We start from the raw sequence: 116610 nt of genomic DNA, 5'->3' as shown, positions 1-116610 counted from the left end.
ATAGGGAATTTGGTGGTGATCTGATTTTTGTTATTCTAACAACTGAGGTAAGGACTGGTTTTTGCTTTTTGATTTCAGTGTTTCAAGTCTGCAGAAATGAAGATAATCACAGATTTTCTTCATAGTGGTTCTGGAAGTTTGGAGAGTGAAAATAGTGATGGTATGGAAATGTGATCAGATTACTTGTGTGTAGTAGCAATGTTACATATTATCACTGGATTAGATTATGAAGTCTATATTGAAATCATTTGTTGATTTAACCTAAGAAGTATTAGGGTTAGAAATCAGTGCCAGATAATTTCACATTTCCATATAATTTGTTTTCATCCAAACAAAATACTAAGCGCCTGTGTGGGAGTCAGGCAGAAGAACATACTCAGACTGGGTGTCATAGAAACGAATTAATGGTTACCATGAATCTATTTTGAAATCACATTGACAGAACCTCCATTAATTTCTATTTTGAGCAGGTTTATGGGGTTTGGAGAAGGATGACATAGCAGAAGAACATACAAAGCTGACTTTGATCAAAGTAGAACTGAGACTGTATTCTTATATAAATGTATTTACAGTTCTTTTGAATGATATATAGCATTCTTATGATATATAGCATTCTTACTATTGCTTCCCTCCCACCCCCACATTTCTGACATTTAATAAGCAGAATGGAAAGATCTTTTCTGCCAAAAATAAAATACAAGATTACATTTCCGTCCAATATTTATTTATTGATTAAATTTATTGGCTGCCCACTTTACCACAATATGACAGAATATTGGACTTTTAATATGCAAGAAACCAATCCTAATGTAGTTATTCCCTCAGTGAAGAGAAATACAGGTAGGCCTCGACTTAACAACCACAACTGAGCCCAAAATGTATGAGAAATTTGTTGTGAGTTGTTCCCCGTTTTACAACTTTTTTTGCCACATTTCTTAAGTGAATCACTACAGTTTTTAAATTAGTAACATGGTTGTTAAGTGAATCTGGCTACCCCATTGACTTTGCTTGTCAGAAGGTGACCTCGGGACACTGCAACCATCGTATGTATGAACCAGTTGCCAAGCATTCAAATATAAATCACATGACCATGGGGATCCTGCCAGAATCATAAGTGAAAAATGGTAATAAAGTCATTTTTTTCAGTGCTATTGTAACTTCGAACAGTCACTAAATGAACTGTTGTAAATTGAGGAAAATCTTTAGCCAGGACATTAACACAGGCTTGGACAAAATAAATGAATATGGTTTACTTCAGAGAACAATACAGAAGGTCCCGCTATTTTAACCAAATAAATTCCATACTTATACTGGAATGGAAATATGTAATCAGAATAGTATCCTAACTGGTGGGTGCTCATCTGAGGCCAGGAGATGTTCCAGAAGTATAACCAGAAATTTTAAAAATAGTCCAAAGGAAAGCCACAATATAGAAGAGGCGCACACAAGGATTATCCTAGTAACAGGAGTTATAGATTTCCTGCAAATCAGACAAAGAACTCACAATAACATCCACATATCCTGCCATGAATTCTGAAGGTGAGATATTCCAGGACCCATCACCCAAAGCAGGTCGTCTTCCTTGGTTCATCATACATGTAAACATACAAAGCAACATAAAAGCTTCCCTATTAGCTACAGTGGAACATCCTGCAGGGATACTGTTGTATTAATTACCAGAAATCCTGCAGACACCCTTCAACTCCCCTTATTACCCATATAAGATGAATCTGCCTAGAAGGACTCTTAGAACTCATGCTGATATTCTCCTAACTGGAACAGCACAAACATGTCCCATCTTTATTAAGCATGTTTTCACGATTTTGCCTTCTCCAATGGATCACTGAAGCCATTTAAATCTAATTTTCTTCAACACATTTTTTTTTTTTTTGCTATTAGTTTGCTCTTGCATGCTGCACTGACAATTGCCATACAGATCCAAATATGATCTCCTTCCCTGAAATCACTGGGCACTAAGCTCCATGGATATTTTGGCCTGGGATGTAAAAAAGAGACTGGACACCAGGCTTCTGCAGAGAATCCTGCTCTAGAACTGCTGTATGATACCTGACCGGTACTTTCCAAAACAATTGTTAGGTCTTAGATATGCAAACCTAACACCTTTTCAAAGTCCAATTGACCCCTTCTTTAAACAAAGATTTAGCTTTGTTTATTTAGCATATGGCACTGTTACATTAACCAAGAGAGTACAGTACTATTACAAAGTAGTTGTTTGGCTGCTGACGATTGCCATTCCGTTCTGTTCATACTTGCACAATATCCAGATTGCACCCCAGGGGGCAGACCTCATTCTGCAGAGTTATCCTGGGCCTTTTCTCACCACCAATGTTATCTTGCAATCAGATGTCAAATCTGGGCAAGTCCAGCACTGGCAGGGGCCCGACTATCCACACAAAACGCCACCACATTTCCCACCAAAGTGATACCTATTTATCTACCCACATGTAGCATGCTGTCAAAGTGCTAAGTGGACAAAAGCTCAGGCAAGTGACAGGAGCTCACTCCGCCATGCATCACTGGGATTCTGCCATGGAGCAAAAAATATCTCTGAACCACTGTGCTTCTACAGATTTAGCTATTTTATATTCAGCTATAAACTAGGAAAGAGATAGATGTTCCATCAGTAATATGTTGCTAAGCTTTATTAGTTTTATACTCAGCTGACAAGTTTTGTGTGGCTGCATTTATCTGCTGTTTATACCACTTTTGTTATTTCTGAAAACTGACATACTGGATAAACCTGTCAACACATCCAGGATCAGTACTTTATAACTACTGTCTTCATAATGTTTTTATTTACCTATGCCATCCTTGTTGGGGAGAGGGGAATTTTCAATACTTTGTTCTAGTTTTGGTGGCAATAGTGCCTTGGTGAAAACTATGGGAAAATCACATTTGCATGATTTTGGAACTCTGGCATGTATGTTTTCCACTGTGGTCCACAGCTGCTTTGGGAACAGCCAAGTATAAGGACAGAGTTAGATACCTTGGTCCCTTCCTAAACTGCTGTGCAAAGGTAGTCGGGCAAACTGTCATTAGCAGGTAAAGATGGAGTTGCATAGAGCAAGGAGCATTAGGAGCGATCATTCCTGATTCATCTTGCACGCCTCAGCCACATCTGTGGCCTATCAGCTAGAGTTCCTTGGGTTTTGTTTCAGAAAAGTGCTGGACTCATATTCAGAAATAGCCTGATTGAAAGTGACATGCTCGAAACATCTTCATACCTGTTAGTCTGGGAACATGATGAATTAAATCTGTTATTTTAAGCATGGGAAGAACAAAGCAAAAGCCAAATCGATCACTTTCCTTAACTTTTGTCACCTTAATGATGTTCTCCTTTTTATGGCAGAATCAGAATTAGCAATGAGAGCATCCTAATTTATTCCGGCATACTTTTTTAAACTTTAGACTTTAACTTTCCCTTCAAGATAGGAGATTAGCACTTTAACGTAGCCACTTGTCTTTGCTCTTATTGTTTGTATTATCAAAATTGTTGATTGTTCTGCTACTAAGACTGGTGGATTAGAAAGTTATGGCATCATTTTGCATGGTGTGATTTAACATCAACAACATGGAAAATTATTCCTGTTATAAGTTTATTAAATTCCTTTGCGTTTGGGAAACATGTAGAAACTGCCACCAGTAGAATCCCTGAATCTTTTTCAGAGATATATACAATTTTTACATCATTTTCAGGGTGTTGTACTAACCAGTCTGGATTGGTATAAATTGTCATTCCGTTGTTGTAATGGCAACATAGTTTCCCCTCTTCACATCAGAGTATAGAATTCCTTCATAGAATGGGATGAAAACAGACACCACTTGTTTTATTTACCACTGATCAGCAGAGGGCAGAAACTGTATAGGAATTTTCCTGATTGTAGCAATTGTATCATTTGTCACTTATTGTATCTTAGCTATTGATAATGATAGCATTCAGAGTCTGAATTGTAACTTCTGCTGTAATATTTCATCTGGCTAAAATAATTCCTTCCTTGCTAAGTTTTTCACTCAAAAGGCTGATGGCAATGTTAAGTTTTAATAAATAATGAAAGAACTTTAAGATCCATTAAGGCAATCATTGATCTCTTTCTCCTAGAATTCTGAGAATGATGAGGTGCTTTCAAACGGGGTTCCTGGCACTATCTGTCATTGCTTTTCCACAATTAGCAGAAAGCTAAATTGCAACTGACTCCATAGATCAGAGGTCCTGTGACATCTTGAAATCCACATCTTCTTCTGTTCTCTATATAAAGTGGGAATAGAGTTGCAAGCAGGCGAGCTTTCAGCAATAATTATCACACAAAGTTCTCCTGAGGTCTTTAATGTCAGTAATTTCTTAACATCATTATAACACTGCTCTCTCACACACCTTTAATTGTTGCTATTATTGTTGTTGTTACAATTATTATTCTTATTGCCTACAGAATGGAGCTATAAAATTGGAAATATGCCTGTTTTAAGTATATAAACTGAACTATAAGTCCTGTGTATTTCATCTCTGAGCAAGATCTAATCAAACTGATCTTTCTATTTTCATATCTTGATGTAACTATTTTACCACCCAGTCAAACGATTTGACAGCTCATTTCCTTTCTCTTCAACACCACTTTTATTATCCTCTCTACAGAGAGAGTAATTGTTTGCAGAACAGAACTTTCTCTGTTCATCGCACTGGCGTCTTGTCAGCTTTGTGAGAGAGTTCAGATAGGAATCATTACCCAGATGAACTACTTCTACTTTATTGTAAGTTTACATTAACAGAATCTTGCAAGTCTGAAAATGCATTTCTCTCCCGTCACCTTTACAGTCCAAACAAACTATAGAAGGTCTCTTGAGACCTGTGCCATACATTTCTTCTGTTCTGGGGGCTAAGCTGACTCTTATGTGACCATTTCCCTGGCTTGACTCTTTCCCTGTCTCCTAAGGTCATGCCCACATGCCCACAAGTCTTTAAAAAACAGACAAATTAGATTTCCAAACTCTCCAGGAGTTTGCTTTGCTTTGAAGTAATCTTCTATCACTTAAAAGAGGAGAATAAAAATAGGGATTCCCATGGTAGCATGGTGAGCTAAATGACCTTGAAGGAGCAGGTATGGCATAATGGCAGAGATCAGCAACTGAACACTTTGGATAAATTCAAGGATAGTTAGAACAATGGACTTGAAAATTAAATTTAAGATTGTCTGCTATCATAGACAAACTGGATTCAAAAAAGATTATAGAACTGGAACAAGTTTTACTTGTCAAAGTTGAGGCTAATTTGAAGGTGAATTTAAAAATGACAAGTTGTAAGAATGATATAGAAAAAGATGATACACTGTATATACAAATGAAACCAAGTGATGATTTAATAATTAAAAGTGATATAAAAAGAAACTAGAAGAGTGACTTAGATAATTTTCTTATTTGGGATTTACAAAAGAGATTTCTTAAAGTTTCCAAGAATTTTCTGAGAAGACAAAGACAAATAAAATCAAATTCTGGTACATCATTTAAAGGGATTAAAGATCAAAGACAGTTAAAATAAAAAGAAAGGAATGTAAACTTGCTTTATTTGATCAAGGTTAAAAAAATATATGCTGTTGTTTCTGGTAACCCTTACAGGAGTTTTGCTGACCAGGAACGAATGACGAGGCTTTAAAGGTTTGGAAAAAGATACTTTTTTATTGTATTTTTAGGGAAAGTGATGAGACTTTATGAATTTGTTGATAGTTAAGAAATGATATATGAAAAGATGAAAAAAAATTGTTGCATTCTCAGAGAAAGTGATTAGTTATGGAAATTGTTTGTATTTGATATGATGAAGGGGAAAGTCATTTTATATCCAGCATTTCTTTTATTTTTCTTTACAATATTCTTTTCTATTTTTCTTTCTATTTTCTTTTCTGCAATTTCTATCACTCTTTGTTCATTTTTTTTATTTTTTTACTTTGTTATGTCTTTTAACTTTATTTGAAAATGTTATTAAAATTATTATTTAAAAAGAAGAGAATAATAAAAATGGTGTAGGAGGAGGGTCAAGTAAGCGTGCTTTGTCTTCTCCTAACCCCTTGGTGGCGAACCTATGGCACACTGGGTTTTATAAAACCTTTTCGCTTTAGGCTGCCGCCATGTGCAGAAAAAAAAGGTTCAATCAATCAATTTCTCGCACGAAAAAAAAAGATCTCGCAAAGTTACAATTGATTGATTGAATTTTTTAGTCCCACCAGTCTGCCATTACCACCGCAGCTACGCCCACCCAATGGGCCACACCCACCTATGGGCCATGCCCACATGGCACCCGACGATACATAAGTGCAGTTTGGGCACTCGGTCTCTAAAAGGTTCGTCATCACTGTCCTAACCAGTGAGGAATACAGAAGTGAACAATTAAATAGGATTAATTAACCTTACTTACACTGTATCCTAGTTACTTCAATAGATGGAAAATTCTCTTTCAAGACAAATGATCTTTTCAGGACTGACCCCCCACTCCACCACCATCAGCATAACCACCACCCCCCAAAAAATGAAACAGGAACAGTTTCTTTGTGTTCTGACTCATCCTCTGCTGGAGAAATGGATAATTTGATCTGCCTAGGACACAGGTCGGCAACCTGCGGCTCCGGAGCCGCATGCGGCTCTTTGAGCCTTCCCCTGTGGCTCCCAGCCTCCTCTGCCTTTTCAGACAGAGACAGAGACAGAGAGAGGCAATTGCACTTCCCTGCTTCTCTCTCTCTCTCTCTCTCTCTCTCTCTCTCTCTCTCTCTGTGTGTGTGTATGTGTGTGTGTGTGTGTGTGTAAAAGAGAGTGCACTCACAGTGTTCTCCGAGGAGCTGAAAAGCTTTCTGGGCGGAGCTCCTCCATTTGCTGCGTCTCTGAATGAAGCAGGAAGCAGGAAGGGCAGGAGAGAGCTAGCTAGCCCAGCTAGGCTGACTCAGGAATTCTGGGAGTTGAAGTCCATGAGTCATAAAAGAGACGAGGTTGCCTACCCCTGAGATTGTTGGACAACAGCTTGAAGCTTGCCAGGTGAGCAGCAGATAGGAAGGGGGGGAGAAAGAGAGAGAGAGAAAGAGAGAGAGAGGGAGAGAGAGAGAGTGGGGGAAGAGGAGTGGCAGACCAAGGGCAGATAGAGAGGGAGGGAGAGAGAGACCCTTTTGACATCTAAAATGAAAATAACACTGCATATATCCTTTTTTTACCTGTGTGTGTATGTAATTTTATTCTCTTAAAGCATTCTCTTGGTGATCATTGTTTTAATAGTATGGATATTCCCAAGAGTCATATTTTTACTTTTATTTTTAATGTGTATATGTGTGTGTGTGTGTCTCTCTCTCTCTCTGTGTGTGTGTGTATATATATATATATATACACATATACACATACACACACACACACATAACATACACACACCTATAATTAAAGTATTTTAAATAAAAAAAGATATATGCAGTGTTATCTTCATTTTAGATATCAAAAGGGTTTTGCGGCTCCCAGTGTTTTGTTTTTGGTGGGAAACGGGTCCAAGTGGCTCTTTGAGTGTTTTGGGTTGCCTACCCCTGGCCTAGGAACTATATAATTAAAAAAAAAACACAACAAACTACGGCCTAGCACTTTGGATGCTGGCTGGATCGCTGCTAGTGGGGAGAAGGGGTCTTTTTCTTCCAGCCACTTCAGAAAATAGCTCCTACTGCCTTACTGTTAGGCAGCTCTTGTCCATTTCACCCCTACTCATTTCGTTTAGCTACTACATTATATCACCCAAAGAACTGTGAGGACTGAAAGACAGCATGGGTCCCCATTCAGATTAGGCCAGATCACCTTGGGTCTCTTTTATACTGGAAACAAGTGATAGGAGAAGGAACAATTAATCTTCTGGAAGTCTCTTGATAAAACTAGAAGAAAAATTGAGAGCCAATTTGGGATAGTAGTTAAGACATCAGGCTAGAAACCTGGAGATAGTTCTAGTCCTGCCTTAGATGCAAAGTGTCTCTCAGCCTAGTCAATGAGAAAATACTTCTGAAGTCTTGCCAAGAAAATTGCAAGAACTAATCTAGGAAGATGCCAGAAGTCAATTCTGAAATGAAGGCACTGAAAAGGAGAAGAAAAGAACCAGATCTTCTATAATATTGTTAACATTATTAGCCACTTTGCTACTGAGGCTGTAACAGAAATAGCATACAGATAAAACAATACGATATAAGATACTCCTGCACTGACCTCTTTGTTGTACAATATTCAGCTTAAACAAAGTGTAATCTGTTACTCAAATTTCATTGCTGTTTCCCCACATTCAGACTTGATTCTCTTTGTGCAAATTTTTTAAGCAAGAGGTAAATTTATATTTTGTTCTTATATACAGTGGTGGGATTCAGCCAGTTCGCACCACTTCAGCAGAACCAGTAACTAATTTTTAGTTGCCCAGGCCCAGAATGGACTTCCAGAAGCGACATGCAGACAGCGAACCGGTTGTTCGCATATTTGAATCCCACCACTGCTTATATACATATATTAACCCATTTTTTTTAATTGAAAATTTTTTAAAATTTTACAAAAACAAAACAACCCTTCCCCAAACCTCCCCAACCCTCCCATTCCCTCCCCCGACCTTCCCAGAGCTGAATACAGGCTTAATTGAAATTTCTTCAAAAAATCTTAAAAAAGATATAAACCATGAATAAATCTAAATACATTAATTGAACAAATTATAAAATAATTAACAATAATATATATATAGAAAAACATAAATACCAAAAGAAAAATGCTTTAAAGAAAAAAGAATAAAAAAAAGAAAAAAGAAAAAAATAAAAGAAAATATAATAAAAATAAAAAAGAGCCCATATTTATATACATAATATGACTGGTTAAATTCTCATTGTGATAAAAAGTCTGGAAATTACGTGAATTAGAATTGAAAATGTAGATGAGCAAGCTTACATTGTTTAAGAACTTTGGTGAAGCCTTGAACAAAAGCACTGGGTTGTTTTTTTTCCAGAATAGGACAGATACTTTTAATTTCCCGAAAGCTAATATATAATAATATAAGCTAATAATCGTCAGTCGTAAAAAAACTCACCAGATATAAATATTAACAGATAAAATCATTAACACAAGATGGCAAAGGAGGGAGCCAAACAGATGGGGGGGAGAGGTGGAGTCGAGTTTTAATTAATCAACCACCTCCAGTATGAAGCTCCCCCATTGGGTCCCCAAGCCATCTGGCAGAGCCAGGTCTTAAGGCTCTTAGAAAATGTCAAGAGGATGGGAGCCAAGAATGTTCTGCTGCTTGTAAGTTTGTAAGAACATTGTCCCAAGTATCAGCAAACACATTCCTGGCTATATTACCCTCTCTATGTTTTTCTTTCTTTCTTTCTTTCTTTCTTTCTTTCTTTCTTTCTTTCTTTCTTTCTTTCTTTCTTTCTTTCCTTCCTTCCTTCTTTCCTTCCTTTCTTTTCTTTTATGAGGCAATATTAGAGAGGAAGACAGCTGGAGATTGGAGCTTCACTTTTCAGCTAGCTCACCTGATAAAGCTTTAAATTGCATAAGTGATGTTTGGGTAGGCAAGGACAGATGCTAAGAAAAGCAACTGAGAATGCCATGATAGTTTTGATTTGAGACTACAGTGGTAAAGTCTTCCCTCTTATAATTTTAACAACCATTTCTAAACTTTTGCATTTAAGGGCAGCCATTCTACAGAATCTGAAGCTGTTTCAGCAATTCGTAGGAGCTGAATTTCTACTGAATACAAGAATGGATAAGGCAAAGGATATGCCCAATGTCTAGATGCATGGAACAAGTAGCCAACAGGTTTCATACATAAGTGCTGCCACATTATTTTCTTTTTGTTTCTGTGCACTATTAGTCTTCATTCTACATAATAGAAGTTTCAATCACGAACATGTGCTATATCAGTCACTAAGCTGGTGCAGATTGTGAGGAAGCAACAGTGTAAACTCACAAATATTCTGAGGTTATACCACCATTGCTGTTTGAGAAGGTACTGTAATTTCAAATGCGCTTCCAATCATCCTAATGGAAGAAAGAATTGGGAACCTGAATAAATCTAGCAGGAGATACAGATAAGTTTCTAATTCTAATTATTTAGTATTTTGTTTTATTTTCTTATAGCTTCTGATTCTCTTTGGTTCTTGCGAGCCTTGCTGAAATGCTATTCTTGCTTGAGAAAATCTGCCCATTTCAGTTCTTGTCATCAGCTGACAACTTACCAAGACAAAGACTTTTTTGGTTGTCCACAGCTACTTAAACATCAATTTTTTCCAAATTTGAAAGCATTGGTACATTATATATAATAGTTCCACTTCCCCCCCCCCAAAGAATTATAGTGGATAAGCCATTCTCTGATATTTTTTACAAATGGCAGTTTGAATGGTATCACCATTGACTAGCTAGAATCCTGTGAGCAGTGGGCAGCCTTGTGATACCTAACAATTATTTTCTGTTGTTGTCCGGAAGGGATGATGGGCTAGGGAGAGATCAATGGAAGAACACTAAGTTCATTGCATTAAAAGCTTACAGCCTATCTGCCTTGCATATATAGGCTTGACTCACACTGTATACTAAACCAAACAAAACAAAACATGTAATCATTTAGCATGATGTGAGGAGGCAGACCTAACTTTTTTTTTTTTTTTTTATTAAAAGTTTTATAAATTTTACAAAAAAGAAAAAAGAATACAAAACAAGAGACAACATATACAAAAAAATAAAACTAAACAATACATATATATATAAAAAAAAAAACCCCACCCCTCCCAAAACCCCCCCCCTCCCTTCCCCCCCCCCTGAGCTTCCCAGAGCAGAATATAGGCTTAAAAAGTAAAAATAAAAATTAAATTAAGAACTTTATATTTATATATATAAAAAGATTATATATAATATATATGAAAATAAAACTTATGAAAAAACTATATAATATTTTTGTATACCCAATCTAAATTGTATAAATTTTATCCATTTATCCCAAACAGCAAAAAACTTCTCTTGCGTTTGTTGCTTTAAGAAAGCCGAGATCTGTGCCATTTCCGCCAGATAAGCTACTTTAAGAAACCATTCCTGCAATGTAGGCAAGGATTCCTTCTTCCAATATTGTCCTACTAACAGCCTAGCGGCTGTGATCAAATTTAACATCAATACAACCTCCTTTGTATCACAATTTGTAACAATACCTAACAAAAATAATTGCGGAGTAAATTTTACCCTCCTTCTAAAAATTCTCTGGATATTCCACCATACTTTGATCCAAAATGCTTTTATCTCTCTGCATGACCACCAAATATGATAATAGGAAGCCTCCTTATAAACACATCTCCAACATTTGGGTTGCACGTCAGGGTACATATAAGACATTTTTTGTGGATCAAGGTGCCATCTATAAAACATTTTATAAAAATTCTCCCTTAAATTCTGTGCTTGTGTAAATTTGACATTTCTCACCCAAATTTTTTCCCAGGTGTCCAATGGAACTGGCTCACCAAAATTCTGCGCCCATCTTATCATACAATCTTTAATTAGTTCCGTTTCTGAATCCAATTCAACTAAAACAGCATAAATTCTCTTAATGTGGGTTTGTCTTGAATCCTTCACTTGCTTAATAAGATTTTCATCTTCTCTAAGAAAACCCACCTTACAATCCATCTTCCATCTGTCTAGTAATTGCCTATATTGGAACCAAGAATAAATAAAGTTTTCTTGTGCTAACTCTTCCCGTGATTTTAATTGCCAGTTTTGTCCATCCCATTTAAGTAACTGTCTGTAAGACACCATATCCATTTTAACCCCTCTTTTTATTGCTTCTATCGCATGCCAAGGTATAGCCCATAATGGTACTTTGACATCACTTTTATAATATTTTCTCCAAATCCTAAGTAAAGAAATTCTTAAGATATGAGATTTAAAAGCCCAATCCATTTTTTTATTGAATATTAAATAGGCATGCCACCCATAAAGTAAGTCCCATCCCTCTAGATAAAGTATCTCAGAGTTTGTCAAATTTACCCAATCACTGATTAGTGTTAAAACCACCGCATCATAATATAATTTCAAATTTGGTACCTTAAGTCCACCCCTCTCACGGAAGTCTTGCATAATTTTAAACTTAACCCTTGGCTTTTTACCTGCCCAGATAAATTTATAGACCTAACTTTTCTAGTTCCTCATAACATAGTTAATTATTATTGGCTATAAGAGTTTGCTTTAAATCAACCAGTTAGTTGTCAAAATATCACAGGAGGTTTTGTATTCTAACTGTTATGATTTAACATGAGTCATTTTTTGAAATGTATTTGTTGTATGCATATATCTCCCTCAGAAGAGAAATATCATCATCTGTGATATTTCAGCTTTTGCCAAGGAAATTCAGCCAAGATCTTTTTAGTATGAATTTTAAAAACTTATGGAGCTGAAGAATCAAGACCATCCCAAGTTTCAAATGGCATATGTAATGAAGAAAGCACAAATATCCAATGTCCCATGAAGTGTTAAGTTGACAGAGTTAGGAACACAACACCTGCCAAGTATTCATTAGAGACGATCAAAGAGAAACAGGATAGGAAGCATGGTTGAGGAGAACCAGGAGGACAGGAAGAAAGTGAAGGAAGCCAACATGAGGGGTTCAAAAACCAAGATTACTTGAATTCATCCAATCAATATTCATTACACCAGAGAGCTAAGCAAGGAAAATATCCTCAGGGGAAGGGATTCTGGAGCGAGATTAGAAATGGAGGAGGCCCTCAACCAGGACCCACGGAAAAAAGTAGGAGAAAAGCTGTGGTTGCAGGAATACCAGCAGTCCCAAGAGTCAGTTAGGGCTTCCAGAGCATCCCCCAAGCCTTTGAGAGTGACAGAGATAAAAGAAATAAAATTACAGTGCCCAGACCACAGGAGAAGTCTACTTTAGGTTAAAGGTCTACCAAGGAGTTATTACTGCTTCTAAGTAAGATAGCAGTCTCAAAGGGGATAAATATTTCATCAGTTGAAAATGATTCACTACTAGAATAAATAGCTCTATGCTGCTGTGATCAGCTGTCAGAACTTTCTTTGATACCTAGATTTGAGCCCAAGATACTATGGCATCTTAGCATCTTATATTATCTTCCTATAGGGCATCTGAAAGATGTGAGGACAGATTAATTATAATTCAGATTAATAACCTGGATTATTAATGAATATATGTATGCTGTATAATGTAAAACTGGGGATAATCTCACTAAGGACATTTAATGTATTTATATAATTATATAATGCAACAAAAATTGCATGTAATAACCAGTGGAGGAGAAAGATTGAATTGCAAATTACCTATTATATGTCAATGATATCATTACACAAATGATGCAGATCACCATGAAAGACAAACAATTAAAAGAATTTAACTGACTCATCCAAAATCAGATGCAGAGAAATGTCCATTATTCCAAGGAGATGTCCAGACACAAATTTCAACTTTTACATTTGAAGTCTGCTAAACTGGAGTCCATTATATGATGGTTTCACTGTGTTATACAGGCTAGGCCAGTACATGTTGATCATGTGTTAACCTCAAAGGCACTTTATTTCTCAGATGTGATACAATTCATATTATTTGAGGAGCAATCGTGACATTCTATCTTTGAGGCTTTGGCATATCCAGGACCCTGAAGGCTTTTGTGCATCTTTTGTAAAACAACTTTGATGGCATCCATGTCTGCAGTAAACTGAACTTACGTGAAAATGAAGCTATTATTGTAAATGTGTGGCAAGATCAGGAGATAAATGCCACTTTGATGAACAAGATCCTGACATTTAATGCAATGTAGGTTTATCTTGTGATGTCCATTTTTTCACTCACATCCTCCCAGTTCTCCTAAAGACCTCCTTTTGAAGACTGTTGCAACTGCTTCATCACATCAATTGTTTCATCACTTTCAAAGTTTTGTACATCCTGGACATAAAATCAGTTTGGGCAGCAAATGTTTCTTGCATGTGGATACTCCAAAGCAATTTCAATTGATTTTTTAATGTATAGTTATACTGAACTCTTTTTAATTTTATTATTGATATCCTGCCTTTCTTGATAAAAGCCATTCCAAATATTTTGCAAGCAATATGAACAGGTGGGAATAAAAATACTGTACAATAGGATCTAGAATCCTTCCCACAGGGCAATTGTAAGTACAGCTTGAATCAGGTTGCAGAGGGAGAAAAGAGTCAAACTGAGCAAGCTTCTGTGCTTCTTTTCATCTGCCTTCCTTTCTCTCCTTCAGTGTTTATCTTTTCTTGAAACTTAATACAGTCTTATAAAAAAGAAAAGAAACTTTGTGGTCTTGCTCCTCAGAGAAGCTACAGGAGCAGTTCAATTCAACAGGCTCCTGGGACGGCTATCATCAACATCCCCTTTTTTCGGTCTCTTCTCCAAATTATTGGTTTCTATGGTTTGAACCTCTTAGCTTTAGGCTCACTAACACATCTTACAAACAAATACAATGATTTTGTTGTTGTTGTTCTTAATTGCGAAGTCGTGTCCGACCCATCGCGACCCCATGGACAACGTTCCTCCAGGTCTTCCTGTCCTCTACCATCTTCTGGAGTCCATTTAAATTCACACCTACTGCTTCAGTGATTCCATCCAGCCATCTCATTCTCTGTCGTCCCATTCTTCTATTGCCCTCAATCTTTCCCAACATTAGGCCCTTCTCCAATGAGTCCTTCCTTCTCATTAGGGGGCCAAAGTATTTGAGTTTCAACTTCAAATACAATGATTAATTATAATCAAATAGCTAGTGCTATACTATCGCACATTCCACACAAAAAAACCTCCAACTTGTTTATTTCAGTGAAAGCAGTCTCTCTCTGAAAGTCTATGGAGATTCTCAGTCATCCAAGTTATGGTTGTCCTGAAGGTGCTTTTTCAAAAGGCAACTGGACTTCGTTTATTTTTCCATGAAGACATTTCACTTCTCATCCAAGAATTCCAGTTGCCTTTTGAAAAAACACCTTTGGGACAGCACAAAATTATATATAGAGAGATCTAATATGTGCATATACCCATACAAAGTTTTGATAAAGAATGTTCACAATAATAGGCCATATATAATACTGTATACATCTAAAAGGAACTTGCTCATGAATTGCAAATAATATCCAGTTTACCAATTACTCAGTGGGTTGAAGATCTGATGAAAACAATCTTTTAAAATTGTTTTATTTGTGTGTGGGGGAGGGGGGTATCACTTGTTTCTCTTTTCAATCATAAAGTCATCCTAAAACATTTTTTTTTTTTTTGACATTGCATTCCTCTCCTTTAGAAGCAAGGGCAGTACTATGTAACTGTACTGAATTTTTCCCCCTGGATTTTTTTTAATATATATGTTTCTGTGTTATTTGTTTGTTTCTTGCAGTGAGATGAGGCAAATTGTTTCAAAGTTCTTTTGCTACGGAAACATTTTTAACGATGCACATCTCGCCACTCATGCTTAGGTATGAAGTCCTTACATCGGGTACATCTAAGATGAATGCACCCTGTTTTTTCAAACTAAAGGAGCTAAATTTAGTACCTGGCAGAGATAGCACAATGCAGGAAATGAAGCAGAGCAAGTATAAAGGAGTATAAAGGTTATACTCCTAAATATACTGGAAATCTGCACCTCTTTTCTTTAAAGCATGTTTGTTTATTTATTTATTCATTCATTTCCATATAAGAAGCACCATTGAAAGATCTCTGAATCTTTCTTATCTCTAGTCTTTTGTTTCTACTTTGGCCAATTAGGGAATGGGCTTGCCCCAATCTTGATGCTCTCCAGATATATTAAATTACAGGTCCGAACATATCTGATCAACATGCCCAATAATCCAGGGGAAAATGATTCGAATCCAACAAAGCATCCTGTTATAGAGGGGAAAATTGTAAAAAGCAGAAAAGAGTTTACAGGAAGCAACTGCAGAATATGATTTTAAGTAAGTCATAAATATCAGGTATTCTCTTGTTCATAAAAAAAAACCTCAGGAAATCTTGAACTGATCAGAAGGTTTTCCAACAAAGTTAATAGAAATGCAAAGCAAAATCAGACAAACGTAGGGAGGTGAACAAAGATTTGGGGATGCCAACATTTATAAAGGAAAGCGCAAAACCTAAGCAACATTCCAGTCAATAAAGGAGAAGGTAAAATGCAGTCAATAATTAAAAAAATAGAATATTGATAAGATTTGCATAGATTTAAAGCACAATCCAGTTAAAAATCCAAAAGGGTTAGAGTATCTCAGGATTATACTGATGCTTGTTCTGAGACTTCATTGAAAAAAAAAATATGATATGAGGAAATAAGAAAATGAGAAGCATAATTCTTGTATTTGGAAAAAAGGGCATTATACGAAATTTTAGGCTGATCTCTTTAACTTCATGCTAATGAAGTTAATTAAATGAAATGCTGATTTGTATTTCATGCATTTAGGAGTAGTTTGTCATTAATCATTATTAATAGAAAAAAATAGATTTGCTTATATACTGAAGTGTTATTTTTTTCAGGTTGCACTAAAAGTGTGAACTTTCTACCAGCTTGGAGAATCTGGTCAGTTCGGAAATTAGTTTTGATGCTTAGAAAAACAGGCTGAAATCATTAAAATGATTTATGCAGCCATATACAGTATGTATGTGCATATATGTAATGGAGGATAAATGGTGATTTCACAATGTTATTAGAACTAATGTGTTTTTTCAACACAATAGGAGTAATATGGGATGAGTGACAAGAACATTTGATAACTTACAAGTCATATCCTGGGGAGCAGAAAAGGAAGCTGCTTTTTTAGTGGTTTTGATATTCTAAATTTAACTTCAGGTTAGAACATAAGATTGAATATACCATAATCCAGTAATTCTTAATGTATTTCTCCCATTCTGTTGCTGAAATTCTTCTTATCTTTCAAATTCTTCATATCTTCCATTGTTCTTCCATCTTCTGTGTTAAGTTATTTCACTTTCTACTTTCTATATTTGATTTCTTTAAAGCACAGTTGTGGATTTTTCCTTTATGGAGCTTTGTGAGAAGCAGGCTTTGGAACTAAAAGGAAGAGCCTCACTCTCATGAAAAAAGAGCAGAAAAAAGGTTTTGGGATACAGTATGTAGCATTTTGATTATGCTTTTTACAAAACATGTTCTCCATGGAGATCATTAAACTAAGCGTCCTAAATTTAATAGAACTTATATCTCCCAGATAGTCTACGAATGAGATTGATTTTGTTAAGATGACCTATATGACATTTCAGATGCTCATGTTTCTATAGGACCATCTTTCTACCTGTGCAGCCACTTTCTAACATGAAGTTCTGTTGCCCTGGAACTGGGTCTCTATGGTTACGTTTGCTTTTCAGACACTCAATGGAAAATGCTGGTGTGGAAAGACTCATGCTGAAATACTGATTCCATCTAAGTGACTGCAACACAGAGTGAATTTTAATGCTATTTAACTTTACCTGTTGGCTAAAAATATACATCAGTTCTCTTACTAAGCTTTAATAAGGATCTTAAAATAATTCCTCTTGTCACATATAGCTTCACATTTCTATGAATTGACTAAACTACAGTTAAGCCCAACTAAGTATTTTAAGAAATATCCAAGTAAAACAATCATTCATCTGATTAGTAACTTGCAAAGATTCCCAAAGAAATGAAAAGAAAAAAAAACAGAAACAGGAAGCACTTTGTAGTAATTCAGAAAGAGAGAAAATTAGTGAGTCACAGTACAATAATATTGCAATACATAGAACAGAAGCAACTGGGACCTACAAACAAATAATTGTTGCAAGTTGTGGTTCTGGCTGCCAGCTTAGGCTGGCTTCAAGAAAGGATTGGACTAATTTGTGGAAGTCATGGGGATCAATAGCTATTAGCCTTGATTGCTCTGAGGCTGCTCTGAACTGGGAAACTAGTGGGCTTCTTTGTGCAGTTGGTTGCTCATTGTAGGAGAAGATTAGTAGATGGGAAGAAATCCACTCCAGAAAGGCATCACTTACATGCTTATGTTCTTAAAGAATCACAAAATACTTTTACTCACAGTGTATTCTGCTCCAATATAATCTCTCCCCATTAACATGGTTTTCATTCCCACCCACCATCCCATTACTGTATTCTGTGGCCATTCAGCATTTCTATTTTTCATTTTTCCTTGACAACTTGGGGAAGGGGGAGGAGGAAGGTATAAAAAGGTTTTGTACTTCTTTGAACTCTAAGGTTCCCTCAAGTAAGCCTCTCACTTGCAAAGAAGGTGTTAGTTTAGCTGCATAAGTGTCAGCACACATACTCAAACATTGGAAATGGAAGGAATTAATGAAAGGGGGGGATGAATGAATGAAAGTTGGAAATTATTTTCAAACATTTCTGTAGATGCCCTATTTTTTTCAAGCCCATTGATTTTCTTAACTTGTAGGCCAGAGATGTTCATGGCATAACTGGCAACTGAACAAAATGCATTCATGTGCTGGTTACCTTTCATTGCTGTAACAGATTTTCTAGGACTTTCATTGCCATAACAGATTCTATTGGAAGCAATGTGGCTTAAGCCAGCCAATTTAAGGGCAGCCAATCATCATTTTGACCAATCTCAAATAGTTGTGAGTAGCAATCATTTCAATGATTAGCTGGTTTCCATCTTCATGTGGTTACCATCTGGTTTCCATCTTCATATGCCAAGGTTCTGGTTTCCATCTTCATGTACCCAGGAGCACAAGGAAGATATGCAGAATGATATATGGTTATCTTAAAGGAGGTTAGCAGTGACTGTTGGAAAACTAAGGCTGTTAAACCTGATGACTTGCAGAAATTTATCTAATTTTACCTTCATGGATTACATTCAAATTCTTTCTATTGATCAGGTATAAATTCAAATGTTCATCATTCCTCAAGGATTTTTATTAGAATTTTTGGTAAGGAGTTGGGACTTATGGTGGACTGATATTTTCCAAAAGAACAGAAAGACATCACAGCTGAGAACAGTAGCTGGAAGGAGGATTTTGGCAGCAAAAATGTCTCTGGATCAAAGGGAGATTGTGAGATAATCCATGTGCACTCTGGATATCAATTTCCCTGAAAATTCCCTGAAAATTTTTGTAGTTAGGTTGAGAATTGAGTTGTCAGGAGCCCAGGATTCCATCTACACTCAGAACTATGGCATAGCCTACATCAGTGGTTCTCAACCTTTTTAATGCCGTGACCCCCAACCAGTCATAAGTCCAGGATTACTTAACTGGTGCAGCACCGTTTGCAGAATGGGACTTTTGGCGGACTCAGCAGGGCAGAGACAGCCTGGACAATTCCTATTGGCTTTTGAAAGCCAATAGAATTAGACTCTATTCAAGAGAGTCTATTCTATTGGCTTTCAAAAGCCAATAGAATAAAAGGGAGTAGCACAGCTAAGGAAAAGGGGGAAAAAATGGCGGACTGTGTTGTTTGGCGACTCCCGTGAAATGGTCGTTCGACCCCAAATGGGGTCCTGACCCACAGGTTGAGAACCACTGGCCTACATGGACATTAAGTTCTGCCTTCCTTATTTCTTAATCACTTTGGGAAGTTATTTATTTATTTAAATTTCTATACCACCATCTCCCTTACAAGGTGACTCTGGGTGGCTTACAATATGTGGAAACAAGTGAAAAATAGTTAAAAGATTAAAGGTTTAAAATGAACCGACATTAAAATATTATTAAAAACTGTGCTAAAATTAATTGATCTATAAACATAAAAAGATTTCTTTTGTGGCAAAGATAAGATTTCTTGGGGTGAATCAAACTTTCTTTTGGAATTATAAAAAAAAGAAAGATGTTAAGGATGGAAAGATCTAAGAATTTTCAGCAAAAGGTTTAACAAAGAGAAAATTTAAGAAAGCTTTAAAGTGGATAAAGGCTCAGTCATGGTGAAAAATATGATGTGCATTATGCCTTGAAGTTATAGTCATTAGACTGAAACTCTTAAAGCCACAGAAGATTAAAAAAGGAGGCTTGCTTTTTCCTTTGGCTTGTTTGAGATACTTTCACTTTTGGATTACAATATACAATGGCATCTCAGAAAAATAGCAAGAGAAGGCAGAACAGAGTTGCTAGAGCAATTGGCAGAAAAAGTTACATTAGTTTTGCTTCAGAAATTATTTGAACAAATGGGCAATAAATGGGAAGCTTTTGAAAAAGAAGAATGGATGAAACCTTTGTAAAGTTGAGAGAGGAGATGAAAGAAGATATTTGAAGGTGGAATGTTCTATAAAGCAAGTATCGGCAGAGGTAAAAGAAATGATGAAGTGGAAACGTTATACAGTAAGTTATGGACAGAGAAATGGAAACATAATTAGATAATCTGGTTTTACTGAAACTGAAAGAGAAAGAATTTTGTTTGAGATTCAGAGTTGTTTCACAGGTTTTAAATGAAGATATTAGAGAACAGTTTATTAAAATATTGATCAATTTTCTGGATTGGGAAAAAGAAGATATGGAGATTAAAAAATATATACAGATAAAGCCTATAGAATAAATTCTAGATTTGCCAGAAAAAGAAATGTCCCAAGAGATAATTTGGTTCATTTGGTTAGAAAGAAGACAAAGTCCTGCCCATCATTTTAATAAAATATTGAAAATGGACAATACAAATGAAATTATTTTGAAAGAGATTCCTATTAGAATTCTATGCAAGAAAACAAATATTCTTTCTTAGCTACTAAATAAAAATTAAAAAGAATCCATTCTGATTAGAAATGGGAATTGGAAGGTGTGGGGTTTTTTTGTTTTTGTTTTTTACTTTTACACGGCATGGATTCAGACTGAATTCTGTTCAGAAGGTGAGGGAATTTCTAGAAAGATTTAAAGGAAAATTGGAGGAGGTGCAAATGGAATTCTCAGAGACTCACAACAGATGCAACAGGAAAAAAAATGATACTGAATTAAATGTTACAGGTATTGACTTATCTAAATTTTCGTCCTGAGTATGAATTACAAATGTTTCACATGGAATATAAATAGAGCAAATGCTCCTAAAAGGAGAAAAAAAAATTTATATGAAAAAATTAGAACAAGATATTATTTGCCTATAAGAGACTCATATAAAAAAAGATATCAAATATTTGACTTACAAAGCTTTAGGTGAAGAATTTATTTCAATAGATACTAAAAAGAGAAATGGAATTGTTTTGTATATTAATCCTCAACTTTGACTGACGAACATCTATACCTACATTTGTTGAGGTAGAAATTAATCCTCATGGAGTTAACACTAAGGTCTTGGGAATCTACGTCCCAAATGAAAAAGTGATGTTTTACAAATAACTAACAGAGAGATCAATAGACTTTTCTTATGAAAGTTGGATATATCTAAATTTATATGGCAGAGGGGGGGAAACCCATAAGTTAAATATAAGGTATTACAAAAAGTAAAGGAAAGAGGAGTATTGGGTCTACCTGATTTGAAACTGTTTTACTGTCTGTTGCTTAGCTTGGATGAAAGAGTGGATGTTGCTGAGAAACAGAAGGCTATTGGAATCAGAAGGACAAGATTTCAGATTTGAGTGGCAGGAATATTTATAGAACAGTGAAAGTGAGGTTAGACTTTAAAAATCATTATGTGATATGCTATTTTGAAAATATGGAATTAATACAAATCTATGTTGTGTCCAAAAACCTTTGTGGCTCTGGTTCTATATGTTCTAGTCTTAAGGAATTAATTTTAATAAAATGATGTACTGTTCATGACACCAGATAAACTACATCGATTGTATAAAGGTAATTTGAATTTATTCTGGAAATGTAAACAATATTTTATCATGTTTGGTGGATTTGTAAAAAAAAAAAAACAGAAAATTTTGGACACAAATACAGGCCCAAATTGAGAAGATTTTAAAAACTAATGTACAATTGCAACCAAAAACTTTGATTTTTGGGACTAATGAATAAACAGCTGGAAAAAAGTCATGGAACTTTGATTTTATATATGATAACTGCAGTGAGATTATTTTATGCTCAAAAGTGGAAAGGCGCTCAGCATTATGCACAATGGAGGAATGGTTGGTAAAAATTATGGAACTTACAAAAATGGCTAAATTAACTTTCTTGATTAGAGAAAAGCAATATGTACATTTATGGTTGATTTGAAACCCCTTATAGATTTTTTTGCATGAAACATAAATAATGAACTTTTAATTTGTGGCTTTGATTATTAGAAAATAATAGAAAGAATGTCTATGGAGATTCTCAATCATCCAGATCATGGTTGTCCCAAAGGTGCTCTTTTATGAGGCAACTGGACTTTTTTTGTTTTTCTTTGAAGATGTTTGGCTTCTCATCCAAGAAGCATTTTCAGCTCTGACTGGATTGTGGGGAATGGAAGGATTCCATTCAAATGAAATCCTTCCATTCCCCACCCTATATTTTTCAGATCACTTGTATTTTTCATAATTTTCCTAGATCTTCGTACTATGTTTATTTATTTGCTTGTTTATATCCCACCATTTCACCCAAAGTGGACAATCTATATTGGATAATACAACAACAATACTGGGGAAAAAAATAATGGAATATTGTATGCCCAAACATGGAAATAACGGCATTATCTGTAGTGGAAGAATGGTTGGCGAAGGTGATGGAACTTACAGATATGGCTATACTGACTTTTTGATAAAAAAAATACAATATCTATATTTATTGCTAACTAGAAACCCTTACACACTTTTTGTACAAAACAAAAAAAATAAATTTATGGTTTTGATTAGGCAGGATAGACAATAGAAAGAAGATAATTATGTCGTAACTATAGAGTAAGAGATGAATTGATAATTGTATTTACAACTGCTGTAAAGAAGATTGGAGCTACTTATTTGAATTTTTGTCTTTTCTATTTTTTCTTTCCTTTCTTGCACTTTTCTTTCTTTTCTTTCCTTTTTCTCACTTTGCATTAATTTGTATTGGTTTTTATCTTCCCTTTTAAAAAAACATTAATAAAAATTATTAAATAAGTTTTAATTTTTAATATTTAATAAAATTATGTTTTAAAAAGACACAATAACAATAGAAAGAGCAAAATCATAGCAATTCAAACCATAATTACGTGCATAAACACAGAGATGTCCTTAAAACCATTCAAAAGGCCCAGCTGAAGTTCTGTATGCATGTTCTGAATTAATTTGAGAAACCTTGACTCTGAAACATTCAGGTTTTATCCCTTTTGCTTGTGGAGATGATGAGGCAAGAGAATAGAGATCAGAGCCCACTGCATGAACTTCCCTTAGAAAAATCCTTTACGTGCCAGATGCTGTGTTTTGCTTTCATGCTTATAGTGCACTTTAAAGTGTAAAGTTCTTGGGTTTCTGTCCTGATGCACACAAAGGAAGCCTTGCTGCTGTTTTTTTTCCCCCTCATTCTTTTGCACTTGAAAGACACTTGTACGCTAAAGAACATCCTTCTTTGTGCTGGCAGAAACAATTGCCTTTCCTTTGCAGAGGCTTTATGCCTTAACAGATGCCTGGCATATAAATGTTCAACAAATATGTTTTTCTCATTCCGTCATCTCCATGTTAGGGAAAGCTCACTGAAATTCTGTCAGGGAAATGTTGACTCTACATAATGGTTGGCATTTTTATTTCTGTTCCTCATTACTAATTTGTTTCCACTCAGTTGTGCTCTTGTGTATTCACTGTTCTGTTTTGGAAGTATATGCTTGAGCAACTGGGAATGTGTTTTGGGATTATACAGTCTCTCCTCTTGCATTGTCTTCAACAAATTAAGCATATTAACTATCATTTCTCTTTCCATTCAGAACTACAAAACTAAGGAGCAATAACTATTATAATTAGGATTTAAAATCACAAATCAGAGAAACCTGATGGCACAATTAAACCCAATAGTCTGGTGATATAACTGCTATATATTTATTTTGGATTCTTGTAGCAGCAGGGGAGGCTGTGCCCATAGAACTTTCAGTCTGCATACTCTAGCTCTGTCTCCTGCTTTCATATATTATTTGGAAGTTCTCATCACCTCATCTGGCATCTTCCTACTCCCCACCCTGGCATGTAAGAGAGAGGACTCCCAGATTCTATGGACTTTACTGGCAAAAACAGAGGGAAAAAAGGATTACATCTGAGATGAATGAATGCTGATCAAATTCATATGCATATGGCTTTCACTGGATGGGCAAGTAACTTGTTTGCTTATTACAGCAGTTCTCTTTCAAAGTTCTGGGTGGTTTAAGGAACTGAGAACTAGTAGTCATTTTAAGTATCATACCTTATAATTAAGGGCCACCAGTTCTTGATTGCAAAATATTTTAGCCTTCCATAGAATTCCCAATGTAATGTACTTTCTGTGTTAGGATCATGATAATTACTAGCTAGCATACATTAGCCTAAAAATCTAGGACACATTTGTTGGACAGCAGCCAGATTTGGGGAAGATTATATATGAGTTCATGCAATATATTAAGCAATATCAGTCTTTATAGGGGTTGTTCAACAAATGATAATTAATGAAGTCATGACTTAACATAATGTATGGACTTGGCCATTGTTAATATTTATGTAAAATGCAATTGAAGAATAAAAATGTGAGCGACAGACAGCAGGACCCTGGAACTCCATTTGGTTACCCAGCTGTAGTAGAACTCCTGTGCAGCTGCATTCAGGGCTGAAGAGCTATTTAGACCTACCTGCAATTATATCTTTGTCCCAGCCATCAAGGAATCTGGTCCCAGATGCAAAATGAATCTAATCTCTTCAAAATACAGACAACTTGAGCTGTTCTTATTGATCTGTAGCAAACTTAGAAATAGGCCCTGCAATATAATATTAGTGCCCAAGCAATGTAGTCAAAGCCATTACAGATTCAGCAGTGACACCATTTTCAGGACATCTTGATTACAAATGGCTGTTCCTCATCTCAGTGGAACTAGATAGTTTCTTTTTGTACTTCCCAGAGAAGTTTTATCTGTAATTGATTCTTGGCCAGCTTCCACAGTGCAATTGTTTAGGATTTGATGCTGGGTTTTTTTCCTCCCCAGATTGACGGCTGGGGTTTCAGATGAGAGAGCTTGGTGCCAAGAGTTGGGTTTTTAGGGCAATGGGATATAGAAAGAATTCATTTCAGCATACTTGCTGTTGCTAAAATATGAAGCTTAAATCAGAACTGAGAGACAAGTCAATTCTGCCCCTATCTTTTCCACTGAGAAGAATGTTACAGCAGGAGAATTGGAATAGAAGGTTTAGATTGCTCTCTTAGCCAAGAATTGGTGCTCTAGCTAGGATGAACCATTTCATATTGGACCCTTGTGAAGCTAACAGTTGTTTTTTTTTATCCCACCTGTAGGTCTATTGTCCTCCTGACTTTTTCCAGCGTTCTCGTCAGGCTACCAAGCATAACTGAAGCAGACGGAGGAACAACAGTGCCACTCAAAACATTTTCAATGGTAGCAGCCCAGACAGGAGGTGGCTATAGGGAAAATAATGCCTGCTATGGGAATGTATGTCTCTCAAGTCATAATATAAAAAGCAGTTAAGTAGGGAGTTGAAAAAGCAATGCTCCCCAGTGATTCAATCCCATTTCTTGGATGACTCTGCATTTAACATACATGCAAACAAGCAATCATCTTACTTAGCAATTTGGGTTAATGTTATTATGTAAAAGGACCTCCTGCTTGGCAGCCAGTGTGATATAATAGCTTTGGACGGTATATAAACTGCTCTAATAATATACCGATGCTGCAACATGCAGCTGGCAGTGCAGCTTGGTTTTGTTGCCTTTGATGAAGAACTGAAACCTAATATTTCACTAAATTAGCTTTTCTCAGTTTTGGTACTTTCCAGCAGTGTTGGACTATAGTTCCCGTCAATTGCCATGATGGCTTGGAATGACGAGCTCCCCAAGCTGGGAGGGAATCGGTTAGAGCAGTGTTTCTCAACCTTGACAATTTTAAGGCATGCTGGCTGTGGAATTCTGGGAGTTGAAGTCCACATGCCTTAAAATTGTCAAGGTTGAGAAACACTGGGTTAGAGAATGCTAGTTTAAAATGTTTTTGAAACATTTCATTTCACTTTTGTTTTGGCAAAGAGCAACAGAATCTTCTCCCTGATCCACAAAGGCGTATTTTTTTAATTTCGATTTTCATATTTGTTTTGTGTATATTCTGTAAGGATTTACAGACATTTATTTATATTCTACCTTGAATTATATTTTTATAAATAACTCAAGGTGACAAACATATCTAATATTCCTTTCTCCTCCTATTTTTCCCATAACAGCCACTCTGTGAGAGAAAGTGACTGACCCAAAGTCACCCAGCCAACTTTCATGCAGGACTAGAAATCACAGTCTCCTGGTTTCTAGCTTGGTATTTTTAATCATTGGACCAAATTTGTCTCTCATAACCTTCTATATCATTATTCTAGTCAATGGATATCACAGTGAACCCATCTAATGAAAACAATTTTTATATTTCTACATATAAAGTCAGTATTTATTCCTTAGAGGGGAATCCCTTCCTCTACCAGACTTTAGAGATGTGTGTGATCTTGCCTTTGCAGCCAAATAGGGTATCCACAGCATTGGGAGAACTGCAAGTTTTTCAGAATAATAACACATCTTTAAGAATAAAATTGAGAGGAAATTTTCCAAAAAAAAGCAAGTGAAGAATGAGCATGCTCCATGGCATCTGAATGCTGGGTCTGCAAGCAAGCAGAAAACCATGTCAGCAGAGAACAGAATCAAATATCTTAGAATACTAGATTCTGACTGGATGAAACAGGGTACCTATAGAGCAACATTTGCTGAAGATTTCAAAACAGGGTCAAAAAGTCAATGCAACATGTTTGATTAGAGCCAGAAATTCAGAAAAATCCCCACAAACATTGGGAACAAGCTGTTTCTCAGTCTAACCTACCTTTTTAGGTTACAGCTGTTTTGAGAATAATGAAGCAGGGAAGCTGTGACCGCCTTGAGATAAGACAAAATATAACTGAAAATTAATAAATACTGGGTGATCTTTGGTTAAGCAATGTGCTTAATCTTTTTTTCCCAATGGCCTTGTGAATAACAATAGAAGGCATTAAAAAGTTCTTTAAGTTCCTTGTAAAAAAATATAAATTTATTATTATTACTATTGCCAACATATGTGAACTGAAGATTATATATGTTTAGATGGACTAAATTAGATGTAATTTGGAAGATGCGTGCACTGTGTATCTACAGTAGTCTTTTTATATTAATTGTAGAAACAGCAGCCAAGTGTTAATTTTTCTGTAACAAGCTGTTTTTCTGGTTAAAATAATTCCTCACTGCTTCTTGTTCTAGTAGGGAAAATCTGCAGATAACCTTATATTACGTGTCCTCCTGCCTCCCCCTAAAGAAATTGTAGTTTCTGAAGGAAAATTGCCAGAGTGGGAAGGATTGGGATACGAGCTACAAAACCTGTGCAACTATGTTAACAATTTTTTTTAAAAAAAGTGGAGGTATCTTGCTCAGAGATTTATCAGAGACATTATACCTAAGAGATAGACACTGTCATTTCTGAGAGAGGAGAGTAATTCATAGGGCTCACTTCATCCAAAACATGAGGTTGCATGTTCTATCAGAAGGAAGAATGCACACGTGGCATTTAGAAAGCTTTTATTTAGGTAAGTGTGTGATATATAAACCATGCACAAAGCAGGATTCTCTATTATCCCCTGGCACAGCCACTTAATACAATTGGCCACACTGGGAGAAAATCAAAGTGAAATATTTTGCATTATGGAATGGGAAAGAGAGCTGTTTCCTGGGTGTCCCACTGGAACTGTTCATACTGAGGATCACATTTTTGAGAATCTTGGCTGAAGATCTAACTTCTGTTGGCAAAAAGAGCTAACATATAGTGGTTTACAAACACTTTCAATTAATGGGGCTATCGAGCAGTTATTGAGAAGATCAGTGTCCTGTTTATGCATCAAAAGGTTTCTGAGACTTGATTCCTCAGGCACTGTGCTGGAGAGTGTGAAAGGCTAAACATGAATGCAAGGGTCTTGTATAGATAATCAAGATTCATATCACTGTCATGACAATCCAATGAAACCTTATACTAGTTGTGGTGGTTCATCAAACAAGTTATTTTTAAAAAGGCAAGAGCAAAATACCCAAAGTTGTAATTCAGTTCCCAGGTCTTTTTATTAAGACTTTTGTTATAGTTTGACAAGAAGAGCCATGTGTACAACACAGAAGATAATAGTACTAAATACTGTCTGGGATGCAGTAACAGCACTAACAGCACTACAGTCTAATGGTTCTTCTTTTTCATTAAATACATCCACAAGCTAAATTCACCCTGCAACATCTTGCGGCTTCAAATTCCCAATAGTTCCATGAATATCATATATAGAAAGGGAATTTCCTACTGAAGAAGCCAGGAATACACACAGTAGAATCTAAAACAAAATACTATCTGCAGACAATGCTAGGTTGGCACTTACATGTTGAAGCATCTGCAGGAGCCTGCCAGAAGGTATCTAAGATTAGCAATGTCCATCTGTAATAAAGTCCAGGAACCATTCAAATTTCTACAGTGAAATAGCAGCAATGTTGGCCAACAAGTTGATCCACACAGTAAAAGGCTGATCATGAAACAGTTCAAATGCTTGTACTGGTTGTCAGCCCATCTTGACATTGATAGCATGGAGTAACCCTGGATGTCTCAGATACATTTTTATATATTGAATACACAGCAAGCAGGATTACAGCAAATAGATGGGTCCTTCCAGCTTACATTCTCCTTGTATACACTTTTACCAGGAAAATTGCTTGAGCCAATCCCAGCTTCTAGTGAAATTCATTGAGGGTTCAACAGTCCTGAAAAAACAAGGATTTTCAGATTCTTTCACAGTAAAAGATTACAAACAGGCAATAAAATAAAATCCAACCAATCCCCCTTTTGTCTCTGTCTCATGGCCAAAGTTAGGGTTAGTTCTTCCAGTTCTTTAGATTAAATAGATCTGGTTCTGGTGACACTATTAAATACTTTTTGCTTCCCATTGACTACTGGGACTTGAATGGATTTAAAATAAACTTATTTATAGCTACTTGAAATGAGAAAAATGGGAGTTTTCTTCTAGAAGTTCCAAAGCTGCTTCAAAGGGAAGAGCAGTGATGATTCATTCGGCTTTCTAAAGGCTTCAGAAAAACCCAGATGTGGCTTGGCTGACCCAGAAGGAGAAGACTGAGAGTATCATATCTGACCAACTACACACAGAGTATTTTTGTTATTAGCTCTAGGTACCTAATATCTAGAAACTTCTATCATACCACATTTCCATCTCCCACCAGTAGAAGGATCATCAGATCATTACAAGGTAGCATTGGCTCACAAAAAGAAAGGTGACCCCCCCCCCCGAAACACACACATTTTTGACTGTACGAATATTGTTCTGGAATATGGCACCTAATGTTTATAGAAATACCAAATACACAAACCTGCATCTGGAATGGTACATCTTCAGCTGTAATCTTTTATTTATTTTTATTTTATTTATATCCCTGCCTTTATTATTTTTACAAAATATCTCAAAGCAGCAAACATATCTAATACTGCTTCCTCCTCCTCTTCCTTTCTATAATCCCCACAAAAACAACCCTGTGAGGTGAGTTGGGCTGAAACAGAGTGAGTGGCCCAGCTGGCTTTCATGACTAAGGCAGCATTCGAACTCATATTCTTTCAATTTCTTGCCTGGTGCCTTAACCACTAGACCAAATTGGGTTGCATGGGCATCTCCAGGAAAAGGTAATTTCTAAATGGAATGCCATGAAAAGTGAAGAAATGTCACCATACTGCCACTGAAGACAGACGAAATTTCCCCTCCCTTATTGCTCCTCCTCATTACCCCGTGGAAAGAGCATTGCTTTCATAAAGGATTCAGAATTCTATTCTACTACAATTTCCTTTGGAAACACAACTTGACAACTGTGTGTAAGATAACCTTGAATAACCTGACTCCTTCCTGATATTCATATTTAGACAGAACAGTTAAATGGTCATGCTGATCACAGGTTATGAGAACTCCATGCAGACTAAATCATTTAGGAAACCCCAAGTGCAAAAAGATTGCTCACAGGCAATTTCTCATGTGGAACAGCAATAGCACTTAGACTTATATACTGCTTCATAATGCTTTATAACCCTCCCTAAGCGGTTTATAGAGTCAGCATATTGCCCCCCCCCCAACAATATGGCTCCTCATTTTACCGACCTCAGAAGGATGGAAGGCTGAGTCAACCTTGAACCGGTCAGGATCAAACTGCTGGCAGTGGGCAGAGTTAGCCTGCAGTACTGCATTCTAACCACTGCGCCACCACGGCTAAACAGAATTAGTCCCTGAAGATATCCTTTCCCTTTGGAGAAACTGTAACCCAAGCTACTCATGTATTTCTCAACTTATGATCACAATTGGGGCAAGAATTTCCATTACTAACCGAGGTCATTAAGTCAGTCACACCTGATTTTATGACCTTTTTTGCCATGGTTGTTAAGCAAATCACTGCACTTCTTAAGTGAATCATGCAGTTATTAAGCGTGTCTGGATTTCACCATTGATTTTACTTGTGAGAAGCTGTCTGAAAAGCTTGCAAATGATGTACCACCATGGGATACTACAACTGCAATAAATACATGCCAATTGTTAACTGCCTGAATTCTGAACAAGAGACCTATGAGGATGTGCGATTGTCTTAAGTGAGAAGACTTGTCATAAGTCATATTTTTCAGTGCTGTTGTAACTTCAATGAATCGTGGTTGTAATATGAGGACTACCTGTATAGGATATAGATTCATATTCAGTTTGGACAAGGAGAATTTATTATGCAGATTATTCTCATATTACCAGCTTAAAAAAATGGGTGTAGATAGATGGAGTAGTATGCCTAAGTTTGAGAACATCCAGCTGATAATTAAATGAGTGGATTTTTAATTCATAGCTTTAATTGGCAGGCCAGCCTTTTCTTTGAAGTTAAAAGGAACCCATTAACTGATAACTTGGTTCTCCCTTCCACTGCTGATCTTATAGCATTATCTTTTATGAGAAGGTAATGCTCTGAACATAAGTTTTTCCTGATGGAACAATATGCCTCAAGGGGCTGAACAAATCCTGTTCTCTCCAGAACTGGAGTTCCTTGCTGAGGAAAAGTTTATTGGTTAAATTTCATCCTGTTAAACAGCTGCTATTAGACTCGAAAAAAATAGCAAAGAAGGGGGACTAAACCTTCCAGAGTTTCATATTATTGGCACAATATCCTCTGTAGTTTTTATTATAGCCAAGTTATGATCAGAAATCGTTCCAGCTGATTCACATATGCATGTCAACATTGCATCACTCAACGATTAATCACTCTGGCTTGCAGCTGGCATTATGAAGTGCCTCAGTTAAAAAGCACATTAGTTCTAATGACAAGTGTTTAATCTCTAATAGTTGTTTCACTTATACAAGGCACAAGCTAAGTAGTCCGACAGCTGTATTGAGTTTGCTATAAGCAGACTGGAACATCTCCATGAAAGAAGAAATCTATGCAAATCTAATATTGCTTCTAAAATCTCACATAGCTAATAAAGGACAAATCTTAGAGGGGGGGAGGGGGGGAGATTAGGGAGGAAACAGGTATATCAGTTCCTTTCCCAGGAGTCTGAATTTGCAATTCTTGGCAATCAAAGGACTTACTTAGCATCTGTGATCTTAAAACGCCAAGTTAGTAGAGCAGCTTGTAATAGATAGATTGGAAGGGAGGGGGCGAGAGTACAAACCAAGAATAGTCAACCAGTTCAAAATACATAGAAGACCCTATCTTGCATAAAAATAATATAAATGTTATTTAGCCATAGCAGTACAGTGTATTTTTTATACACAACAGAGTACACAAATGCGTCATACATAACTACACACAGACAGACAAAGCAAGTGCTATAAAAGTGAACCAACCCTCAGTTCCTTTCATCATGCCCGTTTTACTGAAAGGAAACATCTAGGAACAATTAAATTCAAGTAATCTACAATGAGAATAAGAACCAAATGTAATTTTAATTACATTTGTCTTGATTTTAAAGTTTCACATAGAATTGCTGGAGGGTGAGCTTTGCAAAACTCCGGTGGCTGATAAATGGGGGTCACTGCACTCAGTAAACTGTTTCTATATTGAGTCAGATATTGGTCTACATTCGTTCATTATCTGTACAGACCATCAGCAGCAGTCTAGAATGCCAGGCTGGAGTTCTTTCCAATCTTAGCTGAGTCTGTTGGGATTTTTGATACATGTCAACCAGGTGCCTCTCTCTAAGCTATTGCTTTATTAGAGGGGCAGAAGAGGGAGTGAAGATTGCATGAATAAAGAATTTGCAACCTGAAGTTCTATATGTTCCCTCAAAAATATGTTCTGCAAGATATTCCCTAATAAACATACAGAAAATTATATTTTCAAATCCTACTCCCCAAACTGAACTGATTTCTATTTTAGTTCTGAACCTTTTTTCTACAGTACCTAATAACTCTTTATACAAAATTAATACATTTCAATCAAACCAAGACATTTGCACACATGATTGTGATCTTTTTTGCTGAAAGGGGTAAAACTGGATGAGCATTTGACAGACAACTCAGATTGACAGTTCTGTTTCCATAAATGCTGCAGGAATTAAAGGCTTGCTTTTTCTGCTAAGACTGTACTTGATCCAAATATCTATTTATTACAATAAGCAAACACTAACTAATGTCCTTTTTTAAACAGTAAGCACAAAAGGAATCTTACTGGCAAAGCAGAAAAAACACTAGTACAGATGATTTCTGGGCAGCTCAATTACTGCTATGACATTTAAGCCTACTGGCTAGCTAACACTCTCATATTTCCATTTTCTCCACTCTCCTTGTACTCCTCTAAGAAAACAAAGATATTTAAGAATTGAATATTCATATGCAAACTATTTCATATGTCCATTGTGCCTTTGGACAAAGTAACTTGACACAATAGTGTATATAATGGCTGCATTCTGTGTTTTAAAAGGATCAGGCTAATTTTCCAGGAGTCAGTCTCTGTCAACGTCACTCATGTCAAAGGCTGCTCCTTGATTAGAATCAATGCATTTCTGATTGATAGGTATGATGAAGACACAGAAGTCTAGTTATTTTAGCATGCCCAGTTGATATGTTTGTTGTAATATATATTATAGTTGAACAATTTGCTGGAAACATAATATTGCCCAGTATTAGAAATGCAAAAATATTGTCTATCAACATTCCCTCTGTGCACCCACCAAGAATGAGTAAGGCTGAAAATGTTGCATCTTTTTTGTATATTATAAAGTCATGGAGGGTTAAGGAACACTCACTTCTGAAGCAATAGCCTTCAACATGCCAGGCAAAGCATGCTGGGGCCTCAAATCAACAGATGTTCTGCACCTCTTACTAGATCAGCATGTCAATTCATATCTTCCTTGTATTCCTACTAGAGATCTACATAAAACAGTGTATGTATATGGGTACAGTTGATTTACACAGTGTCTTTGCACCATTCCAAAAATCAATTCTGTGCTTGTACAATCCCACACAGTCATCTGTGTCGCTGGCTCAGCTACAGCTAAAATTTCCATTTGTAATTGTTTTAATTCTATAGGTAGCCTATTTTTCTGTTGCTGGGAAGCCTTGCCTCACCTCATCTCAAAGCAGCCATTATTCCAATGCTCCTCCCTTGTGCAGCTTCTATATTCTGTTCCTGGTACTTCTCTGTAAGCATCCCAAACTATTACTCCCCCCCAACCCCACTCAAGTTACCCTAGTAAACTTGCAAGAATGCTTAGAAATAATGGAGAAAGCCCTGGTTGCAGGAGACTTTTCAGTGCAACCAAGGAAAGGCATCTTTGCAGCTAAGAATTTTTCCTTAAGGTCAAACCATTCAGCATTTATTAGTAAACAATTAAATGTACAGAACACCGACTGAAAATAACAGCTGGATATAGACACCATCAACATAACTCATTTCTCTTTTGTATGGACTAGAGATGGAAACATGTTTGTTGGTCCAGGACTGGTGATAGCTCAGGGAATGGGACACTGTTCATATTTTTGTACCGTCCTTTTGATTTCCTAGAGATGAACTCTGACTGACTCAAGGTGTTCTTTGCTTTCAGAATTTGAAGACAGCAGAAATTAAGATGATCACAAGTTGTCTTTGAATTGTTTTTGGAAAACTGAAGAACAAAAACAGTGGTAGTGTGGAAATATTTATTCATATATTTTTGTTCTCTTTCCTATTTAAGAATACCAGAATGAACAGAGATCTGAGTTCAAGAGTTTTAGGATTCAACAAGCATTAGCTTTTCAACAGTTCTTTTCTTATAACGATTCAAAGAACACTTCTGACAATTAGCAGAATCCATTTGATTAATACCTAACAGACCTTTCTTCACTTATCAGGGCTGGTCTTACCACTATTGAAAAGTTTCTGCTAAGCTTTCTGGTGCCTTACTCCCCAACTCTAGTTTTTGTTCTCAAAGCAGCAGGGATATTAGTCATGCTTTGTACACTAAGTTGCATAATGCCAAGTCTAAAAATTGCATAGTGGGGCTACATGTCACTTCTAATAAACACTGGCTCAAACAATATTATCCTTGCTGATTAAAAATACTTGGTGCACTAAAGATTCTTAATGTCAAAAGGGTAAAGGCTCATCCTTGCTTTAAGCAGAGATCAGATTCACACTCAACTTCTGTCTGGTGCCAGATTCCAAGCAAGTAACAACCTCTGTCTGCCTATGTGGAGCCTAATTATGTCCTCACCTGCTATCATGCGCCCCTCTTCAACCCACAATCCAAGTTGCTTTTTAAAAGATTGGCAAATCATTTAGCACAACAAAATCATTCCTGTTTGTTTTTACTTGCTTCCTTACAAGCTTCCTGCATTAGTATGAGGAAATTGTCAGTAAAACATATACATGGAATGGTGAAATCTCACTGAGGTAATTTGATTAAACTTCCTGTCTTACAAAAGGCCACAGCTGTCTAATCAGGAATGAGTTAGTCTGTGGCTGAATTCAATCCAGGTCTGTGCATACCTTTTATTTTACTGTTGACTGCTATAGAAATAAGTAATTGCTACTTGTCTATTGGAAGATAAGAAACTTGCTTTCAAATATTACAAGAAACAATTTTGTACAAAACACTGGACACCAACCAAGGAATAGCAAAAGCCCAAATCTATACAACTGCTGGCCATTAAACTATCACTACTCAGGTATACTAGCCCTCCAATAATTCATAAATCTCTCTTTCCTCACATCCCACCTATCTGCCTACCTGAACCTGCAAAAGCAAAGCTTCCAATGGAACAGAATATCTGTAGCCCAGAGTTGAACAATGGAGTCTTTGGAGTTTTCTAAGCTTTATTGTTGTTTACAGATGTTTCATTATCCAACTAGGTAACCTCAGTGCTAGCATCTGTGAGTTTTCATCCTGTTTATATGCAGCAGTCCTGCCAGAATTGGTGGGGGGTGTGGTTTTCTCCTTTATAGTTTCTGATAAAAATTGCCAAGGAAAAAAACTATACCTGGCAAGTCAAACTATTGTATATAAAAAGGGAGAAAACCTCACGCTCACTAGGAGTGATGATGAAATGTCTACAAGCAAACAACCACACTGGGAGACCACCAAAGACTCCAAAGCAAAAATCAGCGGAGCATTTAATGCACTATGACTCAAGACCAAAGGTCAGTGTCTAACATAGAAGAGGGAGGTATTCTGTAAAACAATCACCTTGTAGGAGAGATGGGCAGCATAAAAATTTAATCAACTGATCAATCAATCATAGGATTGCTTTAAAGTAAAGGCAGTTGACAACTGTTTTTACTGTTTTCTCTAACAGCTGAAATTTAAAATGCAGATTCCTGAAAGAACATGTTATGTATCAATAGGATGTAAAGATGTATAAAATAATATATAAGAAATCTACAGTACCCCAGGCTAAAATGTCATAAAACTAAAAACAGCAAATTTTCAAATCAGAATGCAACTTTAAGCTTGTACAAAACTGTTTTTTCAAAGCGCAGGAAAGTCAAAAATGTATCTTTGCATACGAATGAGAAAGATAGAAAGTCTTGCTCCCGCCTCCCTCAACTGCTCTCTGATATCCTGCAAAGTCAAAACATCCCAATTTGCAGGCACAAAAATATATTATCAGATATTATACAAGTCAGCTACTTGATCTCTAAATGGCACCTACTGTATTTTCTCTCTTCCATAGAATCCTGTTATCCTGGTCAGACATAAAGGTCTAAAGGGCACCGCTGGTTTGGATATTATTTCAGTGAAGCTGCACAAAGGAAAAGTGTGAACAAACAGGGTTCCTAAAATAACATTTCCTCAATCAGAAATAGCAGGAATTCCAGTAATGGTCCCATACATTATCAACAAAGAAACAATACAAGCAATCACTCTGATCACATGCACTGTACATAGATAGCCCTCAACTTACAACCATTTGTTTAGTGACTGTTCAAAGTTACAACAGCACTGAAAAAAGGGACCTTTTGTAGGTTTGTAGGTTTTTCACACCTACAACCATTGCAGTATCCCTGTGGTTACATGATCAAAATGTGTTTATGACGATTGCAGTGTCCCAGGGTCATGTGATCACCTTGTAAAATAAATCTTATGGCAAGCAAAATCAATGGGAAAGCCAGATTCACTTAACAACTGTGTTACCAACATAACAACTGCAATGATTTACTGCACAACTGTAGCAACAAAGGTTTCAAAATGGGGCAAAATTCACTTAGCAAATATCCCGCTTAGCAATGGAAATTTTGGGCTCAATTGTGGTCAAAAGTTGAGGACTACCTGTATCAAAAATTAGGCAAAGTAGAATGATCTCTTTTAGATTAGTGGGTGATCTTTACTTTACTTTACTTTTACATCAACAGTTTTTAAGGTTTCTGAGGTAAAGAAGTGCATGGCAGATATCAGAATTTATTTTAAAAAATCACTAGAAATTTAAAAATTTATTTTCAAAAGACAATTGTTATAAATTAAACAATTGTTTAATTTTATTTAAATATAATTGGGTGAAAAAGAATGCTGAGCACTCAAACCCTTCTAAAACTAAATTAAGGATGTTATGTCATCTCAAACCATTTTGCACCGTCATGCACAAGTGGACACTCTATTTAATAAATGGAATTTCAAGAAACATACTTTGATTTGAAGAGCCAAGAATAATTGTAGGTAAGGTACTGAAAAATCCTGTTCTCTTTTGTAGTCAGTCATTATTAGCATATTCTAGCTGCAGCCCCCTAATACTTTCATTAACATTTATTTTCCTTTTGAGTACTGTAGACATGAACGAGTAATCCTCATGAATTCTTTGGTTTTAGTCCTTTTGGCAGAATCACATTTGCAAAGAGGCTTGGAAGGAAACAGTAGACTTTGGCTGGAAAACTGATAGTGGAATGCTGAATTATAATTTTGAGAATTATAATCTTCATTCTTTGGATAAGATATATTAAATACATGACTGAATTATAAATAAAAGGGGAATTAGATTTTGTATTCCAGTTTTTGCTTTTATTTGCACTGACATTGCAAAGATGATTTCAGGAGGTAAAATTCTACCTTGGTGGTTAACGGTATTATCCTCTTGTTTTGAACAGAGTTCCCTGCACCTTGAATAACCAGACCGTTTGGGCTGGCTGAATCTAAAGCTAAAAGAAAGAATTCACTGCCTTTTTCAGATAAAGGAGAACCCTGAATCTACCCTTTGTGTTAAATTGGGCCACCTGTGTGTTTAACCTTGTATCTGCAGAAATGTTTATACATTGTGGTTCTACCAAAGGAAATGTTTTCAATCTACAGTGATGCTATTTTCAATCCTATTCAGTTTCATAAAGCTTGCACAGAAGGAACTTGCACATGCACACAAAACTGATGAAGCAATGAAATGCTGGCTATGTGGCTTTCAGATTGCAAAACAGTATCCCACACTGAGTCTGGTCCATAGTTGGGCCCATTACAAATAATGATATTTTCTTCTCAGATACCCCAATGAAAATAGGAGCCACGTACAGTATATCAGTGCCTTATCACTACACCGATTATCTGAAACTGTATTATTTCCCTCAGCTGAATAAAGTATACAGCATTCAGCATATTTCTTGCATGACTCATTACCTACCGAGAATTGAGAGCTTAATAAGCAAATGAATACACTTAATTAGTCAAATCACACAATGCCAAAACACACCGTTATGGAACAAATGCCTCACAAACCTGCTGGATTTAAACAGCATATTACTCACAGTACAAGGCAGAGGAATTCATTCACAGCTATCAAAACATATGGTTTATACACGTGGCTAAAATCTTGCATCTTTGTCTCCTTCCATTAGAATCTGGGGTACATAGGTCACCTTCAAAACAGAATACAGCAGGCAGGGAGCAGAATTTGAGAGATCCTCTACTCAAATCTCCTAGTAGCCTTTATTATTTTCAGCCTTTTCCCCCCCCTAGGATTGAAAGTCTCTGCCCAATGATAACTTTAAGGTGAAAATGCTATCTATGCTTCTTGACTTTAATAACAACCCTGACACAGCTTATGCTCTTCTTTAAAACAGTGGCTTTCTCAGTGAGAAGCCCTTTAACAATTGCATCCTAAAGCCAGATGAGGAAGAAGGTTGAGAGAGAATAGGAAAAGAGTGAATAGTGTTAGCAGACTTCACTGAGTTTGAAGAGAAAAGACAATTTGCTTTGTCTTTTTCAGGGTCTGTCCTGGGTCAAACTAACAGTACACAGCACAGTAAGGTGGGCAAGAAGAGCAGTAGAGGAACAAAATAAAACATTTTGTGCTCTGGTATCATGGACATCCAATTGAATTTTATATTTGTATTGTGGCTTTAGGTTTTATAAGGCAACCTACTAATGCAAGAAGCAAACGGATGGAATAAAGGCTTTGAAACAGCAGCTGTCCTGTTCTCATGGAATTATAGAAACAAACATGATCTTTATATCAAATCAACTGTATATTTACATATGTACAAACCCTGGGAATCAGCACATTCCAGATGCTGTGGAAATATACAGTAACTCTCAGCACTTCTAGGTACTGTGACCAATAATTCTAGGAGTTGTGTAATACAGCAAAATCCGGAGTGCCACAAGTTGCTTACCACCTCCAAAGTATGATTTATTTCAAAAAGGATGAGGACAAACAATGGGGTCTGGTAGCAAGCTACACTGACATACCTGTTGGGAAAATGGTAAATGGTTACGAAGAGTGCATTTTAATAATTTTTGTGCAGATTTTTAAGAGCACAAGTTAAATAAGCAACTTTCCCAGCAATATGTACAGATGCTAGTTAGAAGTCATTCTATGTGCATAAAAACGCATTTGTTCGTTGCCAAGTAACTGACCAGATGCATGAAGAGATCTGTGCCACCGTTAGTGCTTTTAGACACATCCTTTATTGTATAAGTGTACTGCCTCAAACATAGTTTGAGTAATTTCCTGTGTTTCCCTCCTATTTTTGCTATGTTTTTAACCATTGAAAGAAGTCTGTTAAACAGAAAGATATAAAGATGTGTCCTTTCATTAGTATTCCTGGGAATCCTCTGTTTGGATACATCATAGAAAGATAGGGGATGTATTTACTTTAAGTTTTCTAAGAGTATTTAGTTTTGATGGTATAACAAAGGTTTATATATTTATTTTTTTGTATTAGGATAAAGAAAGAGGGAGAAATTAGATTTTACATTATAGGTATAGATATTCAAAGAAAGTAATGTTTAAATTTGTGTTTTTGGAGGGAGTTTATATAGAATGATGATTGTATTTAAATTTGTTTAGGTTTTAAAAGTGTTTTAAGTTTTTTTCTCAATTAAGCCTGTACTCAGCTCTGGGAAGTCCAGGGGAGGGTTTGGGAGGTTGGGGAGGAGGGGGGTGAGGTAGGGTTGGGGGGGGTATGGGAAGGGGATTTGTTTTTGTAAAATTTAAAAATTTTCAATAATAAAAAAAAAAAGATAGGGGATATTATTCTCTCATATCCAACAGTTTTAGAAGTTCAGCATTCTCCATGTGCAGCTACCCATACTGCATATTTCCACAGTTACAAGTGGTAATATACAGTAGGACCCCATGCACATGGAATGAACTATATAGCCTTATGGTGAATTACTCATTTCAGTAACTGTTATGCAAACAGGCACATTCATTGTATATTTGACTACATATGATTCTCAGTTTGTTCACCTGCCCTTTAGAAATGATAATTATGTAAATTGCCAAAATCCATAAAATAATCTTTCCAAAGTGTAAGTTTTTAAAAGGCTATTACATGTAAAACCTCCCACCCCCATCTGCCATCCTCACCCCTCAAATTCCACTGCCATAAAGAGCCGTGGTGATGCAGTGGTTAGAATGCAGTACTGCAGGCTAACTCTGCTCTCATTGCCAGGAGTTTGATTCCTTTGATTCTAACCAAGTTGACTCAGCCTTCCATCCTTCCGAGGTCAGTAAAATGAGAAGCCTGATTGTTGGGGGGGGGGGGCGATATGCTGACTCTGTAAACTGCTTAGAGAGGTCTAAAAGCTATTGCTATTTAAAATAATATCCCCTAAATATGTCTTACTCTTTCATTTGTTAGTCCCAAACTACCCAATCCTATGAAAGTATGGATGGGCAAACTTTTGTCTCCTAAAAATCTAATTTATTTAGGGATAATTTGGGGAAGGGATAACATTGAAATAAACAGAATTAAGCAGTCCACCTATTCCTCTTCCAAGCAGCTAATTCTTAGTAGAGGTTTGACCTGACTATTTTCAACATTTTAAAGCTGAGGGCTACTTGAAGGATGAAATCTGAAATGTTTTCTGTTGTGTTCCACTCTGACTTGATAGCAACTTCCCTCACCCACCCACACCTGAATATTAATATATTCTACAAAGTTTCTTTACAAATTGTTTCCTTCAGGACATGCACAAATCTTCACTGTGAGTGGCCATCTCTGAAGGCTGCACAGACCATTCATGTCCCTGTTTGCTGCGTGAATCAGAAAGGTCCAGCATAGAGTGAGCTTCATATCTAGATGTTTCAGATATTAAAACAGGCTCTGCATTATTTATCTGGAACTCAGGAAGCCATTTCTTAACCAATCAGTTCATTTAGCCCAATAATATCTACAATGACCAGCAGAGACTTTCTAGGTTTTGGGACAGGAAATCTATCTCAGACCCATCTGGAGATGCCAAAATTAAGCTGGATTTTATAGAAATACATACTGTATATCTATGATGCTAGGCTGTTCATATCTGATTTCATAAAACTACACTACATTTCAAGAAAAAAAACATTTAAGTTTGTTTGTAAGATTAGATGTTAAGAACAGAAATAAAAAAAATGGTGAAAGAAAAGTAACATGATACCACTAAGACAAGCATATCTTTACTCTAAACTCCTTACATGACTTTGTACCAAATGCATTGCTAATTTCTTTTGCCTTCTATGTTTCATTCTGTGTGCTGGTTTGTTTAAGAATGCAATTTCAGATTTATTTTTAAATCAGAAAATGCTTTGTTAAGCAATTATTAATTTACTCCCATTCTTGTGAACATACAATGCAATGTTTTTACTCTATTATCCCATCTTCCAACCCTGGTATTTCTCCTCCACTACTCTGCTGGGTTTTACCACAGTCCCAGATGTGTCCTTAATCTAAATCACACCAAAGTACAATGCAAAATGACATTAAAGAATAACAAATGGAAATGGAAAAACAGATATCTGAAGAAAAAATGCATTTGGTATCTCATAATCAAAGATGTTATCTCCCAAGGTTTCATGAAGACTAAAGAAAGAAGTAGACAAAAATTATTCAATTCTATTAGAAGTCGTAAAGGCTTAAAGTCAGCCTTCTGCAACCAGGTACTTTATGAGGTGAAGGATAGCATACAACTTTCAGAATTCTCAATCAGCATGAAGTTGGGAATCATGAGGGTTATCTGAACTTCTGAAAGGCAAGCTAGATAGGATTTTGCTAACCCAACAGCTGAAGATGAAACAAAAGATTGTATATGTAAATGGTTTAGGAATGCCTTAACCATGGACTGGTTCTTCTTCTTTTGAATAAGATATAGGTTGGAGGAAAGTATCGTTCCCTTGAGCCCAGCCATCATGTGTGTTGGGGGGGCATGTGGGCATCACAAACCAAGGTCCTTACTCTATAATAATTAAATTGTAATAATTTAAACTTTACAATGCAGAACTTTCCCTTAGTTCTTACCTTCTTGCTTGCCAGAGCCAGTGCAAAAAGAAGTCAACCGACAGAACCAAGGCAAAAACAAAACGGGAGGGAAAAGCCATAGCTTTTAGGTTTACGATTGCTTATGAAAGGTTGTAGAAATATAGCTTGGGTCTCTACCGATCAACTCTATCACAAACCGAGATTGTGCAGAGAGGTCAACTGTTTTTCAAAAGTAGCATTGCCATTGTTTGTCAGTTACAGCCAACTGCAAAACATGCCCCATCTATATTATTTAATATTTCACAACCTTCCCTCCATTCACCAACACACATCTTGCAATCTCCTTCATACCTTTCCGGATGCTACCATCAGCAGCACAAGAGAAATCCCCAGTGCTCAGGAGAAAGCAGGTTGCTGCTTTCTTGTTTTTGTCCCTGGTACTTGAGCCTCTCATGAGGTGCTTTTCCTCTTGCGGTGACGAAAGAGGTTGATCTTCATCTGACAGAACCACATTGGCATCTCCATTCTGCTTGGTGTCTTAGAAGGAGAAAGAAAGAAAGAAAGAAAGAAAAAGAGAGAGAGAGAGAAAGAAAGAAAGAAAGAAAGAAAGAAAGAAAGAAAGAAAGAAAGAAAGAAAGAAAGATCAACTTTTGAAGCCAGAATTAGCCAAATCTGCACCTGCTTTGGCAACAGGAAAATGAATAATTTATATATACTGTATATAAAAGATTATATGACATAATCCAGAAGAGGCATTTTCATTTTTAGTGTCATTTCCAAAGTATATTGGAATCAATTTCTCACCTTCTTGACTGGAGTTTGGCGTTCAGTCCTTTCACCAATATATGATGGTGAATCCACTAATATTGAGGGGAGAAAGTATCAAAACATCAGTCCTATATATACCCCTATGTTTCAAGAGACACAGCTTACAGAAAATGTCTATAAACATGTACTGTGTATTAATGCTATGGTGACTGCAGTATGGTTTCCACAGAAACTGAAGTTTTCTAGAAACAGCATTCTGTTCATGAATGTATAGTCAGATATCAGTCATAATATAGTAAATGTAACACTCAAGTACTGATAAAGTTGTTCTAGGCTAAATCTTTACTTCTCATGAATATTCCTTATCTGAGACTGAAAAAAATGATACAAATGACCTGCTCACACCTCGTGTCTCAGTCTTCTTGGTTTTCTTGCTGGGAGATTCATCCAGAAACTCAGTCTTTGCAACTGATGAAAGTTGTACCATATCTGGTTTCCTTAAGTTATTAGTAACAGAGCAGCCTTCCTCAGCCTAATATATTAAATGTATTGAAATCCCAGACTGCTGTAATCCCAACACAACTGTAAAGCTATAAGATGAGGAAAGATTTTACAGCATTTGGATAATCATCAAACTTCTGTCAAGTGACAAGAGATGCAATCTGCCTATGATTTATGCAAAACACTAAATCCGGTTTATTGTTCCAACACACTGGGAAGACAATACTGTAGGTGGGGGGAAAGGTGTTACAGATTGGGTACACAATTTGAATTAAGCCCAAATGTGACTTATTTGGTTTTTACTTACATGCTGTGTGAAACCAGTCCTTGTGAGTGATAAATTATTGCTTGTAGTGTAGCGTAGTATGAGTCTAGCTAACTGGGGCTTATTCAGAAAACAATGATTAAATGTGACTTTTGAATTAGGCCGATGGCTTAGTCAACATGTTTATCCAGCAATGTTGCACAGTCTGTTAATCCAATTGCTGAAATTATTTCATTGGCTTTCAGTTACAAACTGGAAGAAACTGAAAACTTAAAATAATGAAAAGATTTGCTTTCTGTTACATATGTTGCACTAGGGGAAAACAAAGTGCTCCTCAGAGCTGAGATTTTCTTTTTAAGTTTTAATTTTGTTTGTTATTGAAATACAGAGACATGCCATTCAAGAAGCCAAGTCTATTCCAGCCTGGCCATATAATGAGGTATTTAAGCAGGGGTCTTCAAACTTGGCCCTTTTATGACTTGTGGACTGTCCTTGCCGCTGTCCAACTGATGGCCTGTCGTAACCCATCCCATCTCCGGGGCCAGAAAATCAGTCACTTTCTTCACAATTCTGCTAAGCTGCTGCTATATGCCATCAACACATATATGCAACTGGAGAGGTACCCTCAGCCATGGGAATCCCTCAAGCAGAAATGCTGCTAGTTCTTGGTCCAGACTCTAGAATGCTGAAGAAGAGTTGTCTTTTTCAATCTCTGCTCCTTGCTGTTTCCCACAATACATCAGATCAAACCAGTATAAACTAGTATAAAAAAAGTTTTGTCTTACTTTCTAGTCCTTCTGTCCTAAGATGCAAGCTGTCTAATAGGTTGGTAGTAGCAAAAAAGGCTCACAGGTCCTAAAGATTACAAAAACTTTCCTCCACTGACTTCTCTTTTTCTTCCACCAACTAAAGTACAATTTAACATTGAGTTCTCTAAAATAAGACCCTGTTATTCTCAGTATATATATATCATAGCCTATATCTACCATCTCACTAAAATATAGTAGAACAAACCATGGTGTTCAGGGGTCATAATAACTGGATTGAGACAATATACTAAGACAAAATCAAAAGAATGCCCATGGCCACATGACTAAATGGTGTTTGCATGACACACTGAACCAGAAAGGAGCCCAGTATTCAAATGTTGCACAAACTCAGTACACACGATTACTTCACGGTTTAGTGTATTGGGATGAGTAAGTACGTCAAGTGAACATACGCCTAGTGAAACATATGAACTCAGTCTTATTTTATTAATAAGTAGTTTTAATTAGAGAAAAATAAGCATGGGATTTTCTGTATTAAGTGTCAAAAGAGCAGCTTTTGGATAAGATATGTGAAAAAGGAGGAGCCATCTCCTCTTCCGTTTCACGTACGGAAATGCATTGAGCTGCTCTCTGCAGATTCCTCTGCACATCTGAGTTTGAGATGTACAACTATGTACGTACCAACCACATCCCATGCAGTCCATTCTGAAATCATTTACTGGAAGACTCTTAACTGCACACTCCAGACAACAGACCATTATGACTTGCCTGACTGACTTGGGACTCCAAAGACAATCCTCAGAGACTTATTGCTGTAGAAAAGGTCAGATGGTTAATCAATGCTTAAGAAGAATGGAGATCATTCAAACAGAGCAGGCATGATAGACCACTTAAATGCAACATTAGATTGCAAAGAGCATGACTTTACATATTAAAGGAAGTAGGCACCAAGCAATTTTTGACTCTGGAAATCTTATGAATGCCACTGTGTGAAATATGATAGCAGAATATAAACTATTGTTCAAAGTAGGATGGGAAATTATCCTTTTTAGACAGACTTGTATTTATTCATCTTCTAAAACGGACAAAACTCAGTCTGGCCTAGTGATCCCATTTCTCTCCCTGTGGTCACTATTGTAAGTATAGTTAAGATCAATAATTAGAGGAAAAATTTTCTGTGCTTTCCCCAAACAACATACCTTTATCCAAATGATACCCTACCCCAGAGGTCCCCAACCCCTGGTCCGTGGACCAGTACTGGGCTGTGACATGCCAGCAACCGGTCCACACAAACACGCAAAGGCCTATCCATGAGATGCAGGCAGCACACAAAACCACGCACTTTCCAGTCCGCAGAAAAACCTCTCTCCACAGAACCGGTCCCTGGTGCCCAAAAGGTTGGGGATCTCTGCCCTACACCATATGTATATATAATCTTACCTAACATATACTTCTTTTAGAGCCACTGCTTTACACATCCACAAATTTATGTCCAGAATCTTCTTACCACTTCTCTCTATTTATGGGTTTTGGTTAGTCTGAAATCTTACATCTCACCTGATCTTTTCCTCTCCATCACACCAGCTGCTGTTGCTGCCGCTATAGGACTGTTGTAACTCTGAATACTGTTGTGAGGTGAGTTGTCCTCTGATTTGCAGAACGTTGGAGAGTCAAGTGGTGCTGGACGGGGTATGTGCTTCTTCTTCTTCTTTGGGAGCTTTTGCTTTGCCATGGCCAATGAATAATACATTCCGAAATTGTTGACAATGACTGGAACAGGCATAGCAATGGTAAGAACACCAGCCAGGGCACAAAGAGCTCCCACCAACATGCCTGACCAAGTTTTTGGATACATGTCTCCATAACCCAAAGTTGTCATAGTTACCACTGCCCACCAAAATCCTATGGGAATATTCTTAAAGTGGGTATGGTCACTACCACTAGGATCAGATGGCTTGGCACCAATCCTTTCGGCATAATAGATCATGGTAGCAAAAATCAAAACTCCTAGAGCCAGGAAGATGATGAGAAGGAGGAATTCATTGGTACTGGCCCGGAGTGTATGGCCCAACACCCGAAGTCCCACAAAATGGCGGGTCAGCTTGAAAATTCGGAGGATTCTGACAAAACGAACTACCCTCAGGAAGCCCAGCACATCCCGTGCAGCTTTGGATGATAGGCCACTGAGTCCCACCTCTAAATAGAAGGGTAGGATGGCTACAAAGTCAATGATGTTAAGAAGGTTCTTAATGAAGATCAATTTATTCGGGCAGCAAACAATGCGCACCAGAAACTCTAGAGTGAACCACAGCACACAAACTCCTTCAATACAGGTGAGAATAGGCTCTGTCTCCATCTTTTTCATTACAACAATCTCAGTTGTGTTGCCCACTACTAGGGTCTCAGTCACATTGGTATCTATGATGAAGGCTTCATGTGTCTCCAGACAAAAAGTTGTGATGGATACTAGAATAAAAAAAAGTGAAGCAAAGGCAATGATCTGGAAAAGAAGAGAAAAATATGCTCAATGGTTAAAAGAACTATGGGTGAAGAAAAGCAATCTAAGAGACAAGATTACAAGTTTTAAAACTTTTATTCTCTACCTTTTTCATTTTAACCATTACAAAGAAAGCTTGGAATAAAGAAGCGTGCTTCATTTGAATCTAGGATGAGACCTAATCTCATCCTTATACAGTTTATAGAGCCCTCTTCTTCTCTTTCCTATGATCCATTGTAGACCATCAAAATTGAGGATCCCAGTTTTCAATCTTCCCATCTATTAGAACTACTCATAGAATATTCTTTATTAGCCAAGTGTGATCAGTGCATAAGCTCTCAGTGTACATACAAACAACAAAGTGATGCCATAGATCATAAATTATAGTTACAACCATAAATCATAAGGTAGAAACAAGTGATTCATGTTCCAATTCTATAGATTTTACTTTTAAGTTAGCCTCACTAAACTGTGCAATAGTAATAGGAATAATAATAATAAATATATTTGTACTCAGGTGTTAGACACAGACTGAGCAAATGAGATTCAGCTTCTCTTAATTCAGTTCAATTCTTTTGCAGCATGAAATTTGTCATCTCACAGACAACAGTAAAATTTATTGGCAGATTTGGTTTTACCTTCCATCCCAAAGACTAATCTAACACCTTCCCCTGATATTAACAATAAACAGAGAATTCAATTGCCCAGCTGCAACTGATTACATTTGCTTCTGCTCCAGCCTCATTTATGTTGATTTTCCTCTGCAGATTAGTTTGCCAACAAAGGAAGGAATTAACACTTATATGAATATGCAAGATAGCTACTTCTCTGCTTTATTTCATGAGCAGTGGTAGCAAAGCTCTGACGATTCAAAAGAATAAGGAGACTATTATTTAAAATCATGTTACTTATTTGTTAATCCAGGAAACTATTTGCTACCCTATACAATAGTTTTACTACTAATTGGAATTTTCATGTTACTTAGAAAAACAATCTAAGAGTCTTTTATAATCAAACCTACAACATGCCTTTTGGATGGAACTGATATATCACTTATAAAATGTGATTATTTATCACTTAATGTATTTCCATTTTGCTTTTTCTGTATATGTGCAAGCATATTTCGATATATAGTAAAACTAGTTAAATACCCAAGGGAGCTGCAGGTTTGCCTCTTCTGATCAACAATCATTCACATCACGTATCAAACAAGTTTAGAAAATGAGGAATTTCTAAAGGGAAACAATGGTTATTACTGAACAGAACTGTTTTATTCCATGTTATGGAAATAATTGCCAATTTTTATTATTATACAGTCACTGTTTTCTATCTTCTCTCCACAATGATTTCTCAAATGGTATCATAACCTGTGGCTTATGGTAACTAAGTCTCATTTCCAATTAAGCAATCAGTGATTGTGTAACAGAACAATCAAATGCAAACTCTATATCTAATCTGATTTTAAAACACCATTAAATACAGGATCTAGCAATATAATCAATTGCACTGAGACTTTAAGAAAATAAAACTTAAACACACTTAAAAAATCAGCTGTTTCGATTTACCTTGCTTAAATGTCATTTGACATTGAACCTACTCAGTGATACCCCCTTGATAGCATTTCCAGCCTGTTTTCTAAAGAGAAATTCTTGGCTGCAGCTCCTCAAAATGCAGGATATTTCAAAAACTGCGTAACTGGGACAAATGTAAAACGAGTACAAAAACATGCACACAAATATGCACCATTTTCATCAACCCTATCAAGCACTCTTACTGAATTAGTAACCAGCATGTTGCAAAAGTCAAGAGGTTTTCACTTCTCCTCTATGGCATTGATTAACCCAGGGGTCTTCAAACTTGGCCCTTTTATGACTTGTGGATTTCAACTCCCAGAATTCCTCAGCCAGGCACATGTGCCTGGCTGAGGAATTCTGGGAGTTGAAATCCACAAGTCATAAAAGGGCCAAGTTTGAAGACCCCTGGGTTAGCCTATAACCATTACAGTGGTATATTGTGAAAATTAACTCAAAAGGACACTAATATAACTCTGTTTTCTGGATGGAAATGGTAGTCTGAAGGTACAAATGAAGAAAGGAATGCCTGTAACTTTATTTATCTCCATGCTATCTTTTCCTCCAAGTCCCACAAAAGAGCCTATTAAAAAAATAACCATAAAACAACAACCCAATTCTTACTTGAGCATTCTTAAGCTCAGTTCTTAAATCTGGAAACATGCTACCCATTATGTTTATATGACATACGAAACTGGAATTTTTTCTCTCTCTCTCCTTTAGTAAATACACTTACCGTATATAAAAAGACAGGACAAAATAATTCTGCTAAGGTGTACACTTCCATGAAATTGTTTTTTACTTTAAAATTAATTTAAAATCAGCAGCCCAAAAATAAACAGAATGTTGGCAAAACATATGTTTTTAATACTAGTATAATATGTATCAGAAATAGTGGCAAAAAATTGCCTTCCTTAACATTGTGACTTCTCTGTGATCATTTCCAAGGAATTCTTCCCCTTTCAATAGGAAGAAAATAAGTTGGTATGAGATGAAGGCATATTACAGGTCCAATTTTCTTTCATTCTCTAACCTCGAAATAAATAGCATTTATAAATCAAAGCTCAATTCTTGAATCTGGAAACATGCTGCCCATTATATTTATATGACACACTAAATCAGAATTTTTCAAAATGAGCAATGTCAACTTGTTCCTCCTGAAACCAGTATAATTAACACACCTTGGACAATTCCATGTATCTGCAATTTAGTATGCTTCCTGATCTAGGGACTTTGATTTTCTATTGTCAAAACAAGCTACCAAAAGCCAAATGAATAAGCCAGAGCCAAAGAGAGCACTGTAAACAAATACTGGATAGAACTGTGATTTTTTTTAAAGCCATCCTTGCTTATAAGAGGAGGAGACATAGCATACAATCAGAGGAAAGTACAATGGACACTCCTTGTTAGCTGAAGAATTCTGATGTAAATTGATTCTATAAATTTAATAAATTTAGTTGTCCCCTTCTAAAGCAATGGGGGCTTGTGGGTAGCCTTCCTATTTAGCTCCAGAAGAGTGTAGTATTACAGTGCTCAATTTGGAATGTTATCAATTTAATTTAATTTAAAGGTTGAACAAAGTTTCAAAGGAGTGCTTTGCTGAAGGTTTCAAAGAGGCATTGTAAATGGTCCCCTCACTTCTAAGCATGACATGATGTGAAACAAAGTTGATTCCATCTCATTTTGTTTTAGAACCCACTTCTGCCTTCTCCTGTCGAAACTGCAATCCTCGGCATCATGATTCTAGGTGGTATCTTCAACAAAGACTATCTGTAGTGGCAGCTGAAGAAGACCAGCCTGGACTAACCCTCCTCCTCCAATATGTAGCAAAGCTCTTCCATTTGCCATTTGCCTCCTCTTTCAACAAAAACTACAAAGGACCCATCACTCATATACAAGCTGCTTATCAAAAACTTTGGCGAGTAATTCAGAGATGGCAAATGATACATCCTGCACAAATGAAGATATAATCGATCCAAAGCTACCTGATCTTTTGAACCATCTACTAAAAACTTTGTGTGCCAAAGGGCTAGTATAAGTGGCTTATGTGGTGGGTAGTTCCGAAGCCTGGAAGCAATAATAAATAAGCTTCATCCTACATCATGGTTCACAGTGGTTCCATGGACACCCAAACTGCTTGCACAAGGCAAATGAGACTACTTGCTTACTATTATAACATATTAACCCCATGGCATAAATTATCCAAGTCAATGCATGCAGGCTTTCTACCTTACAAATAAACAGTGAAACTACCACTGCCCATGGTGTGCTGGACATCTAGCAAATCAGTCTTGTAAAAAAAATGAATTCTGTTACAGAGGTGCTTTTGAACTAAAGAGAAAAGTTGGACAGAATTGATATAATAGCTCCCCCCTCTCTGTTATGAGCTTAGTTAGAAAGGGATGATTAGTGTAGTCAAACACTGTAATCACTTGAAATCATTGTGGAATGTTGTTAACTTTCTTGAAGAAATATAACTGTACATTTGTGTATACATTTAAAATATGTGGTATGCTGTGTATGAGTCTTAACTGTTTCTATTTAATCCAGCTATATGTTGTCTTTCTACTTCAGTGGCTAAGAAAAAGTAGGCTACAAAATATTAAAAAGTTTTAAAATCAAGACTAAAATTAAAGAATGATTAAAAGCCTAATAACAAAAAATAAATAAAGTCTTCAAGTCAAGCTTTACTCTTAAAAGGTATCAAAACTGTGCTAGAATACAAGAAACATTCCTACCTGTTGGGACTCACATAATCTAGGATTAGGAGCAAACTGTGCAAATTAGAAGTCATGTCCCCAAGCAGAATTGAGCCCGGGCACTTTCCTTACCAAAATGGTAACCATTGATAATTTGCTCTCAAATCATTTCATAATCAGTTTTTACTGAAATATAAGACTACAGTATGCTTATTCTCCCATTTCCTCAATCCATATGTTGAATAACCAGGTTTATCCAACCTACTAAGCCATAACATATTTGCTTTTGATGTTGTGTGAATTCACCCATGCAATTTTTGAACTATAATTCAAGATTTATTATGAACTGTGAACCCAGTCAGCTATGGTCCATTCAACAAAGTACAATTAAGCAAATCATGTGCGAAATAGAGGTGTACCAGTCTATTGCCATGATTCTCCATTATAGAACTTACCCTTGGAGTTCTGGCATCCCAGCCATCAAGGATACCAGTGGGGGGGGAGACGGCCACAGATGCCTCTCATGCTGAAACTCTGAAAACTTTCACACACTCACTCCTATATCTACACAAATAGTGAGGTTCCTAATAATAAGAGCTCTACTTGCATGTTGATACACATGATGGCAGAGTTAATAATTGCTGCTCTCTTTTCTGTGGTCTGCCTATCCTGGATGCTTGTCCTGGAAGTCAAAGATATGGCTTAAGTTCCTGTCCTTGGTCATTTTCCTCTACTAGGCTCCCATCAACTCCCTATGGGGCGCCTTGTGATGAAGGACAGCTGTTTCCTTCACTGATGCTTTTCCCCTCATGAAAGGGTTTGTTTTCCTTGCTAGGAGTGTTTTTCTCTCCATTGCCAGTTTGGGGAAACTACCGCACAATCAGGTTTATGAAGGAAACTTCTTGAGATTCTGTCTGGCAGGTTATATTATGCCCTTGGTGGTTCTACTGCAATGCTTTTCAAAGTTGGCAACATTAAGATCAACTATAATTGGGGAATTCTGGAAGTTGGAAGTCCAGTGTCTTAATGTTGCCAAGTTTGAAAAATAATGCCCTACAGGAAGATGAAGAGAGTGGGAGTCAACAAAATGGCTGTTGCATAATGAGAGATGGATGGAAGGCAGACGGCCATAGTGAGTTTATAAACAAATAGATATATTCTGACAGCCTCATGGCTGTCACAACAAGGTGTTCATATGCCTTTCCAATAGAACTTCTTAGGAAAAAGGGTTTTTCTGCACTAGTTAATTATAAAAGGACTTTGCAAGATATCCTATTCATGTTTTACTCACTGTTTAAACATTCTTTTTGAATCCAATGCTGATATTAGAATAGGTACTTGATAAATGTTGAGATACCTTTGCTGATTTTTTTCTAGATTTTTTAAAATCCTTATCATAGTTGGGAAGAAGCCTGGAAATGAAGAAGAATGGAACCTCAATTGCCAAATGTTGTCAATTCTTTTAGAGTGCAGTGAATTCAACCAGGACAGGTTGGCCAGAGGCTAATATATATTTTGTCTCCCTTAATTTAGGCAATGTTGGATGTTCTTATGTAATGGCTCTGTGCCCTTTCCAGATTCTCTATTTGACCTTGATATTGGATCACTTATTTTTATCTTCTCCAACAGGTTGAAATATTTTCCTCATTAATAACACTGATTCTTTCTTTTAAAAAAAAGAAAACGGAAGGTTTAAAAAGGTAGTTAGCTACTGAGGGAAAACTGAAATGAAATAACCATGTTTTTATGGATTCATAACAAGCTGGAAAGAGGCTGTCCTCACTCTCCATTTGCTTGATATTGATGATCCTTATTAGCAAAATTGTTCATTTCTCATCTATGATCAACTTTTCATCTCCCAGCCATGGAGAAAAATCACAATTTTTTTTTCCTAAGTAGGCAAGATTCAGCCAAAGGTGATGCAGAAAAATCTAGAAGATGGTTTTCAACAAATCTGTTTATATCTTCTGATCAACAGTAGAAATCTAAGGTCTTTGAGACTTATACATTATAAATAGGTTATAAATTCCATCTAAAATGAATCTTTTGGGGATATGAACCCCTAAATTGTCTGAATTTAGGTGACAGAAAATATTTTGGATAAATTTTATTGACACTTCCCAGTTAACCCTCCCTATGGAATATATATTTTGAAGAGAACTTTTTGAGAGGCAAAACTAGGTTCAGAGTTTACACTTTTAAATCTTACTATGTTCTTTATCCAAGTGTTATACACAAGATGGAAAGCTCAGAATATATATGGCAAAATGTATATATACCACATGATTAAGAAATTCATCAATGGAGGCTTTCAAGAAGAGATTGAGCAGGGGATTGGACTAAAAGATCTGCAAGGTCCCTTCCGATCCTGTTATTCTATGTTCTAAAGCAGATATATGGATATTTGTTTCTTGAATGTAAAATCAAGAGTTTGCCTGTATCGCAAAAATGAACTTATAAAAAAAATTATGAAGAGCAAAGAAAAGTGGACATTGCCCATTACTGATTTACATGGGCTTGACTGGGAATGAAACAAATATATTTCTATTAAAATGCACAAACAACGTGTTTATTAAAAAAAGAAAGGAAACAGAATCTCTATAGAAAACTAACACAGGGATTTCTATTAGACCTCAATTTCTACCATCCAGGTATTGCTGATTTGTTTGCATGTTATTGAAAATATTAAGGGTGAATTCATTCAGATATGGGGAAACTGTAGGAAAACATAGCACAATAGAAAGAAAAAGGTAGGACAAAATTAAGTCTAGTAAGTTTCTTTGATGTTTGTTGTGCAGGTGTATGTGGAGTTCTGTAAATGGGCAAACACAATAGAACTTTGTTTGCTAGAGATGAACAGATTTGGACAAATGAAATCTTTCTTGATGGAGCCCTGTTGGATGTCTCTCAGTTTAAGAGGAAATCTTCTGTACCGAATTAAACTCAGAGTACAGTTCTTTTATACAAAGGTCCACTCATGACTGCACAAAGCTTACTTGTATTTTAGCTACCTAATTTCAGCAGCAAAATCATTTTGCTCTTATTATTGTTTAACAATGGAGAATCAGAAATGTCTGACTAATACCAAGGGAACTACCAGTACTATCCTTGTTCTGATGTATACTAGATCTTATACCACTAGTAAATTCTGCCTGGCAATCCTGCAGCTATAAAAAAGAATATACAAAGAAAAAAAATCTTATTAGGCTTCTCCAAATTGTCGAATGTTGGATTCAATGGGAGGAAAAGGACATGCTGGTAAGCAGAGTTTTCCAAACCTCCAAAGAGACTCTTAAATATAAGCTCTGTTCTTCTCTGCAGAGAGTTGTGCAGTACTGATAAATAACTTGGGAATATAAAATAGCTAGGTATTCACCATGCACAATAAAAACACATACACAATGAAAGTGCAAGAGCAAGACAGGTTACCTGTATCAGAAAAGGCAAATAAAGGGGAAAATAAGAGAAGCAGCAGAGCAAGCAGGGATTACTCTCAGATGAAGAGCCCCACTGAAAACTTTGAAAGCTTGAAATGTAAAGCAACTATTAAATCCATAAAAAAAACCATGGAGGGGAGGGCCTCCCTTTTTGTTTTGCATGTCCCCAGTCCCAAGTGACTAATTCAATCTTCCTCAATCAGATATGCTACAACACAGTGCCTTTCACCCTAACTGGTCACTGGTAATGTTGCCTAGGAATGATGGGACTTGTAGTCCTCCATATCAGAAGGGCATCAAATTGTATTCTGAGCATTAGAAGTGAGGCACATGCCTAGCTACCCACCTATCCACCCTAGGAAACCGGGTCTCCAGTTTCCCTGTCCTCTCTTAGTGACTCACCCGGGCTGCCTTTGATGAATAGGGATCCTCAAACAGTGCCCACATCTTAGGCTGCCAGTTGCGGCAACAGCCACTTCCTCCTCCTCCTCCTGTGGCCCCAGGAGGCCTATCCTCCATGCCCAGGTGTTGAAGGGTCATCTCCCGGGCCCCTTCATCTTCAGTCTCTTCCCCAGCCAGCCCACTGCCAGGCTCAGGGCTCTCAAAGATATCCAGGGCTTCCTCAGCATCCCGGTGCTGCCGATAAGTCATCCAGCAGCAGGGCTCCACATCAGTCTCGTCAATGCCCCAGTAGGTCAGCTCCTCTTCAAAGAGGGGCCCACAGATGTCTGCTGGGCAGTGTAGTTTGCCCGTGCGGTAGTAATTCAACACGTAAGAGAAAATACCTGGATGGCGGTCAAAGAAAAACTCATTGCTTTGTCCGTCAAAGTCAAAATTGCTCTGGGCATCGGGATCTGCCAGCCAAGCCAGGCGGGTTCCAGGCAGGGTGCGCAAAGTGCTCTTGTAGGTCTCATGCCGGGTGCCCCCCACGTTGATCGTGATCTTGTCTGACTCTTCTCCTTTGCCCATCTCTTCCTTCAGGCATGTTTTGGAAGGTGGCTTGTTCCCTGATTTGCGCCCACGGTAAGATGAGACACACACGGAGCTGATCATAGATTAGGTTAGGTGGGCCAGAAGTGCTTCTATAATAACCCTTATTCCTTCTGGCCCAGAAACAGCGGGAAATAAGCAGAGAGAGGCCCTGCACCAGTTGCACCCTGAGGGGGCTGGTGGGATCGAGCTGGGCTGAACACCCGCCCTTATTTTGGAGGGAGGAAAGGAAGTCTTCTCAAGCCTCCCAAACCCCAGCGAGGAGCTGCAACAAGTGCCTCGGTAGCGCCGGGAGCAAAGCCCCGAGGTGGAAGGAAACGGCCCTTGTCTGGCCAACCAAGATAGCAGAAGGATTATATCTCCTTTTGGGCGGGCTGGAAGCAAATGGCCACAGAACTGAAGCGACGAGGCGGGGAATGCATCTATGGCCCGGGGCTCCCGGCCAAACGAAAAGGAACCGGAGAACCAATACCCCCCCCCCCAGAAGAGGTTCCGAGGAGTTGGAAGAAACGCCTCTTCTGCTTTCCGCCGCTGCCCGGGCTCAGCAGGTTGGTAAAGAGCCAGGTCTTGCAAAGTAGAGAAGAGAGCTCGACGTGACTTTCCAGACGATTTTAAACTTCGGAAGACCTCCTCGGATAAAAAAAACAAACACGCTTCTCTCCTTCACGCACACTCGAGATACGCAACCAATTCGCCGGGTCTCGCCTTGCCTCCCCCTCGTCCCAAAAGCCTGGCGCGATGGCAAAAGCCTGGCGCGATGGCCCGCCTTTCCCTTCCAGGCGATCGGAAGACAAAAACACCGACCTCGTCAGCACGGCAGAAAGCCCCCGTGCCGTTTCCTTGGCCGAGGCGAGGAGCCGGTAAGAAAAGCCGACGCCACAAGGCGCATCCTCGGCAGTTGACTCTTAGGTTGACTCTTAGGTTCCGCGCCGTAGCAATCCCAGAGAGCCGAGGGCAGGGAGGCTCCGAGCGGGGCTTGGCTCTCTCCGGCCAGCTGGCTTGGACAAAAAGATTCAGGCTTCCGACAGGATCCGCTTCCCGTCGGAGACCATCGGGTCTAAGCGGGAGAGCAACGGTCTTTCCACGGCCGAGGCGAAAGGGGGCGGGTGGGCTCGTCGGGCGTCAGGTGCGCTTGCGAGAAAGCCGGAGCAACCCGAGCCCGCTTGGTGCTGTGGCATTTTCAAACTGTGGAAGGGCGAGAGGGAGTGGAAGGGGCGCACCGCTAGGGCGACTTGGGCTCTTTCTCTCTCGCGCGCGCTTGCCTCTCTTCTTCCCCTCCTCCCGGACTGGGAGGGGCTGGAGGAGGGGGTAGGGCTGCCGGCGAGGGGCAGCTTGGCGCAATCCACAAGTTGCAGCGCGAGGAAAGCCGGAAGGAGGGAGTCTGCGGACAGTGCCGCCCGTAGCTCTTTTTGCCACAAAACATCCAGACGGCAAAGCGGAGCCAAATTGTTGAGCCGAAACGCCACAGGAGGCGCAAAGCCAGCAGAAGCGGGCGCGTTTCTCTTGAAGCCCTGAGAGGGCGCTCGCCTGCAGGGCGGCGGGAATTTGGTAGCCCCGCCGTTTTTCCTCTGAATGGTTTTGTGCTTGCCTGTTGCCCGGATACTCGGCTCGTGCATGCCCGGCCCTCCCCTGTCCTGCCCTACCCAGCCCGTCTTCCAAGTCGAGCAGGAGCTGGCAAGATGCTTTATGCCTTGGCACAGTCGGGGCGCGCGGACGATTATGGGCCAAGCTCGCCGCGTGTTTCCTTTTGCATTTTATCTAGCAAAACAAGCCCTCTTGGAGTGGAGAAAATGGAAAAACGTATCTCGCTGAGGCCTCCTAGGCTGAGTAGTAGAAATGCGCTAGTTCCAAAGGAGATCCTAATTCTCCCCCGATCAAATGCAGAAAATGAGAAATCTGAAATCTTGAATCATTTCAGGAGAAGAAGCAACAAAGAACACGAGAGATGGATTTGGAAGTCCATACTTTTGGCCCATCCAGCCAATCGCTGTCTGCGTTGCTTGGTAACGGCTGTCATTCCTTGTTGCGGCTGATGCCTTGTATTTCGTTTCTTTTTGACTTGTTAATATTCCTGCCCCAGACGGAATACTCCATGTTATAAAAACAGTGACTTGCAGACAACAAATGCTTATGGCACAGAGGAAATTACTTTACACACGAAGTCAGAGCATGAATCCAGTAGGCTTAAGTTCAAGGAGCAGATTTTGGATGCACAGTAGGAAAAATGCTGTAAGAGGTATTCTACAAATCAAGAGAGATGGGCTCTTCTTTCTGGCTGAGTGGGTGATAGGATACAGTGACTTTTCTATTAAGGAAGCAAAGTGTTTCACTACCCCCAAGTAATTGTTCCCCCACTTCAGAATTCCTGACATTATAATTCCAAGTTTTAGAATAATGTCCTACATATATAACTCTTGATATTTTAATAGATTGTATTTACATTTACTCATATTTTTTAAGAAAATCAAAAGTTACACAACAGGTTGAGAAATATAGATAATTAATTGGGTGATACAGCAACTTTGTCAGTAAAATACCAATAAGCTGACTGTTTAGTGACTATTGAAATTCTCAGAAGAGAAAATTCTTCACTATACAGTGGGGCAAAAAAGTATTTAGTCAGCCACCAATTGTGCAAGTTCTCCCACTTAAAAAGATGAGAGAGGCCTGTAATTGTCATCATAGGTAGACCTCAACTATGAGAGACAAAATGAAAAAACAAATCCAGACAATCACATTGTCTGATTTGGAAAGAATTTATTTGCAAATTATGGTGGAAAATAAGTATTTGGTCAATATCAAAAGTTCATCTCAATACTTTGTTATATATCCTTTGTTGGCAATGACAGAGGTCAAACGTTTTCTGTAAGTCTTCACAAGGTTGGCACACACTGTTGCTGGTATGTTGGCCCATTCCTCCGTGCAGATCTCTAGAGCAGTGATGCTTTGGGGCTGTCGCTGGGCAACATGGACTTTCAACTCCCTCCAAAGGTTTTCTACGGGGTTGAGATCTGGAGACTGGCTAGGCCACTCCAGGTCCTTGAAATGCTTCTTACGAAGCCACTCCTTTGTTTGGGATCATTGTCATGCTGAAAGACCCAGCCACATTTCATCTTCAGTGCCCTTGCTGATGGAAGGAGGTTTGCGCTCAAAATCTCATGATACATGGCCCCATTCATTCTTTCCTGTACATGGATCAGTCGTCCTGGTCCCTTTGCAGAGAAACAGCCCCAAAGAATGATGTTGCTTCATAGTAGGTATGGTGTTCTTTGGATGCAACTCAGCATTCTCTCTCCTCCAAACACGATGAGTTGTGTTTCTACCAAACAGTTCTACTTTGGTTTCATCTGACCATAGGACATTCTCCCAGTCGTCTTCTGGATCATCCAAATGCTCTCTAGCAAACTTCAGATGGGCCCAGACATGTACTGGCTTAAGCAGGGGGACACGTCTGGCACTGCAGGATCTGAGTCCCTGGTGGCATAGTGTGTTACTGATGGTTGCCTTTGTTACGTTGGTCCCAGCTCTCTGCAGGTCATTCACTAGGTCCCCCCGTGTGGTTCTGGGATTTTTGCTCACCGTTCTTGTGATCATGTTGACCCCACGGGGTGAGATCTTGCGTGGAGCCCCAGATCGAGGGAGATTATCAGTGGTCTTGTATGTCTTCCATTTTCTAATTATTGCTCCCACAGTTGATTTCTTCACACCAAGCTGCTTGCCTATTGCAGATTCAGTCTTCCCAGCCTGGTGCAGGTCTACAATTTTGTTTCTGGTGTCCTTCAACAGCTCTTTGATCTTCACCATAGTGGAGTTTGGAGTGTGACTGTTTGAGGTTGTGGACAGGTGTCTTTTATATTGATAACAAGTTCAAACAGGTGCCATTAATACAGGTAATGAGTGGAGGACAGAGGAGCCTCTTAAAGAAGAAGTTACAGGTCTGTGAGAGCCAGAAATCTTGCTTGTTTATAGGTGACCAAATACTTATTTTCCACCATAATTTGCAAATAAATTCTTTCCAAATCAGACAATGTGATTGTCTGGATTTGTTTTCTCATTTTGTCTCTCATAGTTGAGGTCTACCTATGATGACAATTACAGGCCTCTCTCATCTTTTTAAGTGGGAGAACTTGCACAATTGATGGCTGACTACATACTTTTTTGCCCCACTGTATATTAATTCTCAGCATAAGTCTTCCCTACCAAATTTCTTAGACTTTCCTAGGGAAGTAACCGTGGTAATACACTATTATTATCTATTCATTTTTGGGGGAGGGGGTTATTCAGAGTGCTCAGTTCTATTTATTTATAAGAACTTTGACTAATTCAAGGGCAAAGCCAATATTGTAGCCATGTCTAACTGCTCTTGAAGGAATAATCATATTTTATTAGGCAGTAATATGTACTGGGAGCATATCATCCTTGGTGTGAACCCATTTCATCCTTCCCCCTAAGAATTGATGTGTTGCTTAAAATGTGCTGGCCCATAAAGCTGGAACTATTTTTCCTTGTGGTGAGTTGCAAGTATGCAATAGTGCAGGATAGCTTGTATTATGAATAGGTGTTATAAAAGAATGTGTTATTTGGGCATTGAGCTTATCTGTCATAGATAGTTATTTTCCAGAACTAACTGGCTCAATGTATACCCAACTTTGTTTGATGTGTTTTTTTTAATGAGTCCCATCACATTAATATTTATTCTCCTGGACCTGTGAGTGCATGATTTGAGATAACCCATGCTTGGTATTAGAGAGGCCCAATTACTCAGTGATTTCTCTGGTTTGGGTAAAAAGCAATACGATATGGCAGTGTTTCTAAATCTTGGCAATTATAAGTTTAAGTCTAAGCATTTTGAACTTTCCAAATGCTGAGAAACACTGGAGTATGGTATTCCATGGTTGATGGTATATAGGCAAATTGAAAACTTTGAATTGGATGAACTGTGTCCAGAACAGTATCTTAAACTAGTTCATCATTTGGATTAACCCAAAGCAGCTCTGAAGTGCAGAGACCCAATGACTGATTCCTTTCTATATACTTTGAGCAACCACATAAGATGTAGCCACATAACATCTAGCATCACCTCCTGATTATATGGTGTCTGATTTGAGGTTGGCCATAGCTAGCTATCAGCTGCAACATTTCAGATCAATTAATTTAATTATTACAGGGAACTACCATAAGTTACTTTTTGTCGTTCTAAGTCAATGAATAATACTACATTTGATTATTTATTTTGAAAAGTAGAATGTTCAGCTTGTATACATATGCTAAATTTTAGATACAGAATTATATGAACTTTAGATTGATACTCACCTCAATAAGTATAGGTAGTCCTTGACTTACAACCACAATTGAGCCCAACATTTCTGTTGTTAAGTGAGACATTTGTTAAGTGAGTTTTGCCACTTTTTACGACCTTTCTTGCCACAGTTGTTAAGTGAATCCCTACAGTTGATAAGCTAGTAACCTGGTTGTTAAGTGAATCTGGCTTCCCCATTGACTTTGCTTATCAAAAGATGGCAAAAGGGGATCACATGACCTTGGGGCGCAGCAATGTTCATAAGTATGAATCAGTTGCCAAGCTATTGAATTTTGATCAAGTGATCGTGGAAATGCTACAAGGGTTGTAACTATGAAAAATGGTCATAAATCACTTTTTTCAGTGCCACTGTGACTTTGAACAGTCACTGAATGAACTGTTGTAAGCCGAGGACTACTTGTAATCTGTCTTTTGAAGTTTAATATTAATAAGGGGACATGAATTTCAAAAATTGAGATCAAATTGAGGAACTTTTCATCTTTTTAATCAACTTCACATCACTGACACTGGAGAATTTATTTGCCTCATGGGAGCAAGTAGGTTTATTTAAGGCTATAATTAAAAAAGTCAGTAAGAAATAGCCTAGGTATATGTAATGAGAAAAATTCTGTTGAGACATGCTGTGGCTGAAGAGGATTAATAAAATGAAAGGATTATTGGGGTAGAAAAGATTGGGATGATAGTGATTAAGCACAGATCCATCAAAAATACCATTATTGCTTGACTAATCTTCGGAAATATAAACAAATCCTGAAATGTTAAATATGTCCCACTTAGCCAGGAGAAAACAAGCTTTCTCTGTTGCTGCTGCCAGTCTGGTTATTTCTATGTAATTATTCTAAGATGTGACTGAGTGCCTAGACCAGAGTTTCTCAAACTTGGCAACTTTAAGATCTGTGGACCTCAGTTCCCAGATTTCTCCAGCCTGCTGTGGGGTGTTCTGCTGGCTGGAATATTCTGGGAGTTGAAGTCCACATGTGTTAGTGTTGCTGAGTCTGAGAAACACTGGCCTGGATAGAGTAGAATCCAGAGCTTTTTTGTCTCAAATTAGGCAGGAATATATCACTATGGGAGGCCAAGAGAACCATCCAAAGTCTTAGGTTCTTGCAGTCTCTCCCATTGGCTTGTTTTTCTCCCTGTTTCAATTGGCTCTGATATCATATTTGTCCTAACAGTAAAGATTTGCTACAATTGTTTACCTGCCCACCTGTCTCCTATTAGTTTATTTTGTGTCATAAAGGAGGTTGTTTGGAAGAGTCTCAGCAGGAGAGGACTTTGGGTACTTTAGCAGTATGTGAAATTGAACTCCCTGGGCTTTAGATTGTTATCTTGTAGAGCTGCACCTCAATCTTGATCTGAACAGGAAAAGGTTATTAGGAGGGTCCATGAGGATGCAAGTCACCCCTATTAGCAGCTCCATAAAAAACCTTAATCTTTTCCTGAAATCTCACAGGTGCATCCTCTTTCTTACACGTCAGATTGTATATACGGCATTTCTTGTCAAAGACTAAAGATTCTAGAACAACACCTCTTTTGTTTTCTGAGATAGGCTTCTGGAAGCAGAACAGCAGACAAACATATTAATCTGAGCAGGAAAGATTTTAATCGAAGCAAAATGTTGGTAGTCAGGGCCATCCCTCCTGATCAGCAAATCAATATAACTGCTTCAAGCAGCAGATGCTGAGGAACAACAGTAACAGTCCCAGATCTAATTCCTAAAAACTTCTGAGGTTCTCTTCTGCTGTAGAGGATATAAGTGATTATCAAACATCCTATCAACTAGGATCCTATCAATGCAAATTCCATGCACAAATGTAAGGTACCCCAGTTTTGCATCAATACAAAAAGTTTCTTTTTCTGTGTGTATGGGTGAAAAAAATGCCTTAGGGAGGAATTAACCCAACAAAAATTGCATATATTAATTAGTTACAAAATGTTGGCAAATAAGGAATGAAAAATACTAAAAGGGAAATAGACAGAATTATCCTTGAGAAGAACAAGGCTGGCTGGCTAAGTGGCTTTCCAATCTCTTCTTAAAAACTCCAGCGATTGAGCACCCACAACGCCTGAAGACAAGCCATTCCACTGGTTAATTGTTCTCACTGTCAGGAAATTTCTCCTTAGTTCTAGGTTGCTTCTTTCTTTGATTAGTTTCCATCCATTGCTTCTTGTCCTGCCTTCAGGTCTTTGGAGAATAGCTTCACCCCTCTTCTTTGTGGCAGCCCCTCAAATATTGGAATACTGTTATCATGTCACCCAGACCTTCTTTTCACTAGACCAGATATTGTTGCAACGTTGTTCATATATTTTAGTCTTTAGCACCCTAATAATCTTTGTTGCTAATTGTTGCTTTGTTGTTAATTGTCTTAAAGCTCTTCAACAGAACATTGGAATATCTTGGAGAAAATTTGCTCCTCTTCTGTTACAAAATACATGGTCTTTTTCATTTTTTATGCCAAAGACACAAAACTACAATTAGAAAAGAATAAAATCAACAAGCTTTGTTGGAGCTTTGATCAACATCCTGGGAGCAGAGAGACATCTTGTGGTTATTTACATCTCAGAATGGTATCACATTTTCCAGGCTGTGCAGTCTGAGCCTATACAACTTTATTTTAGGCAATTACCTAGCATTGCTACCTATATGAGGCACTCAGAACAAATCCTGCTCTCTATTCAAGATAGTAGTACAACATCCAGAGGGGAACAGAAGTAGACACATGGGGCAGCTGTCATCAAGGTTTATGTACATTGCTGCTATCCACCCCCTGGTAGGGTCTTTTCCCAGCCTCTCATACTTACTAGTTGCAGAATCTTAATCTACTCATCTCAGATGCCACTTATGAAGGAAATTGAATGAATAGTATCTTCCTTCTGATGTGGGAGGGCAAAATGGTTTTCTACCAACATAGAGGTCCATTAGTAAGGCACATGTGTACAACTAAATGCCCTCCATGGTTCCCAGCCACTGGGCCAACCACTGATTATTCTGGAAAGACACTTAGATGGAAAAGGCTTCTTTAGAGATATCTTTGAAACAGTCAGGTACATTCATGTAAGCCAAAGTGGATAGTATAATGTGGAAGCAAATGGGCTTCCTGAGATTGGGTTGATGAGTGGGTAACCAACTTTAATTTATACCTTGGATAGAAGAAACACACCACTGAAACTTTCTTGGCACTCCACACTATATCAAGAACCTGTGAATATTGTCCCTAAGCCTTTTGAAACAAGGGACACACAGGAAAAAAAAAAGCCCAGAAGACAATGCAAGGTAAAGAAGAAACTCTTTTAATTGCAGGCTGCTGTGGGTTGTTACAGTATTTCTCCCATACAACATAATTCTCCTGCTGACACAGGGTGCTTGGGATAATAGTTACACTGGCTATGGTGTATATGAGATAAGTCACTACAAATTGTGCTTCCCATTCACCCCCACCCCCAATCTAGTTTCATCAGCCATAGGCTTTCTCATTTTTTCTATGCAGGCAATTCAGAAAACTCAGCAGCCTCCCCCCACAAGTTCAGCATCCTCATTTCATGCACAGACCTTCTTAGCATGGATTCAAGAGGCAAATTTGGGAACCAGCTAATCCAGTACAGCAAGATAAATTTAAATCTACACCAGATTCCTGGCTCAGGAATTCTGGGAGTTAAAAGTCCACGATTCATAAAAGAGCCAAGGTTGACTATCCCTGATCTACACTATCCTCATCCTAACTCTTTCCCCACGAGATAGAGTTAGCATTAATATAGAGTTAATATAGCATTTAATTAATTCTTCCCCATCTTTCTGGATTACTGTAAAATCAGTGTATATTTATTCTGTCCCAAAGATATTTTGAATGACATCAGTCGATTTAGGCAATCAAAGTTTCTTCTGGCAGCAGTTTCAATAATATTGTAGTTTTTTTATTGTAAATGAAGATGACATATGTGAGACTTCCTTTGTTTAAAAAAAAGGTTTCCCCCCCCCTTAATTCTCTATGTCTGATATACTCTATGTTATAGTCTATATACTGTATGACACAAGGCTATGGACTATAGCGGGTTGATGGAAATTTCTTGGTGGGAGCCGAGAAATTATACCATAGAGTTAAATATTACTACAGGCTTATGGTAGGTACCACTTGTAGCTGCCTACAGAACCCAGTAGCACTTTAAAAAGCCTAACATTCAATACTATAAAAAGAATGCCTAGTAAAATTTGGTAGGTTAAAAATATTCTTCATAAAGCCACCTGAGCTGTATGGGAAGATTATGCAATAAGAATGTAGGTTCACCGTTTGACTTCCTGCTATATTGTTGAGTATTTTTTTCTTGCTAGATGTTTTGTAAAAACTGCAGAATGTTTCAGTAATCTGAAAGCAATGCTTAATTTCAAGATTACAGTCAGTGAGGCTGACTGGAATATTAGAACATTGAGGCAAAGCACAAAGGACCAACTGGTAAAAGAATATCCAGAATAGAATTATTGTAGAACTGATGAGCGCCAGACTCAGTTCTGAGGTTAAAATTTCAGACTGATAACATTTGGGTCTGAAAATACTAACCATCTTAAACTAACTCAGCTTACAGTGTGGTGGCTTGCAGAATCTAGTAGCTGCAGTCACATCTCATCTAAAGGGTACTATCAGGAGAAAGGCTGAGCTAATTTCAAAAGCTGCCATTAATGTTCAATGGTGCTGTCTTTAGAATAATCCCACTGTGTTTTTGTTTTACAGAATAATCTGATGCACATTTAAGATTAGAGCAACAAAATTTAGATGGTTTATAGATGGCAAGAAAAGTTTCTATGCTGCCATCTCATGGTCATATATGGTAACTAAGCATGCCTATATTTGCGTAGAATCAGACAGATAATATTGCCATCCCTTCCTTGCTATATTTTTTCATAATAATTCCATTTCACCTCATAATAATCTAACCACATATCATCATACTGGGATTCATCATATCTTCATTCATTGTTTACTTTATAAGTTTTTTTTAGAACCCAGAGTGAAGTATATCTTGGCAGCATTGACTCATTGACTAGAAGGATCAACTCATGTTGGCAGAAAGTTGGACTCAATTTATGATGTCATAGGTGAGCCAGGAGTAGTTATAGGATCCATTTTGACCTTAAGCATGAGTATGGTTCAAGCAACTCATGCTTCCAGATAGCAATAGCACTTAGACTTAAATACTATCCCATAATGCTTTACAGCATATTTTGGGTGGTTTACAATGTCCGCGTATTTTTGATAAGAAAACTACATCTTTCCAATGCTGGAAAGGCTGATCAAAGTGGAAGCCCGCAAAATTTAGAGACTACGACATGTAGTTATATGTCTTAGATAAGATTTGAGTTTGGACCAAGATATAAGAAATGTACTGTATAGCATACTGTTTCAGACAAGAGTTTTAAACTGTAAAGACCTTGCTTCATTCCTGGAATCTTATGGAGAACCTCCATGAAGTTGCCTGCCATTTCAATCTTCTCATGGTCTCCTTCTTTGGAAGCACATAAAATCAGTAGCAGTATTGGCGCTAAAAGCATTTTCTTAAGACTATTGGGCTCATTCTTTATCAGACATGTTCCAGATGAGTTATATTTCTCTTCTAGATACTAGTATTTACAAAAGCTGTAGTTTGTGCTATAAATTTTTTTGCCTATCCTAAGTGGCTAGATAAGATCTTAGCTAAGGGGTAGCCCAGTGATAAATGAAAGAAAATAGTCTGCTTTTGAGCCCTCTACTTGGATTAAATCTCCCTTTCCATAATTTCCAGCTTTGAGATTGGTTGGTTCAATGTTGGTTGAGATTACAGCAATTTAACTCTGATAAATCCAGAAGGCATCAAGCTGGAGAGGCTCATTCAATCAAGTGAGCAGGGATATAGCATATTTATTATCTTCTATTGGCTATTTGTTTTACAAAGATTGGGCATATATGATCCTACATCTGTTAAGCAACAGGCCCTACACATTATTCTACGCTGACAGAAGACGATGTCCCCACCCACCACTATCCTTTTCTGTGTTTTAGTTTAGCAGCATACAGTACATGACCATATTTTGGGCTCATTCTATTGGCAATATAGTTGTATACAGGACACAGATTAATGTAGTGCTTTGGTAATATTCCTGGTAAAATAAGCCAGACATCTACCTTGGTCCAAGTCCACAGACACAGAATATCCATACAAAAGCAACAGAATGGCCTTGAAACAGATTATATTATAGGAAGAAAACTAACTCTAGTAGAACAAAGATAAGCACAACAGCAGATATGAGTCTTAACACAGAGAGACTCAATGGATCAGTTGCTCAAGGCATCTAACACTTATTCCCATCACACCTCAGTTGCTGCTTAGCAAAATGCCACAATGAAATACTGTTACATATTTTCACAGAAATAATGACAGAAGTGCCCTTTTGTGCGCCACCCCCTCCCTCCCGCCCCACGGGCAGCTCAGCAGGATGTGGTCACTAATCAGACACTAAAAAATTATAAATATATCAAATGTACAATAAAATATATCTGTACAGCACTGAGAATGAAAATAGTTCACTGATCACTTTGGAATATGTTTCTCATTTAACAGAATTTACACCAATATTTACAGAATAAATATACAATAGAAATAGAATCTATAGATTATTTTCTTCTCTCTTTATATATATATATATTATGTACAAACAAACAATATATGTTTCTTTGCCTTCCCACTGCCACTATTCCTACCCCCCCTCCCCCCCCACACACACACAAAAGAAGGAAGGAATTGCCATGGATCCATTGTGGAAAATCTTTTCCTTGAGAAGCCAGTCAAGGGGCATTACATGGAATTAGCTCAGTTTGTCCAATGGCAGTTCAAACGTGTCCCAAGGTGCCCAGAACAAATCAAGAATTCTGGGAATCTTTGATAACTTCCTTCTGAGCAAAAGAAGAAGTCTTCAGGAGAGAACAATATGGACAGGAAGAGGAAACTCTGTATTCAGCAATTAGCTTCTTCAATGATTGCCTTTTCACATTTTGCATGATCTCTAGATCATAGGGGCTGGGCTATATATTTTTTTCCTTAAGGGAGTCCACAGGGGGAAAAAAGCTATCAAAAGATAAATAAAAAAAGAAATGGAACCTTCTAGCAGAGATTTTTTTTTTTATCCCTACTTGATTCATTCCTTTTTCATGACTCACAAATTGAAACCATCAAAAATCAAGTGGTATCTCCTTCGCTTTAAAATGTACCGTTTACAATCTCTTTATAAAAATGAAAACAGTCCATTTAATTGTTCATATCACAAGCTCACATGATCTCTGCTTATAGTCTTGTCAAGAATATCCAGAGAAGTCAGAAGAGGAATTAAAGAGCAGGAAACAAAAATCTGCTGAAACCAATTCATTATAACACTATTCTGAAAAGAACCTTTGTCCTAGAGCTGTCAGTGTCTGTAGTATAAGGAAGCAAAAGTAAGAAGGCTTAATGAAACCTACAAGCCCACTCTTGATTGTCTTTTACATCATAACCAACTAATACTCTTAATAATTTCTAAAACAGTCATCACAAAAAATGTTTCCAAGAGAAAATCCACTCTGAACTATCTTTAACTGCAGCATGCTTCTAATTAATTGATTCCAGCATAATTACTCTATCTTAACCAGTCTTTCTGAAGTGGTTTTCTTTGTATCCTGAAAATAAACTTCCCTAACTATATTTCTAATGTCTGTAGAGCTGTGCAGGCTTTAAAAAAATTGGATACAAGTGCTCTAAATCAGTACACTACTATAATTAAAGCAGCCCGGCTTTTTCAGCTCTCTGCATGAACCTGAAGAAAGATGCTGTTCTTTAAACTTATCTAGGGGCCTAAAAAAGCTGGGGCTGTTTTAAGAAATAGAATAAAGATATTCAGCTTTTACCTCTTTCTTGGCACTTCATTCAAATCTTTTTCAAAGCATGCAAAACTCTACAGCACATAGTCATGTGTAAAAATTAGTTAGGCCTGAAGTAACAACAAAAAAACCCCACCTGCTTTCTTAACATTCATTGTACAAGTGTCATAATCACCAAATCAGGGTATATGATCATCAAAAACATAAGCTGCCATAATTCTTATCCTTCTGATCATTAACCGCTTTGAATCAAGTTTTTCTGTTGTCTTCTCTTCTTTCAACTTTTCATGTTTTAGAATATAAAACTATGTAGGGAAATGTTAACATGATAATACCTGGAAGAGTAAAAAATGTTCCTGTAGTCTTAAAATGCTTCTGCATACTATTTTATTCATATTGTTGGCCTGTTGTAATATATCTGCATAACTGAGTGAAGGGATGTTGGCGTATATTGGCCAGCCTTGTAGTGGAAATGGAAAAACAGTGCCACACACTGGCACCCATTTGTTTCTTTAGCAAGTGGCTTACTTAAAGAAATGATCAAGAGATAACCACAACTTCAGATATTTCAAGGGCTGTCATACAGGTGGTAAACTAATGTGCTTTTTCCTCTTCTATATATTGGATCTAAATGAACAGATTGATTTTAAAAAAGAGGAAAGAGCAGATTAAGAATTAGAAAAGACCCATTGGCAGAGTAAGCCAATGCATGGCCTGGAAGGTGGTGGATTCTCTTATTAAAGATTTTTAAGAGAGACTTCATAGCAGATTACTGCTGGTGCTGAGATACTAGGTTTCCTATATATATATATAAAAAAATATGAATCTTCAGATATATGTGAACTCCAATTCCCATCATCAGAATGACCGATAGTAAGCATTGATCAGACTTGGTGCTCACCTTATCTCAAAGGCACGCACTCCTATTTATGAAGTCCATCCCAATTCTATAATCCTTTCATCTGTAGCAGTTGGACCATATTTCCAATAGCAGTAATTTAGTTTAATTGATTCCAGTGGAATTATATTGACTCACATCCAAAAGATTTATTTCTGACTAGGAAACATGTAGAACTATCACAGAAAATGGCTTCTTTTCTTTTTCTTTATGCAAAATTGCTGCTTTTACAGAACACAAATAAAATAACTTGTATAGTAATGTGATACTTCATCACTGGACTAAAAAAGGTCAGAAACTGACTGAAATAAGAACTTAGCTACCTCCATTGTTTATTCAGATTATAATATATCATAAGAAGGCTTAGTTAAATAATGTAGCATGTGGAAAGGGAGACATCAAAGTATAATTATGCATATTTCTCCAGGTTACCTGAGTAGTCTGAAGTCAAATCTGAACCCTAAGAACAAAAAGAGAATCCATTGTCTGCTGAAATGGAATGCAGAGGTACTGGCAAACCAAATCATCAGAAAACATTGTAGAAAGACTGTAAAAATGCTAAGTCTCTGGAAAGTAGGGCATTCTTTATCATTTTATTGACATCTTGACATTTCCTCACTGACACTTCCTTGCCTCTATGGGAATAAACTAGTTGTTTTTCACTATTGCATAATGAATACATCCTGGATAATTGGGATTCCTGACATTAATTTAATGCATTGTGATATACTGTTCAGTGTTGGGCTACGTTGTGTTCTGGAAACCCAATGAACAGAATTAAGTGGAGTTAGGACACTAGATCTTGGCTTCTGTTTAATTGTTGATTTATGCCAAACACAAATTCAAACCCTATTTCTCTATTCCACCACTTTGTAAAGTTATATTGTATATTTAAAGCAGAATAAAAATCAGCCTCAACTAATAGTGGCAGGCAGCAATATTCTGAAAATATAAGTACTATCCATTGACCAATCACCTTTTTAATTTCCCATAATGCCCTGGACACAACTTTAAAAGTATTATTGGTGATTAATATTCCAGCAGATTCAGGCTCTCAACAATGTTCAAAGCATAAGATTTTCTTTTTCTTTTTTGTTGTTGTTTACTGCTAAAAAATTATGCATAATATTAGTCTCAGAAACTAATAAACAGCTGGCCATAGAGAGGCAATCCCAGTAAACACATTTAAAGTAGCTTCTATAAATCTTTTGTACCATTGCAGACATCTAGTCAAGATCTAGCCACTCAACTCTCTACATATGAACTCTTAAAGCATCTTCTGCAAATGATTTACAGCTACTACTATTCCTATCAATATGTATTATTTACTATTTAAAAAAAACAGACTTGGTGGTACTTCAGTCCACAAGTTGCAAGTAAGGGAATATTTAAATACCAAAACTAGAGAAGGATGAAATGAAAGGGGGAGAGGGAAGCCATTTAAAATGTTCATTAATTATATGGTTTACCTGAACAACTTCATAAACTCTCACAGATAAATTGTACAATTTTGGAGGAGGAGGAAGAGAATATTTTAAAATTGGTTTTAAAAATTGGCACTGCTTGTTTGAATCACCAACTGAATGTGACTGAGTGGGAGGCAAGAACTCTGCCACTAGACTTTAGTAATCTTATCAATTCTATCAATATCTGATACTGTGATATATGTGCAGTTATCTTCCTCACTGCAGTTAAAGAAAATAGAGGCAACAGTCTGAAGAAAACATCTAAATTATCTTAGATATAAAATATAAAACGTTGTTTAGAAAGTTTGATAATCCCGCTACACTAATCCCGGCTGGAGGACATAATTCACATGTGCTATGTTGAAGGAAATGTGCTATCAATGTTTTTTTAATGTGCTTGTCACTCCTTTCAAAATTATAATATAGGAAATTCCTTCCTTATATTTAGTGGCCCCATATAACAGGAGTAGAGAACCTGAAGCCCTGCAGATGTTGCACTGCAGTTCCCTGCATTCCTTATCATTAGCCTTCCTAGCTGATGCCAATGAAATCTAACAACAGCCTGGGGAGCTACTTATTCTCTCCATCTCTATTATAGAAAAGAGCGGCTACTGGAATAGTTCTTACTATGTCCTATATGTCAACATTTAATTACTGTTGTGTAAATAATGTCAGGAACAACATCCTGAATTCTGGAAAACTACACTGATAGAGCTAAGTTTTGGTTCTGACTGACACACATGGCACAAACATGAATTTGTGATAGAGGAACACTGTGAGTCTCAGCAGCATGCATACCATGGCCAACTTCACTGAAACAAAACACCCTTCAGTTTTTGATCCATCTTCAGAAATAATATCACCAATCTCACATAATGCAACGGCAAGCATTCTAATGTGCTGTCTACATAAAATGTATCTTAGTCAAGAGTTGTAAGACCTCTTCACTAAGACTGTGCAAATTGGATACGGTCAAAGTGTAAAACCAGAAACGTCCTCGTAGAATCCATATTGGGCTATTAGTCTTTTTAAATCTTGTGCTATGAATAGTGGTAGTTATTCAGCAAATGGGACAAAAGCCTCTTCTCCTAATTAAAAGTAAGGGACAGAGAAAGAGAGAGAGAGAGTCAAGGAACTAGCTGCTTCTTGTTTTTGTTTTGGCTGTTTCCTTATTCCATCTCTCTCCCCCAATCTTAGATTTCTTGAAACAGGTTATCTGTGTTTTTCAATACCAATTAGCTAAAATTTCCCTTTTGACCATAAGATTTATTGCAATGTCCTATGACTACTATTATTCACTGAGGAAAATTCTGGTATTTCATTTGGAGAGCACCAGAAGGAAAGCAACTTTCCTTCTCACCTTTTACACTTGGTATCATCTACCTCTGGTTGCTATGCATGACAGGAAGGGGTTTTTTTTTTTTAAAGCATAGATGTCCTCCTGAAGGACTATCTTCTCTTTTACCCAGAAAGTAGGGGAAGGCTACTGGTCGATGGTCACAGTTCAGATTCAGGAGTGGTATCCATGAGGTACCCACTGCTGTAGCGTCCATTAGCAACATTGCTCATTTCCATTGGGGACGTGCTCCCAGGGCCCAGATAAGAGCGATGTACAGGCATTGGAGAAGGGGTTTCACTAGGAACTTTGCTCAAGATGAAACGGGTCTCATCATTGTCTTCCAAGTTGGATATGTCCTTCATCATGCGCCCCTTTTTGTATGTGACAGACAGAACATTAGAACCATCTGACACCAGGTGGAATTGGCGGAGGATAAAGACCACTGGCAGAGGAAGGATGGCCAAGATGATCAGAGACACAAGTATGCCCATTGCCCATTTAGGGTAAAAGAGAAATTTCTCTGCCGCCTGGAAAACGAAACGGGAACAGTGAGATTTAGCATATATTTTTGGTATTATACACACATTTCTCAAATTAATTAGCTTAGCAGTTCTTTGAAACTGAGGCAAACATAAAACCATTCCTTATCCATCACCTTTTAGGGAAGGAACACACTTTGAAAGGAGATGTTTAGAAGAATTAAACTGCTACCACTAAACAATTTCCCTTTCTCTTTATTTCATATAAGTAATTTCTTCCTTTTCTGTGTCAACAATTTGTCTGCTTCTTATTCACTATTCACTTTAGGCAGCTTACACCTGAGAGAATATAAAAATACAATTCTAGTAGTCTAAAGTCAGCTATGACTGGCAGGATAAAAGCCTTTATTCTATATGTACAATCCTTGCCTATTGTTGATGAGTGGGAATTTATTTATTTATTTGATTACAATTGCCACCCAACTCAACCAAGTCGCTTTTGTTTGAAAAATGATATGAAACAAATGGCTGTTTTCACTACTTTCATAATCTAGGAATTTCCTGCAAAAGGAATAAATGCTTAAATCATTTTTCAGTCAGAATCTTCGTAGTCCCCTGTCAAAACATAATTCTGGATTACTTTATTTTAAAGCATATGAGACTGTGATATATAAAAATTGTGTCATCTTGAAGGATTAAATGAAGCAGGAAGAAAATATCACAGTTCTTTGGACCTCTAATGTACAATCAGCATACTGCTTTTAGAACAAGAGTTCCCTTTGGCTTAATGTATATGGGCCTGATCTAGTATTTACATAACTTCATCTGCACTGAAGAATCGGTGGCTTTATTACATATTGTCATGCAGATATCAGTCATGCTGCTGATATACAGCAGCCTATGCAAATAAAATGGATCACTTTCACGCTGATGCCCAGTTTATGGATTTGAAAATCTTGAGGTGTAATTTATGCAGACTCACCTCTTCTCTTATCCAGGCACTATAACCTGGTGGATTGACTGCTAGCTGAATTATACTGGCTGTCATCAGGCCAGCCATACAGATGGGTGAAATGTACTTCCATGTATAAAAATAATAGCTGGAAGGCCGGAAACCCAGCATTTCTGTTAATTCTTGCATGAATCTAAAAAGGGAGAAGGAAGAAAGCAAACAGGTGAAGCACAAATGCCAGATTCTGTCTTTTTATTTCACACTGGATGGAGAAATTCAATTGTGAAATTTTGCTGGCACTAAAAAAAATAAAGAAAAATCAAGAAATCTGAGGTTTTCACAATCAAGTAAAGTCATCGTATAAAAAGTGGTTTTAGAAGCAAAGGAGTAAAAGAAGGAAGAAATATAAGAACATCAGTTCCACTGATTCCTTTTGAAAGAACGCTTACTTCTTGGTACCGTAAATCCAAGCCACAGTAATGTTCTCCAGGATTACCACAAGAGTGAGTGGCAGTGTTGCAGAGTAATCATCAAACATGGTGACGAAATAGTTGCCTGAGCGTTGCACAAAGATCAGACCCACGAAGAAAGCAAAAATGCAACAGCCAACTGTAAGGAGCAGATGACAATGGTTAACACATATAACTTTCTCTTAGATGCAACGGCTGTTATGTTGGTCTGGTTAACATATACAGTACTGTTATGTTTGTCCTATGAATATAATTATACTGCTTAAAAAAATAGCACACAAAATAAAAAGTCCTAAATAGAAATTCACAAATCATGAATATACTCCATACTGTGGAATAAAATAGTGCACTTCTACTGTATGTTTAGGCATGACAGAATTGGCATGTGCATTCAGTGGCAAAACAGGCAAATGTGTGCAACAGACCAAATGTAGGATCCAGCAGATCTTCTTATATGTACAGTAAAAACTATCCTCTTATGCTAAGCAGGGAAGCTAACTGAAGGCAGAACAGAGCATAGCATTTAGTCTTCCTGTGTTTAAAAACATGATTTCAGCACGCATGCTTCTCTGAAAGTAAATAGCCGTTGCAGAAAATGGGGATTATTTCCATAGGAATTGCTTCCAAGTAAACATGCAAAAGTCTGCAAAGCATCATGGGGCAAACAGTATAACTTATCTTTAGAGAAAGGTAAAACAAATTTTACTATAAGTAAGTCTGGGAGATACTTGACTTAATAGTATGATGTATTGCAGAGAAAGCTCTTTAATTTTATCTGAGCAATCAGCAGAAATGACACAGTTCACAACACTTAAGGATTAGAGATGCCTCCAGCTAAGAATGTGTGGGCTGGTGAACTCAAGGTCAACTTTAGCCCATAGAGAAGCCTCTCATTTATATGCTACATTTGGGCTGTGGTTACATATTTTATCACAGTACATTTCACTGAAAACAGGAAGATTTACGTCCAAGTAACAATACATAAAATATGATGTAGAGTGACAAAACCATTTTCCAAACCACAACTCAAACCTACTCATCACAAACTATTCTATAAACCAATACTTTGGTCCATTTGTTTCCAAATAACATTAGCTATCACCTCATTATCATAAGATTAACTTCCCAGAGGCTGAAAGGAAAAGGCTATTCCTTCTTTTTAAAGTAACAATGTTGGTGGCAACATTGATTAAGGGTCTGGATTAGGATGTTGGAGGAAGAGAAAGGATACCTGCAGCTTAATGGGCCCAGAGTGGTCCGCCTCTAATATATCTATAGTGTTGTCCATGTGACTCTTTGCATTTCCCTGAAAATCACCTTACCTGTTAATGCTTCTTTGCGCACTTTGAACATGTCAATGATGGGGGTGGTGATGCCAGCCATGGTCCCAATCATGCTTCCCAAACCCAGGTTTATCAGCATCAGGAAGAACATCACTGACCAGAAAGGAGAAGCTGGGAAGTGAGTCATTGCTTCTGTGAAAGCTATGAATGCGAGGCCAGTTCCCTGCACTGACTGTATACAGCCAAAAGAAGATGCTTGTGTTATTCTTGACAAGAGAAAGAGCGTTATAAAAGCAGATGTGTGTGTATTCTTGTCAATAGGTTTTTGTCTGTAAAACTACAAGCTTTCAGAGCCAAACAGCCAGTCACGTATTAGCCTTTGGTCCAATGAGGGGAATTTCCTATATGGATAAGTAGAGGGAGAAGCATGCATGTACTAAGGGTTGCACAAGCATCTGCTGTTTTCTATATATACATGCCCTGGAAGAGAGAAAATAAAACTCTGGCTTTATATTGCATGTATATCATAGATATGATGGGATGAGTATTTATTCCTCAAGTTTTCCCAACATCAGTAACTGCCTATGACCCAAGCAGATTTATTCACTTATGGTCCATAAGTCCTGAACCTCTTTCTTTTCAATAGCTGTGGAGAAAGGCTACTTACCTACCACTTCAATAAATTATTACCCACACATTTGGAAAAACTACTTCACTGTGAGAAAATTCATGAACTTTCTTTCACATCAGGTTTAACATCCAATAGTATTTTCTTATCATAGATGTTTCCACTCAGTACTCCTGAAATGAGTGCTAACTGGCCATAGATTTCAGAAACCTCAGAACATTAAAAACCAGTGACATAATTGTGGGCTGAAGCATTTGCGGTTGCAATTCTGCTACAATAAATTACATTAAAAACAAAAGATGCCTGAGCCATTCCTCTGGATCTAAATATCATGTCTCTTATGATAAACCAGCAAGAGGATTGATCCATGCTCTACTATGCTGTATACCCAAGCAATAGTTTTCAAGACCACCTGTGGGCTGATAGACATTTTTTTTGGCATCTCCAAGGTTCTTTGCCCCACTTGACTTTATTTTAAATCTTTCAATTAAAATAATTATGTGGGAATGCCCCCCCCCATTTCAAAACAAAATATAAGAGGGTTATATCACCTTTCTTTAGAAAGATGCCTCTGTTCCCTATGCATCTGAAACTTTAGTCACTGCTAGGAATCAGATGCTGCTATGAGGAATATTCTAGACATCTGCCAGATAAAATTTCTCAGATCAGGTCTAAGTTGGACTCTGAGTAAGTGCAGTTCAGTGATGGGATTCAAATATGTGAATAACCGGTTCTCTGTGTGGATGCCGCTTCCAGAAGTCCATTCTGGGCCTGGGCAACAAAAAAAAATAGCTACTGGTTCTGCTGAAGTAATGCAAACTGGTTGGATCCCACCACTGGTGCAGTTGAGTTGATCAGTGCATAGACTGCCCATGGAATGGGTTTGTGCCAATTGACCCCAATGAAATGGACAGTAGTAAGACTACAGCTTCAGAGAGTCCCGGAGGAAGAAGATTAATCTAGAACTTTTTCAGTTAGGATCAGACCTGGATATAGTACTGAAACAGCATTGGTTGATTACCTGCGGAGGGACTTGGGAAGGTGGATCTGCATCTATTCTAACTCTCAGTCTCTTAGCAGCCTTCAGTATCATTGACTATGCAAACTTCTAGTTGAGCTTAGGGGGCTAGGAGTGGGAAACAGGATGTTGCAGTAGTTTTTTCTCCTTTGGGGTCAGTTCTAATCATTATTGAGCAGGGGGGAAAGTCTAGCCCTAAACCCCTAATGTGTAGGTTGTCAATCCTTCTACTTTCCTACATGAGACCACTAGGTAAGGTTATCCAATGACAGAGGTTTATGTATCATTAGTACATGGTTTTATTTTGTTTAAATCACTTAATAAATGCAGAAAACTATGCCATGGACTATGCACTTTTTACTCCATCTATTAAAGTAGGCATTCTGAAGTTAAAAACCATAATGAACTGAATCCAGCAACTTATGTTTCTTTCCTCGAAAAGCCTTATTTTACAGTATCTTGGGGTTTTTTTAAATATAATTTAATGAACAAAGTTCTTAACTTTAAATAAATTCAGTATGAAGACTTTGCTCATGCAAAATTCTAAATCAGATTTTTTTAAAAAAAAGAGTTGTTGAACAATCCATGATTTATTGTTGAACAATCCATGATTTATTCTTGATGCCTTTGAGCTTCATGCCTTTATGCACAGACTCCAACTGTCCAGTCGAAGATACAGTACTCATGGGCTTTCTGGCCCAGTTTTCTCCAATTATTGTGCAAACACTTAGAATGAAATAGGTAGATCACTAAACAAACATTTGAATAAGTTAAGATCTAGGATTAGATGTGTTAACAAACCTGGAATTGGAATTTGTAAATCAATAAATCATGGTTGCACATTGTGGCTTATTGCTTTTACATCATGATTTCTGTCTTGGGATGACCATGTCATTAGGAACTTATCATTATTTACAAACCAAACCAATACCTACAGTCATTTTATGTAAGGGATTTGACATTGGGGCAGTATTTGATCAAGTCTTCGTTCCAGAAGAGATATTGCTTCAGAAGAACTATAATGTGTTCTTTTTCCTGTAATTTATCTCTTTGTTTTCAAAGGAATTAAGATGGCACCAAATGTCAGTCCTTAAACATACCTTGTTAAGCTCATCTTCCAGCAGGCAGGGATCCAATCCCAGATTCTCAAATTGATCCTTTTTCACTGTCTTTATGACAGCATACATTTCAGTGTAATCCTTGGCTGTCAGATGGGAGAAGTTCACTTGGGGTGGTATCAGGGCATGGCTGAGGATATTTGTGTTCAGATAACCCAGGATCTTCTCAGCATTTCTACAAAAGGAAATATATATATATATATACTTACAAAGACATTCTCTAAATCCCAGAGAATACAATGAATTCCATCTACTCTCAGCAAAATAAGCTATCATTTTTTTAGACTGATGTAGAAGAATTAATTTTATTATTCTCAGGAGTTTCTTCAGAAACTATATGATGAAAAGATCTCATCTCTATTTGTTGTAAGCAAAAGATCTCTATTTGCTAGGAGCCATGGTGGCACAGTATTTAGAATGCAGTTTTGCAGGCTAATTAACAGCTGACTGCCAGGAGTTTGATTCTGACAGGCTCAAGGTTGAGTCAGCCTTCTATCCTTCCAAGGTCGGTAAAATGAGCAACCAGATTGTTGGGGGCAATATGCTCTCTGTAAACCACTTAGAGAGGGCTGTAAAGCACTATGAAGTGGTATATAAGTCTAAGTGCTATTGCTGTACACTTGAGATATCAATCCATTTGGAGGAGAATGATAGCTTATTGAAATTGTAAATTAGAATAAAGCTGTACTTCAGAAATGATAACTGTATGTGCTAGAGTTCCCTACCCAAATCACCTGGTACTTACTCAATCACACACTTTTCATTCATGACATTGGCTTTGAAGCCTAGCACAGCAAAAACAACCAATGTGGCCAAGATGGAAGTGAAGAAATTGATAAAGGAGACAAGGGCTGCATCAAAGTGGCAGTTATTATCCTGTTTGTTATAACTGGAAAAGGCAATAACTCCACCAAAACCCAGTCCAAGGGCAAAGAAGACCTGAGTGGCAGCTTCTCGCCATACTTGGAGATCCAACATTTTATCAAGCTGCAAAAAACAGAGATGGACAGAAAGGTCAATTCATCCCTGCATCTTTGTTGGTGAGCAGGGAAACACCTCTTACAGTATATTATAAACAAAGAGGAAGATTGTAGGTATACTTTATATATATGCTGGCAAGGGCCCAATAACTTTCTCTTCTGCCAATGGAATTATGGATAATAATAGGCAAATCCAAAGAAGGTGGGGCATTTTTAAGATCTATTAAAATCAGACTATTTGTTTGGAGTGCTCATATATTAATGTTACCCAATAAATTATAATCTCTGGGCAGTTTACAGTTATAAAACATATATAGTTTTTATGCGATTTTTACTTGATGAATTACAGTTTGATCAGTATTTTGGTGTTATTCATTGGAACACTATTTAACTATAAATAGCCATCAGATTACAAACTGTAAAATAAATTTGTCGGTGGACCAGCATCACAACTAAGTGTTACACATAGAATACTGCAGTGAGTAAGTTAAAGATAATGTAGGAAGACTGACTTCAGATTCAATTCGCCAAAGATGCTCAATTTCAAAATTCTACTCAGGGGTGCAAGTTCGTCCTTTCTCAAAACTGCCTCTTTGCCAAGATCATGCAGCTGTCCTCCACAGCTGGCACATAGTTCCAGAGAAGGATGATATCTGCTTTGGGAGTTGCAGATGTCATCTGCCTGACAATCCAGGCATTCCAAAGCACTTTTGAAAACATCCCCAAGCGATATAAAAAAACTCACCCAATGCTGCAGAAATTTCCATAAGGAAGATGCTAACGTTCTGGGATAATATCCAACAACTAAATTATTATTCCTATATATCTGACGTGTACCAAAATGGGAAAAAGGTGCCTTAAGGCACAACGAAGAGTAGAGACAGAAAAACTCTCTTAAGTTTTAAGTACGGGTAGTCCTCAACTTACAACCACAATTGAGACCAAAATTTCTGTTGCTAAGTGAGACAGTTGTTAAGTGAATTTTGCCCCATTTTATGACCTTTCTTGTCACTGCAGTCGTTAAATTAGTAACAGGGTTGTTGACTGAATCTGGTTTCTCCATTGATTTTGTCAGAAGATCACAAAAGGTGATCACATGATCTTGGGACACCGCAACCATCATAAATATGAACGAATTGCCCAACATCCAAATTTTAATCACATGACTATGGAGATGCCTCAGTGGTTGTAAGTGTGAAAAGTCATGTCACTTTTTTCAGTGACTTTGAATGGTCACTAAATGAACTGGTGTAAGTCGAGGACTATCTGTACACTTAGTGAGCCTGTGAAGGCTCTTCTCTCTCAACCTAATCTACCTCTCAGGGTGAATGTAGAGTGGAGAAACCTGGAGACCCACCTTAATAGTTAGGCACAAAACCAACTGGGTGACTCTCAGCTTCTAGGAACTAACAATAATGTAAAGGTATTGTAAAAAGTCTTACCTTAGGAGTGAACATATGTAGAATCCCATCTACTGCCCCTCTCAAAAGCAAACCCCTGACCAGGAAGCAGATCAATACCACATATGGAAAGAGAGAGCTGAAATACATCACCTAAGTGAGGGAGAAGATGTGATGTAAATCAGCAGTAGCACTGATAGGCACCTAATCAGTTTTTTAATGCGTCATAGTTTTCTATAAAAATGTTGGGAATTTCAATTTGAGGAGATTAGATAAATTATCTTCTGGTTATTCCTAACCTTCCTTATAAACAGAACTATGATTTCCAGAAGGGTAGTCCACTAGACTGAGAAACTGAAAAACAAGAAGATGATGGCAACCATTTCCACACATGGCCAAAAAATACATTCACCAATAATCAAGTTTGTGAGCTCTGTTGAAATAAGAGTTATGGTGTCTTGTGGCATTTTAAATATGAGTAAATGTATCAGATCCATACATTGGTGAAGTAACCATGGTCCATAAAAATTGTTACAATAAATTTGTTCGTTCATCTTGTAATATATTTATAACATTCAAGACCTCTAGTACTTTAAATCGAGCCATCTAATCAGAGTAGCTGGTCCCGAAAGAGCTGGATAATGGTGAATATAACCCATTGTTGCCATGGGCCTGTTCACATGCTTATCTTTTAAATAATTACCAAGAAGCACAGGACCATGGAACATGGAACAGGCATACCTACACTTGGCAAGTGTTTAGACAAAATCTGCATGTTTTCAGAATTCGCTTGAACACTCTGGCTGTGTAGAAGTGACTACTGATTTATACTCTTAAAAAAATCAATCAATTCTAAAGATCCTGCTATTCTTTATTTCAACCCATCACCATGATATTTACCTTTCCTGAGGATTGGATTCCTTTGATCATAGCTAAGCCTACAATGCTCCAAGCCATCAGTAGACATAAGGTCATTCTCCAGTTAAGTCCACCACTCTCTGAAATGGAGCTGGAAATATCCAGGGCATCACGATACCAGAAGAAAGTAGTTGCAGAGCTTTTGTCACATTCTGGTTCTACAACTGTATAGGATAAGAACTTGGGTTGAATACAAATCTTTCATTTGGCAATTTACAGTGGCATGCCTAAGGTGTAGCTAAGTGAGATAGAATTTATTTAGAACTATTGCATAGGACACATTAGGAAATATGCCTAGAGGTCTTTTTCAGAAATGGAAGTGGGGAGACTGTTGCTATCCAAAATTGGATTAAATAAATGGGGTGATTTATACTCACTATAAAAGATTCATCTATGTGCTGGGAGATGTTCAAAGTCTATTAAATGCTCCATTAGCTTCCAAAGTATCTCAGTTGCATCCTTTGGAAACTATTTCTTACCAGCTCATGCAATCTCTTATTCTAGAAGGATGAAACAGACCTGAGCTATTGTCATTTTTGGAATGGAAGCCTCTGTTCTGCTACACTCTTAACATCACAGAAAAAGAGATATCGAATGAATACTTTGTGTTTCTCACAGAAGGAAGAAAAAAAGTGAATGCATCCCACCCTTCCAAGTGGCATTAACAGGAAGCAGCATTAAGTACTATTTCAACAATTACCTTTATTGCTTTATTATCCTAATAAAAAGTAGACAATTAGAATCGAAATTTGCCTCATCTTCTTTCCCCTATACAGATAGTTGCAAAAAATGGCTACTCACTTGTCACTGAGCCATTTTTCAAAATAGGACATTCACTCCAAGGTAAAGGATATTGGAAGGATTTGAAAAAGTAGAAGATGCTCCATCCAATGATCACATTATAATAGAGTCCAACAAACAAGCAGACCTGGCAAAAGGAAACTGAAATCATGTCTAGAACCTAGATAACAATATTTCATTCAAACACAGGAAGAGGACCTTCCAAAGTGAACCCCAGAAAATGGCCATTTATTTATTTAGCATATGGCATATCACACATGGACTTTCATCATGAATAGTTTAGTGAACATATTTAATCTCCAAGTTGCCATGGGTCTGGGAATATTTATACACCAACAGGGTGCTCATGAAGAACCAGTCTAATTTGGGGGCTGTAAATCATGTTTTCACTCAATTGATGGCATAGATCTACTTCACCCATTGAAATGAATAGAGCAGTGCTCGTGGGCAAGAAATGTGAGTGTACCTTAAGTGTAGAAGCAGAAGCCTATCTGGGTGTTTATGATTACCCTTCACTATGGCCATTCTCCTAATGAGCTAGGTTCCCATTATTAACTCTGAATTATATAATATTGCAAAATCCAATAGGAGAATTTGCAAAATGATCTCAAAGATTATTCTCTGTTTCATCATAATTTCTCTAGTTTTCAGTATTATTTATTGCTTTTTAGATCTTTTTTTCTTTTGCCTCCATTAAGCTGCTAGACATTTTAGGCATTTAGGCATTTCACTTAGAAATAAATACTTTTCAGGATGACTCGTAATATTTCTCCAATATTGAACGAAATTTTCTGCAATGATAATGTACTGTTACACAGTTGTTTAGAAGTCAGAAGTCAGCACATTTTATAAAATGTCCCCAATCTAAATGGCTTATTTTCTTTTCTTATGCTAATAGCCTGATTGTTTCCTAAATTCCTAATTAGGAAAAAAACGACTCTTAGGAGAAGGCTATGAATGTTGATACATGCAAGTAGAACATATAGCACTTTTAAAATTAGAATAGTATAGAACTGGAAGGGACCTTGGAGGTCTTCTAGTCCAGCTCCCTGCTCAAGCAGGAGAAGCTATACTATTTCAGACAAGTGACTGTCTAGTCTCTTCTTAAAAACTTCCAGTGATGGAGCACCCACGATTTCTGAAGGCAAGCTGTTCCACTGGTTAATTGTCCTCACTGTTAGGAAGTTTCTCCTTAATTCCAGGTTGCTTCTCTCTGGTCAGTTTCCAACTTTGATGCCATTCCCTTTAAGACATTGTGCAGCTTTTTGTTTGTTTTCTTTAAAAAAGCTGTCCTAAACATGAATGTCAGATCCCTAATTGATTCCACATATCAACATATTTTTATTCCATTATTCATAATTAATCACCCTTAGCTATAGGTAATGACTTTATTTAACATATCTGCTAGATTATTAATGGCCAGACATTGTCTTCTTTTTTCCTGTTAGAACTTTGACATGCATCAACATGCAGATCTTTATATTGTACACAACAACTTTATTTTATGAACCAGCATAAAATGGCGTTGCAAAAAGAAAACCCTATCCAGGTAACCCCAAACTTCTTAAATTTTAGAAGTAGAATTTACCGAGCTAGTCATCCCCTTCTTTTCCTTTCCTTTTTGGCTGTTTCTGTTAGATACCTCGGAGTTAGGAATTTTGGTCCACCTACTGTAAATTTTGCATAAATTTAATAATAGGCCCAGACTTCCTTTTTTGGCAAAACCACCTACATATTATGCACCCATTTACAGCCCTGAGTAAGACATATGAATTCATCCAATCACTCACTAAGAGGCTGGCAAATCCAATGCCACCTAATCGAGGGCAAATGTAATTCCACACTCCTATGCTGCCCCGGCGGATTCTCTGCCCTACGGCCAGTTCCAGGAAAAAGAGGGGGACTCCAATAAGGATGAGCAGGATCAGATAGGGAACTAGATAAGCACCTGAAAGGGAAAAGAAAGTTTCATTAGAGACAGTTCTTTTTCTGCTACAGATCACAAGAAAAATCATCTGACCCTGAACACTTGTATGCAGACCGAACAGCATGCATGGGGCAAAGGTTTAAAAACTTATTTGGGGTTTCAGACAGCAAGTGGCTTTGATTGGCACTTCAGAATGAGGCCACATTTTTATTCAGCTCTGAAGCAAAAGCCTTACTTTATTACATTGCTTCATGGCTTTTTATGTTTCCCCCAATGGGAAATGGAAAAATAAACAAATGGCCACTATATCTTTGCTTCTGTTTTAAAATGGCAGAGTTGAATCATTAAACTCTCTAATAAAGGAATGACATCTAACCACACTTCAGATAAAAACAGGCAGGAAGACATAGATTTTTTGTAAAGAGAAGGAACTTCCATCAAGACTAAAAAGGAAAAGGAAAAGGGGTTTCTGGGTGAGGTGAGGTGACTGGTTAGTTGTCTCCACCAGGGGCTCCACAAGCAGGAACAGCACTGCACATCAGGAGACAAAAAAAATTTCTTTGGAGGAAGGAAAAATCAGGTGACCACCTCTGCTTGTGTTCTGGAAGAGCTGTTCCCCATGAGAGGAGCACAAGAATTGAGTTACTTGTGGCCAATTGCAAGTTGAGCAACTTGGGAGCCAAAGGATTTACAATGTGCCCTTAACTGCTATGAAGCTTTACAAACATAAGAGAGATAACCTAAGAGAGATATCCGAATGGCAGTGAAGATTTTGGCAAATGGCTTACTTTTCAAGACTTGAAAAGTGTGGGGTGTGTGGGGGGGAGATGCTATTTTAAAGCATTTCCATTTAAAAGTAAACAGTTTAAGAAAATTGTGATCTAAGAAAGTTTCAAATGGACAAAGCGGACAGTTTTTTTTTCTGACAAAAGTGCCTTTGAAAATAGTAAAGTTAATTAGATCATACCTTTCTGGAAATGTTGATTGTTTATTTTTAAGGACAGTAGTAGAGAATTTTACAAAACAAGAAGAAAAGGATAATATGAGCTACGTTGTGGGACTGTAACTCTCTAGAGAGATCATTGGGACTAAAGTGTTAAGGATAGAAGCAAAACAGAAAAAAAGGAGAAGGCTGCCTTTTACTTTCACCATAGTAATTGACACACTTTCATTTTTTCACCATGGCAACTACAAATAAAGTTGGGAGAAGGATGCAGGAGTTCACAAGAAAAAAATACAGATAAGGGCATTTCACCAGATTTATTGCAGAAAATATAACATTAATACCTTAAGAGGGACAAGATTTGATTTGAACAAGAAACTATTGGCCAATATCTTTATTGAAGAAAATTACAAATGGTTTGCCATAATTTTGGCTGAAAGGTTGAAAATAACTTTATAGGAATTTGTTAATGAAGACCAATATGGGTTTTTACCTAAAAGACAACAATGAGATAATATTAGAAATGTTTTGAATATTCTAGAATACTTGGAGCAATATAATGAAAACAAGCTGCATTGATATTCATAGATGCAAAGAAGGCCTTTAACAATTTGAATTGGAATTTTTTGTTTAGAATTCTGGAACATATGAACCTGTTTCCACTTTTGTCCATTTTGGTTCTTGAAGTACTAAATAGAGACATAAGATCAGAGACTTATGGGAGTTAATGTTATTTGTTAAGTTAATAGTTAAGGGCATTTGCAGATGGTGTTAGTTTCAGAAACATGGGAACATTAAATAAGCTTTGTATATTAGCAGGAAGTTTTACAAACATAGAAACTGATGGCTGAAAAAGACCTAGTAGTCTATCGAATCAATCCTTTGAGTTTATTTGTTTTTTTATTTTCTTTTTAATTAATTAATTTTAATTATTATTTTTACATTTAATTAGTTTCATTTTTTAATTTTTGTCAGATGAGTTTTTAATGTTAGAAGTAGATATTGGATACATAAACCACTCAAGATCTGCAGTGATTTCAGCAGCATATAAATTGATGGGTGGATGGATGAGTAAGCTTTTTACAATAAATGTGCATGCGTGTTTGTAAGGTTATCTTCCATTATCATTTTCAGACAGACATTCAACACTGGAAGTTTTTAAGAAGAGACTGGACAGCCATTTTTCTGAAATTGCCTGAGCAGGGGGTTGGACTAGATGACCTCCAAAGCCCCTTCCATCATCATCATTATCATCATCAATAATAATAATAATAATAATAATAATATGCTTTGTCTCGTTCTGATTCAGCACAATGTACATTTTAACATATTTTCTAGCTCAGCATGTGATGTGAGCTCAGCCAGATGTGATTTATTTAATAAATAATGGTTAAGCAAAATATTGCTCAGCAATCTATCTGAGCCAATCAATGTCCTCATCAACCTCATATCTACCATAATTATATGCTGCCTTTTGCATTTATTGTTCCCACAGCAGTTCTGTGCTGAAAAAGAATAATTCCTGGAAATGCTAGATGAAACTTCTCCATAAAAGATTCTTAAAACAGCAGCACTATAATTCTTAGGTTAAATGGACAGAAAGGAATCAACTGGGTAGATTAAGAAATTTAAATAGCTGATCAGAAAGTCTAAAAATATGAACGCTGGAAGTTGCCCACTAACATAAATTGAGCCCTCCCGCCTATTAATATTCCAAGCACATTCAGCATCAGCAGGATTTAAAAACCTCCCTCGCATTCAGAATAGCCAGATAAGGGGAAAAAAATAAATAAGGCATCCGCACAAATACTATTGGGACAATGCTTGCCACAGCTCTGAGGAAGCTAACCCCCCCAACCCCAATTTTTCTCACACCTGTGAAAGCTCTGATGAAAAGCCCCACTGACCCAACAAATAACAGTATGTTTTTCCTCCATGGTGACAGGAAAACAATATAACTCTGAAATACCTTTAATGCATAAACCTTTACATAGCTATCTTAAATGAATCTCCATAAAATTCCCCACAGCAATAAAACCACCATTCATTGCTAAGCTGCTTCATACTTTGATCAATACTGAATGAAAAGGTCAGTCAAATTGCTATGCAGGTGTGCACACACACATATATAAAATATATAAATCCTCTTTCCCAAAACTGCTTGGAAAACAAATATGTGGCAAGGTTCCTTCTTAATACAACAGCACTCTCTGGTGGTCCACCAGTGAGTAGACAAGTAGAAATGTGGACAACAGTGAGGAAAGGCTGTGGCCAAGGTGAGCTTCATAAGTGGTTGCTTAGGACTGCACATAACCAGAGACCTGTATAAGCTGAGAACGCCTGCATAAACGTATTTTAAAAATGATTTCATAGATGAAGCTTTCGGATGAGTTGATATTCAGTACAAAAGGCTGAAGCACAATATTCAAGATAATGGCAGTACAATTTTATTGAGTTATAATCAATAAAAGTGTTCTCAGATAAAGGCAGGTATGTTTGCACTTTGTATTACTTATGTAGAGACTGGATTCTCAGCTTTTAAATATTAAAGAAAATCTTAGGGTGGTTAATAATAAATATGGTTTAAAATCAAAATGCTTGAAAATAGAACCAGAAACAAATGATTCACAGCAAACTAACAATATAATTCCATGAATCTTCTGTTATCAGTAGTCTGCTGGACTGCAATCCAAAAGAATAAAATGAGCATCAGAAGTGCAGGTGATTGAGTGCAAATTTTTAAAAAGGAAAGGAAACTGCAGATATTTTTCAGCATACAAACACAACATAATCATTCATTTAAAAAATCTGATGTTAAAAAAGAAGTCTGTATCTGAGTTTAAAGGTTAATAAGGAAGATGCCAGGTGAACTCACCTGGGGAGTAGATTTCATAAAATTTCAAATACACATAACACAGTAACCTAATGAAAACTCTGAACATGCTCAGGGATCAGATGGCAAACTACCCTATATCTATCTTCTTCAAGTCCATGATGGAAAAAAAGATATAAAGGCAGGAATAATTTTCCAAAAAACAGGAATTCTCTAGTCAATAACATTCCAGCGGCCCAATATACTAAGATGGTCAGAATTTCAAACAAATTCTAAGAAATCAGTAAGCTGATAAACTCTAGAATCAGATGCAAGAACCAAAGTACATACCAAAGAGGTAGAGGATCAGCAGCTACAACTAGCAGATATAAACTTGGCTTGCACATTTAGCTGAACAACTGAGGTGCTTTATTTCATTAAAATGTTCAACCAATGCAGCATCATTTTGTCAGCTCCTGAGCACACAGTGTTCTAAAAAAATAAAAAAACTGGCCCAGAGCCACATACTTTCAGCAGAAAACTGTTCTCTCTATGCAGCATATGTATATTGGATTATGCATGAAAACAATTTGAATGTTTTAGCAGAAAAAAGATGACACTGTCTGCCAAAATTAAATGTGTTAATTACAAAAATAACATTATTTTTATAATGTAAATTGCAAAATATAATGCACCAACATTTTTTGATAAAGAGAATTTTGTTCTACATTATTCTCCAGCTAACAAAATGCATTTGCTCTAGAATTATTTATTTATTTATTTGTTTGTTTGTTTGTTTGTTTGTTTATCCAATGTATATAGCTGCCCATTTCAGCCAAATGACTCTGGGCAGCTTATAGTTCATATGTTTGAACTCCCCCCAACCACCCAATTTTTAGGAGATCTGTGAATTTGCAAGGTTCTTTTAAAAAAATTTTTTAAAAAAAATATGGCTAATCTAATATGTATGTATGTATGCATGCATGTTTTTTATTTATTTGTTTGTTTATTATTTATTTATTTATTTATTTATTTATTTATTTGATGTGTTTGTTGCCATCTCACACAAGGTGACTATGGGAAGCTTACAATAGTCACCGCAATAAAGCCATATAGATGCATATATCGAACTGCAGTAAAAGATGCAAATTACAAATTATGACTAGAAGATGGGGCAGGAAGCTGTACGATGAGCCCAGAGGGGGATAGTAGAATCTGCTATTGGTCGATCAACCATCTCCAGTGTGATGCATTAACATGTGTTAATCATGTTACTTATAATACTAACCACTCTGGGTATTCAACCAGAGAAGAAAGGAAGGTTACAATTCAAAGAAATGAAGTCACACACACAAACCCAATTCAAATGATTCCCACTGTCACAAGTTCCGACTAATGAAGCACTTCAAAGAACTTTCAGGCATGTTTCCTAAAGTCTTTATTTGCAGAGCTACAAATTATGCCGGTCACCATTGGACTAATTGATGCCAGAATCTGAACTTCCGGTCGCTGGCATCAAGCTTTCCTTGCTCAACCCCTCCCTTCTCATGCAGTCACAGGTCACATTATCCAATTAGTGAGAAGGTCAAACGTTTACTTCCTCTTTCTTTCCCGGGCTTTTTTCCCCCGCCCAGTCTAAGCTAAGTATTAACCCAATAAATGCCAGACAGTTTTGCATATTGTCAAAGCAAGAATATACAGTATTTGCAGCATTGACATTAGCATTTTGAGAAGCCCTTTTTGCCCATGCCACTAGCAATGCAACCAATGCCCCTTTCTTCCTTTTTGTTACTCTCCAAGTTTGTTTTCTTTGCCATCATTTTTTTCTGGTGCTGTTTTTGTAAGGTTTTTTTTATTGTTTCTCATTTTTAACTTTTTTATCAATTGTAAACTTCCCAGAGTTGTTGGGAGTGGGGGGGGCATATAAATTTAATAATGATTATAATTGGTCACACAGCCAGATATTTAGACTGTATTTGACATTTTAGCCACCTATTGAGTCCTTCCAAAGAATCTGGGATAGGCAGATGTTGTTGTTTGAAGTTGTTAAAGGTATCATTGTGGGATGTAAGCTGTTCCAAGTTGAGTTGCCTTTTGTAATTGATTGATGGTGAATTTGTCAATGCAGATGATATTCAAATGGTTCCCCAGATGTTTTGGGATTGCACCCAAGGCATCTATTACTATTGGTACTATATCTGGCTGGTTGGTTTCCCAGTCAGCCAGATATTTAGACTGGGTTTGGCATTTTTATCCACCTATCAAGTACTTCTCAAGAACCTGTTCACAACAATGAGAAGTCACAGCTGCCAGTTCTTTAACTGGTGTTGGCCTTCATACACACTGAATTCTATCCAAGAACCTAGGATGTCATAAGGAATTGGCATAGTTAGTATATATGCCGATCCAAGCAGTGTGAGCTTTTACAATTGACTGATGAAAATTTTGTCAATGTGCAGATTTTCTCAATACTGTCCAAGATTTCTGGGTATGGCATCCAATGTGCCCCTAACAAACAAGCCTTCAGTTTATTTTTTTTAATGTTTCAGTTGTAAGTCATTGCCAGATTTTATTTTTATCCACTTTTCCACAATCTTTTGTAGAAATTGACCATGTAATGCTTTTCCTTGATAGCATTCTGTTCATATTTTTATTACATTATTGTGATAGTCACTTTTAACTTCCTGTACATTAGGCAAGTTCCAGTTTTGAACTTGCATCAATGCTTGTTCTTGATTGTCTTTTACATAATCAGCCAATGCACACTTTTCTTCTTCTTGTTTGACTTGAAGTAAACCTCTGCTTCTAATTCTGCAGGGCAAATATAATCTATCAACATCACCACAGGGATGTAATGTATATGGAATAGTCATCAGTTTTCTTGGTTTTTTTTTTATCCAAGCTGTCCAGTTTAGTTTGTGTCCCATTAATAATTCTACAGTTTAGTATATCACAAGTATGGCCCAGTTACTGATGATTTTGATGGTGGTTCCACCATTCAATTTTGTCTTTACTAAACACATTTTTAGCTTGTCCATATTTGATGTTATCCAACTATAAAATGCCCAACCTAACTTTTGGGGCACCAGGGACCCCTCCCTTGGAAAAAAAGCATGTGACATCACACATCTTGATACACTATACAAATGATGTATTTATATGTCATTTGCATAATGATACATGATATAATAAACTTGTGTCATTTGTGGGGTGGCATGATGTGTGTGACATCTTTGGGGATTCTGGTGGGTGCCTGTTTATTTAACTCTTGTTAACCTACTAGCTTTAACTAGACTGTAAAATACACCAAAACAAAGGAAAAATGTCAAAATTGAAAGTAATGTTCATCTTTCTATTTCTGGTGAAGTGTAGCATGAAAATATAAGCAATCACCATTTTTTTCTTTCTGCTCCTCTGTTGGAAAATTAATCTTTTTTTGCTCTCAGACATACATTAATAATCATACAATATTAGGGGGACATCCCCCCCCAAAAGGTAGCAACAGAGTGCTAAGCATGAGTTCTTAAATTTTTCCCCATATAGGAAGAACCTATATTTTCTTTGTGTGCAGTCTATGGATCGTAGTAATAGGATGCAGCCCATTTTCAAACTTGATCTTTCTTTTGCTAGCTTTTCCCACCAAATTAATTTCCCTGCTAGTTTTGGAGTTTCAGAGTCCTGAGCCACAATTCATTTCCAACTATCCAGTGGGTTGGAGAGAATAAAAAAGAATCACATTATAAAAAACACATTAATTAAAAGTTGATAAATCATAAATTATTGTATACCTGAAATATAAATTAAACAATTAATATTGTATATCACAACTAACTTGACAAATTTAAATCATAGAAGGCTCAGCTGGATTAATCTATCTAAAATTATTACTAGTTTAGAAGAGTTTTTAATAAATAAATATTTAATATTTCTAAGATAATCATGCTGGTTTTTTTATCAAAACATGAGACTTGATGGAATTACAAAATAATCTAGGGAAATAATCTGTATTAACACATGAAAAGTTTGATTTAGGATAACAGCTTCTATTTGTCTGTGAGCCCTTTTGATTCTACAAGGATATCAGATATGAAGATACCTGAAGCTGGTTGTGGAGCATCCCAAGGGAATGACTGAGATGCCAGGTTTTTGTTTTTTATTTTTATTGTTATGGTTTACAGTTTTATAGATATTGGTTTTATTATTGTGAGCCAAACCAGATTTGTGGATTTCTTTCTTTCTTTCTTTCTTTCTTTCTTTCTTTCTTTCTTTCTTTCTTTCTTTCTTTCTTTCTTTCTTTCTTTCTTTCTTTCTTTCTCTTTCTTTCTTTCTTTCTTTCTTTCTTTTTATTTATTGCATTTCTATGCCACCCATCACCCTTACAAAGTGATTCTGGGTGTTTATGATGGGGGGCAATAAACAGACTAAATACAAACTAAATACAAGAAAAATTATTTGGGCATACACTTAAAGTAATGTGCTTTACCATACAGTCAAGGAAACAGTTGTCGCTCAATAGTGGATTATAAATTTTACCTGCCTTTACAGAGAAAATTGGAAAAGATGCTCCTCTAAAATTGAAGAGTCCCTCTGGGTTAGCTAAGGATGGAGAACCCCTGGCTTTCAAACTAGAAAATCTGGTCAGCCCAGCTAATAATGGAGGATGAAGGGTGTATACATGTAGTTACCATAACATGCGAATCAAGGCAAAATAGCCTCCTTTCCTCTACATTAGAGCAGAGAAGCAGAGCAGAGGCCTTGTCTGTTGAGCACTGTTTCTTCTTTCTTGGTCACTTACCTCCACCATTCTTTTGGCACAAGTATGGAAACCGCCATACATTCCCCAGGCCCACAGAGTAGCCTATTTGAGCCAAAATGTACTGTAGCTTGTTGTTCCACGCTGGTCTGTCATCCTCTGCTTCCTCCCCAACCTGCTGTTTGTTCCAGTTTTCTGAAGCCACATTTAAGACACTGTGTCTGTAGTCCACAGGTTCCTCCAGAGCCAGCAGATCAGCCACTGATTCTGTGACAGGCTCATTGCTCTGTTCTCGCTGAGTTACTTTGCTGGTCTTAGGCATTGAGATGATCTGGTGTAGTCACTTATAGATTTATTTCAAGGCCAGATGAAATAAAACTTTAAAAGGGCAAGTGCTGGCTTTAGGGATAACACATCAGATCTGAGTCATTTGTGTGAGACCTGCAAAATAGTACAAAAAGGAAACCAAATTAAAATATGGTAGGGTGTATTACCACTTTCTCCACTGCTGACTTACCCATGTGTGCTTCACCATTCTTTAATCATATAGTGCAGATTAGCTACAAGAATCAATTGTCCATCAGTTTTAGTTTTTCATTCTTAAAGAACAATTTCCTAGTCCATAATGCTTGAAAAGATGCTGGCAATTCTTGGTGGACATAAAAGATAGGGCTGGATAGATGATATAGGAGACAGAATTTATACATAGAATTTTTTGGTAGAAACCATTCCATTATATACAATATGATAATGTATTTGCACAATGAGGACAGGTAGTAGCTTTTCTTGGTACCAATATTGGGATAATTGGTTATTCCAATATCAATATCAAGTATTTAATTAATTTTAAGAACATTCACTGTCTTGGGAATATTAAGCAAAAAGCATATGAAAATTTCATTTCATTTCAAGCCTAAAGGAAGATCATGCACTTGTTTTTCATTATTTCCAACAAAACTTTGGATAGTTATTTCAATTTCTTATTGGTTTGCTACTGAAATTCAATACATGTGGGGTGGAGGGGTTACCAAAAAGAGGGTTTAAGGTCATAGTGATCCATAGTTCCCCCTCTAAGCTATAAAGCAACTTCATAACTAGCCACCATTCATTTTGATGTCTCCTTCTCCAATCACTGAAAATCTGAGGATTTACAAAAGTTTTTTAATCTAACATTTTTTCCCAAGTGTATGCAATGCCAACAATGTGTCAGAAGCTATTTAGGTTAAAATATTGCGGCAGTAAAGAGCAGACCAAGCTTTGGCAGTTCTCACATAAGAGCAGCCAACATTAAAGTTATCTTTTTGTTGCTGACATTATCAGAGTAACTAGAATGGCCAGAAATCTTCTGTTAAATTGCCCGTGACACTTGTACAACAGATAGTATCTGTGAAGTGTTTGGCATTGCATGCGAAGCCATTGATTATTTGGCTTTGCCATTCAAGAAGAATTATCATCTTTCAATAGAAAACCCTCCCCAACTGAACAGGGAGCAGTCCCCCACCTTTCAATGTATGCACCCGAGTTCCTGATCCTGAACTATTTCAAGATGGATGCAGTTTCATTTCCCTGAAAACATATTTTAAAATGAGATTATTAAAAAGCTGTTTTCACTAGCACTTTCCTGCTTGCATATAGTTTGGAGCAACTGAGGTTGCTCCTCAATATAACATTCACTTTATTCTACAAAACCATAACCAATAGGTCCCCATGAGTGTCAGTAAGCCCACCATCAACTTATTTGGTGCCCAACAAGGCTTTCTGCTCCATCTGATATTCTACATATTATTTTTAAAAATATTTTAAACTAGAAAATTAACATCTTATATACAAATGAAGATGGTTATAGTACACGAAGGAGGGTATGACATAGTTGGCACAACAGAAACCTGGTGGGACGAAACCCATGAATGGAATGGACTGATGGATGGATACAAATTGTTCAAAAGAAACAGGTCTACAAAAAGAGCAGGGGGAGTTGCACTAAATGTAAGAGAACACTACATATCTGCGGAAATTCACGTGATCAAAGATAAAATCTGTCCAAAATGTATATGGGTCAATCTAAAAGAGAAAAAAAAGTGACATTGCCATAGGTGTATATTACAGGCCACCCAACCAATCAGAAGAAATAGATGAACTCTTTGCCAACCAGTTAACAAACGTATGTAGGAAACATACCACAGTAATAATAGGAAACTTCAACCAGTGGTGGGATTCAGCCGATTTGCACCAGTAGCTAATTTTGTGTTGCCAAGGCCCAGAATGGACTTCCAGAAGGGGCATCCACACAGAGAACTGGTAGTTCACATATTTGAATCCCACCACTGACTTCAACTATCCAGATATCAACTGGGAGACAAACTCTGCAGTGAGTGGGAGATGAAATAGATTTCTAACGTCATACTGGAATTTAGTATAATACAAACACTAGCAATAGAAAACAATCCAACCAGTATCTTAAACTTCAAAAGAGCTGACTTTAACAAACTCAGAGAGAACCTAGGAAAGATCCCATGGATGAAAATGCTAAAGGGGAAAACAACCCAAGAAGCGTGGGAAACCCTGAAAAATGCAATCATAAACACCCAGACCAGCACAATACCATTGAGAAAGAAAAACAAGAAATTCAAGAAGAAACCAGTATGGCTGCACAAAGATCTTTCTGACAAACTGAAAGATGAAATAAACTAAATTTTAGTTTATTGGCTTGTCATTATATTAAGTGCTTATTCAACACATAAGATAATTTGATCAATGATCAATATATTGTTTATACACACACAAACATAATTGTTAGTGTATATAAACTAGTTTATATTAAGCTAACTGAAAGTAATATATGTAAGCTAACTGAATCTAAATCTTGCCCAGAAAGTAAATGGAGGTGCTCAAGACTGATTTATTATAGAATAGGTCCTGCTCATTCTAATGACTTAGCCATTAGATAAAAGTTTTCACATTATTAAGGATGCAAAGCTAGTAATCTTATGTTATTTAGGTTAATTGAGCACATACAAAAAGATGGATTTTCATGGTAGAATTCCAATTAGGCTAATCTTAAACAGGATTATTCTTGTGGATTTATCTTCCTTTAATAATTTACCTGTAATAGCAGTGACAATAATGATCCAATTTAATATTTTCCCTGTAATGTGTTTTTGTGCTTTGTAGATGGGAAGGTGACTGTTCAGTTGTTCTCAACCCTGTGAAATAAGAAAAGGGAAAGTGCTACTATATATGGCAAAACATTCTTCTTACTGAGTGTGTGATATGGAAGCATCAATATTGTGTAATATTTTAAATCAATATCAGCATTCAGAAAGAAGAGGAGAGAGTTTTCTATCTGTTCCAGGGATTAATGTTCATAAATATCATAGCTATGGAGAATCCTTAATTCTTCAGTTGTTCTGCTTTAAAGACTGAATGGCTTAAAGATTACATTGCACTAAGCAAAGGCTGTGCACCCCTGCAATGAATGACATAAGCACTGAGAGAACCTAAACTTTTACCAAATTAAATTCTAGTACAAACATTCAATTTCAATTTAATTTGGGGAAATTACTGCAATTGACTGTATATATCAGTCCCAGGTACTACCAATACAGCAAGTTCAAAGACTTGTTAATGTATCTTAGCAACCAGCAGCCTAAAATAGCATGGACCTGGATGGGAAAATGAGAGTTCTTAAAAGGAATGAAATAATGAGGTGAGGAAGCAAAACAGTCCTAAATATTTTATTGCTAAGCATTTCTATTCCCTTGTGAGACCACAGAAATCCATTGGCACTTCACTTCTGGAAGTCATTGTTATTTGAACTGGTTTTCACAAATATTACCAATCAAAATTGGTGCTAGACTTCTGTTTCAATAGACTCTTATATTTTTGAACCACTCACATAAAACTATGTAACAGTTATAGACTATGCATTTGGAGATCCCAAGAATTTTGATCTGATTTCTGAAAATTCTGAATGAATATGTTCACTTCCCTGTTCATTGTCCCAACAACATACCATGTTTTTTTCTCCTCTTATTACATACATTCATATTTACTCCATAGTTTATCTGAGTACATCATTTTAAAATTTCCTTTTTTGCTGTCAATCAGTTAAACAATCCTGCAGATATCTGCTTTAAAAAAATGTTCTCTCCCTGAATATTTGGGAGGTTGTTTATACCCTCTCTTCAAAATATTCCAAGGTTCTGTGAAAAAGTCATTATAAAATTTAGGTTTACATCTCTCTTGGTCTGAATATCTCAAGAATCATCTCAATGCATAGAGCAGTTAGGAAGACATAAAACAACTTATGAGTAGAATGGTAATTTTATTATTAATGCATATTCTTTGTGTACTGATATTCAGGAAATGCACAGTGTTTAGCATTCTCTTTTACATTCAGATGCTGGGTCCTTGGTCAATGAGCTCAGCTGGAGGGCAAGGGTTGCTTAAATTGTTTCCTAGAGTTGGGCTGTCAAATGTTAAATAAATTTACTATTATAATAAATATCTGATAATATCTGATATTCATATAAGTAGTTGGTTATTGTCCCATCTAATGAAAACCATAAAAAATGTGATATATTTTATTGAGTGGCAGTACAGACTACTATAACTTAACTGACAAAGTCTTAAGAACCAGTCCTTCATAGGCAGAGTGAAAGGTTTTTATAATTCAATCGTTCGCTACTCAGAGTCACATTCACGAGATTGGCGACTATGTAAAATAAATAAAATCGATTCTTTCAGCCACATAGAAAATGCATTTGACACTTGAAGCTTGAGACAAGAAAAATATAGTAGATTGGCCCTAATGCTAATCAATAATTTTTTGTAAACAGAATGTTGCTATCCTTGGTACTGATTCTTCTAGCAAAAGCTATTACTACAATAACAAAACAACTGTAATAAAAAGAATAAACAATAGTGTGGCAATTAAAAGAATAACAAATGTATTATTGTAGCTTGAGTCTTTGAGTGAGTCTTTGAGCATACTTTACCTCCACTGAGCTTCAATTATTGCTTTTCTCAAGTATCACTAGAAACCTCTATTTTCCCTTAACTCTATAAAACTATTCCCATACCATCATGCAAATTACAGCAGTGTTATTACATATAAAAATGACAGCTTTTCTTGGCAAGAATAAGACTTTTTCTATCCAAACTGGAATGTAAGACCTTCTAAGCATGTTATTATAATTAATAGGTATTGTTAGTATGACTAAGGCAATCTAATTTTCCCCTTTCCCTCATGAGTTTATCTATGCTGTGTGTAGATTTGCATGTAGCTAATTTCTTCTGAATCAAGCAGAGTAAATATACACGAGGAACCTCTTTCTATATGCTCTGTACCTACTTATATATCCTTGCATATACAGTAGTATCATTTCAAATTGCTGCAGGAATACAACTTTGAGGACTAGTTTGTAATTCTGAGATCATTGCACTGATAATTCCTCTTAATGTTTAATACAGCTTTTATCAAGTTTATACTCTCCCACTGTGCTGGATTTCAACTTGCAGTCAAAACATGTTTTGCAGTCAAACAGCTCATGGTCCTGTTTGATTGGAGATTGAGGTAGGGGTGGGGATGAAGCCAACATATTTTAAAGCCACCTAGTTAGAGAAAACTATTAAGTGAATGTTTGCTAGTGCTATTGACTGTGAAACAGCCACAGTAATATTAATATGTCTGCCAGGAGTGGAACAAAAAAACAAAAGTATTGACATAATAAACAAAGCTGAACAGTGAAGGAAAAGTAGGCTGCTTTCCAATTTATTTATTTCAAGCACAATCCAGTTGGAGATCTATAATCAGATTTAAATAAGCAAGAGCTGTTCAAGAAAACAACCCATATAGCACTGTCATTAAGTCCTTTTATAGATGCCGAGATCATAAACTTATCATTCTAGCTAATTTTGCACATTAAAGTGTACTAGTTTGTATAGCACTTTTGATTCACATGTTCATGCTTTAGGGAGTATTGCCCGTAAAACGTCTGTTTTACAGCAAACATACACAAGCCTCTTTATTTATTGAATGAATGTAGTACCTGCAGTTCTTAAATGCATGAGTAGAAATTGGCATGGAATTTGGCATAGTAATACATTTCAGCTGTTAGTGGAGGAAAGGTTTTGCTAGCCCTTTAAGATTAAAAAGATAACTTTAAAAAAAAATCCTGGATCAAATATCCAGGAGCAAGTTTCACAGGAGTGAGTGATGTTTTTTTAATTATGTGGTTTGTTTTGGCCTCTTCCGCATCATTAAATAGATTAGAATAAATTATACAGTTATAAAAATACAGGGTGTATCAAAAGTCAGGCCCTATAAACAATTTATTACATAATGTCAGTTAAGGATAGGGAAAGTCTGGTTAAAGCTACAGGTTTTCAGATGGTAAAAAAGGTTAAATACTTGGGAGTATATTTAACTGCTTCAAATGGAAAATTGTGTAAGAACAATTATGAACCATTATGGGCAAAAGTACAAAAGGATTTAAAGGATTGGAAAAAATTGCAATTGTCATTGTTGGGGAGAATTTCAGCTGTAAAAATGAACGTTCTACCAAAGTTTCTTTTCTTGTTCCAGATGATACCTATTTTTTTAAAAAAGGGAAACTTGGAGGAATGGCAGAAGGGTATTAACAATTTTATTTGGGCTGGGAAAAAACCAAGGGTTAAGTTTAAGATTTTGCAAGATGCCCGAGAAAGAGGAGGACTTAAGGCACCTAATTTGAAATTATATTATGATGCAGCTGCTTTAACTTGGATAAGTGATTGGCTTAATTTAACAAATAAGGATATTCTTTTTTTGGAAGGCTGGGATTTAATGTACGGTTGGCATGCATACTTAATTTTTAATAAGAAAGTCGACCGGATTTTTAAATCACATATTCTGAGGAATGCCTTACTTCGTGTTTGGAAAAAGTATTATTATAGGTTAAATTATAAAATACCTATCTGGGGGATTCCCAGACATGCAATTGAGGGAACCTCCAAGGGGATGAACTTTGATAGAATTTCGTATAAAGAATTATTAATTTGGTCAGGTTTGGATTGGCATTTAAAATCGCTAGATGTATTAAGGCAAGAAAATGGCACCTAGATCCTAAAAAATTATCTTGTATGTATTCTAATATACAGCCCAAATGTTGGAGATGTGGCAATAAGGATGCGACATATTTTCACATTTGGTGGAATTGCAAAAAGGTAAAGGCTTTTTGGATTATGATTTGGTGGAACATTCAAAAGATTTTTAGAAGGAAGATAAAGTTTACTCCTCAATTATTTTTATTGGGTATTTTTGTGGATCTAAATGATAAAGAAACTACTTTAATGTTGAATTTATTAACCGCGGCAAGGTTACTAGTAGGTTCATATTGGAAGAAAGATTCCTTGCCTACCTTAGAAGAATGGATATTTAAAGTTTCTAGTTTTGCAGAAATGGCAAAAATTTCTGCTTATTTGAAGGATCATACACAAGAAAGATATATTATTGTATGGAGAAGATGGATAGATTATATTCAGAAAAAGTATGGAACTATAAAGTTTCATTTATTTTACGAGTGAATTTTATAGTAAATGTTATAGAGATTTGTTTATGATGTTATTGGAGTTAAAGGTTAAGTTTGATATTTTTTTCTCTTTTTTTCTTTTTTTCTTTTTCTTTTTCTTTTTTATTGTCAACTTTGTCATTAATAACCCTGTATTCTGCTCTGGGAACTGAGGGGAGGGGGGTTGGGGGTGGGTGGGTGGAAGAGTGGGTGGGTAAGGATCATATAGATATGGTAGTTTATAAGAAAGGTGCGGCCTGGGCATTTCCCCTATGCTGCGTTCATGTGTTTGAGAGGGATGAGATGAGAAGAAGGTGTAGGGAGGAAGTAGGATGGTAAGAGGAGAAGGGGAGGGGAAGAGAGTAGGAGGGGAGGAGAGAAAGAGGAGGAAAGTAGGGAAGGTTTTAGAGCGGGTGGACGTGGCCTGGGGGGAATGGACAGGCGGTACCAATGGTTATGAATTTATTTTATTCCAAAATTGTATTTTGTATGATGTACAAATGGAAAAAAAAATAAAAACTTTTTTAAAAAAAAAAACAAAACAATTTATTACATAAATTAATTAAATGTACTAATTGGTTGTGTTTTCTTCTAAACTCTTCCTTACTTGTTCACCACATGACCTTGGAATATTCCTAAGTACTGTAATATTTTCTCTGAAAAATAATAATTAAAAAAATGCATTGTGATTGACATATGGGACTCACTTTTATTATCCATATACATTAAATCTGTCTGCTTTGCAAGCTTAAATGGATTGTGATGTACAGGTCTTTCTCATAATGTATTTAATTAATGCAATTTTTAAAAGCATAGTATCTACCCAGTTCCTTGATTTCACTAGCAGTTTCACAGAATAACTTTCAAAGGAGGAACAATAATATCCTTCCCCTTACTGATGGTGGGAATATCATCTTCAGAATTCCCAGCTAGCATGGTTCACAATGATGTTGATTTCGAACTGGAGTGATGTAGTCTTGGCATATCTGGTGGGCACCAGTTTGGGGAAATTTGTTAATAATCTAGAACCCTGAAGATCAGAGGAAAAGTCCTTGCTTAGTCATTAATTCATTGGGTATCCCTGAGAACATAATTTCCCAATCCTACTTCTCTATGTAAAACATTAATAGTAATTACCTATCCTGCAAGTTTGTTATAAGTATAAATACAATTTTAAAAAGTACTCATTTACGTGCTAAAATATAATGCACATTTATTATTAACCATTGTACTACTGAAAATAGAAAGTAGCACCATTTACACAACCCCACTGCTACTCTATTTTATTGATTACAGCCAATGCCTATTTAACAATGTAAAATGTGAAGGTTCAGCAGGGAAACAATGAGTTAAACGAATTGGAAAAATATATTTGAATGCTTTCAATCCCCACTCAGAAGCTTTTATAAAAGTCTTTCCTTCCTCTCTCATTTAAAAGGAGAAGGGAGAAAATTCCACAGGAACATCAGTGGTCTAAAAAAAAAAAAAAATGAGACAATTCATCTAACACAATCTATATTTATTTCTTGTTGGTATTATAGAAAGCATTCATGAGCACCAACAATATGACCCTGTTATATGAAGGCAGCGAAAGCCACTAATCATATGACTTACTAAATGCTATGATTATATTTACAAAATGATATTTTTGACTTGGAGCCAAAGAACAGGCATTCTAATGTATAAAACTATGTGAGTCTTTCTATGGAAAACTGTCGCAAGGATTAAGTGTTAAAATCAGGGCATTTAACAAGAAAAGAGCATCATCATTATTATAGTAAATTTAGAAATACCAGTGCTTTAGATCTATTAGCTATTACTTCCCAACTGTGCTAACAATGTTTCATATTTAAAATTAAGTACCATCTTTGTGATATTAAAAATTAGCATTGTATTTTATTGTCCTTCTATAACAAGTAATTTGTGAATTTTATTTAAGGCTGAAAACAGAATTAGATACTGTAATTTTAGGATTATATATTTTTGGATAGAAGCAATTAACTTATCTGATGTGTATTATTTTCCCTAAAGGTATAACCTGCATAGTACCTGGGAAGGTATAATCCAACTAAGTCTATATCCTTTCTCTAGGGTCATCCTAAATCTCGCACCATCATTGATTTTATATCTTTATGACAAAGACACCTTCCCCTTTACCCTCACCTCTAGCCCTTGAAGAGCTGTGGAGAATTTGTAAGTTTGTCTGTTAGTGACATTTCGATTGGTCCTGAAAGAAAGACAATTCCACCGCAGACTTTATAAATTATGTTATATAAAAGAAAGATTGTGCATGTGCTAATATTCCCAGGATTAGCAATTTTTTCCATATGCCCCAACTCATATTTCAAAATCAGCACTACCCTGAGATCTAGGATTCCTGAAGGCCAAAATCTTCTGCTGCAGATACAAGACATGGAGTCACCAAAAAGAAAAAGGGCACTTCTGTGGAAGGACAAGATGAGAGAGGCAGATGGAGAGATGGTTCTGCTGAATTATGTGATGATTCTCACAGGCTCCCAGCAATGCTTCTGTATGTTTAATAATGCATTAGGCACTTTTAACTAAGCAAAGTGCTGTGCTGTTTTTAGCTCACCCTCATCCCACTCTTGCCAGCAAAGAACCTTGTGTGGTCCATCACCATGGATCATTTTAGAAATGGGATCAAAACAGGATCAGTCCAAGCATACTGAGTGAATTGCTGAACCAGTCCCAGAATTCTTAGACCTTGTATATATTGACTCTCACATTAAAGAATGGGGTTTTTGGAAGATATGCTGACCCAGTCACATGAAAGCTCTAATATTTCCTTGAGGGTATCAAATTGGACAGAGAAATCTTTTAAAAAAAGTATTTATCAACAGCTAAAATAGATTTCAGGATAGTAAGATGTTTTGACTATGCAACAAAACAGATCTAACTGAATAATTAGAGGAAAGTTTATCTAACTTTATAATTTGCAACACAAGTATGTAAATCATCAGGACACAAAGTGTTAATTTATAGTAATACGTTGCCCTGAAATTCATTTGTTCAGAGAGCTGCACAGCCTGAATGCCCTTATCATTAAATAGAGGACAGGACTACACTTTTCTAAAATAGCCTTTCCAAACTCAGTACCCTCTTCCTAGGTTAGGAAAGATTGTTTTCTGAATGAGAAAGAGGCATTTGGTATTCCTGATACATGAGTCTTCAACTGTCCAGGCAAATCAAGGCATGAATAATAGATAGAATTTCTAATGTGAGGAATGGGAAATGTTGGTGTGAAAGATATATCATTGAGTAGCCACAAGGAAACCAGAATTTGACAAACATTCAGGGAGGAATGGAAGCCAAAATGTCCATATATCATTGGAAGAGGAGGAATATATAAAGAACATTTGGTAGCCTAAAGACACCTGGGTTTCAGAAGATACCATTTAAATAAGTCATCCAGATCATACAAAAACTAGTCCACTTCAACATTTGATTCCAGCTCTGAGCCAATTCTGTTTAGACACAATGAAACAATTGCCTCAGACAGCATATACTGGAGTATGGCATGCAACAATAAATAGTTCGAGGATGGAAGTGTAGATGCTACATGGCCTACTATATTTTCCCCAACCTAGCTTGATATTTTGAAATGCAGGTGAAGTGCTACCTCATCATCAATACTGAAGTTGTATTTAGTTGCCCATCTGTCTTATCTTGCACAGGGAATAGCAAGGAAGTACAGAAGCTTTCCAGATTAATTTCAGACAAACATATGATAGGACTTCACCTACAGTACACCATTCCAACTGAATGTTTGTGTTCACATGATTCACAAGACAAACAGAATCATAAACTAATCCCAGAAGTTACATTTCCACACATTACGCTTACATATAATTGGCTAGATTGTAGTTAAGTCTGCAGTGTTGTATGACAATAGCCTATAGGAGAATTAAAAGCAGTGACCTATATATATTAGAAAAATATTGAACATTCAGAACAAGTCTCTATTTTTAACTCAGTTTCTAAAAAGAAAAGACATTGAGGCCTGTAATTCCTAAGGCCTTAGTATGTTTCATTAGAATTCATAGAATTTTAACTTTCAGCCTCTTAAATTATTCTGCATCAGATTAATGTAAAATACATGCCTGTCTCTTTTCCTTCCATAGCTTCAGAACTGGATGCAACAAATCATTTTACAAATGCACACTAAAAAAAGTAAGCCAAATCTGTGTTTATATTCCCCCTCCCCCCTGCATTTCTTATTTCAGTCCATATTTAAGCACCTCAATTGACTGGACTTGTGCTATAAATCACCAACCGGGAGGAAGGCAGAACTTGAGGCACAGGATTTGAGCTCTGTCCAGTTGCAATTCACGAGGGTGGACTGATTTCTCCTTTCCTTCTCAATGTTAAGATCAAGGTCAAATACACCTCCGACAGCAGAGGCGATCTTTGCACTTTTTCCTTCCTCCGTTTTTCAAATCTGGGTTTCATCACAGGGACGGAGCGCTTCCAAGGAAGCTGGAGACCTACTCGGGCTTCAAGGAAGGGCCATTTGCTCTCCCCTCCCTCCTGTTTACTCACGCGACGCAAGGGTGCGCGCGAAGGCCTGGGTCCTTGGGTTCCGCATCACTTGTTATTTTTAGGCTTCAGGTGATGCGCACCTCCCCCTCCCCGAGGGACTTGTGCCATTTTCCACCGTCAACCCCTCGGTTCTTCCCGAGATCTTCTCTTGCGTTCTCGCCTAGCAACTAAGAGTTCGTCGTCTATTTCCCGGGAGAAGCGTGGGGGGGGAGGGGTTGGGTGGTGAGGAATAAGCTGGAGGGTCCTGCTTACGCTGGGAAGAGAATCTGAGGAAGACGAAAGAGGAAAGAAGCGAGGAAGCGCGGAGCAGAAATCTGCCCGTACCTACCTGGGGGAAAAGGCTGAGGCACAAGATGCCCGTTTCCCTTAGAGGCGGCCAGCTGCTTTCCTGGGTTGGCCGCGGATCCCTCCGTCGCCCACCCTGTGCCACAGCGAACTTCTCCGCGACGAAAAAAATAAACGCCTGGAGGGAGGGAGGGAGGGCGGGAGCTGAGGGACTCCGCCAGGCACCTGCTTAGCGACTTGTCCAGGAACGGAGCGGAGTTGGTGCTTAGAAAGCGAGCGGCTTCAATGCTCCGGGCTCTGACGCGCGCATCAGCTGCTCAGGTCTGCGCACCGCGCCGCGTTTGCCCGACCCCCTTGTCTTCCTCTTGCAGCTCCCCGCTCGCGTCCTTCTGGCCGCTTGGGAGGACTCGGCTCGTGCGGTTCGCGGAGGTCCACCCAAACCCTTTCTGATAGCGATGGACGGCGTAGCAGCCGCCCCGGATCCGCCTCTCCGGCTGGCTCGGTGGCTGTCTAGTCCTGGAAACCGAAGCCTCGAGTGCCTAGGTCGTGAGGAGGGAGCGCTTCAGAGACGCTTTCTTCACCCGGGGAGGGCGCACGTCTTTTGCCTGGGCGGGGGTGACGTAGGTTTGAGTCACTCAGCGATGCGCGTCAGTGGGCACAGAGCGGGGTTTTTCTTGGCAACATCAGCCAGGCGCCCTTACGGGGACGGAGCGCCAAACAAAGGGCGGGAGCGCTGAGGCGCTATTCCCCAAACCCACAGCGAAGCCCCAAATCGGCTGGCTGAGCAGGCGGCCGCTCGCACTAGTGAGACCGTCGGCGTCTCCACACCTGATGCTTTCGGGAAAAGGCGGGATTTTCCCAGAATGCCTTGGACTGCTTTGACACACTGCGGGAAAGGGTCCCCAATAGCAATTAGCCTGAGAGCTAAGGTTGTCTCCTTAGCGCGTGCGGGACTTTTGATGGCCGTTGGTATACTCGTTTCTGCCCGACTGAAAATAAAGAGGACCTTTTCGACAATCCAACTTGGCGAGGCAGGAATTTGAATCTGAGGTGAACCGCATCCTATCAAGGCTTTGCTGCTTGGGGTAGATGAGAGTTGTAACCGAAGCCATTGGGAAGGCTGGCATGAAGCCGCCGCCGCCGCCAGTTGCACACCGTCGGCATCTCTACTTTGGTCAAGGAAAACGATCTGAGGGAAGACCTCCCAGAGGAGAAGGAACAATACCGATGTAATCAATTCATTCTATCATCCCTTATTTATGAATTGGCCCATTCCCATTTGGTTTCATCCCTAGTCTGCTTCTCTGTTCCATGGTTTCATAGTTGGATTTTCAGGTTCTGCCAGACCACACTTTTGGAATCAGAAGGGAATGGCTCTGTGTTCCTTTGTTCACAAAAAAAATGTGTTGTGTGATGTATAATGCAAATTTAAAACTTAACATTGACTAGACTTTTCACTTGAGAAACATACCCCCCTCTCTTTGCCTCTTGTAAATAGGTATCACATTCCAGGCTAAAGTTGAACTGTCAAGTTCATTTATTTACAAGAGTAAAGGCAGTTTTAAGAGCTCTGGGTTAAAAAAAAGGGGGGGGAGGTGGGACAAGATATTTTATTAGAGATAAAAGTGGCATATTATACTGAAAAGGGGGAAATGCCAAGAATATGCACAAATTACTGAACCATTGCATAAATCATTTAGCTAAAATCAAATAAATCTTATTACTGGTAGTCCTCAACTTACCACCACAACGGGAACCAGAATTTCCATTGCTAAGCAAGGTGGTTGTTAAGTCAGTGGTGCCCAATTTTACAACCTTTTTTGCCATGCTACTGCAATTGCTTGTCGGAAGCTAGATGGGAAGATCACAAATGGTGATCGCATGACCCTGGGACACTGCAGCTTTTGTAAATACATGCTGGTTGCCAAGCACCAGAATTTTAATCACATGACCGTAGAGATGGTGTAATGGACGTAAACACAAGGACTAGTTAATCAATTTTTTCAATGCCATTGTAACTTTGAAAGGTTGCTAAATGAATGGTTGTAAGTCTAGGAATATCTGAATAGCCTAGTATCTTGCCAAAATCTCTTACTATAATAGCATCACCAGACAATTTCTCAATTCCCCAATGCCTGGAGGAAGAGCCAACTCTTTAAAGTACTCCTATTTAACCTTTAATTCCACTAAAAGGTTAAGGCTGCCAGATCTTAGGCTTTCCAGCCTTCCTTCCTTCAGTTATTCAGTTTACATGCCCCCCTCCCCATTTCTAAAGACAGGAAGAAAATAGATTGTCATGTAGCTTCTCCTTCCTGTATTAATATGGTAGTCCACAGTTCTGCAAATGGTGCTTTGGGCCATCTGATTTGAAGAATATTAAATGCTGGTCAACTATAATGAGGCAGGCATTTGCATGGGATATGGGAGCTTGGGTCCCACTGATTCCCATATCAGGTCTGCAAACTTTCTTCCCATAACTCTCCTGCAGCTCTGGGGAGAGGCAGCCAAGTAACTTGCCAACATCCACCCTGTTCCAGAGAACATCTCTTTTCCAGCTGATTTACCAAGAAGGAAGTAAATTGCAACTCCTTGCTTTTAGAATGGGGAGCATGTGCTAAATTAGCAACTTCATAGACCAAGAAAAACGTTGAAAAGGAAAAAAAAAAAAAAGAATGAACAAATACTTTCTAATCAGGTTGATTCAGTCCCTATTGACCCAAGACCTGGATGTCCTTTTAGTCCTAGTGTCCATCCAGCCTGCACACACCAGAACATGTGCCCAGCTATCAATCTACAAATAAGCCTATACTATACCTTATCTACCATACCATTGCTGACCCTAATTGCTGTGCAAATCCCCTTAGTCCACACCTGGTGTGGCTGGCTGGGGACTTTCTTCTGATATGACTTTTAGCCTGCCTCTGAGGCAAAAGACAATTCCCCAAAGAAAAAAAGAAAGCTTGCTCTTGTTTCCTTTGAAAAGCCCCCTGAGGGAGAAATCTCATCCTCCAGATTTGGTCTCTGGCATTTAGTTTTCTTAGTCCTCAGTTGCTTCTGCCTGTTACTTGATGGACAGATAACATCTTTTTCCTTTAACCCTTTGCATTTGAACCTGTTGAAGTGGATTTTCCACTAATCAGTGCATCATGCAATGCATGATGGTTGTTTGCAGGCAGCCTTGAATACACCGGATGGAAATTTTTACTAAAAATAGTAAAATATCTTCAAGCAATCTTCTTCCACTAGTTTGAGCCTAAAATGTATGTCTACAGGATTCTAAGAAGTTGGGTTGAAGAGAAAGGACATTGTGGTGAATTACAACACTGCCTGATTTAGGCATATATTATAATCACTTTCCTGGCCCTGTATTACTGCATATCTTTGAGGATTTGTACAACATTTGTAAAAATAATCCTATGCCTCAATCCACCTAAGGCAAGGTGACAATTAAACAAGGCACTCCGATGCAGATTCATAAATTTACAAAGAGCAGCTTATAAATAATTTGCAGGATATGTGGCCGTCCTCTTGTCATCCTGGTTCTTGAATCTTGCAGCTGCCATTTGTCTCCATGGCAATAGGATCATATGACCATCCACCACTCATTCATTGCCATTTCTTACTGAAAGGAGGGGAAGGAGCTGGGGAACAAATAACATCGAAAACATTTCAAAATTGTCGAGAAGAACTTTCAAAACACAAAGAGAAAAGGACTGATCCTTTAATGTTCTCTATACATACCACTAAAGAAGAAGTGCTCTGTGTTTTTACCTTCATGTAAGAGAAGGAGTGAGCAGTAATATCACTCCTTGGAGCAAGGGCTGCCAGATCTTAATCCCAAGAGCCCCTTAATTGTAAATGCCAAGAAGAGTGGAGCTTCTCCAGTTTCCTTGCCTGTACCAATCTGAAGCTTTTTAATTATAGAGAGAAGTCGAAGGCAATCACTTCTACTATTTGATGACTTTTAATCTTCACTAGTTCTTGCTTACAAGACAACCAAGTTACTACATACGTTAAAGATACACATGAAGGTCTTTTCTAAGGGGGAGTCCACGTGATCCAATTATTTTGATGAGATATTATCAGTAGTGTGAAGGGCCACTTCCATCCCTGCCTCCAAATTCTTACCAATGCTCTACTTATCTTGCCTGATATTGCTATAATGTGAGCCTTTCCTAGTGCCTTCATGTTGCTGCAGCTGCTGCAAGGTGACAGGAGATGAGGAAATGCAGAAAGAAAGGAGAGCAACGCTATCTCTCTCAATGGGAACTGCAGAAGCCAAATAAAAACATCCTGATAAATGCCTGGATAACTATAACTGGTGAGATAAATGCAGATGGATATGTAATAAATAAGATCTAATTGGTTGATACATAAAGGAAAATGGGAAATCACTTTGCCAAGTATGTTACTGGCCTTGGACATCATTATAAAAGTGACAACCAACATTTAAACCCCATTCCAACTCTGATCGGGTTGCTGGAACGTGCTACATTCCACCAGCTGCTGCTTAAACTGTAAGTTTTGGGAGAATCCACCAGGAAAGTAGCGAGGCCCTGATTGGATCTCCATTATATTTATAGGGTATTATACTCTATTTAAACCCCATTCCAACTCTGATCGGGTTGCTGGAACGTGCTACATTCCACCAGCTGCTGCTTAAACTGTAAGTTTTGGGAGAATCCACCAGGAAAGTAGCAAGGCCCTGATTGGATCTCCATTATATTTATAGGGTATTATACTCTATTTAAACCCCATTCCAACTCTGATCGGGTTTCTGGAACGTGCTACATTCCACCAGGTGCTGCTTAAACTGTAAGTTTTGGGAGAATCCACCAGGAAAGTAGCGGCCCGCGCGCCTAATGGCGCGCAAATTATATAACTATATAACTAAAAATCACAAACAGTAGCAGTACATTCAGGGCAAGTGTGTCTAACATCCCCTGTATCTAAGATGTCCGGCTTAGTTCAATGCAACACCTGCTTTGCAACAGTCTTTCGCAGTACCCTTTTCAAACTTGGAAACTGTCCTATCTGTAAACAAATCACTAGCCTACAAGGACAGATCATTTACCTAGGGTCTGTAATCCGTGCTCTTTGGGCAGAAATTAGGTGTCCAGCTCAGCCCCTCTACTCTAGTAAGCCTCCCTGCTATCAGCCCCCTTTACCACAAAGATCCTGCAGGAAAAGGGCAGTGTGGACAACCGTGGGATCTGTCAGGGTGAGAGCTGTGAACCATAAACACAAAGCTTTCTCTGTGTCCCTGCACAACAGCTACAGTGCCCTTGCTGACCTTAATAGGGACATTAAGGAGACTGGTAAAGGTATTTGTGAAGATAACTCAAATAAGCAGGGGATTGTGGTCCGAGATGAAGAACTAGATTTTGACAGGGAGAAGTGTGAATCAGGTATTGCACATCAGTCATGCAAGAATAGAAAGGCTCCCAAAAAGAGAAGCTACCTTCTGGTAGGTGATTCAATTATAAGGGATGTAAATTTAGGAAAGGACACAGAGGCTTTGAAAGAGGTCAGGTGTCTTCCAGGTGCTACTGCCAGCAGGGACAAGAAACGTATTTCTAAAATAATCAAGAATGGCAGCAAGGACTGTGATGTGGAGGCTATCGTACATCTTGGCACTAATGATCTGTCCCAAAAAGATGTACTCTCTGTGCAGAATGATTTCCAGAGCTTGGGGAAGGAACTTAGCAGAATAAGCTGTAGGCTTACTTTCTCAGAGGTTTTACCAGTGTATAAGGAGCAAAACGGAAAAGGCCAGCGCATAGCACAATTCAATATGTGGCTAAAGGAGTGGTGTAAAGGGGAAGGCTTTGGATATATTAGTCACGATGTCAGTAGCTGGTCCAATCAAAAGATGTACAAAAGAGATGGTTTGCATCCATCAAAAAAAGGGACTGAGTTACTCGGCTATAAATTCACAGATTTTCTGGAGGGAAATTTAAACTAAACAGCGGGGACAGGGAGTTAATTGATACGGAACAACCCTGTCCCCGGCAATTTAAAAACTATAGGGCTATCAGTGCATGTAGCATAGATGTGTGTGTGGACAAGAATACCAACCTTGCTATCAATCAAAATGAAGCCTCTAATAGCGAGTGCCACATAAAGTGCACTAACCAAATAGGTGGTAAGACAATAGGGGAACTCAGGCACCACACAGGCTATGTAGAAAGGAAACACAGGGCCACCCACAAAGGACTCAAATGTTTATACACCAATGCACAGAGTATGAACAGCAAACAGGGTGAACTAGAAATTCAGGTTAATGAGGGCAGATACGATATTGTTGCCATTACGGAAACATGGTGGGATGAAACTCACACATGGAACACACAGCTAGAGGGATTTAAATTATTTAAAAGAAACAGACCAAATAAAAGAGGAGGTGGAGTTGCTCTCTATATAAGAAATAACTACATCTCCACAGAAATAGAGTACAACAATGATAAAAACTGTCTTGAATGCATTTGGGTCAATATAAAGGGGGGGGGGAAATGACATTGCCATAGGTGTATACTACAGACCACCCAACCAAACAGAGGAAATAGATGAACTTTTTGCTAGTCAGCTAACTAAGGTATGTAGGAAGCACATCACAATAGTAATGGGGGACTTTAACTACCCTGACATCAACTGGGAGACAAACTCCGCACCAAGTGGAAGATCAAACAGGTTCCTGGCAAACCTAGCAGACAACTTTGTCTCCCAAAAAGTAGAGAAGGGAACTAGGGGATTAGCCATCTTGGATCTAATTCTCACTAACAGAGATGAAATGATAGACGGTGTTGAAGCCATAGGAACCCTGGGAGGAAGTGATCATGCAATATTAGAATTCAACATTATAGAAGCACAACCAATAGAACACAGTCAAACTAGAGTCTTGGACTTCAAGAGAGCTAATTTCAATAAACTTAGAGAGGGCTTGGGAAGGATTCCATGGATGAGAATCCTCAAGGGGAAAACAACTCAAGAAGCTTGGGAAATTTTGAAAAATGAGATAATAAAAGCACAGTCTAGCACAATACCAACAAAGAGGAAAAACAACAGCTCTCAAAAGAAACCAGCATGGCTGCATAAAGAACTCTCTGACAAATTGAAAGATAAAAAGGACAAGTATAGAAAGTGGAAAGAGGGGAACATAACTAAGTCAGAATATCAGCAAATAGCCCGAGCCTGCAAAGATGAAGTGAAGAAAGCCAAGGCTCAAAATGAACTAAGGCTTGCGACCAAAGTCAAAAATAACAAAAAAAGCTTCTTTCAACATGTAAAAAACAAGAAAAAAGTGAAGGAAACGATTGGTCCATTAGTGGGTGGAAGTGGCAAGAAGGTGACAAGCAACAGGGAGAAAGCAGAACTATTTAACTCGTTTTTTGCATCTGTCTTTACACAAAGGGAAAAAACAGACCAACCTATCAAAAATAGTGCCATAAAAAACAAAACAGAAACACAAGTTAAGATAGGCAAGAAAATGGTTAGGGAGCACCTGTCCAGCCTAGATGAGTTCAAATCGCCAGGACCAGATGGATTACACCCCAGAGTTCTCAAGGAACTGGCAGATGTAATATCGGAGCCACTGAACTATATTTTTCAAAGATCCTGGAACACAGGGGAACTACCAGAGGACTGGAAAAGAGCTGATGTAGTTCCCATCCTCAAAAAAGGAAAAAAAATGGATCCAGGAAATTACAGACCTATCAGCCTGACCTCAATACCTGGGAAGATCCTGGAAAAGATAATCAAACAACGAATCAACGAACACCTAGAGGCAAACAAAGTCATTACTAAAAGCCAACATGGGTTTGTCAAAAATAGATCATGCCAGACAAATCTTATTGCATTCTTTGACCAAGTGACAAAATTAGTGGATCAGAGGAATGCTGTGGACATAATTTACTTGGACTTCAGTAAGGCATTTGATAAAGTAGATCACAACCTACTACTTGACAAGATAGAAAAATGTGGGGTAGACAGAACCACCACCAGATGGATCCGTAGCTGGCTGACCGGCCGTACTCAGCGAGTGGTCCTCAATGGAACTGCATCTATATGGAGGGAAGTGTGTAGTGGGGTGCCCCAGGGCTCTGTTCTGGGCCCAGTACTCTTCAACATCTTCATCAACGATTTGGATGAAGGGATAGATGGGGAACTCATCAAATTTGCAGACGACACCAAGCTGGCAGGAATAGCCAACACTCCAGAAGACAGGCTTCAGATACAGAAGGATCTGGACAGACTTGAACACTGGGCACTAACTAACAAAATGAAATTCAATGGTGAAAAAAGCAAGGTTCTACATTTAGGCAAGAAAAACCAAATGCACAAGTACAGCATAGGTGGCACCATGCTCAATAGTAGTAACTGTGAGAGGGACCTCGGAGTCCTAGTAGACAATCACTTAAATATGAGCCAGCAGTGTGCTGCAGCTGCCAAAAAGGCCAACACAGTGCTAGGCTGCATTAACAGAGGGATAGAATCAAGATCACGTGAAGTATTAATACCACTCTTCAATGCCTTGGTAAGGCCACACTTGGAATACTGCATCCAGTTTTGGTCACCACGATGTAAAAAAGATGTTGAGACTCTAGAAAGAGTACAGAGAAGAGCAACAAAGATGATTAGGGGACTGGAGGCTAAAACATATAAGGAACGGTTGCTAGAATTGGGTATGTCTAGTTTAACGAAGAGAAGGACAAGGGGGGACATGATAGCAGTGTTCCAATATCTCAGGGGCTGCCATAAAGAAGAGGGAATTAAGCTATTCTCCAAAGCACCTGAAGGCAGGACAAGAAGCAACGGGTGGAAACTAATCAAGGAGAGAAGCAACCTAGAACTAAGGAGAAACTTCCTGACAGTGAGAACAATTAATCAGTGGAACAACCTGCCTCCAGAAGCAGTAAATGCTCCAACACTGGAAGTTTTTAAGAAGAGACTGGACAGCCATTTGTCCGAAATGGTGTAGGGTTTCCTGCCCGAGCAGGGGGTTGGACTAGATGACCTCCAAGGTCCCTTCCAACTTTACTATTATTATTATTATTATATGAATATGGCTGCTTGTCCAAATTCCAGTCATTATAATTACACCATCAAAGGAAATACATTAAATTACAATTTTGTTTGAGAATTGCCAAGATTGGAAAGTCATAGTATATTACTATTTTATTCTGATTATATCTGTAATTAGTACTAGTCTTTCACTGATTGAAGAATATAGCTGGAGTTGGGTTCATCCTATGGACATATCAGAAAATAAATATTCTGTCTTTTCTTTATGAAACTGCTTCAAACTGTGCACATCCTAAATGTTTTCAGGTTGGTTTGGGAATCCATTTGCTATCCTTGCTTTTAGAGTAGAATCAATTTCAAATTAAACATTTTGGCAGATAAAAGAATATTTAGTGAATGCTCTTATACATAATCTTATCTAAAGCCTCACACTGAGGTTCAACCCACTTTTTACAGACTTTGCAACACATAAGAAGCTGTGGCTGTGGCATGTATAATAGGAAATATCTCAGTAACAATTACAGGGAACTACATGTAAAAATGATGCTATTATCCTCCTTTCTGCCTTTTTGTACTTCTGTTAGATGCCTGGTTGCTGAACTAGATGGGCTTTAGATCTAACCTCATGCAGCACAGGACTAAAGACTTAGTTTTTCAGTTCAGATATCAAAGCATTTACAGGTCTAATTCCAGTAATTTAATCCTGCAAAAGAATCGTATCACTTCACCATATACTGTATGCTGCATTCACTTAACCTACTAAACTCTAAAACTGAGTTAAGAAAATATGATTCTTGTGTCCACATAAACAAGAAATATTATTTCATGTCATGTTCATACAACATGCTAAGACAATGACATATTGTCTTCCTACAATATGCTGGACCACAAACTATCCAACCCTCCAGAATATGATTGCGGGAATAGGCATCAGGAAGTGCAGCAAGCTACCTGTAAATGCTGTCTTGGAACAGGCCAAAGTTCTGTTTAAATCACGTTTGGTCCCTGACAATCACGAAGAGCTGTCCCAAAGAAGAGGGGCTCAACCTATTTTCCAAAGCACCAGAAGGCAAGACAAGAAACAATGGATGGAAACTAATCAAAGAGAGAAGTAACCTAGAACTGAGGAGAAAATGTCCTAACAATGAGAACAATTAACTAGTGGAATGGCTTGCCATCAGAAGTTGTAGGTGCCCCATCACTGAAGGTTTTTAAGAAGAGACTGAACAGCCACTTGTCTGAAATGGTATAGGGTCTCCTGCTTGAGCAAGGGGTTGGACTAGAAGACCTCCAAGGTCACTTCCAACTCTGTTATCCTGTTCTGTTCAAACCTATGTCACTAAAGGTCATGTGAGGCTATGAGGAATAATTTAGCAGTGATGATGATAATTTGGTTGAAAGGAAAAGCCCAGAATTAATTCATACCTAATAAAGAAAGAAGAGAGCTGAAGGTCATTTTAAACTCCAATCGTTAACAAGTAAAGGCAATGAAATGTGAACCAGCTTTGTGGTTACTGTTTTATTTTCCAAAAACAGCTCATGGCTTTTTTGTATGTGTTTCTTTCCCTGCTTTGCTAACTAACTGGCACATTAAGCAAAGCAGATGGGAACTAATGTAGTACTTGTACAGGAGGTCCATACTGAATAAATTATTTCATTCTGGTGATCTAGATACTGCCAACGTCCTTGGAAAAGGACAAGAAGATGGAGAGCAATCAAGATTTTTCCTGTCTGAAAATCTGCAGTTCCCTTTGCCTTCTTTCATCCTGTTTCTTGCTTAGATTATGCTTCAAAAAGGCAGCTCGTGTTTCACACAATCATCATGTGATTTCTTCTTTCACTCCCCCTTCAGTATATTTTAAGCCTCTCCCTGACGTCACACTTTTCTCCATCTCAACAGGATTTATTTTGTGTCTAGGGATTAGATTGCAACCTTTGAGCTTGCTCTTTCTATTATTCTCATTTCAAGACACTAACGATGGTGACGATAAACTACAACATAGGCAAAGAGAGAAGTTAACATTTGTCTTCCATTTTGTCCTCGCAGCAGGAAAAGACTTTTCCTTCCTTGATCAG

General features: G+C 37.6%; 2 protein-coding genes across 6 annotated transcripts; both read right to left on the bottom strand.

The window, feature by feature from the left end:
• Positions 1–28137: 28137 nt before the first annotated feature.
• On the bottom strand, positions 28138–58203 carry KCNC4 (potassium voltage-gated channel subfamily C member 4). 3 transcript variants are annotated; one of them, XR_005554269.1, is made up of 5 exons: positions 55149–58198; positions 46100–47042; positions 42590–42775; positions 39043–39245; positions 28138–28834 (listed from the first exon to the last, which is right to left on the bottom strand). XR_005554269.1 is itself a non-coding variant. In XM_039323112.1 (4 exons), the coding sequence occupies exons 1-4, from the start codon at positions 55797–55799 to the stop codon at positions 28815–28817; spliced, it is 1800 nt and encodes a 599-aa protein (XP_039179046.1). In that variant the 5' UTR covers positions 55800–58195; the 3' UTR covers positions 28138–28814. The 3 variants fall into 3 exon arrangements, 2 of the variants coding, with proteins under 2 accessions (XP_039179046.1, XP_039179047.1); XM_039323112.1 differs by lacking the exon at positions 39043–39245 and having other exon boundaries at positions 55149–58195; XM_039323113.1 differs by lacking the exons at positions 28138–28834; positions 39043–39245; positions 42590–42775 and adding an exon at positions 42805–45354 and having other exon boundaries at positions 55149–58203.
• A 6123-nt stretch (positions 58204–64326) lies between these two features.
• On the bottom strand, positions 64327–106795 carry SLC6A17 (solute carrier family 6 member 17). 3 transcript variants are annotated; one of them, XM_039323110.1, is made up of 13 exons: positions 105557–106795; positions 96222–96321; positions 93161–93559; positions 84474–84631; positions 82684–82810; positions 81865–82046; positions 81007–81117; positions 79330–79571; positions 78567–78759; positions 75860–76052; positions 74517–74676; positions 74098–74260; positions 64327–73163 (listed from the first exon to the last, which is right to left on the bottom strand). In XM_039323110.1, the coding sequence occupies exons 3-13, from the start codon at positions 93438–93440 to the stop codon at positions 72795–72797; spliced, it is 2178 nt and encodes a 725-aa protein (XP_039179044.1). In that variant the 5' UTR covers positions 93441–93559; positions 96222–96321; positions 105557–106795; the 3' UTR covers positions 64327–72794. The 3 variants fall into 3 exon arrangements, with proteins under 3 accessions (XP_039179044.1, XP_039179043.1, XP_039179045.1); XM_039323109.1 differs by lacking the exon at positions 96222–96321; XM_039323111.1 differs by lacking the exons at positions 96222–96321; positions 105557–106795 and adding an exon at positions 104963–105287.
• Positions 106796–116610: the final 9815 nt, after the last annotated feature.

The sequence above is a fragment of the Crotalus tigris genome, unplaced genomic scaffold (genome assembly GCF_016545835.1).
Source record: "Crotalus tigris isolate CLP2741 ecotype Arizona unplaced genomic scaffold, ASM1654583v1 scf7180000024167.7108832, whole genome shotgun sequence".
NCBI classification, from domain to species: domain Eukaryota; kingdom Metazoa; phylum Chordata; class Lepidosauria; order Squamata; family Viperidae; genus Crotalus; species Crotalus tigris.
The sequence above is the reverse complement of the archived record's forward strand: the minus strand, read 5'-3'. Positions and strand labels throughout refer to the sequence as shown.

Bases quoted from the DNA above. Each gene is read 5' to 3' on its own strand.
- KCNC4 (XM_039323112.1), bottom strand. From the start codon at position 55,799: ATGATCAGCTCCGTGTGTGTCTCATCTTACCGTGGGCGCAAATCAGGG. The intron at 42,776-46,099 runs GTGAGATGTAAG...TCTCCTTCTAAG, and splicing joins GATGGAGAGGAAAAGATCAG to ACACCAAGCAGAATGGAGAT. The intron at 28,835-42,589 runs GTATGAAGGAGA...TTGTTTTTTCAG, and splicing joins TGATGGTAGCATCCGGAAAG to GACTGTTGAACCCTCAATGA.
- SLC6A17 (XM_039323110.1), bottom strand. From the start codon at position 93,440: ATGCCTAAGACCAGCAAAGTAACTCAGCGAGAACAGAGCAATGAGCCT. The intron at 79,572-81,006 runs GTAAGACTTTTT...TGTTTTTTGCAG, and splicing joins TACATATGTTCACTCCTAAG to CTTGATAAAATGTTGGATCT. The intron at 76,053-78,566 runs GTATGTTTAAGG...GGCTGTATACAG, and splicing joins TGGAAGATGAGCTTAACAAG to TCAGTGCAGGGAACTGGCCT.